Source organism: Siphateles boraxobius, unplaced genomic scaffold (assembly GCF_051911475.1).
Source record: "Siphateles boraxobius isolate OS27281-9 unplaced genomic scaffold, OSU_SipBor_1 24, whole genome shotgun sequence".
NCBI classification, from domain to species: domain Eukaryota; kingdom Metazoa; phylum Chordata; class Actinopteri; order Cypriniformes; family Leuciscidae; genus Siphateles; species Siphateles boraxobius.
The window spans coordinates 15432654-15576832 of NW_027508855.1; the positions used below are offsets into that span (position 1 = coordinate 15432654).

Here is a 144179-nt window from a genome sequence, read left to right on the forward strand (position 1 = left end):
ATAATATGATTTTTTCCCCCACTATCCAACTTTTGTGAGGTGTTTTTTTAAGGAACTGATCCCGAGGGTAGAGTACGTTTAGTTAGCCACAGGGTTGAAGGACTTCAGGTGTGGGTCTTTGAAATGTGTTGACTGTCATACAGTATGCACATGTTTCATGTTTATTGATCCTTTGACAATGCTAAAGCTTTTAATAGTCTAATAAAAAAAAAAAGTCATAGTGTATAGAGTTTAGAGAGACATTTCAAAGCAAGAGCATTTATTTAAAATAGAAAGCCTTTTGTAACATTATAAATATTTCCTATCACCTTTGATCGATTTAATGTATCCTTTTTGAAAAAAAAAGATACGAAAAAACCTTATTGACCCCCAAATTTTGAACAGAGCTGTACATATTTTCATAAAAAGTTGCTTGAAATCAAGCAATAATTAATGAACCCCCTACTAAATAACTGGTGTCACCATGAAATCAAAATAGACAATTCTTGTTTTTTCATAGAATGTTGCAGTATAAATTATTAATCCGTGCACATAATATATATTTTTTTAATTCATGTGCCCTCATTATCTTTTAATCAAAATAACTTCCCCTTCCTCTTGCAATGACCTCTCGGCTACATCCGAAATCGCACTAGACGGAAGTATGTGACTAAAGCAGTTTGTCCGTATTCACAGTACTCATAAAACAGTAAGCAAAAAGTAACCGGATGATCTCCTTCTGAAGTGTGCAAATGATGGACACTTTACTATCCCATTAGGCCCAGGGAGAGGATTTATGAAAGACAGTGAAGCGACATAATTGATGCTGATAATGACAACATGGCGAATATGTAGTACGTCCAGATTACATTCATACACTCATACTATAGAACATACTTTTTTAGCGTCTGTGAAGTTATTACTTATTCAAAAGAAGTAAGAGAGTATGCGATTTCACACGCAGCCCTCTTCTCTTCTCTGATGACGTGTTTACTGGCGAGAGGGCGGGACATCCTGTCACTCACATGAGATCCACCAGTAGCAAAGCCCAACCATCCAATCAATTCCCCTTGGACAAAATCAAGCCCCGTCCTTTATTTTTTCTTGTTCGAGAAACTGTTTTACTCTGATACGTCATAATAAGAGCTCGGCAACGATTAATCACGATAAATCCCATCAAAAAAAGTTTGTTTACATAATATATGTGTGTGTACTGTGCATAATTATTCTTTATATATAAATACACACACATGCATGTATATATTAAAGAAAAATGTGTTATTTATATATAAAATATGTATATACAGTATAATAAACATGCAAATATTTCTTAAATATATACATGCATATGTGTGTATTTATATATACAAAATAATTATACACAGTACACACAAATATATTATGAAAACACAAACTTTTATTTTGGATGCGATTAATCGTTCCCCAGCACTATCACAACTTCCGTTTCATGCCAACGTTAAATACATTTCTCTCTCCTCTTTTGAGACATTACTCTTTTATATATTTACTTTCCTCTTGAGTGACATCACTCAATCCATTCTCTTTATTTCCCCCCACTTCTCAATGTCAATTACTGTTTAGCACAAGATTTTTCTGTTAATCCGAATCTCCTTTTGACTGGTCTTAAACACTCAGGTCATTGTCTGCATCCACACATGCGGACACACACACACAGAATGTCATGCCAGTGCCAGGCAGTGTAAGAGCGACATGTCGGGAATGCAGATGGGTAACTTGGGAAACACTGCATGCTTGTGTCCGTGAATGTGAATTAGTAATAAAAGGCCATGAGTCGCCTGGCCTAAAGCCCACAGGGGTTACACAGCGGCGAAGAGAACCCCAACGTCATAACTTCCCACAAATACAAGACAAGGGCAAACATACAAAGCTGCTACCAAGGGTATAGGGCTTCACTGATAACAAAAACACGTTTGAATGGTTCTCTGGGTGTGCCATACAAAGGAACAAACTGGGTCACGGGTTACACACATGCTTACAAAATAAAAGAGAGCAGATTACTTTTGAAATTTTTAAACAAATTCAGATTTGCCTGTCCTTGATAGTTTTTGGCTGTAAAAACCTAGTAGCCTATAATCACATTCTGTCACAAAGGAGTGAAATGGACACCGGAGAACCATTCAAAGCTAAATAATTCAGCTTGCAATCCTATACCAAGAGAATCTGACTCCATTCACTAGCCTACTTCACTAAAATTCAGAATGAGGAATTCAATGCTATCTGAAATGATCATTTTCTCATATCAACCGTATTTCTTATTTGAAAATCTTTAAAACTCAAATTACATTTCTCCCTAAAAAAGTAACTGATTATGTTACTTAGTACATTAAATAAGTTATATTTTTGGCAAATGTAAAGTCCCTTACACGCCAAAAGTGTAATGAATAAGCCTCAGGCTGAAGGAAATTCAAATTCATGCCTGTACATAGGACGCAGCTCAAATAAACCTTTCAGCTGTGCTGTTCTGGATTGTAGAAGAATATGGGACACAAGAGAAGAAAGTTCAACACACTTACTGTAGCAATGATAACAAAAACATGAAACAGATGTGATGTTATTAAAGTCATTTTTGCTTATTAGTACGATTGAATTGGATCATCGAAGGTCAGCATGCAGCAAAGACATTGGTTAATAAAGTGAGATTAAATACATAAAGTATATTTGTGTTATTTTTTTGTTTTTATTCACTTTTGAGGGATACTGAATCTGTTTTTGAGCAAGTGAGATGAGTAAATGCATGCTTTAATTTAGAACAACAACAACCCTCGTGTTTACTCTGCACTTATTTCTCTCAACCTTAGGACAGGAGAGGTGTAGATCAATAAATGGGAAATGATTTGACAAATTACTTATTTGACAAAGAAACAGATGTTTTGTTGTAAATTTAAAAGTAATGCATCACTTTACTGGTTAGCCTACTTGAAAAAAGTAATCTGATTACATAACCCGTGTTACTCGTAATACGTTGGGCCTACCCCCAATACTGGTCCTATTTTACAGATTACATAAATGACCTTGTTTGTGTAGTCCGATCTGGCTGAAATAAGGTCATGTTTTAGGGAAGAGAGCGCGCCCGCGCGTGCCCACACACACAAACACTCTCTCTGTTGTGTTTTCATGTTTTATGGAGACTTTCCATGGACGTAGTGATTTTATACTGTACAAACTGTAGGATATATAATCCCCCTAGCCCCTAAACCCACCAATCTTCATAAAGTAGGGATTACATAAATCACACACACACACGGACACACACGGACACACACGGACACACACACACACACACACACAAGAAAGAGGAAAAAAACAATCGACAATCATTAAAAAATGGTGATTGATAATCAATCATAAACTGAACAAGACTTGCCTCATTAAATATTCACGCGTTTTGTCAGTTTTCGTTCAGCGTTTAAGAGAAAAAAAAGTAAATACCAAACGGTGAGGGAAACCGTTTTACCGTTTCCCAAACTTTACAGTTACGGTCAGGATGATACAGCAACGGTATTAAAATAGAGCCAAACGAATGCCCAACAGCGAGACAAGACGTTATTTAAACAGGTCGCGAATTGAGTTCGTCCATTCAAAAATACAGACACCGCAGATAATGTCCATAGAGTGAAACCTCGAACTCTGAATACGCTGGATTAATTGCAAAAATTGTAGAGTTAATGATTTGAGATAATGCTTAGGGATTGTTTCAAAGACTTTGGTTAAAGGGATAGTTCACCCAAAATTTGGAACACGAATTAAGATATTTTTGATGAAATCTGAGAGCTGGATCACTCCTCCATACTCCTACATAAGCTTCTAAAGGATTGAAACTTGCAGGCCCCGAAAAGTTATTACAGACATCGTTAAAATAGTCCAAGTGACTACAGTGGCTCAAGCTTAAGTTTATCAAACGACGAGAATACTTTTTGTGTGCAAAAATAACCACTTTATTTCAACTATTCATTTCCTTCTCTCTGGGCCTCGAGTCAGTTCACTAGTGTAAAAGCGTAGAGCTTCTGTTGTTGTACGTCACACGCATCACACACATGACCAGAGTCGGCCAATAGTGAGCCTACGTGTGACGTAGCTCTACGCTATAACACTAAGTTAACTGATTCGAGGCCCACAGAGAAGGAAATTAATAGTTGAAATAAAGTCGTTATTTTTGTTTGTTTTTGCGCACAAAAAGTATTCTCGTCGCTTGATAAACTTAAGATTGAGCCACTGTAGTCACTTGGACTATTTTAACGATGTCTTTAATAACTTTTCGAGGCCGGCAAGTTTCAATCCTTTTGAAGCCAGAGGAGTGATCCAGCTCTCAGATTTCATCAAAAATATCTTAATTCGTGTTCCCGAAGATGAACGAAGGTCTTACGGGGTTGAAACAACATGAGGGTGAGTAAATACTGACAGAATTTTCATTTTTGGGTGAACTATCCCTTTAAATTCTTAGACTGAGTGACATTCTCTACACCCCAGTGAGCCACACTCTCTTCCCACAAGGTTAGGGGAGCGCGGGGCACAAAGTAACGCGGGGCTAGTTGTTAGAACTATGGCAAGCCATTTTAACATTTAAAAGCTAAGTTTGACTATCCGGAATTAACATTGTAGATATCAACAACGTCTTTCTGACTAGTCCTAATTACATTTTGGATAGTTGGAATTGTCATTCAAGATATCTATAACATAATTTCGCCTAGTCAAAACTTAATTTAAGATATCTGAAAAGGAAAATGTAGATATCTTAAATTGAGTTGAATTAAAGATATCTTGAACTGGAGTTATGACTAGTCAGAATCAAATGGTAGATATCTCAAACTGGAATTTCAGATATCTACAATTCAGTTGCAGATATCCGTAATTCACAGTGGATATCTGCAACTGAATTGTAGATATCTGTAATGATAAACCCCATACAAATGAATGGCTAAAGTGACATCATTTGTCCTAGAAAGAATGTCTTTGTGGATATCTGAAATGACAATTATGGATAGGAAGAATGTAGTTGCGGATATCTGAAATGTTCTTTTTGACTAGCCAAAACTGAATTACAGATATCTGCAACACATATCCAGTCTAGCTGTTAAATGTTAAAATGGCTTGCCATATGTAACACACTTGTTTTAAATACTTCCACACATACCAGCATGAGGAAACTTGGTGTATATATATTTTTGGTGCAAAAAATTGCACCAAAATTCAGAAATCTTTGTAAGATATCACTGAACATTTATTTAACCATAGCAAAAGTACATTTCTTAAGTTAATTTTTCATCTCTATTTTTTGTGTTCTGGAGACAAATCTGATATTATTTTAATCTCCAATCTGTTGTTTAACAGTTGATATAGTTCTTTAATGCTTCGCTAACTAGCTGAAGACACTGGCAGATTTAAACCCCAGTTGTGAAGTTGGGCCATGTTTTAACACTGCGTTACAATGTGCCCCTATTAGGAATATACTATTATATTATATACTTTTATGAATTCTATTGAAAAAACATGAGAAACAGTTAAATAAAAACTGCCAGTCAATGTTCAGAAATTATTGATTATTATTTTGGTTTGAACTATACTGTATAGCTGTGTATTCTGGTGTGTTTGTTGTCAAACTCAAAAATTAGTTTATTTTTAATTATTAAAAAATCCCATTATTTTATATGAAAAAGTTAATTGTATTTTATTAAGAACATATTTTGGTTTGACTTGTATATTTTTTTGATTAGATCAGATGGCATTTTAAGCTGTCATATGGTGATGTTACAATGTACCCCACCAATGGGGCATGATGTCACATTTCACTTCCATTCTTTCGGGGTAAATCAAGTAAAAAGTATACACTGTATTAATAAAACAAAACCACATTGTACTAGACATGTGGGAAATTAATGTGGGAAAAAATAAATACTCTAAACCCTAAGTAGATTTACACAAACTGTGAAAGTCAAAAAGCGTCAAGTTGTGCCTCGCTCTCCCCCACATGGTTTAACGGCTAGTAGGTCTACTCTGAACTTAGTGACATGAGTAAAAATCTCAAAGGGCCTTAAAGGACTTCATGGCCAAACTGTGCAGGGAACAATCAGAAGAACTTTCAGTTCTAAAACCCTCATGTCGAAAGCCACATGTTGTAAATTAATGTATTACTTACAGTAGAGTCCTTAGGGAAGGGAGAAGTTTTAGAATTTGACAATGTGAGTGCTCACAGGAACCTGTAATACAAACTACACTTGTTTGCCCCCTGGGTATCACATCCTATTTCTACCAGAAACTAAACGAAGTCAAACAAAAGGTTTATTCACATAAAGAGAGATAAGAAAATCACCTTGTTATTCACATTTGAATGCCAACCCATAGACAATTTTGATCCCAAAGAGGTCACTCACTTTAGTGCAAAATACAATATCCGTTAATGCAAATTCTACTTTCTTTGAAAATGATAATCTGATAACAGAACAAACCTCACTTCTCATCAAAATACAAGCCATCTGATGTGATTTGCAAGCACCATACACTACCGTTTAAAGGTCTGAGGTCAGATAAAAAAAAAAGGTATATATATATATATATATTAAATTGTATTTAATCCAGGGATCAAAGCTGAATTTTCAGCAGCCATTTTTCAGTGTTACACTGAGAAACATTTTTGTGGAAACGTGATACTTTTTCAGGATGGTTTGATATAAAGTTCAAAAGAATGGAATTTATTTAAAGTCGATCTTTTGTAACAATATACATGTCTTTACTGTTGGATTAAATTTAATGCATCCTATTCCTAACTCAAAAGAATTTCATTTTAAAAACAATCATACCGACCCCAAACTTTTGAACTGTTTTATAGTATAATTTTGTTTTAAATCTTACCCTCAAACTTTTGAACTAATATATTATTGTAAAAATACATATATTTTAAATCTTACCCTTCCCAAACTCTTGAAATGGTTTATTATAGTATAAAAGTATATATTTTTTAAAATCTTACCTTCCACAAAGTTTTGTACAAGTAATTTATTATAGTATAAAATAAATAATTTTTTTTATCTTCCAACCCCAAACTTTTGGCTAATTTTTTATTATAGTATAGAAATATAAACTTTTTTTTAAAATCTTGTTCAATTAAATCAGTTTCTAAACACTCTACACACCATAGGAGGGATGTGCTTGACTTACTCTCTGCAGTCCAGATCTGGCTCCATAGAAAATGTACAGTCGATCATGAAAAGGACAATCAGAAACAACGACAACCACAGACTGTTGAGCAGATGTCTTGTATCAGACGAGATTGGGCAAAAATGTTGGAGAATTAATATCCTCAATTCCCAAACATTGACACAGTGGTAAACTTGCCTGTATTGCAGCCATCAAAATTGTTGATATTTACAATAAACACTTTTAAGTTAGTCAGTGAAAACCTTCTTCAATTAAATAAAGGTTCAAGTGAACTAACAAATCTCAAATTCTTGATTTTATTGCATTTTACAATATGTCCCAACTTCTCTGGATTTGGGGTTGTACTTACAATACTGCCATACCAGCTCGAAGTCAGCAGTTCGTTTTAGGCAAGTTGATTCTAAACGTAATTGCATATATCCCAGGACTCTAGTACATTTTCACATGAAACAAAAAAAATTAACAAAACAATTCATTTAAGATAATAATAATAATAATCTTTTGTTTATTAGAAATGTGTCAAACAAAGTTAGGCCCAACACAAAGACAGACTAAATAAATGCAGAATGAAAGCTCGGTAGTCATTGAAAATGACATCAAGTTCAGTGATTCATGTACAATCCCCATTAAATGATGCAAGGAGCTGAAACAAGAGAAGAAACACTCCTCCAAGTCTCTTCACAGAGGGGGAAAAAGCACTTTAATACATATAAAAATCAGCCCCTCAGCACTTTTTCTTTTTCTTCTTGTCTTCCTTGCTGGCATCATCATGGGCTTTCCTCTTAGCAGCTAGCTTGTTAGCCTGTTAGAAAGGGTGCATTAGATTCATGAACAATAAAGTCGATCAAGGTCACTGGAGTTTAAACTATGAGCCAAATGTAGGTCAAGCACCTTTTAAAAGTCTTTGACCTCCACTGTTCAAGCTCTTAATTAGTGCTACATTTACTCGTTTAACCATTAACCACAGCACACATTTTCAACATCATAGACTTTTATCTTACTGCATAAAATAATAATAATAATTTTAAAAAAAACACTAGGAAATAAAATAAAGCTCATTATTCTGTTAAATGGGTCTAGTTCTATACAATTCTTTTAAAAATTATTTACAAAAGACTATATACGATTGTAAAATGGTACCTGACAACTACTACGCAATCTTACCTCTCTGACGTTTCTCTTCTTGCCAAACATGATCTTGTCATAGAGGTATTTCTCTCTCTTCTTCATCATCATGATGGCCAGCCTCTTCTCCTCTGCTTTCTCCTCCTCTGCGGCTCGCTTACGGTTCTCTGCTTTGGCTTTCCCAGGAGTCACCTTTACTGACAAGCTCTGAGGGAGAACCAGCACATGACAAACTTTTACACTTTTCCTTTTACATCTACATCTATTTAACATATTCCTCTAACTTCATGGGTTTAAATGAGTCAATGGTGTCAAAAAACGAAACTGCAAAAATAACTTCAAATTTAAAACTCTTACCTTTCCCCGAGATCTCTTCTCCTCCATTTCAGCTAGATTTGCCTCATCTTCAACCTCATCTTCTTCCTCACTTTGATCATCTTCCTCGTCGTCCTCATCCTCTTCTTCCTCCTCCTCTTCCTCCTCGTCTTCTTCCGTTTCTGTGAAGAGTCCATTTTTGAAGTCAACAATCACTCAACATTAACACAAAATCATATCAAATTCAGTATTGCGAAAGCCCTCACGTGGCTTCTCTCCTCTCTGTAGGGCCATGAGCTTGAGCTTCTCAGGAGGCACATAATCTCCCTCAGTCTCCTCCACGAATGGTGACAGATGGGGCGGCAGTGTAACTCCCAGGAAGTATTCCTCTACGGGTAACAGTATCTTAGCGTTGACTGAGTCATACACCCACTGGGGCTGGATGTAGTACCTGCAAGGATGAGAAATGCAAGAATATACATTATTATCAGGGCTTGATGTTAACACCCACCAACATTTTTTTATATAATATATACTTTTTTCAATTGTTGCATTTTAAAAAGGCATCTGAAATTATAAATTAAGTGCAATGTAGTGTTGTGAATATAAAGCCGCCTCAGCACTAAATTGAGTTCTTTTTCGCTGCTTATTTTGCTTAAACAGTCAAAACACACAAAATAATGTCTAAATGCTAGTCTTTGCGTCTATTCATGCAAACACAGTCATTTATGTTTTAAGTTAAAGTAAACAGTTGAAATAAAATATGCATGTGTAACAGTATAATGGGGTATTAAAGTGACATCAGCCTTATATACCTGCTGCCAAATTATGAGATGATAATAAAAAATATCTATATGGCAGTTTTCCTCATGGTATCAGTCAAAATAGTGGCCAGTAAAGATGCTGAGTGGCTAGTAACTTTGGAAAACCACTAGCCACAGTGGCTGGTGGGCAAAAAACTTAATGTCGAGCCCTGATTATTATGCATACAATCAGAGAGAGTTGGTGTCAGACCTGTTGATGTACTGTTTGTCAATGCTGGGTCTGTCCACAATGTGATGTGTGATTGTTTCATCTGTGGCATCATATGTGCTGCCAATGCACAGTGATTTATCCCAGGACACCTCTCCACCGAAACACCTGCACAATGGAAAACATTCTTATTCAAAGACAAACACACTACATTTGGTAAAGTTAAACTACACATACTATAGCCTTAGAAGAACACACACATCTATGAACAGTTAATTGTAAATCAGAGTACAACCAATCGCACTGTAAACGTATGGCACTTTCCACAAATAGGGACTTTGTAAAAACTAAGGAAGATAAAAATAAATTTAAAAAGTCTCTTTTATACAAGGTTTGCAATTTTAAAACCTAATTTGTTTAGCTTTTGCAGGTTTTTTTTTCTAATAAAATAATATAATTTAAATATATAAATTCCCACATTAGAAAAGGTAATTAGGTTTTAAAACCGCAAACAACTAATAATGTTTAGGTGTGTATATATATATATATACACACACACACACAAATAAAATACACAATTTTGCCTGAATTAATTTATTTTGTTAGCAAAGGTTGTTTGTAGTTAATAGTTGTTGCTACAATTTTATTTTCAATCATTTAAAGAAAAAATATTGATTAGATCACTTTATTTGATTACAATAACTTTGATTATAGGGTTGTATAGTTGAGCTTGATGAATACAAGTTGAGAAAATTCAATTATTCGTTTGAGTTCTCACTATGCTGTACGATATCACCGAGAACGATACATTTTTTAATAAAGGAAAAACCTATGCAGTAACAGTGTGAGAAACAGCTAAACAACATGATTTGTTAGTTAAAATTAGATAATTAAAAAATACTTCTACAGTGAACTGAATATCAATTAAACAGTCACAATTATGACATTATAGCATGATTTGTATTGCCACATACATTTGAGAAAGCGAAAACCACTGAGATGGGACAAATGCAAGTATTTTCATGTTAATTTTACTGAATTATCAAAAATATCTAATACCTCTGAGGAACATGGGATTTATGCCTTCATAATCAATTTGTACCCTATTTAAAGGGATAGTTCACCCAAAAATGAAATTTCTGTCATTAATTACTCACCCTCATGTTGTTCCAACCCCGTAAGACCTTCGTTCATCTTCGGAACACGAATTAAGATATTTTTGATGAAATCTGAGAGCTGGATCACTCCTCCATACTAGTCCATAGGCTTCTTCAGGGATTGACCGTTGCCAGCCCCGAAAAGTCATTAAAGACATCGTTAAAATAGTCCAAATGACTACAGTGGCTCAATCTTAAGTTTATCAAGCGACGAGAATACTTTTTGTGCGCAAAAACAAACAAAAATAACGACTTTATTTAAACTATTCATTTCCTTCTCTCTGGGCCTCGAGTCAGTTCACTAGTGTAATAGCGTAGACTCTAGAGCTTCTGTTGTTGTACGTCACACACATCACACACATGACCAGCGTCGGCCAATAGTGAGCCTACGTGTGACATAGCTCTACGCAATCGCACTAAGTTAACAGACTCGAGGCCCACAAAAAAGGAAATGAATAGTTTAAATAAAGTCGTTATTTTTGTTTGCACAGAAAGTATTCTTGTCGCTTGATAAACTTAAGATTGAGCCACTGTAGTCACTTGGACTATTTTAACGATGTCTTTAATAACTTTTCGAGGCCGGCAAGTTTCAATCCTTTTGAAGCCGGAGAAGTGATCCAGCTCTCAGATTTCATCAAAAATATCTTAATTCGTGTTCCGAAGATGAACGAAGGTCTTACGGGGTTTGAACAACATGAGGGTGAGTAAATACTGACAGAATTTTCATTTTTGGGTGAACTATCCCTTTAAGGAAAGTGCCATAGATAGAATGACGTGGGGTAAAAATGAGCTGGCGTATCACACCTGATCACAAAAGCCAGCGATTCCCTGGGAACCTCTCTGTTTAGGAAAAACTTCAGGCCCTCAAAGAACTTCTTCTGTTTGATCTGCTCCTGCTCCATCTTCTCTCTCACCTCCATCTTCTCCAGGTCCTCCTGTATTTGAAAGTGCATATATAAATAAAGCTCAATAAAAGCTGCATTAAATAACGAGGACAAAGTTCACCTGCAGTCACGCTGGTTTCATCAGAATGTTTTTTTTAACACCTTCACCGTGTAACCATAGCAACGGTCTCCCTCAGTGAACATGATGTGAGGTCCGTCCAAAACAACAATTAATCAAACAACGGGTCAAATGCTTTACTGTCTTGTGATGTGTGACTAAATAACAAGCGTCTTGTGACACTTTCTTTTAGTGAACTTGAAGAGTGGAAAGTTATTGTGGATTCATATAGCTGCAGTAATTACAGAGGCCACGTGTGCTTTAGCAAACTGACAGGAATCTGACGGCTTTGAGTTTGCTACAAATAACGCTCTGCTAAATGCTTTCTATATTCTGACCTGTGAACCACTTTGAGCTGCATTTTATGAAAGGTACTCTAAGAATAACTTTTTTATTAGTTATTAAATTTAAAAACTTTTAACTTTGTATCATGTTTTCATGTCTTCTGTTTTTGCCTCAAACTATTTTTTTTTTAGCTATTTTAGGTTTAAATAACAATGTTAATAACATAAATTGTCCAAATAATCACTGGTAATTTGGTTTTTAGTAAGTTTACAGGTTTTAAAGGGGTCATTCACTATTGACAAAACTGCCTATGTGGTAGAAAGAAAAAATGTTTAAAAAAATTTGAATCGTTGCTACCTGACTAGAGAAACAGAGAAACAAGGCTGTGGTCTTCACTTTTGCCAATTAAGTAGGGAAATTTCAACACCCACAATGCACTGGATATGTTACTGTCCAATGCCACTCCCAGTCTGCTATAAGTAGCACCGTGCTTGAGCAGGAAACACTTCTTAGCAAACTTTTAGTTACAATGGTCTCGACTTGTATTGCTTCCGAGTGGAAAAATTCAAAGAGTAAACGTTTAGCAGGAGTGAGTTACTTTCAGTTTCCAGTAAAGAATCCAGCGTGTTGTAGGAAGTGACTAAAGGCTGCATAGAATCGGAAATACGGAGAGAACGCTGTGAGGGAAAATCTGAAAAACCTCTGTTTATAGATGCCATTTCAAATTAGACTGGTATGAATAAATCTGAAAGAAACTGCTGTTCCATCAGTTACACAAAATACAAAAATGTACAAAAGTGTGGAAGTATACAAAAATCATGATGCAAAATGCATCCATTCGACAGACTTTTGTAGACAATAACATGGGAATTTTTCAGTCCAGGTAGCATGGAGAAAGAGCAAACTTGAATTCTAAAGCAAAAGTGAGAAGTGAGCACGCATTCAAAGGGGATTTCAATACCCTGCATATTGATAGAGGCTCCCTGACGCCGGAAAAACATATACAAAACCCCGCCTCCGGGTGTAATCGCTAACACCGGTGTCGTCACATGCTTATTAACCGGTGGGGAAATTTCCTCACTGTGACATCCCTTAAAATGAAGACAGCGGTCACTCGCTCACCCCTTCAGTAGGGAAATGGTCCAGTTCTGTCTCCTCCTCCTCCGCTGATGGGACCATACGGGCCAGACTGGCACTTAACGCTGACAGTTTCTGGAGGGAGATGTGAAGAGGAAAGTCTTCAAACACACTGTAATATTTGGCACAAGTTCATGTTGATATGAAAAGAGAAACTAGTCTTATACCTCAGTATAGCTTTCTGATTCCAGGGCATAATCTTCTTCAAACTCTGATTTGAGATTGATCTCTCCCTGTCCATCAAGCTAACATGGAAAAAAAGAGATTCAATTTCCAACTGGAAGAAATAGGAATTCTGCTACTGCATAATATAAAGGCATTTAAAGGAAGCACATTTGATACCTTTGGCGGGTAGACAAGGTTGAGAGTCTGGTAAAGACGGAAGTTGACAAAGCCAAGCAGTGTTGTGTAGAATTCTGTAAATGTGGCCATGACTCTGTAGTCCACATCTGTAGGGTGCTGAGGAAAACAGGGACAGGGGTGTGTTATTAAACGGTCATCGTGAAAGACCTCAGCATCCAAAATACTTCATCATACGACACTAAGACACTGACCCAGATGATCAATGATTTTAACATGGGTAACAACAGAAATAAGATAAAGACACCAACTGTAAATAATTCCAATTTCTTAATAATAATAATAATAATAATAATAATACAAATAACAAAATTTCTTAAAAAAAATAAAGTTGTTCATTAGTCTATTTAACTAAACCTTTACCTACAGCTGACTTGTGCAACCCAAAAATGCAAACTTGGTGCGTTGCAAACAGTAACAATATACCCTACTGTTCAAAAGTTAGTAAGATTTTTTATCGTTTTTGAAAGAAACCTCCTTATACTCACCAAGATTGCATGTATTTGATCAAACATATGGTTAAAATAGTAATATTGTGAAATATTATTACAATTTAAAATAACTAAAGTTTTCTATTTGAATAATATTTTAAAATGTCAATTATTTTCTGTGACCTCAAAGCTGAAGTTTCAGCATCATTACTCCAGTCTTCAGTGTGATCCTTCTAATATGCTCATTTGCTGCTCAAGAAACATTTCTAATTATTATCTGATTTTATCAATTATTATCAATGCTGATTTTTTGTGTGGAAACTGCCACACATTTTTATTCATGACATCTGTTTGATAATTATTGTCCAAAAGAACAGCATTTATTTGAAACTGAAATCTTTAGTAACATTATAAATGTCCTTATCTCCATCAATTTCAATGTTTCCTTTTCAAATAAAAGTATTAATTTGTTAAAACAACAACGTACTATTCTGTCTAAATATTAATATCACAGTTTTGTCACTATTTGGGATCAAACCTGCTTCAAGTTTTTTTCATGTGTGGTACTTCAGTAAAATACGGCGGGAAAATCTATTATTTTATACTCACATCATGGGCAAACTGATATGGTATGATCCATGTGATGGTTTGCCCCAAAACCTCTGCCTGGTAGTAAATGCCCTTAATGGAAAGAAAAACCTGAAGGAAAAAATAAATCATAAAGACTCAGAGAAGTGATTGATTATAGACTGTAACATTAATTAATAATATTTTTTTTTTTTATTCACACTTTTCACTCTTAGCATATGTAATACAACACCTTTCTCAGGGAGCGTGAGGAGATAATGTAGTTCATCCACTCGACACTGAGTCTCCGGCACAGCTGAATTGTCTGAACGTGGCATTTTCCCGTGCGAGCAAATGTAGAGAACAGGAAACACATAGAGAGGGAATCATCTACATCTCGAAGAGCATCAATGAACGTGGGATATCTGGAAAAACAAACTTATTTTATAAACTGTACACAAGGAGATGACAAAAAAATAGAAAGTTGATCAATGTGGCAGCTGAATAAAACTTAGTGAAATTTGAGATAAAGCAGCTAAATATGGTGGCAGATTTTATAGAAGATTTGACAAGTTATGGTAAAATAAGTTTAACTAACAGTTTTGGAAATTTCCCAACTCAAGTAGATGTTAGAGGACTGCACTTGTCAAGCTATTTTCTAGTGATTAGTTATAAATTGCAAATACAAGACCAATGTCTTTGTTGTAGTATTGGAAAATATGCCCAGTCATAATAGTGACAATTATTTTTTTGTTTTTTCTTTGAAAGAAATGAATACTTTTTTCAGCAAGTATAAATTAAGAACGACGGTAAGGGCATTTATAATACAAAAGATCTCTTTCAAATAAATGCTGTTCTTTTGAACTTTCTATTCATCAAAGAATCCTGAAAAAAAAAACTGCATCGTTTCCATTAAAAATATGTTTAACACAAATGTTTAACACTGATAATAGGAAATGTTTGTTGAGCAGCAAATCAGCATATTATAATGATTTCACAATAAATGCAGCCTCGTTGAACATAAGATACTTTCATACTTTTAAAATCTTACCGACCCCAAACTTTTGAACATTTGGCACTTTTAGTGCATGTTCTACTTGCGGGATAAATAAATTAAAACTTCACATTCTAAATCCCAAACCCAAACCCTGCTGATGCAACAGTTGTAAACAGAGGCAGATGGACGGATGAAGAGACAAACGGTCTACGAGACAGCAAGTCGGGCCAAGATAATTAAAGTATCATATTCTTATGTGACTTTTTTGGATTTCTCACAACTGATCTGTTTTGTGGACAGGGACTGAGACTCTTCCCAGACTCACAACAGTGTTTGGACACAAATAGGTGCTTATCACATAACACTGCCTGGACACACAGAAAAGTCTCTAACAGCATGTTGTTGTTGTTGAGGCAGAGAGTTGAAGTGTGTCCTCTGCAGGCCACAGACAGCACTGCATTTTCGCTCACCTCTCCTTGATGATGTGGTCCAGTTTGTACACAGGCTTGTTCTCTTTCAGTCTCTCCACTCCACCCCACTCAGCCTTGCCATAAGCCTTCCGCAGTTTCCGCACAAAAATCTAGAATCAAGTAATATACAGTGAGTACACAGACTGTCTGAGGGTGTGCAAATAATACTAGATATTTATCAGTCGATCAAAAGAAATTAATTTAATGCCATACTGGCCATAAGAATGAAAAGATCTGATATTTAACACTGATTGATTAATAATCAGCTGGGTACATTTTTGTGTCAGGTTTCTTCTACTTCTAATATTAAAAAAATATGAAAATAAAAGAAATCTGCAAAATTTAAGGCATGTTGTCAGATGCCCCTTGTTAAACAGGGTTAAACGCCCCATTAAACAGGTTCTGTTGATAAAGCTTTAGAGTTTGATAAGTTACTCTTGCAACTTGCACCATTTCAAATTGAACTTCTGGAAAAAAATTATGACATTCTGATTTTTTATTGTTTATGTGGCAACAAATATGTAATATTTTACTGGCATTAAGCCACCGAATCAAGTGTATAAACATTTTTATGAGATTTCACTGGCTACAGTGACACAATGGCATACGTTTTTTTTCTGCAAATATGCGATAAAAAAAAGCTAAATAATTCAATATAGGGACCAAAAGCATGTATTTTTTTAATACAAATAATGAAAAATACAATTTCATGTAAAGTTAAAAAGCGGGTTCTTAATTTAATTGTGCCTGTCATAGATCAAACTAACACGCACAATTGAATAAATCTGAGTGGAAATGACTATGTTAAAGGTACAGTAAGCGATTTCTGAGAAACACTAACACACCCCTCCCTTCATTGCTCCGCCCCCAAAATGCAATGTATAAAGTGGATGACTCTTTATCAGATGAAATGAAGCAAAATAATGCAGCGGCAACGAACGAATGACAAGGAAGAACAAAAAATTGTACAAGCAAGAGTTGGTTGTTAGTCTCCAGCAGCTCCAGACAAACAATGGCATTCAAAACTATCCTCTTACTACAGCTAACATTACAACAGCAGCTTATTTTGAAACAGCAGGTCTCGGTCCGCTTCCAAATGAACTCTGGTATGTTTCGACAGAAATATGAATGCAACATGGCCAAAGATATCTAAATGAACCAAAAACAGGACGTGATGCGACCCCAAAAAGGACAGAATGGTGAAGCGTATACGCATTTTTATTGTCATAGTCACGATGCTGCCCATCACAGTTCGGTACAGGCATCAGAACCACGTCTCCTTGCAGCAGATTGTTTGTGTGTGACGGGAGGGATTTCTGCTGCTTTTTTGACTCCTTTACACATTTTATAAGATCTTCACGAGTTCTCAGCTGGTCAAAATACTCTCATATGTAGCTATGCACATGCAACGAGGACATTTAGCCCAGAACACAGCATTGTTTTGAATGCTCGGTAAGTTCAGTCTCAATATAGGCAATACGTCATAAAAGTCGACCAATCATGTTATCGTAGAACGCAGCTGCAAACACACAGCAGCATTTAGCTTTCCCAGACTTCTTACCTTGTACTCTCTGAACTTGCCCACGATGGGCTCATGCAGGAGGAAGCGGATGTCTTTCAGCAGGTAGAAGGTTCTAGGGGCTGTAGAGCCCTTGTTGACCTTCTTTTTGTGTTTGGGCTCATGGGGATAGATTCCTTTCAATATACATAATCGCCTATAAAATGAGATGCATGTATTCATACAAAATGTATTTTAAATGCATAAATATGAAACAGAGCAGGTTACAGTACATACATACATCTGTGGTTCATAAACAACACCAGGGAAGACATACTAAAATGATAAAACTAACTAACTGCATAACTGCCCTTACAAAATAAAATTATAAGTGTTCAATTAATATACTTCTTTAAATCTAAAAATAGGTATAATTGCAGTTGCAGTCTACTTTTTATGTACTTCTCAGAAATATACTTAAAATTACACTTAATTTGATAGAAAAATCTAAGTATATTTGGCCTATAGGCTTGTATTCAATCTTTTGATCAAAATATACTTTAAGTATAAATAAGTATTCTCAGTATACTTGGCTTGTAGTTGTGTTTGCTCTTTTGATTGAGCAGCCTGTAAAATACTTTTTTCTAGGGATGGCCCGATACCGATACTGGCATCGGGGATCGGGTCGTTACTGTCCTCATATACTCGTACTCATAAAAATTCGCCGATACCACGCCCCGATACCACGTACATTTTGCGAAACGAAACTGGCCGCCGCGAGTGCTTTGTCGAGGTGAACTGAGGCATAGGGACGTGCACTCCCAACGCAAAAGAGTGCGGCGCGGCACTAGATCTGATGGCCGAGCGCGAGCGCGGGCGCGGGCGGTAATGCACTCACTCTGTGTGTGCGGGTTCCGGGAGAATAAAACGATTCGCGGGACTCCCGCAAACTAGACATATCTATGAATACAACATATTAAAACTAATAGATTTTCATTCATCTGTTGCAGAAAAGCAAGAAGAACAACTAAAACAAAATAGAAACGATTTACAGGCCAGAGTTTCTATTCATAACATGTTTGCAGCGTTGAGCGATTAGCCAATCACAGACATGTATGTTGATTTCTTGAACGCAATGGCTAATCAGAAGCATTTAAGATAGACTCCCCTCACTGCTCAAAACTTTTTTGTTCAGTGCTGAATTCTGTATGCTGGCAAATCCTCTAATTATAACAAACAAAGTGTGGATATTATGAAAGATTCATTGTGCAGTCAGCTTCATTGATAATAACAGATGTGTGAGATCGCGATGAACTGTCAGCTTTTTAGGAATTAGACTATTAAGGGAGCGCACTTTGGGCGCATTCAGTCATGTCAGACCATGCACGCAGTAACTGCTTGCTTTTATGTTAAATTAACAGTGGTTTGTGTGTTAATACTAGGGCTGCACGATGTGTCGTTTTAACATCGATATCGCGATGTGCACATCCACGATAGTCACATCGCAGGGTGTTGCGATGTAAGCCTTAGGGAAAAAACGGCCCGTAACGCTTGCGATTCGCGGATTAATTGCAAAGTTTAACCATAATAAAGTGAAAGTTTATCATTTGCATGTGTTTTTAAGTCGTGTTTAAACATCAAGCGTAAAAAGACTGGAACTTGCGCGTTGTTTTCTGTGAGCCGGGCAGACACAAAGATCAGTGGTCTTTCTCTTATTTCTGAGCTTGAACGAACAGGAGAATTCAAAATAAAGTCAGAATGCCCTTCCTGCATTGAACATTTTTTGGCGGCCGCCAAAGCCTTATTTGACCGGTGAGTGATAGATGACTGACTGCTGCGCTTGTTAAACTGAGAGAACGAGCAGCAGAGAGAGAGCGAGCCCCGGTAGCGCGCGCGCACTCTCACCGTTTTCAAACTGTCTTGCTCTCTCTCCCTCCCTCGCGCATATAATGAATCGAGTTGACTGAATATCTTTGAGAATACACAATGGTTAAAGGTCGGAAGAACGTTTCAGGTGAAGTTTCAGGTGAAGCATTCGGATATATTTTTTTCCTGAACTACTGGTTGTGAATTGTGCTAAAAAAAATATTCTCTGAAAAGCGTTCCACACATTCAGATAAACCACACTTTCAATAAACAAAACAAACAAAAAATCTATCCAGTGATGAAATGTTTTCTGTGTTGAGACCAATCTTGTGCGATGTCCTAATTACACCTCCAATTCGCGAACTAATGACTCCTTTGAACCGATTCACTTTAATGAATGGTTAAAACAACTGACCTGTCCAACACTGAACTCACGAGACATAACACATCGGTAACACTTTACAATAAGGTTCCATTTATTAAACTCTAGTTAACTACATTAGTTAACTATAATAGTTGCTATGCAGATTTACTCCATTACAAAATCACCCCAGTCATTCAGATGATTCATTTTTTCCAAAGAGAGCTAATAAAGTCATCTGGTGAAATTGTTTTCATATCGCGATATATATCGCAGAAAAATAAAAAATCGCAATGTGATTTTTTTCCCAATATCGTGCAGCCCTAGTTAATACATTTATTATTTTACTCATTATTATTTATTTTTAGACTTGTTAAAACAAGCAGAGAAGAAAATAAAAACAGTCTTCTAACCTGTGTTCTAAAATAGTCTTCGGTCTTCTTTTCTGGGAGCCTATAGTTACTTTTGCGGTAGAAATATCGGTATCGGTACTCGATATCGGCAAGTACACAAATGTAAATACTCGTACTCGTATCGGTTTGAAAAAAAATGGTATCGGGCCATCCCTACTAGAGCCCGACCGATATGGATTTTTGGGGGCCGATGCCGATACCGATATTAGGGAGTAAAAAAAGCCTGATACCGATATATCGGCCGATATTATTTATGTGTATATTATAATACAGTAGCAATATTATTTATGTGTATTATAGTACAGTATACCAGTCAAAAGTTTGGACACTTTCCTATTGTTGTGTACAAACTTTTGATGGGTACTTTACACAGTAGCTATAAACAGAATAAATATATTTTATAAACACGTTTTGCAATGATCACTCAAATGTGGTAATCAAACACTTGTGTGACACAGACATGTAATGGAGGCAGGGGGAATGATAGAATGAGAATTATACAGCTGAGCTGTAACCAAACTAGTTTGCATTGCATGTTATATTATATTATATTCTAAATACTGTTGCATAATCTTCACTAACGACGACTTTGTCTTTTAATTTAGTCATAACTTGTATCAATAAATATATAAAAAGTGTCACTGACAAAACCTTATTATCTTCTATTTTTACTCTTAATTCCTCTAATCTCTACCAGTGGAGGAAGAACTCAGATCTTTTTACTAAAGTAAAATGAATAATATCATAATGAAAACGTTTTTAATTACATATGTACAGTACTTTTATACTATTTTAAACAATTAGTAAGCGAAATGTACTAAACGTGAAACTAGGCTACTCTTAATGCAAAATGGCCCTATATAAAGTGTTATAATTATATACATTTTTGGAATATTGCTTGATGTTGTAACGTAGCGTTATCAGGCAGAATGAGCTTTAACACTGTGTCTACACCGGACGCGGCCGTTACTGCTCGCGTCGCAACAGCTGTTTACCCTAGACAAAGCAGAATCAGTTTACTGTCGGAGATCGCTCGCGCCACGCATTTTAATCAATGTTTCATCAACCAATTGCCTTAATAAATAAGAAGAAGGCCTAAATATAGCAGACAATATAATCAGGACTTCTCAGCTGCGCGCTTGCAATAGTCACAAGCTCACACAATACGTGACAGAGGCTTGTAGCAGAGAAATCAATTCTGTGAATTACACTGCGCAAATCACAAGTAGGCTACTACCCACCGGATGAAGAAGGGTTGGCTCTCAGTCTCCACAGGCTACATAAAATATTCATTTTATTTTATTTTATTTTATTTTTCGTGTTTGCATTTATGAGGAAAAAACAATGTTACAGACGCGACAGTTCAGCACTACGGACGTGAGCGCTCTGAAAGCGGCACTAATGCTTTGAAACTTTCACATAGACATCAAACAGAAAGCACAAAACCTTTCGTTTCAAAGTGAATTTCGTTTTGTATTAATTGTATCTTAATTTTAATCAATGTTTCATCAGCCATTTGCCTGGATTTAATTTATAAGAAGTAAATTTAGCAGACGATAGATAATCTCGACACGGAGGCGCCTGCGGGTGAACTGGAGCCCGTCTCATGAACCGAAACTCAGCGTATAGACCTGAGAATTGAAATATATCTAAATTGAAATGTCTACTTTTAAACAGAACAATTCAAAACGAAAGACAGACAGACTCATGTAATCGTATGAAATGTGCATTTCTCTCTGGCGCGCGCTCACTGAAGATCGCGAGTCAGCATCGTCAACTTCATCTTTGGCTGACACTGCCTGAAAACACTTGTTTATTAATAAACAATTAAAATGTCTCCTTGCTATATTTGTTGTATTCATAATCATTATTTTTGCCAGTTCTTGTGACAGCTTTTAGGTGCTTTATTGGCAGCGCCACCCTTACATGAATCACCACACCGCATTTTTTAAAATATTCATTTATCGGCCATTATAAATGCCGATACCGATAGTTAGGAAAATGCCTAAAATCGGCCGATAATATCGGCCCGCCGATATATCGGTCGGGCTCTAATCCCTACTTTAATATAGTTGTCTTATCAGCTTACATTGTTATATTGATATACAGATATAACAGAATATATTGATTTATAATGAAAAAAGACATGTTCCTAATTCTGAGTATGTAAATTTTAGTGTATGCTAGTCTACTGGTAGTGTAAATACGAATATACTCAAAGTACAGCTAAAGGTATATTTAATAATTAGGTAAGTATAAAAAAATTTACCTAAATAGGAACATAGTAGTATACTTCAAGTTCAAAAATAATATAAAATAGTAAACTACAAGTATGATGTTAATTTCATTTACAAGTATACTAAGTTCACTTGTAGTTGCAGTACAAGTGAAGAACGTAGTTGTAAACTAGTTGTGCACTACTGTTACACTTAAGGTATACTTAAAAGTATACTTTTATACACTAAAAAGTTAGCCAATTTAGACTAGTATTAAAATAGTACACTTACAAGTATACCACTAGTAAATTAGTATTAGTATACTTACTACATAAAATTCAATTGAACTTTAAGTATACTTAATACAATTACTTATTTTTTAAGTATATAAAGTTGATAAGGTGGCAAAATAAATAGGCTTAATATCTTTTAAAACTAACTTTTAAATACACTTTGTTGCTGACGTCAAAGGTCACAGCAGTTGAAAACCACTGACATACACTTCAATTAATATGTACATACCCCTGAATAAAGTATGTGATATTCTTTATGCGCTATATTATATAATAATTAATTATATAATATATGATGAATGTAAAATGACCAAAACATCAGCATAGAACATTTAGTTAAATCTGATGCTTTGTTTTTTTAACTAACCTGAAATCAGCCAGACTCAGACTCAGCTTCTTGCGGGCTTTATTCCTGGTGATGTAGTTAGTGGCTGATCCACTCTCATACTACACAAAAATAAATTACAGGTTAGCAAGTGCTCTGACATGACTCGAGTATGATTAGCTGCTATACAGAAATAAAGACCCATTTTTACTGTGTGTCGGATCTTATGATGAATTAGGCTTAAGAACCCTTATTAAATTCTTCAAGCAAAGCAGCAAACAGCTGAAAATCAAGTCACAATTATGCTGTAGCTCTTCATACATGTCTTTATCATATGTATGCATATTTAAAATGTTAGATGTATACAGTATAACGTTAATGTGTTTAAGCACACACGTCTGCAGGGCCTTGCGCTCATCAACACATGTTTTGTTTACCGACAGTTTTGGTCTGAATCGCTGCCTTACCTTTTTCTTTTGTAATCCGCCCATTACAGCGGATGGTATTTCCACTCGACAAAACCTAAAATAAAACCTATAGCACTAAAACGGTAAAAAGATCCCAGATCAGAGCCAGTAGTAACGTGCTTCTTCCGAACACACGTGTTTTGTGTGACGTAAGTCGGCTGAGACGGTAGGACCCTTGAATTGGATGCGCCCGTAGAAATGCCTGCATAGAAATGCATGAACGTGTCGTGTAGAATACGTATGTTTGTGTAATACTGTAACTGCATGTGTAATATTAATATACTATATATAATATGTTTATATGTTAATTTAAATACCAAATATATCTTTATCAACTTTATCAATCTTTATTTAACAATACATAGCCTATAACACAATATAGGCTTCACTGAATATATAGGCTAATTGAATTGAAAATGTGGTAAAATGTAGGCTCATGTACAGTATTTTTTCTATCTATCTATCTATCTATCTATCTATCTATCTATCTATCTATCTATCTATCTATCTATCTATCTATCTATCTATCTATCTATCTATCTATCTATCTATCTATCTATCTATCTATCTATCTATCTATCTATCTAAAATTACAATTATTACTTGTTTATGCAACAAAGATACATTGACACAGATACACCTCATCATCAAGTTTGCAATTGTTCCATAGCCTAAGCTTTAGTAAAATTCCACAAATCTAAATTCTTTCAATAAAATAATAAACTTGATCATAATCAATATTTAACCACAGAAAAAAATGACAAGGGGAGAGAGAGAGAGAGAGAGAGAGAGAGAGAGAGAGCTGTAGTACAGAAAGGGTATCACCATACAGCATCAGTTCAGTGGTGAATGGTGACGATTAAGACTCATTTTGCAGGAACAAGTAAGGAATTTTATAAAAATGGGTTGTCTAGAATTCCTTAAAGACTTTTTCCTGGGTTTTTGGGACTATGAGACTCCACAAGTTATGGTGGTGAAGGACAGAAAACTAGGGGTCATATACAGAGCTGTGCAGTTCCTGGTGATCACATATTTCATTTGGTAAGAATCTACTTTTCTCTGTCTCTGTTTTTTAACAAAAAAAATTACCTTTTGTCAATAAAAAAAATTGATGCTTTTAATTGGTCATAAATAATCTTTATTATATTTGCCTGTGAGGTAGAAAACTGCAGAACAACAACATGGAAACTCAAAATAGAGTAATTTCAATGTCTCTCGAGATTGTACTATAAACCTTTGCCTACAAATTACTGATGTAGTTTTTTTCTGTATCTTGAAGAAGACAAATATATATGCAGTAAAAATGCAACAAAAGTGTCAATAGCAATAAATAAGTGATATAGAGATTAATGCATCCTTGTATAAAAATTCTGAAATGTCAAATCTTATTATGACACCTTAGTTGTTCTTATGGTTATTCATATCTGATTTACAGAAGTTTTATAGAATAATAAAGTCTGTGAATTCATATTTTTGGTTTTTGCATTTTCATTTATATCTTTGAATATGTTTAATCTTCTAATATTGATCTTGTAGTTCATGCAGCATTTATTCTGTTATACTCATGAAGGTGTTTTGTTTTTAAAGTCTGCAAATAATGGATGAATTTCTGTTATGTTTTATGTGTGCAGGTATGTGTTTATCAGTCAGAAAGCATATCAGGAGACTGAGACGCGTCCAGAGAGCTCGGTGTACACTGAGATGAGAGGTGTGGCCATGCTGGGAGACTCTGTTCAGGACACGACAGAATATGTCAGACCATCTGAGGTGAGGGACCAAAAAAATGTATAAACTGTACATAAATTCATAACATTTTATCATCCGTTTTTTACTTGAAGAAAGTTTCCAGGGCAGACCAGTTATCCTTTATTACTTCAGATACTGTAGAGTGATTAAATCATATTTTACCTGCTAGATCATAATATATATTCTTACTTGGTCAGCATTATATTAATTGGTTGTACATTGATTAGAAACAAAATAATTTCTTCACGCACAGGGTGGTGATGTCATTAGTACAATTCTTAGAAGAGAAGTGACATATGATCAGACGCAGGGCACATGTGCCGAGGTGAGAGCAAAAACTAAACAACAATATAAATACAAATTATTCATGTTTTGGTTGGAATGCTTGGTCTGAGTCACACAGCTATTTTTTTCTTCTGTGCTTTTTCAGCATTACAGTGTTGCCAATGCAAACTGCACAAAAGATTCTGACTGCGCTCAAGGGGAAATTGATTTTGATGGTCATGGTGTGGTTTACATTCATAATACATACAAAAATACATGCATACATACATAATTCATACATACATACATACAGTGGGGTCCAAAAAGCTGAGATTACTAATTTAAAGTCACCATGAAATCAAAATGGATTTTTTAAATGGAATTTTCCAGTATTTATTGGAAATAATTTGTCTTTGCACATCATTATTTTTTATTCATTTTTCCATGTAATCTTTAAGCAGAATAACTTTCCTCTTGCAGCGACATCTCTTCTCTGATCTGATGACATGTTTACTGGCGAGAGGGCGGGGCAACCTGTCACTCACATGAAATCCACCAATAGCAAACCACAACTATTCAAATAATTCCTGATGTACAAAATCAAGTCCTGCCCTTTTTTCTTGTTTGAGAAACTGTTACACTTGTTGGAGTCATTAGAATAGGGAAGAAAAGACAATCGCAACTTCTGTTTCATGCCGACTTTAATATTAAACTTCTTCTGATTTGATGTAATTTCTCAACAAAAAAAAAATCAACATTGAAAAAAGAAAATGTATATGACTGTCAGATTTTGCTTTAATTACTGCAGCAAAAATTATTATTTTTGTATTTAAATCCAAATCGAAATAAATAAACTTAAAACATCGATAATTAATTAATTAATTAATGATGACCCACTGTATAAATATGAATACCAAAATCAATTCAGCTATACTCAGAATAGTTTGAATATGACTTATATCAACATGTGAACTTGTTTTTGAATAGGTCAAAGAACAGGACGGTGTATACCATACTACAACTACACATTCAAGACCTGTGAGATCAAAACCTGGTGTCCCATTGAGGAATATGCTGTTGTCAGGTATTGCGATTTAATTAATTGATAAGTCAAAAATCAAGCAGAGAAATGCACTAAAATGTCTTTTCTGTCTCCACAGGGAACCAGCTTTGGAAAAAGCCATTAATTTCACAGTGTTTATAAAGAATGCCATCCATTTCCCAAAGTTTAAAGTTCTGAGGTAAGGTTATGAGTTTCAGAATATCTCATAAATCACAGGATGTTTATCCAAAGCCACCATGCTTTTTAACATTTTACCAAAATGTGAATGTGAATTTTGTGTGATTAAAAAGGCATATAGAGTGGCATATTTTTTAGACCAACTCGTAAATTAGCATCACACAGGTTCCCTCTACAAAAACCCGATAGATTTTTTCCATTGTCTTTTGGATTATTGTAGGAAATAAGCTCTGTGACCAGCAAAAGTGAATGTTTCTTACGCATTCTGTTCATCTTGGAATTTCTATGAATTTTGAAGTCTAAAAACAACTTCCAGGAGTAAAAAGCTAAACGTAGGATATGGAACGGCACCATGATCACATGACTACCATCAAGTCTTTGGGATGTGCTGGAGGAGACTTTACAGAGTGTTGGACTCTTGCATTATCAATACAAGATCTAAACCAAAAATGAATGCTCGTCTTGGAAATAAACATTTTGATGTTATTTCCATCAGTGCAACCACTTTCATGGCTGTTTAAGAAATGAAAAGCTTCACACTCCATCAATTAGGGTTAGAAATACTGTTGCCAAACATGTAACATGCTAGAAACATAATAATCACTGCAATAATGATCCAATCATAGACTCTCAAGCATTTTCCTATTTAAATCCAAACAGCAACCTTTTTTTTGTCTTCAGGACAATGGAACCGGAAGCGCTAATAAGTTTACGTGTTTTGGCCTACCAAAAAAAAAAAAAAAAATTCCCTGCAGCAGTCTATAATAAAAAATGATCAGAAATTCCTATATACAGTGTCAATTAATCAATATGTGTTACTTGATCTTAAAAATCTTTTGATCTAAAGTAAAATTGTCTATGGTTTACAGGGGCAATATCAAACCAAACAAGCCAAAGAAGTTGTTACGGTGCCATTATCACCCAGAGACCAACCCTTATTGTCCAGTGTTCAGCTTGGGCTTCATCGCAGCGCAAGCTAGAGAGAAATTCAGTGAACTTTGCAGAACGGTATGTATACGGTCTGTTGTAAAACAGCATACCAATACTTTTTCTGCATTTTATGTAAGTTTAATGTATGTGTTAATGTGTCTAGGGCGGAATAATTGGCGTGTTGATTAACTGGAAGTGTGATTTTGATGTGGATCCCTCAAAGTGCATTCCAACATATTCATTCAGAAGTCTGGACATGAGAAAAAACCTGCCGACCTCAGGATACTACGACAGGTACGGCTACTATTAACTGGTGGAACAATTAACAGGAACTTCCGTTATTGATTGTCATTTAAAATGATGATCAGTTGATCATTAACATTACTAAAGCAAGATGCATATGCAGGACTCCCAATACCATGGACGTAACTTAACTTTTATGATTTTTGATGGATGAAGGTTCCCAGAAAAGAGAACTTTACTTTAAAATGTGTTAAGGCACACATTTTAAAGTAAAGTTCTCTTTTCTGGGAACCTTCATCCATCAAAAATAATCTTGCATAAGGAAAATACAATTATCAATATTTTCTTCAATGAATAATTTTTAGCTTGCTGTATTTTAAGATTAATAAACAGAGCTGGGTAGTAACTGATTACATGTAATCTGGATTACATAATCAGATTCTAAAAAATAACTATTCTAATTGGTTTAATTCTCATAATTAGACTACAGTTACATTTTTATTGATTACATGATTACACTGATTCTCCCCAAATCTTTTTTTTTGTCTTTTCGGTTTATCACTTATATATGTTCGTAAAGGCTTCTTGATTTGTGAAATTGTAATAACATAGAAAACTGAGAGGCAACAGCACTTGAGCACTGAATGTACAGAAATCATTTCACTTTTAAGGAGTGTTTTCTCAATATTGCATATCTAATCAACTCCTGATAAACACATTTTAATTATTATTCGAATTATCCCTCAGTGAGTCATTTAATCATTATTACTATGCATTTGGAAGGCTTTCAGACATATTAATCATATTTACATGTAATGCTGTAATTCCTATACTTTTTAGTCAGCTGAACCCCTTTTGATCTAATATATTTAATAACTAAGTCAATAATTTAACTAAAACATTCACACACGGTTCTCTGATGTTGATTAATGGTCACATGCAGGTCAACAACTAAAATATTTTATCTTTTTAGGATGTACTGATTTGTTTACATTTTGAATTTGACATTTTTGTGATTTAATTATTTATTAGCTTTACATGAACTCATTAACCCCCTGCAGTTCCTTCAGTTTGGGAAACCAAACGTAATGTTTAATGCCCTTCATTGTGGAATATTTTCTTTCTCTTTTTTGTATTTTATGTCAATATGGTATCAATAAGATTCTCAGATCAATATGATAAACGAGTTAGGTTAAAATTAATCAAAAGTAGTCAGAATACATTGTTTATGTGGTGTTAGGTTAAAAACATGGCAGCAACACTAACACAGCGAGAATAAAAGTTAAGCCTTCTTTCTTTGCGTTTACATTTGGGCGGTGTTTTTTTATTATTATTTTTTTTTATTGCACTTCAACATTTGGGCAGTGTTTTGAAACTCTGCCCCCACACACAGACGTAGATTTGTGGGGGCGTGTTTGAACGAAGCGTTTGAGGAAGGCATGGCGGAGCCTTAAAGGGATAGTTCACCCAAAAATTAAAATTCTGTCAGTATTTACTCACAAGATATTTTCGATTAAATCTGAGAGCTGGATCACTCCTCCATAGGCTTCTTAAGGGATTAAAAGTTGTTTCTCGAAAAGCTATTAAAGACATCGTTAAAATAGTCCAAGTGACTACAGTGGCTCAATCTTAAGTTTATCAAACGACGAGAATACTTTTTGTGCACAAAACCCCCCCAAAAATAACGACTTTATTTCAACTTTTCATTTCCTTCTCTGTGGGCCTCGAGTCAGTTCACAAGTGTAATAGCGTAGTGTTTCTGTGTTGTACTTCACACGCATCACACACATGACCAGCGTCGGCCAATAGTGAGCCTACGTGTGACGTAGCTCTACCCAAACACACTACGTTAAAGGGGCTATGTGTAGTTTTTAGCAGCCTCTAGCGGTGATGTTTCAGATTGCAACCAATTTTTACAAGAGCGTTCGCATGCGTGCTCGAACTCAAGAGCGAGCACGCATGGTACCGGCCACACTGAGACTTTCAACACACCGGAGAAAGCATCACAATAGTGATGAAAGCCAACTCCGGGTCTGTTTTTTTACCTAAATATATACCTATACCTAAAACTAAGCGGAGGTCTCTCCATAATTCAAACACTGCCGATGTTGATCCGTGTTTTCGTCCAAAGTTGATCCGATTCACGTTTGGCCTGACGAGCTTCAGCATATAAATTTTTTATTTTATTTTTATATTTATGTGGCGTTTGTGTTGGAGTCTGTGTTGTGCTGGAGGCAGGTCGTTTTTTGGTGTTATCAGACTCCATGTAGTTAGCTGCAGTGCCGTCGCATAGACTGTATATAAAAAGGAGAGAGGCTCGGGAGCGCGCATGCACGTCACATCCGATGGATTTCGCGGTAAATCCGACCCGGAGCCTTCACATAGAAATAGGAATACTGGCCTTCAGAGGTAATAGCAAAACCCGACAAGTGGTCATTGTAATGTGTGATTACAACCCCTTCACACACAGGCAATAAAAAAAAAGGATTCATTTTAGAAGAAAAGCTACATATAGCACCTTTAACTGACTAGAGGCCCACAGAGAAGGAAATTAATAGTTGAAATAAAGTCGTTATTTTTGTTTGTTTTTGCGCACAAAAAGTATTCTCGTCGCTTGATAAACTTAAGATTGAGCCATTGTAGTCACTTGGAATATTTTAATGATGTCTTTAATAACTTTTCGAGGCTGGCAAGTTTCAATCCCTTAGAAGCCTATGGAGGAGTGATTCAGCTCTCAGATTTCATCAATAATATCTTAATTCGTGTTCCGAAGATGAACGAAGGTCTTACGGGGTTGGAACAACATGAGGGTGAGTAAATACTGACAGAATTTTCATTTTTGGGTGAACTATCCCTTTAACTTTTATTAAGAAGAACTCTTTAGGTTTATCACTTTGAGATTTGTAACTCTGCAGATCTCATACTTGCACTAACAGCTACATAACATGAAATCGCATCATATGACTCCTTTAACCCATTTTCAAAATGCACTTTTGTTGCCTGGAAAGTGGATTTTGAGAAAATATTTTTAAACTAAGGTACGTTTGGACATAAATGCTATGATTTTATCTAATCTATAGTTTGGGCACATAGTTGTCCCATCATTATTCTATTATAATAATAATTAAGTTTCTCAAAATATTTTTTTTTACTTTTCAGGTTTGCTAAATATTACCATAAGGATGGTGTGGAGTACAGAACACTCATTAAAGCCTATGGGCTTCGCCTGGATGTCATTGTTCATGGACATGTGAGACCATACAGGAAGTACATTAGTGCTTGTCTGAAATGCTGACTGCACATACGTCTAATATTAAAACAGTATTTCCTTTCAGGCAGGAAGATTCAGTCTGATTCCAACTATCATCAACACAGTCACGGCCATGACGTCAGTAGGAGTTGTAAGTTTTTGCTGAATGCATATTAAAAACATTGTCATTTGAGGTTAAAATGTGTGAGTCTGTGAGATAATGACAGTGATGGCAGGCATAAACACTTCGCAAATTGCATTATGGGAATGATTCTCAGGTTTCGCTCAAAGCGCTTGATCTGGCGTGACCCTGATGGAAAAGGGAAAGTGGCATTTATGGACATACAGCTTGTCCTCATGCTTGATCTTAGGAAATGTCTAATTTTCTCTCATCTAGTGCTCAATCATCTGTGACTGGATCATGCTGACGTTTATCGATAAGAATGAAGTCTTCAGTGATAAGAAGTTTGATGATGTAAGTCAAGCAGGATTGAGAAGAAATTGAACTGACACACTGAAAAAAAATTGGTGTTGGATTTACTTTGAAACAATTTTCACTCTGAGTTAAATGTGAATTTATAAAGCAGAACGCTTTCATAGTAGTATGCACTTGTAAAGCATATTCCAATAATCTTTTATTAACAACTGGTGTGTGGTTAGCTTGTTTCCACCACGGAATAAAAAAATTAAAAGATAATTGCGACTTATCTCACAGGTCTGACTTTTTTTCTTACAATTGAGATATAAAATCAGAATTGCGTGACAGTCGCAATTGCGAGAAATAAAGTCATATTTGCAAAATATACTCACAATTCTGACCTTTTTTTCTCGCAATTGGAAGTAATTAAGTCATAATTGTAAGATATAAAGTCATAATGGCAAGATATAAAGTGATAATTGCAAGATATAAAGTCATAATTGCAAGATATGAAGTCATAATTGCGTGATATAAAGTAATAATTGTGTGATATAAAGTAATAATGGCAAGATATAAAGTCAGAATTGCGTGATATAAAGTCATAATTGCAAGATATAAAGTTATAATTGCAAGATATAAAGTCATAATTGCAAGATATAAAGTAATAATTGCATGATATAAAGTTATAATTGCAAGATATAAAGTTATAATTGCAAGATATAAAGTCATAATTGCATGATATAAAGTTATAATTGCAAGATATAAAGTCATAATTACGTGATATAAAGTCATAATTGCAAGATATAAAGTCATAATTGCAAGTTATAAAGTCATAATTGCGTGATATAAAGTCATAATTGCGTGATATAAAGTCAGAATTGCAAGATATAAACTCACAATTGCAAGATTGTGGGCCCTATTTTAACGATCGAAGCGCATGGTCTAAAGCGCACAGCGCATGTGCTCTTAGGTCTGAATCCACTTTTGCTAGTTTAACGACAGGAAAAATGGTCGGCGCACCCGGTGCATGGTCTGAAAGGGTTTTCCATATTCTCTCAATGACTAAGATTAAAACTGCAATTCTGAGAAATAAAGTCAAAATTGCAAGATATAAACTCACAATTGTGAGAGAAAAAAATCAGGATTGCGAGTTTATATTTTGCAAATTTGAATTTATAACTCGCAATTCAGATTTTGTTTCTCGCAATTGCGAGTTTATATCTTGCAATTCTGTCTTTTTTCTCGATTCTGACTTTATAACTCACATATTTGCTAGTTTACATGTAAAAAGTTGCAATTACCTTTTTTTTTTATTCATTGGTGAAAACCATATGATAATATTTCCATAATATTTCTAATATGACTAATATCAAATATTCGAAAGAGTCTGGCAAATCAGACTATAAATGTATCAGCAGTATTTTTATTATGTTATATTATAGTTATGTTCTCTAATTATCATCTGTTCGCGTTCATGCCATTCCAAACCATTGACTTTCTTTCTTCCATGGAGCACAAAACAGAAATATTTCACAGAAAAAAACGTGAAAGAAAGTCATCCAATTTAGAACATGATGGTTGATTATTTTCTTTTTCTTGAACAGGTTAATCAAAAGCTGTTTCTATTTTGTTTAACCAGGTCTCCAAGCAACCCAGTCAGCCAATGACAACAGACCTCACGCTTACAAGTTATGGCTCCACCCACTCTGACCTCTCAGATGGTGTGCCACTGTAAAACATCCGCCACCACCAAAACTGTTCCAGTCACGGCATGCCATGCCTAATATAGAGTATAGTACAATATTTATACCTAAAGGACTGGATATTTTCCTGTCTGAGGAAAATAATAATAATAATACATTTTATTTGTTTGGCGCCTTTCTGGACACTCAAGGTTGCCTAAATAAATGTGGAATACAGCACAAGATGCCATATCTGAATATAGAAAAGCTTCAAAAAACACGTGAAACCAGATATGTAGCTTCGCTTCAATAAATATTAAACACTGATCAACAATTGACTTGCTTTTTTATATCATCTACACAACAGGTTTGCATGCATCTTCCATCTTTGAACAGTCATGGAACATGAAATGTTTTACTTCTGTAAAGGAATATTCATTAAGTAAAAACTCATTGAATATTGTGTCTCATACAATGTCACATGATTTGATTTCCAGGACCAAAAGCAGCACTTGATTTTGATCGGACTGTTAAAATATTTGACAAATATTTTTTTTTTGGAATAGCGTGCTCAGAAAACAAAATAAAACAGACGGATTTTCATTTCATGTTGACTTTAAAGCTTGACATTGAACTTAGTCTTACCTTTTCTTTTTAAAAGTTGGTATGAAAAGGAAGTTGTGATAGTCTGTTCTTCTTTGTGATGGATATCCGAGAAAAACTGCTTCTCGGACAAGAAAAAAATGTTGAATGGGACTTGATTTTATCCCTCTGGAATTGGTTGGTACATTGTGGTCGTTTGCTATTGGTGGATCTCATGTGAGTGACAGGTTGTCCCGCCCTCATGCCAGTAAACATATCATCAGAGAAGTGAGGAGTTTTAAAAAATTAATTATGTGCACAGATAAATTATTTATATTAAATATGGCAATACTATATAAAAAATTTAAAAAACAGGATTTGTCCATTTTGATTTCATGGTGACTTTATGTACTGGAAAAGATCAATCTGTTCCCAAAAATCACCTCCTTTCCGGGAGCCTACATGCATCAAAAATCCTCTTGCATAAGGAAAGATGAGATGGTTTCTCCGAAGAGAAGCACTCACACTGCTAACAAGATAACAACTCCTCTTGTGAGATTGGTTACAGTAATGAAATTTAGGGGAAGAGAAATTGCATCTGCCCAGATCTCTAAATGTGATTAATAGAAACCTATGGATTTATGCAGCTCACACATTTGAGGTTTATGGATCAATCTTTTAAGTAATGATCAAGGGTGCATATAAAACCTCATCTCCAGACAGGACAAGAGACTGAAACCAGATGCTAAAGAGGATGGACAGACAAATGAACTTAGCAGGACTATGTTACTGTTTGTCTTCAGCATTCTTATATAGACTACTTGCAACAATTATTTTAGTCTATTAAACTTAGAAGACAAGTAATCTCATTTTAATTTCTGAATTTGTACCCAAATTGTTGTGTTGTCAAACATCAACAATTCTATTTTTTTAAGACTTGCAACCTTTTTTTATGTATTTGAAGCATCTTATACTCACCAAGTCTCCATTTATTTTATTTAAATACAGTAAGAATTATTATTTTGAAATATTATTACAATTTAAAATACATTTTTGTATTTTTATATACTTTAAAATGTAAAAGCTGAATTGTCAGCATCATTACTGCAGTCTTCAGTGTCACATGATCCTTCAGAAACTGCTCAAGAAACATTATTACTGTTAATGTTGATAACAGTTGTGCAATATTTTCCTGAAAATATATATATTTTTTGTACAGAATTATTTGTTGAATTTAAAGTTCAAAAGTGCAGGATGTAACAATGTAAAAACTTTTGATCTATTTAATGCATCCTTGCTGAATAAAAGTATTCCTTTACAATAAGGTCTCATTAGTTAACATTAACAATGACCAATGCATTTGTTGCAGTATTTATTAATCTTTGTAAATGTTAGTTAATAAACCACTGTTCATTTCTATAGTTCATGTAAGCTCAGGTCCATTAAATAATATTAACAGATACAATGTTTGATTTCATCAATGCATTAGTAAATGTTGAAATTTATATTAATACATTTTAATTTATAAAGTGCCTTTCCCAAGCTCAAGGTTGTACAAGATAGCAAAATCAGATTAATAGATGCTCTCCATTGTTAGTTCATGTTAACTAATGTTAAGAAATGGAACTTATTGTAAAGTGTTATGAAAAAAATAAGAAAATAAATAAAATTTAAATATACTGATCATAACCTTTTGACTTAATAACCTTTAATATTAATATTTATTGCTATTATATATATATATATATATATATATATATATATATATATATATAATTAGGGTTTGAAACTGCATTTAGACATGCTCCAAATGTACAAGGTCATACCAGGACATGCTCCAAGGTCACTTTTTTTTTTAAACTTGTAAAATAACAAATGCAAAACAAAACAAACAGTATAAAATAACAAAAGAAATCTGATTACATCATTTTTTTAACAAGCATGTTCTGAATGTGAAGTACCTACTTTGACTGACTGTTTGCTGGAAAAGAAAAATCTTTTAAAGCGTTTGCTTTTTGCTCTTACATTTCAGTAAGTGGTGAGTGCAGCAATGCCAATTCGCAATGGTTGGATTTCAAATTGCACATTGGACAGCATGTCATATATCTCCATGATGCCCAGGTCGTTGCCTCAGAGATAAGAAATCTAATTATAATGTGGTAATGTAAAGTGGGAAGGCAGAGCTAGGGAGCCAGGCTGTGATGTGGACGTCTCATTAAGTTAAGCTGGCTATTGCAAACCTCAAATAGCTCTATATGTGGTTACAAAAACTAAAAGCCATATTCTTTACAGAATTAAACTCATAAACGTCAAAAAGAGGTGATATCCAAATGGACTATTACCACAGGGACATATTAGTTGCATGCCACTGTGAGAAAGAGCCATATCATTGCAGATTCAATTAGTAACCATAATGACCAAAATCATCATTTACACTTGGTTACTCAGGAAGTAATGATTGAAGATCATTTGCAAAAGTGAATTCTTCATATGCAAAAATATTTATTAACACACAAATAAAAAAAGGTCCATTACCAAAACATTTCCCCTGTTATAATGTACACAAACGTCAAATGAATTCAGATCTGTACAAATGGCACAAACACATAGTTTGGCACAAACAATGGAGAGTATCAGGTGAACAGCATCTATGCGTTCATACTAAGGACCCAGTCAATGGTCTCTAGCAGGAAGCTCATATTATAGTGGGCGGCAATGTTCCGGAACACTTCCACCTGCTCAGAGAAGCTCTGCAAACACATCCAAACAAGTGGAAATGAGAAAACATGACAGCTGGTCCATTGGCTGTAAAGCATACACTACAATTTGGGTTTGGTAATATTTTTTAACCCTTTGAAAGAAGTATCTTATGTTCAGTAAAAACTGTAAAATATTGTGAAATACTATTACAATTTAAAAGTACTGTTTGCCATTTAATTTATTCATGTGTTGGCAAAGCTGTATTTTCAGCATAATTACTCCAGTCTTCAGTGTCACATGATCCGTCAGAAATCATTCTAATATGCTGATTTGCTGCTCAAGAAACTTTTATTATAAATGTTAAAAATGGTTGTGCTTGAGTAGAATACTCATTTTATGATGAGTAGAAAGTTCAAAAGAACAGCATTTATTTGAAATGAAAATCTTTTCTTACATTATAATTATCTTTAATGTCACTTTTTGAGCAACTAATTTTTTGAGCAACTAACTTTCACTTTTTGAGCATCCTTGTTGAACAAAATCTTATTGACCCCAAACTTTTGAACTGCAGTAATGCTAATACACAGAAGTATTAGCATATTAGTATTACACAAGTACCTTTGTGGTGAAGCTGAGGTTGAAATCTCCAGCGCAGCTACAGTACAGCGGCATGTTGGCTTCCTTCACTCCTTTGCATTTGGCACATTCCTATGATGGGATAAAGTGCCATTTACAGAAGTGAGGGTCAAAGGATGTGCATGCATTAAACTTGGAAATCTTACACTTAAAGATTTAATCTAAAACACTCTGAAAGTGGTAAATGTGTCTCTCACCAGGTCTTGTAGGGTGTAACTCATGAGTTTCTTCTGGAGCGCCTCCACCAGGGCCATTTCTATAGACTCTGTGTCATACTGGGCCTGACAGTTAGAACAGAACCACTGAGGAAGAACTGAACCATCCTACATGAGGAAAGAAGTGTGAAGAGAGAATATTATTGTCTTTTTTGGCTAGTTCGATCGCCTGACATGTAGCAAAACACCAAGTAGTTGTAGCTTAACTCTTAAAAACCCTTAGTCAAACATAAACATGAGTGAGTAGCAAACCAATTAACCACAGGATTAAATAGAACAAACTTTAATAGTGAGAGTCAGGTTATTACCTGGGAAACAGCAGGGTCTTTGCAGAGGTCAAGGTCACGACAGAAGTTACAGTGGTGGCAGATGACCTCTGGCAGGACGTAGGACTTGCAGGGGTCACGGAACTGGGCGTCCTCGGAGAATTCTCCAACGTCCACCAATCGCAAAAGATCTCGCTTCAGTTTGTTCACCTGATTGACAATGTTGGTGTCCAGAGAGAGCACCTGGAGGGACATTACGCACAGAAACATCTTCATTACAATGTTCAAAGGTTAGAGGTCAGGAAGATTTTTGTGAAAGAAGGCTCTTATGCTCACTTAGGCTGCATTTATTTGATCAAAAATACAGTAAAACAGTAATATTGTGAAATATTATTACAATTTAAAATAGCTGTTTTCTATTTTTATATATTTTAAAATGTCATTCATTCCTGTGATGCAAAGCTGAACTTTCAGTATCATTACTCCATTCTTCATTGTCACATGATCCTTCATTCTAATATGCTGATTTGATGCTCAAGAAACATTTATTATGATTTTCAATGTTGAAAACAGTTCGTGCTGCTTAATATTTTTGTGGATAATTGTGATTCTTTGCAGGACTATTTGATGAATTAAAAGCTCAAAAGAAGAGCATTCATTTGAAACAATTTTCTGAAACGCCTGTACTGTGTTACTTTTGAGTTTTAGGAGTATGTCAAATAAAAAACTCAAACTTTTGAAAGGTAGTCTTGAGTAGAAATATATGGTTACAACTTTAGGAGTTTAAAACACAATTCTGCAGAAAAAAACACAGGAGCGAGAGGTGCATGTTGATACCTGGCAGACATATTTAATAAACTCCAGAGCAGGGTTATTGAGGGGCAAGTGAGAACCAGGAAGAACAGGAAACATCTCAGAAGGGAGTGAAACACTGCGAGTGCTCGACACTTTCTTCTGAATCTTCTGAGTGATGGTGAAAAAACTCTGTGTGAGTTCACTTGACACGTACTCCTGGGAGAACGTGATCAAACCTAAACAAGAAAAATAACGACATGAGTGAATCTTACAGAAGAGATTCTGGATAGTATGACCAAAAATACAGATCATAGTATTTTTTAAAGATTCTGGCAGTTGCACGGTATATCACTATTTTTTTTATTTATTATTTTTTGATTACTGGACCTTTATACAGGTTTATACTGGCTAAATCTTTCTGTCAGGGGTACATAAAATATAAAACACTAATGTCAAACACAAATTTACAGTTTATAAAACGAACAATTTAATGAATCTTTTTGGCAGGTTGTAATGAAGACATATAAGTTTCTGCGTTTTAATAAACAGTGTTGTTATTACTTGAAGTACACTCTACTGTGTAATAGTAATGTATTTCTGTTATAATTTCTTCAAGTTAAACTGAACTTTTAATTTGATGGGCTGTAGTGAAGACCTTTGAGTTTCTGTGTATATGAAATGATAGTTTTATCAAATGAAATGTTGAAATGCTCGTGAAGTGACTTTCAGAGCAGCTCTGCAGATGAAGTTCATGTGTCCATGTCCTCATATACTGAAAACACCACGAGCGCTTCAGTGTGTGTGCAGTAGATGAAACTGCAGCGCGTGACTGGAGTTTTCTGCATCCGGAAATCATAGGGCTCTACATGGTATTTGTGTGGAATATTTATTGTTGTGTTATACTTAACTAACCATTAGTACAAGGGTATGCAGTTCGTTGAGGTTTCTTCTCAATACTATCTACATATCGCTCTGCATGGCCATTGAATAGATGTAGCAATTGTTTCATCTACACACCAGTATGGTAGTATTTAAAAAAATACATATTGCCCAGCGCTACAGAAGAGCAATTTATTTATTATATTTAAATAAAAGTACCTCTTTTGCAAAACATTTTAATTTTAATTTAATAACATGAACAATTAAAAGGATGCTTTCAATGTTTCATCTTTGAAAATATCAACTCTCTAAATTTTGCTTAACAAAATAAAATGAAAATATCAAATGACAGCGTAATAATTCATCAGGATCAATCTCATGGGTAGTTTATTTAAGAATACAATCATAAATAACCCATTACAAAAGCATATAAAACTGAAACTTTATATGTCTTACCAGGAAGTGCACTGACATCCCCAGTTGGCTGCTGGGATGCTTGGGTCGCTCCTCGTCTCTTAATGGGAGTAGCGCCTGGGGCGTTCCGCCGAAGCTCTTGTCTCATACTGTGATAGACAGCTGCAATGTAGGCTGCAAACAACCAATCAATTATCATGATGAGATACTATAATAAAATTATAAATTCACTTGTAATATTTCTTGAGCAGCAAATCAGCATATTTGAACGATTTCTGAAGGATCATGTGATACTGAAGAATGGAGTACTGATGCTGACCACTCAACTTTGCATCACAGGAACAAATTACATCTTAAAATTGTAATATTTCACATGATTTCTGTTTTTAATGTATTTTTGATTAAATAAAAGCAGCCTTGAAAAACATAAGAGACTTTGTTGTCTTACCGACAACAAACTTTTGATTGCTAGTGCACATGGCGCATGAAGACTTTTTGGAAGGCGAAAAAAGGACAGTGATGGGAATTTTGAAAACAAATGCAATCTGTAATGTTACCTGAAATGATCATAAGAAAGTATTTCTGACAGGATGCCGTCTGAGGAAGGTACTGCATGATGTTCCAGTTACTTTCAATCAGGTCTTCAACATCTTCTTCCCCGTCCTGTTCTTCATCCTCCCCTTGGTTTTCTTCACCATCATCCTCATCCTCACTTCCATCTCCCTCGGCTCCATCTTTTTTTGTCTGCTTTTCATTGCCATGCTAAAGTTGGTAAAAAATAAATAAATAAAATAAAAAATAAAATAAATGTGCATTGAAACTCAACTTGAACGATATAAATGTCACCAATCTTTTTACACTGAAAATTTCCAAGTTGAGCAAGTTGTTTCTAGGCCTTGTGCTTTACCTCTCCATACAGAAGGCTAGAGGGCAGCTTTCCCTTCACTCCTCCATAGTTAGCAGGATCCATCCACAACAGAAACTCCCAACAGCGTGAGAATGTGATGGACAGAGAGTGGAAGATTTCTTTTGAATGGATACTGACAAACAGAAAACAGAAAATGAATACAAAAGGATTTAATAATAAAGTTGGGACTTCAGAGACTTGAACATTGCACAAGAAACTTGTATTAGAGTCTAGACGAGAATTTTTTTTAAAAAGGGTTTAAAACCTGTTAGTGATATACTCCACGTATGCAATGGAGTCGTCAATGCGTCGTTTCTTGGTGCAGAGGATGAGGCGGTTGAAGTTTCCATAGATCACAGATGATCCCAGGCGCTTAAACTCTGCCACAAGTCTGAAGTGTTTAATAGAAAGTGTTTAAAATCAGAAAAATATAAGTATTCATTCTGTGGCTCAAACAGTAGAGCATAGTGCTAACAACACCAAGATAATGGGTTTGATTCCCAGGGAATACATGAACTGATCATTTATACTTTGAAAGTTGTTTTGGACAAAAGTATCAGTGAAATGCATACATGTTCATACCAGAACAGAAAGCTGCATGGTTTGAAACTGATTTCTGTGACCACACCTTTTTTGATTTAATGTGACCACACCTTAATAGAGCAACTTTCTTTAACTCAAAACATCAAGTTGACATAAAACTTGTAGTCTGTAACCTGTACTCACTGTAGGAAGATCTTCTTCATCATGTTGAGGAGTGTGCGGTGCAGGGCCGGGTCGTACAGCAGAGAACTGGGTGATCGCAACCATCGATAAAAATGCATCACCTGGTTATCAGCGTAGACGTTATGATACTGCGTGATCTCTCGAACCCAACCAACAACCATACTCTTCAGAATCCTACACAAGGATGGAAAACAGTGAGAACCCTTTTGTACAGAATGAGTTTTTGCAAAAAACAAGATGGTTTGATTATGTTTACTAGCCTTAATCCTTTATACATGCATACCTGAATGTGTTAGAGCAGAGCGCTGTCTCGTCATAGCTGGCCACCGCGTTTGTGCCCTGATTTCCTGACATCATTTCCTCCAGTGATGCATGCTGAATGACATCAAAGCTGACGCCTATGCTAGCCCCGCCTTCCATGTCGTTAACGTGCTGGGACTGCAGAATGGTGTTCACTGCCAAACTCTGAATATCTAACTCCACACAAACTGGAAAAATTGGCAAAAAGTACTTTATAAAAATACATTTTTATAGTAATATTTTTACTAATATTAACTTTACAACCTGATACATCATCTGTTCTTTAATATCGCGATAGATAGGGTTTTTTGGTGGGTCTCTAAAGAATAGCACATAATGATATTTATTTGTAAAGTACCTAATTGTTTTTTTATGCAGCATCAGCATTTTCTTTGTTTGTATAATTACTTATTTTTTCCCCTTCAAATATAAGCACTTAATTTCAAGTGGAAATGGAAATAAAATGTTCTTTAAAAATTAAAATGAAAGGAAAATTATTATATATAAAAAAAGTGTATATATATATATATATATATATATATATATATATATATATTACCATCATTTTGCATAAATATGACATAAAAACACCAGCAATTACTGTATTTAATAAAAAAAAGCATTTCATTTATTTACCACAATTTTGTATAAATATAATAAGATAAATAAAAGCGCCTGTAATAGTTACTTTTATTTATATTCATAATGCATTTTATGTTTATTATTGTTGTAATCTAATAATGATGTAGCTGTCAAAAAGAAATACAATTATTGCAATAACAAATTAAGAGGATATTTAGGCTATACTGCCATCTCCTGCTACAAATACAATATTCTCGCTGTGCCTTTATTATCTGCTGTACTCCTAGTCTGCGTGTCTGATCATGTGTCTTAATTTGCTTACCTGTGGAGTAGCAGCCTTGGCTGTTGATCTCCATGGAGCCTCTCTCATCACTCTCCATCACCAGTCTGCTGTCGTCAGCCTCTTTCCCCCCGAGGTCCGGCCGTGCCGTAGGTGACAGCCACAACAGGTGGTTGTGCTTTCTCAGATGACGTGCAAGAAATAGATCAGATCCAAATATAGAAATATCCTGAGGCAGGTTTCCCACGGGAAGGTGATAATACCTGCAGAGAGAAAGGACATTACAGTAAATGAGTCTGAAGTCAGCTTCTCCTAGCACGGTCCCTGATGTTGATTTTTTTGGGGGGGTTTAAAGGCACAGTATGTAAGTTGTCGCTAGAGGTCGCTTATTCAAAACAATAACAAAGGCGTAGCTTGATGATGCCGTGAATGAGCATGGAATCATTGGAGTTGTCGTCTTCACCTCCACAGAAAAGAAGAACACAACCCCACACAGACAATTTTTTCCCCCATTAATTAAATAAATCTAACCTCATCGTCAAATTGAAATAAAACCTCTATTATGACAGTGACAAATTTGTGTGGTGTACCTGGCCATATCAAAAGCCTGTGAGAGGCAGCTGTCCAGGTTCAGGTAGTGTTTGATCATGCGGCGAGCTCCATGTCGTTGCCAGTCCAGTACATTGTAGCTTATCTCATCTATAATGTGAACTGGCACCACCGGGAACTCCTCTAGTACAGTCATGCCGGCTGCCAGACGCCGCAGCTCCCAGTTAGACTGAACAGCGATCAGGGTAGGACCACGGCGCTCCTCCTGTACACAAGTAAGGAAGGCTAAGGAAATTAACTTTCTATTTAAAAACACATTTAATCCCTTTATTAAGCCCTCCCTTTATTATCACTTAAAAGCTGTCAGTCATCTCAATTCATCGCAATCTATAAATCAATGAAGCTGGCTGCAGAATGAATCTCTTATTTAGCCTTGATAATGTCTACACTTTGTTTGTTATAAGTTAACTTATACTGATTTAACTTATTACTGTTCAATGCGGCAAAAACACATTGTAAATATAAACTGTTGACGGTCTCAAGAGCGCACACACCAAATCTGTTTCGCCAATATGCTATTATTACGAAGAAAACTGTTCTAGATCAGCCGTCACAGGCAACGTTTCCCTCTAAAAGCAATCAGAAGCAGCAGCAGTCAGTGGTTTAAGTGAAAAGGCTAAGCCTTGCCCAGCCTTACACACACTCCACCCATGGCTGAATGAAAAACATCAGACACTGTAGAAGGGGCAAGAAGAGAAAAGAGGTAGTTCTACAAAATATATTATGAGAGAGAGAAAAAAATCTTAATGAATGTATGCATGCAATATTGAAGGAGACCTTCAATAAAATTAGGAACTTTTAAAATAGCATAATGGGGCACTTTATATAACATGTTGAGGCTGTACCTTATAGTTGAGGAGAATGCGCTGCAGTGCACGGTAGATGGCTTTGATGTCATTTTCAGCACGGACTTCAAACTGATGTTTCTCAGGTGGCAGGAGCTCCTCTGTGGTCTTCTCCAGCAGTGCTGTGCGCTCTGCTCCGTACACTGAACTCAGGTTCGGCATCTGATTGCTGCGTACCTACATGTGGTGTAAATTACAGTAGTGTAAACCGCATCATCATCTTTGCACTGTGCATTTATTCCAGGGCTGCATGATTAATCGAAATAAAACCAGCTGTGATTTAACTAAATAAATACATTTATATGCTGCTTGTTTACTGTACTTTTACATGCAAATAGATCATGGTGTTTTTGTCACAGCGTTTTCAGTGCCTCAGTGTAGCTTGGTTTTCAGTAAACACCCCTCCACACAAACCCATCTCTGCATTTAGTAGTGTTTGGATCACTTATAATACGCATTTGGGAATGCAATATGCACCAACCATCTTCCTAAACTTGTTAGGAGAAGCGCATATTAACCAACTGTTGATAACAAGAGAGAAGCTTTAAGCACTTGAGTTAATGCTTAAAAATTAAGAAATTAAGACAGCCATAAATATTAGCATTGTAATTTTAATTTCTCAATTTCTTAATAAAACTAGAATACAGAATACTTACTATGATTTATATGAATTTATTTTATAGTAATATTTATTATTTTGTTTGTTTTTATTTAGTAATAATAATCAAAATTATAATAATACTTATTATCATATAGTCATATTAATATAAATCACAATATTTGTCTTATTTTGTTTTGCCTCCTTGTTGAGTTTAAAGTTTATGTTAAAATGTGGAGCTTACTGTGTCAAGAACGAAGACGCTGGCTTTACGTTGAGACGGTATGAAGAGGCCAAAGAGAGCCTTATGGCCCTGACTGTGATGGTACAGGTAAATGTGCCTTACACTGCCTGTAACATATGAAACACACCCAAACATATTTTTAGCTTAAACGTTTAGAAGCACATCAGCCACTAAACAGATGCGCAAACATTACTATAGTGCCTGTACGAATTTTAACCAAAAATGAAACCAATTACAAAAAGAACTAAAACCACACTGAAAGTGATTATTTCACCTGGCTCGAGGTAGCTGAACTGGGCCAGGGATCTCATCTCTAGGTGTTCCAGGTCAAAGGTATCAGCCTCTCTGCCAGCCAGGGCTCTGACCACCTGTTTATTGACCATACACATGCAGCCCAGCTGGACCAGAGCCCGGAACAGCAGCGGAACCTACAGGTCGTGTGAGAGGGCACGAGACACACACACGGAAATGACCTCTTTAGATACTGCAAGATAAGGTCAATGCAGCACAGAGCAGAAACCCTCTCTGGAAATCTCCAATTAGTCTAGAATATTACAGGCTGACTACAAAACTAAAGACAAATTCATATACCATAATAGTAATTAAAATGCAAAATGTCATAATTTGGAAACGGCATTTACCTGTGTCTCATAGACACCCTCAATATCAGGAGCAGAGAGATCTGCATTGATCTCATTGAGGTGTTCTTGGTACATGTCCTCAGAAACTGCATACTGATACAGGTAATACACCACACTGGAACGTGGAAGTATCCGGTTCACCTGTCATTTAAATGGGTCAAAGTGAGACTTGTCCCTAACTGAATTAAGAGCACAGCTTTGATGGATGAGTTGAAATATCCATTAGGGTTGGGCGGTATTTCGGTAATATCGTATACCGCGGGGTCTTAAAATAGCAACGGTATCAGTTTCAATACCGTCATTACCGGCACTTATATATAACATATAAATATCATTTATTCAGTGTCTAAAAATGCTTATGTAGTTGTCATCAAGTGACAGTGTGGAGGAGAAAGAGAGAGAGAGAGAAGGGAGAGGCGGTAAATACTGACGAGGCAATTTGTAAATGTTGCAATAAAAAAGGTGACCGCGAGAGATGGAAACACCTCTAACCTAATGTCGCATCTCCGAAACAACCACCCGCTCACTGCTGCGAGGATGCATTTTGCCCCGAGTTCATTCAATAAGCGCATTAGTTTATATTTGTTAAAATATTATAAAGTTATTTTTTTTACGTTGATAATGAAAACTGAACAGCACGATAAAGATGCGATGCATCGGGAGTCAGACATTGACCACTTAATTAAGTTTCATTTTGTAAAAGGCCTTTCTTTAAAGTGAATTTCGTTTTGTATAAATTGTATGGATTTAATAAATCAGAATCAAATATAGCAGACAACATAATCATGACATGATCGTGCGCTGGCGCGCCGCGGTCACTTGCATTGAAATCTCATCATAAATTAACTGAAACTCAGTGTATGTCTCACAGACATGACAGATAGGCCTATATCTAAATAGAGCTTGAAATTTCTTTAAACGAAACAATTCAAAACAAAAAGAAAAAGGCTAGCCTATACCTTCTGATTATGTAATCCATGATTTGCATTTCTCTCTATATATATGCGCGTTCACTAGGACATCGTCAACTTAATCTTTGCAGAACTGACAGAAAAGTTGTATTAATAAAAATCAATGGACGCGTGTCACCGGATTTACAAATGCACTTCTTGCTTGTTGCTTGTTAATTTAATTTAAATTAATTAATAAAATGAATACTTTAATTGTCATAATTAAAATAATTAAATATTATTAAGTGTCCCATTTTTGCTCATTTATAAATAGTATTTATATCTACCACCCCCTCAGCACCTGGGTTAAAAAATTATTTTACGCCACCATATTATAACGGCCCACGTATTAAAAATAGTCAAGTCTAAATAGGGCTCCGCCTCATATTACATTTAATGCCGTCAGCCGGGATCAGACACAACGTGCACGGGTTGGCCTTGATTTTTTTTTTTGCCCGATCTGGTATTCAGTTTCTGAACGGTGTGCGCACAAGCCAACAGTTTGGTGACGCTGTCTGAGCCTTATGTCATCATTTTTAATTAGTCACGGTAATACCGTATACCCCGGTAAAATAGAGAGGAGGTTTGACGGTATCAAAATTTGGATACCGCCCAAGCCTAATATCCATGCTGAATCATTGCAACTCTTTGGAATACATGATTCTGAGCCAAATATAGGTACATTTTTATTAATAAATATTAACAACATTAGCAATGATAATATTATTGTTAATAAATGTAAATTAATATTGTTGCAATATTCATCATCTTGCTAAGCAGATTTCTATATTGTGATTGACTCTTTGCCTTAAAGGAAGCTTTAAGCTAATCTCCAAGCAAGATCAAATTCTTCACTGACACATTCCCTTGAATCTTTAACTGGCACTAAATTAATTTATAGTCAAGAACATGAAGATTTCTCCTTACACAGATCATCGACAAAATTGGTGTTGAAAATTTTATACAGCAGACCTTTTTGCAGGTAGCCCCCTCTTCTTGCTTAGGCACTCTCTGATTGACATAAAACACTCGTGGGATGTTGAGCTTCATGCAGTGCAAGTCACTGCCAATGACCGCCCACAACTTATAAAGACCTGGGTGACTGGTCTCTGCAATCTAGAGGTGGATAAAGATACACACCATGCATTGTGACAAAAAGAACAAAACAGTAGTCATGTTTAATAGTTTAGATACAATGGATAGTATTATTCAGCAAGGGCACATTAAGTTGATCAAAAGTGACAGTATAAAGACATTTATAATATTATAAAAGATTTCAGGCAAATCAGCATATTAGAATGATTTCTGAAGAATCATGTGATACTGAAGATCATTACTGGAGTTATGATCCTAAAAATTCAGCTTAGCACCACAATAATAAACTACATTTTAAAATATATATTAAAATAGAAAACAGTTATTTAAAATTGCAATATCTCACAGCAATATTATTTTCACTGTATTTTGATCAAATAAATGCAGCCTTGGTGAACATAAGAGACTTCTTTCAAAAACAAACATTTGAATGAAAGTGAAATCTAACATCACACAAATCCGCTTTTCATCCACCCGAACATATGATTTTCTCCGATTTCGATATCCGCACCCGATCGGCACATTACAAATATTCTAATTCTTAGTGTTAAGCGTGATGATATGGTAACATATTACAGGCTGCTTTCAAATAAACATTTATTTAAAGTAAAAGTGTTTATTTGGCAAAATGAAATTTCTTTAATAGCCTAAACATAGGCTTTACACCCTTCAAACTTATAGTCACTGTTTCCAACACTCCAACTTCCCGAACATCACACACACAAGAAATTAAATTTGTTCCGCTCAAGCAAATTCTGGATACAGGCTTTATTAGTTTGTTGTCATATAAACACAGCGCTTCACAGCCATTACATATCACACACCCAACACTTTATTCGTCCTGATTAACTACACTAAAACTATCCCCACTGACCTCACATGGTACTTTTCATTGCTTCAGTTTGTTTCCTTTTAAATTCTTTGTTTTTAAATTTCTTCCGGATCTGTTTTGCCTACATTGCTGCTTAAACAAGTGGACCCCGCAACTGCGTAGCTTAATGAGAGTCTGAAAATTAGTGCGAAAAATGAAGCTTTAAACTCATTGATATTTTTATCATTATGTTGGAAAACACTCTTATCAGAATTACTTGTGTAAAATTTGTGGAAATAGTAAAAGCTGTTAAGTTATCCAGCAATATCTAATGTAGGCTTCTTCCTTTGTGTTTTATATAATGACAACTAGGAGGTACTTTTCCGTTTATTAAAATCAACACATTTATCTCATCCATCCACGACCCACCCATGAAAAAAGTGGAATGTTATTTTTTTACTTGGCCCTCCAGACTTGCGGACAATCTGCTGTGTCCAAGGATATAACCACGATCCGCACATCACTAATGTACATGGAAAATGTATTTACATGAAATCACTGAATTGCCATTGTGACATACCTGTACAATTTGCCAGGGCATGTCTAAAATACTGCGGGCGGTTCTCCGCAGAAAGCTGCCTAGACCTGTTGTCGGTCCATCACGGATTACACCGCCCCCTGTCGGCTGAGATTCCCCATCAATCAAACGTCGTCGTTTCCGTCGTTCCTTCCTCTGGCGAATCTGCAGCTCCCATTTTTTCTTGTGGTAGCGCAACCAGACAAGAATTTCCTCCTATACACACACAAATACAGAACAATTTGCTATGAGGCTTTCCTTTTATTTATGTCGATAGATTTAATCAAACATAATATCTGATCATATGTAACATGAGATAACAAAATGCTCCATTTCAGCTGCAGGTGTTATCAATATAAAGAGCTCAGACTTGACTTTTGGGGTTTATTAAAGTGCCCATATTATGGTATTTTAAAGGTTCCTAATTTTGTTTTGGAGGTCTCCTACAAAAAAGTTTAAATACATCCGAGGTCAAAACCCTCTTTAATTTTCTTAGAATATATCACCTGTTTTCTCAGTGTCTGAAACAGGTCAAAAAAAGTGTTTGAGGGAGGGTCAAAGTTGACGTTGTTCGAGGGCAGTCAATGAAAACCATAGGTTAGCATTATGGAAACCTACGCAGATTAGTGCAGGACATAAATAAGGCTGGAATTACTGGCGACTCGTTTCAGGCAGTTCAGAATCTGTACTTTCTGTTGGGAAACTAACTAAATTTATCATGATCTTTGAAACATTTACATTCACAAACCGATATATAACACACTACTTGAAAGGTGATATCTGAAATTCATAATAGGGGAACTTTAATTGTAACTTGCGGTAAATGTTATTGCATTGTTATACTGTCTGTATTACCCGGGTGGCACCGATGGCTGGCGGTGGCCCCAGTATTTCTCTCCAAGACTGTGTGAGTTCTTGCTCTTGAGACTCGGCCTGGCTGTCCTCTCCCTGAGATATCCTCTTCCTTTTTGTGCTGATTAGTATGGCAGGTTGCAAAGGGCGCTGAGGAACACCAAAATCCTCCATATCAGGAGTCTCACCTGATTCTAGAGTTTGATGGGCCACCTGAGAAAGACAGAAGAAGGTGTGTGTACAGAAGGAGACAGGTAGACAGCAAGTTGTGTTAACGGTGTGTGTGACAGTAGACCTACCTGTCTCTTTCCCTCACTGGTAAAGAGCTCACTAATCTTCTTTTGCTTGTAGATGTCATTCTTTTCCAGAAGCTTCTTATGCAGCCAGTCTGGATGTCGTACTCTGGGTACTGGGTTTTTCACCTGAACAAAAAAAGTAACTGTTAAGAACATGGAACTAAACAGAAGAGAATATAAATGCACACAGATAGCGTGTTGTGTTTGTGTAGGACTCAATAACCACACCGTGTTGCTTCGTTCATTTTGCGTTTACTGAACTGACGCAAAACTCACATTTGTTGACCCTTGCCGTAAATCACTGCCGAAAGCCTTAAAGGCCCCGTAACATGTCACTAGCAGTGCATAGCATACAGTCTCCAACAGGAAACAATGCTGAACATTTTCAGACATAACAGCGAACAACAAATATTTGATGCTTGTCAAATTAGGTAGATAGGGTAAAAATTCTGATTATAGTAGAATAAATGTAGTGCTTGATTCTGGTTAGGACAGGTATGACAGGACTGATATCTAAATCATGTGCATGGTAATTTACCTGTTGTAGAGCTGCAGGAATAGTAATGATCTTCTGTATAGCACTGCCCAACCGCTCAATGTAGTAACTCCAGTCCAGAATCTTATATGGGAAAGACATGAAAAACAGTAATTAAAAACATAACAGCAGTAAAGAATACAACACTCCTGAAATTTCAATAGCAAAAATTACAGCCAAAGTGAATGAATCAAATTAACTCACAGATCTAATGTCAAGGTCATGGAGGCTAGGCATCTTCAGCCATTTACGTAGGAAATGCTTTTTAACACTCTCTTCAGCCTGAAAAATGGCCAGAGGGATCGCCCTGTGTGTGAAAGAATAAATTGTTTATTTATTTATATTGCAATTTCAAAATGTATTAAAATAAAAGTTATTTTAAATGTCATTTATTTCTGTGATGGCAGAGCTGAATTTTCAGCATCATTACTCCAGTCTTCAGTGAAGACTGAAACGTCTTCAATAATCAATGTTGAAAAAAGTTTTGCTGCTTAATATTTTGTAGAAATTTTTTGATGAATAGATAAAAATAACAGCATGTATTTGAAATAGAAATATTTTGTAACAATGTAACAGTCTTTACGGTCACTATAAATAATGATTATTTCTTAGAAAGAAATACTATTTTTTAGGGCTGCAACAACTAATCGATAAAATCGATTATAATCGATTATGAAAATCGTTGTCAACGAATGTCATTATCGATTAGTTGGTCTGCTTACGTCACGGGGAGCGTTTACTGGTACGCACACACACGCAAGGTCTCTCTCCCTCAGGCGCTCTGCCGAGCGCGCGCGCTACACGGTTTGGAGCAGTCTCTGTCTCGCATGCGCGCTCTTGCTTGCGCGTTCTAGATTTCGGGAGTTTGGACTAATTCGCGGGCATCAAGGAGCCGCAATCAATATGCGGGAGACTCCCGGGACTTCCGGGATGTCTGTATTTTGTCTCGAGCATCAGGTTGCGCAATCAGTTCGCTCGCAACGTAAGGGATGGATTAAAATAGCGCTACCGCAGAAATAGGTTAAATTAAAACGGTCTTTACAAAGCGAAGCACTAAATATAAAGGCAGTTAATAACAGCAGCAGTAAAATATTGTTTTTTAGTCACTGTACTCAGTGGTTTTCAGCGAATGCTTGTGCACTAATGCATAATTTCTCCTTTCCTTTACTCAAGCCTGTTAGCTTGCTGGGTAACGTTACCTCCATTCCGTTCTCTTTTTATAGCATTTGTCTACTAAGTTTTAATTGTTTTTCAAACGCGATCTACTGCGGCTCTACGTTCACACAATTGTTTTCAGTCTTTCTATATTTATTTAATCAATTTATCCTTATATTATTCTTTTATATATTATATATAATATATTATATTCTTTATCCTTATATTCCTTATATATAATTAATTTTAAATAAAAATTAAATGAATTATATATTTTAGATGTTTTTAGTTTGTTTTTAGTTCAGATATTCACATCTGAACAACATGTCTGTGTAAATTTGTTTTAACAAAAATTGTGTTAAAACATAATATGTTGGATATCATTTTTTTAACAATAATCATGTTTGTCAACTTGCCATCAGCAATTATCATTAAAAACAATGCAAATATTGATATTAGTAAAACTCAATGTGTGGCTTTTGCACTTTTTAAAGTACACTTTTACACATAAATACCCTGATTTACGGTTTTATTTAGTTATAATAAAAAAAAATCTAATTTAATTTCTATCTGATTAATCGATTAATCGAAAAAATAATCGTCCGATTAATCGATTATCAAAATAATCGTTAGTTGCAGCCCTACTATTTTTGTACTCTGTTTAAGCGGGAAACAAGACTCTGAATAGGATGAAAATAATTATTTTAACGTCTCACCTCTCAGTGACGGGCGAGCCCTCCGGTTTGCGAGAGATGACATAGCGACAGCTGAGGCCAGCGTCCTTCACCATTTGATCGCCAAGGAACTCAGCAAGACGCTTGGCCGTGCTGATGGAGGTGGATTTCTGTTCTCCATAATCTTCCAGTCTACGGGACATTGAGCGGTTTTCTGAAATCAGCTCAAATAACTCCGCATCTGGCATGTTAGCAGCCTTGAAAACAAAAGACAAGAACAACTCTCTCATTGAGTGCCACTCCCATGCGGCTTTGCCTTGTTAAAATAATAAACACTGGAGTAAATATTGTAATAAAATACAATGCAAGCAATTATTCCCATTATATTTCCAATTCACCTATGGAAGATTGTGTGACATTTGTCAATACCTTGCTGTAGAGCACATCAAGCCAGTAGTCAGCCACTTTAGCCACAGAGGCATAAACCTCATCTAGAGTCGTGCCTTTCAGGAAGGCCTCAAACACAGATGACTGGAAGATCTTAATGAGTTGAAGTTCTCCTCTCCTCTTCACCTCAAAGCCCTTTAGCTCAGCCAGAGACCCATCCTCGTTAAACACGGCATACCTGAGGATAGAGAAGATACTTAGAAACAAAGTTTCTCTACAGGTTACAACCAAATACATTGAATAAAATACAAAGTTTTCCTATAGTTGAGGCTTTTATCGAAAGCAACTTACAGTAGTTTCTACTGGTGACTTCAGGTACTGGTCAGACATGTCCAACAATGTATAAATTTAAACCAACAAAGTATAACCATGATGTAAACAAGAGATTCATTGTGCAGTATAGACATTTTTTTCATTTTTATAACGGGAGTCTTTACTCAGTTTCCCACACATAGACTAATTCGTGGCGGTGCGCCACAGAATCAACAAACGGCCGCCACATATTGCGTTTCCTTATTAATTTTTTTTTACGTTACTTAAAACACACAGTGTATTCCTTCAGCTGCATTTCCTTTCCCTGCTCTCCCTCCGTCTCTGTCACTCTTGGCCTATTTGGTGCAGAGAAGACCGCTGGCGAAATTCACAAGTTCACGAAAGGTTGGTATCTTGTGAACACCTATACACAATCACACATTAAGAAGTGCTAAAAAAATATTTTATATTCTGAATACAATGTTGTCAGTGTGTTAATGTTGGAGTCCCGACCCGACCCTTAGCAAACAAGCGATTGCGCCTTCTTTAGAAAGTTTACTAGTTAACTTTGCGGTAAAATGCAGTTGGGTTGTCAAGGTCAAAAAACTATATGTAGCAGTTGTGAATCTATAGCCCCTTTGATCCCAGGAAATTGCCGGAATCGATGCCAGGTTGGGGACCTAGTAACATTGCCGGGATCAGTCCCGGAACGCGCGCTGTGTGAACAAAAGCCTTAATCAATGCCGTGTTGTAATGATGACGCTGAAGTGAAAGCAGGATAGTGAAACGATACGTAATGCGCTATTTTATGATCAGTGAAAAAATGCACAAGCTCGGTTTCATAAGCAAACTATAGACGCTGTTGAGACATTACATGTCACATCGATGCCACGTGTCTTTACGGGATTTTTACGGGTTGTGTGTGAACGCACTCTCTGATTCCGGAAAATCACTGGCAGTGTGAATGAACCAAAGTCAAACGAACCCGGGTCGAATCCCGGGTCACTTTATCCGTGTATTTTCCGGAATCTCTGTGTGAAAGGGGCTAAATAAACTTATTATAAATAATGTTATGTCATTTTTTCTCTTACACTGAATGTTTGCTGCTTCAATCCAGATGAGTATTGAAAAGTATTTTGTGTGACTGAAAAAGGCACATGTTGTGGATGAGGACCAGCCTGAACCAGAGGTATCAGTCTGAAACAGAGCTGAACAGTCCGACCAGTGTAGATGTGTAGATCTTTGGTACGGCGTGTAGATTTTGTAGAGGTAAAGAAATTTGAATGGGGTGTGAATTTTGTATAGTGTGTTAAATGTGCAGATTTTGGGTTGGGCGTGTGGATTTTGTGAAGGTGTGAATCATTTTTGATTAATATTTAATATAATAAAGCTCTGTGTAACAAATTATTAACAAAGGAATTATTTTGAACCGCCCCCACCCCCCGCGCCACCACAAATTGCTTTATAGTCTGTGGGAAACACTGGTGAGCTTGTGCTGTTTTTGTAGTTTTTGAAAGCTACATGCATTATTTGATTATTAATAGCATTAATAATGGTTACAATTTTATTGTAAGAAACGTTGCATCTACATATCAACTAACTCTCAAGTGTATCAGCTGACTGTTAGCGGTAGAGTTAGTAGAATAAGTTGACGTACTTGCAAAGTTATAAGTCAGTAGAATGTCTGTTGGGGAACCATAAAATAAAGTGCTAGCAGATATTAAAGGTGCTGTTTGTAAAAATTTTACTCTACTAAAGCATGAAAATACCATAATATGTTTGCATATATTGAGGAAACACGCTAAGTGGTACTCTTTTCTCTGAAAAACACTTCTACACCCAGTTATTTTACTTTGAAATGTGCGTTTCCAGGCTGGAATGTTTGTTATTGTTTTGGTCTGTGATACTGCACGTTGCCAATTTGCATATTGTCCATTGCGCGCGTTCCTGTTGCGTGTGCTCAAACTGGAAAACCATGTGAGCGCCGTCCAGTCTGAGGAGCAGGTGGCGGGAGAGACGACAATCTCCAATATTTTGAATTTGACTGCAGAACCTATTCGACCACTAGTTGTCATTCTTACATACTGGTCTCCGAATACTGTAATGAGAGTTAATTAACAAGTAGGTGCAACGTTACTTGTAGTTAATAGAATGTCTAAATGTGACATTCAAAATGTCTACCCACATCATAGTACCAAAATCCATGAAATTTTACTTGCATTGGTAACGACTACTTCAATGTTGGTACCTAGTCCTTTCAAAAGAGTGAAAATTCTATTTACATTTGGCAGAAGCTTTTATCCAAAGCGACTTGCATTGCATTTCAAGGTACACATTTACATTCTTATCAGTTCTGAACAAGTAGCTTTAGTGTAGCTCAAATGTAGTTCTCTCACCTCTTCTTTAGCTTCTTTCCTTCTTCTTTGGAGGCAGGCAGGATCATAGCCAAATACGGCCCATCCACTTCAAAGAAGATGCTGTTCTCAGCTCTGGTCTCATATGTTAGAGATGCAGGGTCCACCAGCTCTTGATACTGATGATTTGTGAAACCCTCCTACATATACAAATGACATGATCTTTACAGATTATCATTAGTTATTCCCTTTTAGCCATCTTTTTAAAGATATCTTCCTTCTTAATATATAATTAACCTGCTAATAATGTGGTTTACTGCTGAAAAGAAAGGCAAGATAAATTACCTTGACCATGATATTGAGCATGGCTCCTGGATAACTGATGGTCACCTTTGACTTCTTCTCATTGGTGGATTTTATGACAAAGTTCTCAGGAAAGGTGTTGGGAAGAACACACCAGATACCATCAGTGTCCAACTCCAGAGGCCTCCTAAATAAAAAGAGAATAAATTAATCAGTCAATCAATTACAAAAAACTGGTGTTTAAATTAATTACAAATCAGACAGTGTTAATGGGTTTGGTGTAAGAGCCTAACCCAATCTGCTCAATGAGCTCTCTGGCCTGGGTGATGATGTTGGCACCAGTAAAACACACAATCCCAGCCATCTCCATCGAGTACCATCGTGCTCTGAGAAACATAATAAGAGCCATCATAAAACAGGAGTTAGAAAACAAAAAGTTATATCAGCAACTACAGAAGACAAGAAACTCCTCAGGTATATCTGCTCTAGCACTGGGCAATAAAAGTGCCTTGAAAAGTGATGACCCTGATTGTTCAATACCCTTTTCTCATGACGTATCCGTAGAAGGAGTTGAGGATGCACTTGTGCGCCAGTTGCAGAGACTCATAAAGAATCTCCATATTCTTGCAGCGCTTCACTTCTGCTGCATCCCCTTTATCCTGTGCTGAAGACAGCTTCTTCTTCCACACCTGGAAAGATTATGAAAAAAAAAAGTTATTCCTTCCTGCATAGGTGAGCAGACTAAAATATAACATTAAAAGATGACATATCCTAGAAAAACATATCCTTTTGAAATAGAGGAGTTTGATGCACTACGTAGAATAGACTCAACTTTATTGTCCCGCTCAGGGAAACTAAGATTGGTGCCAAACACTAACCACATCCATATAGTATATTTTAAAATACGATGAACTACAAAAATTATAAACAATAATATTTTACAGGTTGCACAAAGAAATACCAAACTGTAACATGCATAACAAAATAAACAATTCAACACCATTTAGGCCTGAATCCAGTACCTTGTGGAGTCCTTTGAACTCATATCGACGGTCTCTGAAGGCTCTAACCGTGTCAACATAAAAGGAGTTCTCTCTCTGGCAAATGGTAGTGACTCTTTCCTCTAGTCTGGTCAGGTGAACCTTCTTATAGGCTTTTCTACAGTAGTCTAAGAAAATAAATACAAATGTAATAACGTGTCTCACTATTCATCTATACAAGTGACGTACAAGTGCATAATTTAAGCTTTTCTTGGTCTGACAACAGTCAGACAAAACCTAGATCCTTGCAGATGGTTATGAGAATCAAGAATATACTGACCTCCCAAGCGCTTCTTCTCATGTCGAGCCTGTTCTTCTCTATTGAGCACATGGAAAGCGCGAGGTGGGCCGTTTGGGAAGAGAGGGGGAAACTTCTCTGACTCCAATTGTTGCTGAATGCGGTGAAACTCACTCCTACTGGCCGGCACTATGAGGAAATAAAAAACAGTCTGAACCTCACTGATAGCAAAACTATATTAACACTTTATAATAGTTAAAGGTTCAGTAATTATGAAGTATATAAATGTTATAATGTCTGTTTATGTTATTACTAACCAATGTAATTATAAGGTGAGGCCAAAACTACTCATAACCAGTAATAAAGTATATGACTAAAGCATACAATACTATTCAAAAGTTTCAGTAAGTTCGGTAAGAATTTTTAAAATGTTTTTTGAGAGAAATCTCTTTATCAAAAAACAGTGTTCTCTATTTTAGTATATTTTCAGTCCTGTGAAGACAAAGCTTTTAATTTTTTAATTTGTTGTGCTGCTTAATGTTTTTGTGAAAAAAATGAAACTTCTTCGATGAATGGAAAAAAGATTTATTTGAAATGGAAATCTTTTGTAACCTTATAAATGTCTTTACTGTCACTTTTGATCAAGTTAATGTGTCCTTGCCAAATAGAAGTACTAATTTCTTTAAAAAAAAAAAAAAAAAAAAAAATTATTTGGCCATTCTTCAGTCAACCCGAGATGAAAACAACTGTGGCATTAAACGTCTCCTCAAAGATGTAAGAAGTTCAAATCACTCACTAATCTCTCCTCTCCACTGCCATGACATCTTGCGCTGACAGTTTGCACCAGGTTTATTAAAGTCACAGGCGGCACAGGTCGCCTCGTCCACCATGGCAGAGGGCTAGGAGCAAAAAGATAGATTTGAGAGAAAGAAATTATTTAGCTCACTTTATTCATATACAGCTGAAGGGAAGAAACTAAAAGTTGTCTTAAAATGTCATTACAATGAAGTTAACAACTTAAGCACCAGTATAAGCTTAGAACTGTATTATACCTGTAGTCTGTTGGTGAGGATGATGTTGGGGTACATAGCCCCCACATCCAGATGGTAAATAAGAGGACACTCGATTCTATTGGGCACTTCCTTCAGAGAGATCAGCTTCCTTTTGATCTCATCACACACCTGAAACAGGTAAAAATAATTAAATAAAGACAACTGGTATTTAACTTGATACATGCAAGCATGAAAAACATCATTCACAAAATAGGACCATGTGTCCAAAAAAAACATCACTGAATACTGACTCTGACTGACCTCATTAAAGTTGGTGACCTGCTCAAGGGGAATCTTCTCCTCTTCCTCAATCGCATGACGAAGAGTACGTTCTACCCTCTGAATTAAAAAGTCAAATGCTGCGGGATTCTGTCAGAACATAAATTATAAATAATTATGAAGATACGATACAAATAAAACAACATGCTTGATTAAAGATGGACTCCCAGTTACCATTTTAAAGCGACAAGGGATGTCACTGCGAAACACACCAGACTCCAGAGCCTCGACGTGGCCACCCACATAAGTCTCAGAGTCGAGTACATGACCATCATCTGTGAGTTTATTAAAGACCTGCTCCTGCTTGTTTGGGAAGACAATGTTGGCATGGAAGGCCTGAACCATCAGCAAGGCTTCACACAGGGTACCGGAGCCTTTCCGCAAAACCTGTTTACACATTTGTGTGTCCAGACCATGATGTTAAAAACAATTATATTTACAGCTTTCTCATCACAATGTAACAATAAAAACCAAGAGTTCGTAAATACAGACCTCATCAGGTTCCATGGGAATAATGGTGCAGAGGGCAAAAATAAAGGGATGAACATATTTCATGTAAAGGTAGTATGTGGCCACAGCATCAGACACTGAATAGGTGGCCAGAGTCTGAAAAACAAAGATACAGCACATAATGCAAAAACAAGAACTGTCAAACAAATCCATTAAATCCAAAAATGTAAATATTTCATTAAATGGAATAAAATATATATATAAAACAATGTAAATAATAATAAATAAAGAAATAAGTAAATGATTCACAAAGTAACAAATTAATAGTCACAAGCAATTTGATGGCTAATATGCAGCTACGCCAAGCAGGATTTTGGACCAATGAGATTTATTGTTGGCCACACTACACAATGAAAATCGAACTGACCAGCTAAACGTCTTGTTAGTCGTGTCTGGTTACGATAAAAACTCAGATTAACATAGTATGTACAATGTATGGTGTTGTTACATTAAAGGGACATTGTGTAGGAATTTCTCCCATCTAGCGGTGAAATTGTATTTGGCATTCAAACGAATTGTGCTCTCCAGCGCCTCCCTTTTTCAAATGTGTGTTGCATCTACGGTAGCTGTTATGTACCAAAAAGCTATGACAAACAATGCAAGAACAATCATGCTCTATTAAAATATATTCTTATCGAATTTCTAGGTTACAAAAAGTAAACTTACAACCTTGTTTTCAGCACCTTCACTTTATTCAATAGCTGCTATTCATCAAAGAGCCTGTTTAACTTTTAACTATAAATGTTCTACTGTTTATTTAATAAAGTACACATCCAAGCAATGAAAAAAAGCATGTCATTAAGACTGTAATATTGACTTAGCCTACCTGTCGAGGAGAAAACAGGCGACTTCAGTGTCTCTTTTGAAATCTTTCTCCTGCATTAGCTCTTTCCATCTGGAAAAAGCTATCCCGACATTGACTCTTGGTTTTTGTAATCTCCGGTCACGTTTCCTTTTACGTTAAATTTTGGACTTTTTTTGGCGACGAGGATTTCTTCTCCTGTGGCTCTGCATATGTATGCTATTAAAAATAAGTGCAATGCAGCCTTTTAAACTTGCTCCTCCGTTTCTGCTGCTTTCAGTTACGTGACGCTGGCTCTGAACGAAAACATGTTGTGGAAACGCGTTGGCCTAGTACTTTTTGTCCCTCTCTGCTATTATAGTTTTTCAAGATGGCGGAACGACATGGAAGCCTCCGTGGACCTACCCGTCACATGTATATAAAGATAATGAATTCTTCGTTTACGAGGATAAGTCAGATAATTGACAGAGGTATTTGTACACCATTGAGGAAATATTTACAAATAAAATATTGATTTTAGATAATAAAATACCTAAAAAACTACACATAGTCCCTTTAAAATCTGTTATAAATTTATTTATATTTTGCCTGACATTTTTCTGAAATGCTAAATTCATAAACCTCGGAAATAAAGTGTGTTGACTAAATGTTTATTGTGTAGTAAGTGAACGGTCATCCATGTAAATGATCAATGAGTGTGAAAGTTGAGGAGTAGAGGAAGCACACCTGTGGTTCTTCAGTAGCCATACGGCACATCTCCTCTGGGTCCAGCTCTACAGGGTCATAACCTAACTTAGCTTTTGCTGCAGCCTTGAGGTTATGACTTCCTACAGGCAAGTAACTGTCTCTCTTTACCCACCTGAATGAAGAGAGAGGGTGAGACAGGGTGTATTTCATAATATAAAGTCATACACAAGCCATTCATTAGAAAAAACATTTAAGCCACTCTTACCTGAGGCAGTCCATGTGAATAGCTTGGCTGGCTTTATATTCTCCCTGATTGTCCTTCTGGAAGCCGATCTCCTGGTGCATAATCAGGCCAAGTTGGGCCGCCCTGGTCTCTACAAATGGCCTGAGGACATAGAGACACAAATTCACCATCATCACATGCTACTCGTCAAAACACAAAATTTTCAAAACCATGTGTAAATTCAAAATAAAAACATAAAACATTCAAAAGGATTTTATGTCATATAATATCAAATAGGCTAACAATAATAGTCTTAAAGAATGTCCTACCAGTCAAAGAAATCTCCGTTGTAAGTGACGAAAATGTTCGGCTTGGTCTCATGGACGTGTTCAAACCATCTCTGAATGAGAGAGGCCTGAAAGCAGACAGAAAAGGTCAGAAATAGGGAAAGCAAATTTTTAACAAACTACAGAAAAGTTTATCAAGCCTTGTTTTACAATTGATGACATTATATCAATTGTTCAATTAAAGCACTCAGTACCAGTCTGGTAAACAATGCACATCAGATAATCTTCAGCCTTACCTCATCAGGTTCATTAAATACTGTGAAAGGGCCCTCGTATTCAGGTTTAGGTGTGAACTCGAAGTCTTCAATGTCCTCAGAGACAATTTCTCTGTTTGTGATGAGGAAGCCCTGGACAAATAGCACATACATTATAAACCATATCAAATATTAAACATATCAAAGAGGCAGATAAAATTGAAATACAGCATGAATAAAACTGACAGTTTAATTACATATTTACTGTATGTAATGAATGACTGATCTATCGTAAGAGCACAAAATACATTACCTGTCCATCTATCATGTATGATATCATCATGATCTGGTCTGTTTCAGCATCAGGAAACTTCAGAGGGAGTTTAGTGGTCTCAATATCAAATGCCAACACTACAGGGTCCTTAAAATGACAGAAAAATACTGCCATGAATAAGTGATTCGTAATAATTAATGCAGGATCCTCAGTGAATAAAATGGAATGACATTATTGACAATCATTGCCAAAGACTAAGCAATGATCTCAAGCATTTAAACTCTTTAAGACAGAAGCATTTGTTAAGATTCTTACAGGTCTTTCCACAAGATCATCCCTGCGCACAATCTCAGGAGGATAGGCACTTCCTCTGTATCGCACATTATACCAGTGAGCCTGTCAGAAAACAGAGCTGTCAGTCAAGAAGGTCTTGTTTAAAAATTAAACACACTGTATAATCAGTCATGTAGCCTGTATGGGATGTTTCTTTACCACATGAATCTTCAGGTCAATAGAAACACGGACGTGATAGGGCACGTCATATTCTCGCATGTCCAAAATGTTGTCAAGCTGCTCAGTCATCTTCTTCGACGAGCCGTCCCTATCCTCCGTCACTACACTCCCACCAACCAAAGCACTGCAACATGCAAAAGAAGCAATTACGTATAGGTTTGGATAACAATAGAGAAAAATGTCAAGTGCATTGTGGAAAGTCTTACAAATTAATTTCTTGAATACACTTTTTGAAAACTATTTTTTAAATCTCTTTTAGGATTTTTTCCTTTTACAGCTGCAACAAAGGTTTCAAAATAAGCAGGACATCTAAATTTACAGTGTGCTTTCTTAACACTGCCAAAATGTGAATACCTGGATAACATGCTTGTGTATGCGTCATTGGACTTCTCTCTCTCTCTGTTCTTACGGACAGCAGGTGAGATCTCCCTTTTCACTTTAATAAGGTCATCCACAGTGTTAAAATAGAGTTTGATGTAGCTCCTCTTCAGGCCGACCAGGTGATTGGGCTTTTAAAGACACATAACAATCAAATTAATGACAAAAATGACAAAAGAATGAGTAAAAACAAAAAGGAAGTATTGATAAATAGATTTTGATTTAGATTCATGGTATATAATGGCATCAGACTCTTTTAAATTGATTTCTTCTTTAAACTTTTCTCCGAGGCTTTTTGTTAACACTGTTTAGCATTATGATGGACCACGATGCCTTATGTTGTGTAATAGTGGTGTTTTAAGAGATATGCTGAAACGCTGACATAGGGTTGGGCAATATAGCGGTAGACACAATGAACCGGTGGAAATTTGTCAACCGGTGGGAATTTTGGACTATCGCAGTTATGCTCATGTGACATTGCTGTGCTGTGCAGTCATGAAAGCTTATCGTTTGCATATGTTTTAAAGCATTGCGATTTAAAAACAGGTGATTTTAAACTGTTGAAACCTGCTTTTTGCCACCTAATTAGGCTTGAATTGTTAAATATGGTTAAGTGACCATGTATTTGCAAGTAAACAGTCATTTATGTCTAAGGTGAACATTAACAGTTGAAAGAGAAAACGCATGAGTAGCCTATAGTGGATCTGTGCAGTCGGTCTTAAAGTGAAAGCATCCAAATTTATCTGCTGTCACTATTAATGCGAATCAAACAAAAAAGAGAAGATCTCTCACTGCTCTTGACTGAATCACTTTTGTAACTTTAATAAGAATAAATGTATATTTCATTTACACAGTAAAGACTATGCATTGTTTTTCTCTACATTTGATTACTTTATACATTTTATGTAGTGTTTCTAGTGCTTAAAGTTTTTCAGGTAGGTGCATTTCATTTTTAGTTTGTTTTCTTCGATCTTTCTTTATCACCGTTTACTTGTCTTCAGTAAGCTTGAGAGTGTTTTTAGGCTAGTATTAGTTTTTTAAATGATATTGAAAAAGAATTATGAAATTTCAATGGTATCAAAAATGTTATAAAAACCTTATGAAAAGTAAAAATAACTATATTGTGAATATATATTGTTATATTGTTATATTGTAAAATTACTCAAATCTTGATATAAGATTTTGGTCATATCACCCACCCTAACCCTGAAATGTCTTTATTATGTAATTTAGTGGTGTGTAAGCTTGTTTTATAATGTAAATTTTAACTGTGCTTTACAAAAAAATTGCCTTGGCTTGCCTTGCCTATCAGGAACATAATTGATGAAAACAAATTAGTAGAATTAATGTATGAAAGAACTTAACTTACCAGATCTAAATCTTCCTTTGGGACAACTTCAAGCTTCGCCACTTTCCCTTGAAACTTCTTTGACAGGAAGGAGATAACCTCTCTTTCACAGTTCTTTAACAGATACAAAAAGACATATAGTATCATTCAATCCATCCAAACCAAAATGTTTTCATTCAGTTAAAAAGCTTAAACTCACCTTTTTAGTGGCTATGTAGAAATACGGCTTATAAGGAAGAGCAACCTGTGGGGACACGCACACAAAAAGGGAAACTTACAACATCAGGACCTCTGCCAACACAACATTCTTTTCCTGCTCTATGATAATGTCATAAAGGATAAAATACATGTTTTAAAAAGTGGAGAAACCTTTAATGTTACATTTGAAAGAAGGAAATTATGTATATTTGCAAACTGCTGTAATATCGCACTTTGAATCTGTTTCCATCTTCCTGTATGAAGTAATAGTCCACACAACTGATCATCCGCTTGTCATCATCCAGAATTTCAGTCTGAGAAAAAATACATAGCGTAACGTTCAAAACTTTCACAATAGTGGCAAAATTATCAGTAAAAAGCCAGAAAGCACAGCGTACTGTTAATCTAATTACAGTGTGTGAATGTCTGACATTCATTCTTACCGGGTGCATGTTGATCAGCCATCCCGTTTTCTCACCAGGCTCCTTCATCCGTTCGAAGCCAAAGCGCTCGTCCATCCCATCAGTGAACTGACTGCGCTCCAGCCGCTTGACAGCGGACAAAGCAGATGCATCATCCCTAAAAACCAACAACATGAAATCTACAGCAACAAACCCGTCGTCCACATTCAACAGACGTTTTGACAACTGCAAAAGCTGCCGGAGCACGCAATGAGGGAAAGATTCAGAGAAGAGATTGTGTTCTACTAATTGTTAGTCTACTCTGTGCTAATTCTACTAATTAAAAGTCTATGCTGGCAAACTGAAAAGTAGCAGGATTTGGTTTCAATCTAGACAATGGTCAATTCTACCAAAGTTGTCGTCTTGACATTTCCACCTCTGACAGTAGTATCAGGCTATATTTGAGGTCAAATATTTTCCTAATTCTTGAATAATCATCTTACATTCAGCTATGACTTCATAGTAATGGAGATATTGAATGGAATATTTGTAATAGAAATTATTTGTTGTAGATGGAGTTACCGTTAACTAAAACTATTAAAAACGTTTTTGTTAAATGTAATGAAACCGAAAAAAGAAAAAAAAAGTTTAGATGAACAATTTTGAAGAAAAAAAAGTTACTACCTGAACTGAAAATCAATACATTTATAATATTTTGAAACGTAAAAAAACGTAATAAAAAACGACAAAAGCACAAAGCACAATAACTTAAAAAAAACCCTGAAGATATACAAATAAATATTTATTTAAGATATTAGTAAAAACTATAAAAGTGTGTGTGTGTATATATATAGAAGTAATACTACAGGGACACTTTAAGTGAACTGCAAAAAAGCCAATAAAATGTTTAAAAAAATTGTGACCATCTTTCTAGCTACAACATACAGATTTATAAAGATTTTAAACTAAAATCTTTTTTTGTTATTTGTCAACTACCCAAACACGGTCTGTTTTTCCAAACTGTAACGTTACCACAGATACTGTATAACTGGTAATTACCATTATAACATTCTGTCGTGTCAACATTATATATATAACATTAACGTTACACTTACTGCTGGTTGTCCTGATCCCCGCCTCGGTCTGTTTTATATCGCCCACTGTTTTGTAAAACCATAGCTGACAAGAGTCTCAAGAATCAAACCAGTCAGCAAATACAGCAGAACTGAGTTATTTAACTTAGTTAAACGCGTCACTCCACACAATTCGACCAACTTTCAGCGCGATGGACTTAATTTTAGACCTTCCGTTCGCATGAATTTCTCTAATGTGCTGCGAACACCGATAAAAACCCGTATGTGTCCTTATAAATGTACATACAATTCGCGTTGCCACCGGTCTACATAGAATATTACTGTAAATATATATTTCCGTTGTTCATACTGTGCCGACATAGAAATTTGGCGCGTTTTGTTGCCGCGAGCTCCAGTCACCTTCCTGCTTTGATCCCGCCCCTCATCATTTCGACCAATGAAAATGCAACCTAGTGCGTACGTTTTTTTTTTTTTTACTAATGCTTTGTTTATATTTATATTTATTTTAGTACGTCTAAAAATGAGAAACTTTAGGTGTGCGTAATAAAAATATAAACCGTGACGAATAAAAATATGAATAATTATTTTTTTGCGGTTTTTTATGTTTTTGATGACGTCTACTTTGCTCTCCTCCATTCAAAGCTGTTAATCTGCGCATGTCAAGTAGCCTCGTCTCCTCCCTTGACATCCAGGAGCAAGAAGCGATATAATTCCTATCTGTATATTCCATGATATTGTTCCCTTCTGTCATATCGACGTGTTTAATTTAATATGTTTATGTTCATTTAAGATGTTACGTTTATTATTAGACGTTTAGAGCACTACAAAAATGGCAGATGGATCAGATACACTTGTAGCTAGCTAACGTTATTCGTATTGAAGGTAAGATTGTAAACAATCATAATAATCTTTTGGGCAACATGGTTCAGATGATCCAAAAACAGCTCAAACCGTCCGACAATTTACAAACAAGTTCAAATTAAATTAATTTGTTTTCTTTTGTCTTGCCCCCTCGGCTGGATTAAACCTTGCTAGATGTAAACTGAATGTCATGGTTTCCTGGAGCCATGTCTTGTAAATCTAAAGTTGCTCCCAGTGTTGATTTTGACCACAGCTGCTCTGACAGTGTTGAGTATTTGACACTCAACTTCGGGCCTTTCGAGACTGTCCACCGCTGGAGGAGGCTGCCGCCATGTGATGAGTTTGTGGGTGCAAGGTACACATTTATACACGTTTTTCTCCATCTTTAATTATAGGTTTTGTATTCAGCTGTATAAACAGTGTACATTGGGGTTTGTTTCTTTCAGGCGTAGCAAACACACTGTTGTGGCATACAGGGATGCCATCTATGTTTTTGGAGGAGACAATGGGTGAGTATTTTGGATTTCCTCCACTTTCCTTTCTATCCATAGATATAGAAAGATCTCACTCTGGTGATCTTTTCTTTCAGCAAGAATATGCTTAATGACCTGTTGCGGTTTGATGTGAAGGACTGCTCGTGGTGTCGGTGAGCGCTATATGTTAATCGCTTGAAGGTGCATTTGCTTGAATATGTTTTTTTTTGTAGCCTCTAACATGAATTTACATAATTAATAGGGCGTTTACTACTGGCACCCCACCAGCGCCAAGATATCACCATTCTGCAGTTGTGTATGGAAGCAGCATGTTTGTATTTGGTAGGTTTTCAATGTCAAGTCACTTTTATTTATATACTGTGTTGCGTTATACAATACAGATTGTTTCAAAGCAGCTTCACAGTTATAAACAGGAAAATAACAGAATCAATGTTGCAACTTCATCAAATATTAGACCAATTTAAATTGGCTGTAAAGCAGCTCTTAAAATAGTGTCATTATTCAGCTCAAGTCAGTTCAGTTCAATAACTGTGTAAAGTTCATAAATGATGAAATTAGTTCAATTCAGTTATAAGGAGCTGTACAGAAGACAGTAGTGTCGTTATTCAGCTTGAGCCAGTTCAATGTTGATTCAGTTCATTCATTCACTGATTTAAAACTCAACATTTTATGTGCCATTCTATGTCGTGTTTTCCTTTCCTGTGTGCGTAATGTATTCTTGCTTGTATTTTTAGGTGGCTACACTGGAGACATATATTCAAACTCTAACTTGAAAAACAAAAATGATCTATTTGAGTACAAGTTTGCTACCGGGCAGTGGACAGAATGGAAGGTGGAGGGACGGTAAATCATAAGTTTTCAACAATTATATATTTTTTTTGTCATTCTCATCGTTGTTGCCTGTTGCTGAATGCAAATGGAAACGGGACAGGCTACTTATCTCATTCCAAATGTTCAAAGACTCTCTTACATCATACCATAATGCTGCGAAAGCTTCTTATTTTTGTTATTTTCGTTAAATTCTCTTCTGCTATGCTTAGAGGAGGTGAAAGCATGGCTAGCCCGAAATATCCTCTTTCTAAATGAAGATGAGACTGAGGTCATTGTTTTTGGCCCAAAGGAAAATTCTCAGTGTATAAGCCCTGATTTAGAGAGTCTATCTGCTTTTAAATCCCCAGGAGTGCACAACTTAAATGTTCTTGTTGACCAGCCTTTAAAATTTGATAAACACATTTCATCCGTAATCAGTTCCAGTTTTTACCAACTTCCTCTAATGTTTAAAATCAAAGGCTTTCTCAATCCGAAAACTCTGGAAATGGCTGTTCATGTATTTATTATGTGCCGGCTAGATTACTGCAATTCCTTATATTGCGGTATATCAAGTACTCAAATGGGCCGTCTTCAGTTAGTCCAAAGTGCTGCGGCCAGACTTATTCAGAAGTGTCGTAAATATGAGCACATCACTCCGATTCTCAAATCTTTCCACTGGCTGCCGGTTCGACAGATAATAGATTTCAAAATTCTACTCTTTGCTTTTAAATCTCTATATTTATACATCGCTCCTGCCTATCTCTCTGAACTAGTTCATCCTTAAACGCTGCCCAGAAGCCTAAGATCCCACGACTAGGCTCTGCTGGTAGTCCCTCGCGTTAGACTCAAGCGTAGAGGGGAGCGTGCGTTTGCGTTGGCTGGGCCACGACTCTGGAACACCCCGCCTCTAGCCTAGAGATTAGAACGGCCCCTACCCTGTCTGTCTTCAAGTCTCTGTTAGAAACCTACCTGTTCTCTTTAGCATATTGATCTCTTTTCTTAGGCTGGTTTTACTATTTTATATTTGAGTCTGAAACTTTTTTGCCACTCCTGTTTTCCCATTTTATATTTGAGTCGGATACTGTTGTGCTCTCCTGTTCTGAGGTTGCTCTTAGCTTTGCTGCTTTTATTTGTGATTGTGTTATGCAGGTTTTATTTTTTCATATGGTTGTTCTGTAAAGCACTTTGGTCAGCCTGTTGTAAATGTGCTATATAAATAAAATGAACTTGAACTTGTTGTGTTGTCTGTCTGACACTCATTTTTGTTTGTTAATACTTTTTTGTTTCTATGTTCCAGTCTGGTTGCCAGATCGGCTCATGGAGCCACGGTCTATAATGACAAACTCTGGATTTTTGCTGGATATGATGGAAATGCCAGGCAAGCATGTTATTCCCCTCTTTACACGGCATTGAATGGAAAATTTAAATCTGTTGTAACACAAACAAATATATTTCAACCTAAAACTATGGGATTTTTTAAAAATGTAACTGTTAAAATATAAATTAACTATTTTTTTGTTTCCAACAGGCTGAATGACATGTGGACCATCAGTCTTCAGGATCGTGAGCAGGCATGCTGGGAAGAGGTGTCTATCTTTGTGTGATTAATTTAAATTTTGTCTAATTGTATTATTATTTGACTTTAAGCTTTTTCTTAAGAGTTTGTGTTCACCTTTAAAATGCATAATAACTTTTCTGATGTACCACTTTCTTTGTTTCTTATAGATTGAACAAAGCGGTGAAATCCCACCTTCCTGTTGTAACTTTCCAGTAGCTGTATGTCGGGATAAGATGTTTGTCTTCTCTGGTCAGAGTGGAGCAAAGATCACCAACAACCTCTTTCAGTTTGAATTCAAAGGCCACATGTGAGCACGGCAAAGAGGACATTGATAAATATAATTTTATGTGTAATACTGTATGTACATGAGTTTTTATTATGTCAATTCACTTAAGGCTTAAAATTGTTTCAAAGAATCTTCACAGTAATAAACAGGAGAATAACAGTCAGTTTTGAACCAATGTCAATTCCAGCTCTACAGCAGACAATATTGTCATTATTCATCTCATTTCAGTTAAATGTAGTTTCAATTATGTAAAATGTTAAGGAAAGAGGAACAATACAATTTGTATATGCAATTAGCAATGTAATTTTCCCACAGATGGACCCGTATCCCAACTGAACACTTACTGCGTGGCTCCCCTCCGCCCCCTCAGAGACGCTATGGACACACCATGGTGGCGTTTGATCGTCACCTGTACGTGTTTGGAGGGGCGGCAGACAACACTCTACCTAATGAACTGCACTGCTATGACGTGGACTCACAGACCTGGGAGGTCATTCATCCCAGCACCGACAGCGAGGTATGACCTGGACAGAACACAGAGGAATTTAAGTAAAACACCAGCTAACATAATTACTACAAATCTATAATATTCCCATTGAGAATTAATGTTTGTTAACATGCACTACCATTCAAAAGTTTGGGGTCAGTCAGAATTGTTTTTGCTTTCATTTAGCAAGTATGCATTAAATTGATCAAAAGTGGCAGTAAAAAAATTAGTTACAAATAATTTTTTTGGTTCTTTTGGATTTTCTATTCATCAAAGAATCAAAAATAATAAGCAGCACAACTGTTCAAGAAGCCGAAATGTTTCTTAAGCATCAAATCAGCATATTAGACTGATTTCTGAAGGATCATGTGACACTGAAGACTGGTGTATTGATGCTGAAAATTCAGCTTTGCATCACAGAATAAATTACATTTTAAACTATATTCTCATAGAAAGTGTTATTTTAAAATTTACTAATATTTCACGATAGTACTGTTTTTATTGTATTTTTAATAAAATAAATGCAGCATAGTAATGGTGAGCATAAGAGACGTCTTTCAGAGAAATGTAAAAAACGTACCAACCTCAAGCTTTTGAATGGTAGTGTATTTGCTTGTAGTCATTTAAAAACACTTGCAGTTGAATTAATTGTAATAAATCTGAAATATTATGGCTGTACTGTACCTATAGATCAATTTCGAGCCGATGTCACAGTTACGTCACGGCGCTAGCTGGAGGCAAAACAAAGAGATACAGGCGGCCAATACAAACCACCACAGATTCGGCTACATAATAAGGAGCTTAAATGATTATTATTATTATTAAACGTCATCTTGTTGTGTTGTTGGGTGCAAGAATCAATGAAAAATGAATATGCTGTATCTAGAATTTTTATTTCTAGAAAATATTCACATCATTAAAATTGCACCGTAATGTCACTACATTGTCGTCTTCTTGGGGCTGTACTACTTGTACATGACCATTCATCACATAGTTATAGGCATCTAAAGATTTATATGCCCTCAGTTACTCTTTACGCTCGGATTCTCTATCAGATAGGTGTATAAGTCAGGCCACTCAACCGGAGGTAGCCTACCGTTAACGTTAATCCTGTCAGATCGTCCATCCATTGAGTGAGTGTGTACGGGTCAGCCAATCTGGTTCCGTCCGTTAAAATTAACTTTTGCAAATAACAATCGTGGTACTGGACAGTGAGTGACCTTGCACATTAAGATAAAATCAGATTTTCTCCAGTCATTGTTAAAAACAAGCTAACAAAACTTGCAAACCAACGTTAGGGAAGCGGCCAGAGTGATCGTTCTGCAACCACCTAAGCTCCGCCCACAAAAAAGTCACCATGTTTACCAACTGAAAAGGGGTCTATAAATTCATTGCAACATCATAAGCATCCATGACTCAATTGTGGATGTTTTCAGCATTCATTTTGATGAGTTAATTGAGTTCCCATGCATTTTGGAGAAAGGATTTGCCTTTTAGCTTGTGGTTTGTTTGTTAAATAAACATTTTGAACTGTTTCTCTCAGATGCCAAGTGGGAGGCTGTTCCATGCAGCAGCTGTTATCCATGATGCCATGTACATCTTTGGAGGGACCGTGGACAATAATGTACGCAGTGGAGAAATGTACAGATTTCAGGTGAGTGCTTGACTTCCAGAAACACACCTGCTTCATCTAATGCAATTAATCATGGCATAATATTGTTTAACTGTTCTTTTTTAATTATTATTATTTTTTGCCCTAGTTTTCTTGTTACCCAAAGTGCACACTTCATGAGGACTATGGCAAACTTTGGGAAAACCGTCAGTTCTGTGATGTAGAGTTTATCTTGGGGGAGGTTAGTTTGTCCTGTAAAAAATAATAACTTTTTTTTTTATCTGATACACATTGAATCATTTATCTGAATCATTGGCAACAGTTTAGTTTTAGTAATAAATTACCCTTTTTTATTTTCTGTTTACAGAGGGAGGAGAAGGTCCTGGGTCATATTGCCATTGTAACAGCTCGCTGTAAGTGGCTCCGAAAGAAGATTCTACAGGCGAGAGATCGACAGAAACAGGTCTATTTCATATTTCATTATGTCTGGTTTTGTATGCATTTTTGTTATGGAGAAATTTTACCTTTTTTTAGGGTGAAAAAAGGAAAAATTAATACTTATTCCATGTTGTCCTATCAGCTGTTTTCAAATGAGGGGTTTTAAAATACAGTATATATTAATAAATATTGATTAAATTTTAAAAATGTTGTTTTTGTAGATATTTACCTTGTAACATGAGTATTTGTATTATTTGCACAAAAAAACATTTTTTTATATTTTATTCCTCCATTTAGGTACATTGTCTAAATGAATGTGAATTCCTGTCCAAAACTATTTACTTTTGGCTAATCAGAATGTAAATAATATTTGGCCTCTTTTTACAGAAGAGTAAACTCGAATGCAATGAGGAGAGTGAGGAGTCTGGCTCAGGCAGTCAGAAGGACAACTCTGGAAAGTCCTCAAGGGGTCTTCCTTTATTGGAAGTGTCAATCAGAGAGGCAGATGCTCAACCATTTGAGGTTTTGATGCAGTTCCTGTACACAGACAAGATTCAGTACCCACGTAGAGGTAAGTTACACCACATCTTAAGATATGCCTTCTGTTGATCTGCTTAAAGTGCCCCTATTATCTTTTTTTTTTATATTACCTTTCATGTAGTGTGTAATATAGCAGTTTGTAGGGCTGTAGTACTTGATGGTATTCGGTCTCGGCCACTTGTCTTGCCAAATATGGCTTTTGGTCTCGACCAAGTCCAGGTGTCTGTTCCCAGTAAGCACACATAAAAGCCGTTTATTTGCTCTGGTGTGAGCCGCGATTGCGCCAGAACCAACCAGTTATCGAGATAATTCAGCATGTGCACTCCACAGAGTCTCAGGGGAGAAAGTGCTGCGTCCATGCACTTTGTAAATGTGCGGGGTGCTAGGGACAGACCGAACGGCAGAACTGTGTACTGATAAGCCTGTCCCTCGAAGGCGAATCTCCAGAACGGCATGTGCTGGGGGGCTATCTGGATGTGAAGGTATGCGTCAGATCCACAGTGGAAACACTGCTATTATAAGGTATCACCATGTCATCATTCTGTTTTCTTTAGATTAGAAGATTATATGATAACAAGGGGAATGTCTATACTTAAAAATCCTGGGTGTTGTGACACTGTTTTTGCTTTTACATCAACAAATAATAACCCAAAATGATTGTCTTGATAATGTCATGCATAAGACCTTTTTTTTCCTGTTCTGGACTCAGTCTTGACTCAGACTCAAGCCTTTTTGGACTTTTTCTTGTCTTGGACTCGAACCTCTTTGGACTTGGTCTTGACTTGGACTCGACTAGTCCTGGTCTTGGACTCGACAAAGCTGGTCTTGACTACAGCCCTAGCAGTTTGTGAATGTAAAAGATCTGCAAGTGCACAATAAATGGAGTTGTTGTCTGGAGTTGTTGAGAACTGATTCTGAACTGCCTGAAAAAAGTTGTCAATAATTCCAGTCTTATTCCTGAACAAATCTATGTAGGTTTGTAGCAAATTTGCATAATTTTGCCTGCAAACGTCTATTTTGACCCACCCTCAAACACTGTAGTTGTAGCTAAGGCCTGTATGAGTTTGATTTGGGATGTCGACATGTTGAGCAGATGCTTTTTTTTTTCTGCGCTGCCAAAGCAAATTCCCTTTGCATGTACTTTCTAAAGGATGAGGACTCGGTCTGGAATTGATACAGTAAAACCATTCTTACTGTTTGTATCAGTCTCTGTATCAAGTGCTGAGGAAGCCTTCGGAGCTGAAATTCAGATATAGTAATGGCTGTTTTGTTTCTGACACACACTGTAAGGGGTAGACCAATCAAAACAGACTGGGCCATCTGACCAATCAAAACGGAGTAGGCTCTCGGAAAGGAGGGGTTTAGAGAGACCAGATCCTTGATTGAACCGTTTCAGAAACTGAGAAAAGAGATGCTGCAATGTATATTATGAGGAAAATTTGTGTTTTTTGACCTTGGATGCATGTAGACCTATTGTAGGAACCCTTCAAAACAAATTTAGGAACCTTTAAAATAGCATAATTGGGGCACTTCAAGAAAAGACATATAGAGTGTCACGGGGTCATATTTTAAATCACTCGCCTAAGAGTCTTCCTTCTCTCTCTCCGCAAGGTCATGTGCAGGACGTGCTGTTGATCATGGACGTTTATAAACTTGCTTTGAGTTTTAAACTGTCCAGACTGGAGCAGCTCTGTGTTCAGTACATTGAGGCATCGGTCGATCTGCAGAATGTCCTGAGCGTCTGTGAAAACGCAAATAAACTTCAGCTGGACCAGCTCAAGGTAAAGTTGAAGACATACCTGAATATAAATAAACTAACCTTGTTAGAATGTCAAATTCCCTTCTGTATCTACATTTCCGCTCACCAGGAACATTGCCTGAACTTTGTGGTCAAGGAGAGTCACTTTAACCAGGTCATCATGACTAAAGAGTTTGAGCACCTGTCCACTCCGCTGATCGTGGAGATAGTGAGACGCAAACAGCAGCCTCCTCCCAGAGTCTACTCAGATCAGCCAGTGGACATAGGTGAAAATAAGCACACAAATACAAATACACACACATTCGCTTTCAGGATAAATCTAAAATTGGGGAGATGGCTCCAGAAACCAGGATGCCTTTTCTTGGTTTCAGGCACATCTCTGGTGCAGGACATGAAGGCTTGTCTGGAGGGGGCGGGCCATGAGTTCTGTGACATCATCCTTCTGCTAGATGGTCACCCGCGCCCTGCACATAAGGCTATACTTGCTGCTCGCTCCAGGTAATGGACACAGTAGTCAATAGGGCCTATAACAACACCTCGATAAAGCTTTGAAGTATTAAAGGAGATGAGTGTATGGATATGTTCTTAATGGAATACTATAAACTACATTTACTGCTTTTTATATTGCTTTTTAAAATTAAAAGTGTGGGGCAGTATGCATTAAAAAAATGTTGTTGTTTTTTAAACATCTACATTGAGCTATGTTGTTGTCATATGACATGATTTCAATGCATTCACATGGGCATTTCAGCAAATGATGTATGTCAAAGTGAATATGATTTTTGTTTTTTTAGTCTTCCAATCAATGAGTTTGGTAAATCACAGTTGATAAAACCATTCATCACCATCGAAGTGGACGGTCAAGTTGACAGCAATGTATTCTGCTTCAGTGTTATTTTAGTGTCATTATTATAGTATTCATTCATATTTTGAATTAGTTTTTATTTTTATAATTTCCATTTTCATTTTAGTAATTTTTATTGTCTTTTTTGTCTGTTTAATTATTTCATTTATGTTAATATATTATTTCCTTTTAATTATTATTTCAGTTTTTGTTTTGTTATTTTCAGTTTTAATTTTAGTACATCAACTAAATGAAATTGAAAAATGTTGCCTTTGCAGCTAATTGAAATCAATTATTATTTATCAATTAAAACTTTTTTTTTTTCAATTAACAATAATAACATTTCTTTGATTATGCAGTAAGTCGTCTGGGTATTTCATGAGCAAAGTGCACAGTATTCATACGGCATATTATTTAATTTTACAACATAAACAGAAACTAGTAGTAAGGCATTCCAAACATGTCTTGATTATTTTAACTGTCTTTTGATTTATCAGTTGATCACTGCCTCAATTCTTTCTCAGTTATTTTGAGGCCATGTTCCGCTCCTTCATGCCAGAGGACGGGCAGGTGAACATTTCAATAGGTGAAATGGTTCCTAGCACACAGGCCTTTGAGTCTATGCTGCGCTACATTTATTATGGGGACGTCAACATGCCTCCAGAGGACTCGCTGTATCCTCATTACCGCTTCATGTTCCACATTTTATATTGTAATGTGCAATCTTTCTTTCTGAGACCATGCATAATGCTTTGTTGTAATGCCTTTGACTCCCTTTTATGTTATTATTGTTTTTAGATGTTTATTTGTCATATTAATGTCATCTAATGTTTTTTTGTCGTCTAACTCGCATGTTAGAAACATGAATGATACCTTAAATAGAGTAGCTTGTTGAGGTGAGATGTGCTGTTATTTTTGCTAATGACCAGACTTGCAGATGGCAGATGATGAAACTGAATGAAGGCTGACGGAAGAACCTGAGCTGTATCAAATTTTAAATGATGTGTTTGCCCTTAACTAGTGATACACAGATACCTGTTTGCAGCACCTTATTACTACGGTTTCTCCAACAACAGACTGCAGGCATACTGCAAGCAAAATCTGGAGATGAACGTTACTGTAGAGAATGTGTTACAGGTATGTATCATATATCATACACTATCGTTCAAAAGTTTGGGGTCAGTAAGAAATTAATACTTTTATTTGGCAAGGATATATTTAAATGAATTAAAAAGTGACAAAAAAAATATATTTCAAATAAATGCTGAAATTTCTGGCAGTTTCCACAAAAATATTAAGCAGCGCAACTGTTTTCAACATTAATAATAATAAGAAATAGCCTATTTCTTGAGAAGCAAATCAGGATATTAGAATGATTTCTGAAGGATCATGTGACACTGAAGACAGGAGTAATGATGCTTAAAATTCAGCTTTGCATCACAGGAATAAATTACATTTTAAAATATATTCACATATAAAACAGGTATTTTAAATTGTAATAATATTTCACAATATTACAGTTTTTACTGCATTTTCGATTAAGTAACTGCAGCCTTGGTGAGCAGAAGAGACTTCTTTCAAAAACATTAAATCTTACTAACCCCAAACTTTTGAAAGTTAATATGCGTCATATAACGTTCGAACCCTTTAATGATAAAGAACAGCAGTCACATGCCATCATCCCTCCTTTATCCTCAGATCTTGGAGGCGGCTGATAAGACTCAAGCTCTGGACATGAAGAAACACTGCCTGCATATTATAGTCCATCAGTTCACCAAGGTGGGTGTGCTATTGACCACAGCTCTAAGCGTGTGCTGGCTACCTCGACACGGTTAAAAACACGTCACCAAAGTATTCGGTCCAATGTGGATAACCTCTACGAGCTCTTTAATGTGTACGGTATTCTGGTCAGTTTTTGAGAGAGAGATCTGTAACTATGTACTGTCAGGCAAAGTTGTCAGATATGCATTTAGACCTATTTATCATGTTATCAGTGTTATCCATCACGCATATTTACTTCAGTAGTGATAAATTGTCCCACTTTCAGCTACACTAAACAATTATAGCATTTTAAATGCCATTGAGTGCCTTTGTGAACATAATTTGACATCCTGGTGTTATTTGGCCCTGTTAGCTTATCAGTTTATTTTGGTTGTTTATTTGCGGTCTATTGCATGGCCTGTGTTGTTTACCATTTATTTCTTTGGTTCTCCTTCCTTCCCTGAAGGTGTCCAAGCTCCCCAACTTGCGATCGCTCAGCCAACCGCTGCTGTTGGACATCATTGACTCCCTGGCATCCCACATATCAGACAAACAGTGCACTGAGATGAGCTCTGATATATAGTCTCTCCTCCCCTTTCACATCCCATCCAATACTTTATGAGCTTTTTCATTAACGCTTCTGCTCCATTTCCTTCCCTTTTATCCAGCACCTCCTCTAACCCTTATAATTCTGCTTCACACCCCTCCTGTTCGCTGCATCACATTCCTCTGGATTTTATTCCCCAAATTGTGTTTAAGAGACATGCTGGGTGATTGTTCAGTTTCATTCGTTTTAATATGCTATTTTGGGCAAATACCTTTTTTTAGTAGTGCACATCAAATCAGTTGACGGCCCACAACGTTGTTTAAGTAGACATACAATTATGTGTCCCACATAATGAAAAATTTGATTAGTATGACTTTTTAAAAAAAACATGTCCATGATAACCTTTCATTTCAAAATCCAAAGAAAAAAATTAAATGTTATATTGCATAAAGAAAATGAACTAATTTTATAGCCACCCATATTTTTTTTGCATTTTTATAATGACAATTATGAACATTTTAGAGCCAAATTATGATTCAATAAATGATTTCATCAGGTTCTTGTAAATTAAATTAATTAAAATAAAGTGCAAGTACAAATAATACCAATGTGTATAAATAAAAAATCATTTAATTTTTCTTTTTTGATTCATTAAATATGACCTGGATTTGATCTACTGCACTTTATGAATATAGTAGACTATTTATTCCTGAGCCTTGTAGTGATTTTGTGCTGCTGTTGTTCTGAGTTATGTCAGTGCTCGTATTTATGCAGTTATGGCATAATATAATTATATGAGGGGATCAACACATCAACCGTCAACTCATGTATGCTTTACTGTAATCATTGAGATGTTCTGTTGGTCCTGTGGGAACTATGCCTTAATAAATAGTGCAACATCAGCAGACTGTTTTGTTGTTTTATTTTCTGTGTATATATTATGTATACAGTAAAAGAATGTAGACAAGATGATGGATGGCTATGACAAATTTGTAAGTATTTATTTATTTTCCCTCTGTCCAATGTGATTGATAAGATTACATTTAACATGCTATTTGTTAACAACAACATTTAAAGGGGTGGTAAAACTCGATTTCACTTTTCTATCTTTAGCTAGTGTGAAATGTTGCTGTTTGAGCATAAACAACATCTGCAAAGTTACAATGCTCAAAGTTCAAAGCAAAGGGAGATATTTGCTTTTAAAGAAAAGGACTACAACAAACGGCTGGTAGGGACTACACGACATTCCTCCCGGGTTAGTGAAATCAGCAACCCTAAAAAGTACATAACCCCCGCCCCCGGGACACGCAGTCCATGTTGAAAAGAGGAAAAGTTGTTGACTAAGAGTACATTTGTGAGTCAGCTCAAACTTCAGCATCCTTTTTTTCACATGCAATAAAAAGTAACTCTGTGTGCATCTCACAACAGTTTCTATACAGCGATTTATAGATTATTATGACAGAATATGCTAATTGAAGATAGTTAACTCCACATCAGCAACATAAATTCATCAACTAACCATTCATAGACGTCCTGTTGCATTCTTCTTCTTGAGTCTCTCCATCTTTGTCTGACTCTGTTTTAACATTAAAGGCAGACCAGTCTGTCATTTTAGTGTGTCTGCTTGAGGTAACACTTAAGAGCTCTTGAAACCCCGCCTTCTGAGGTAGCTCATTTGCATTTAAAGGGCCAGGCACAAAACGGTGCGTTTTTGCTAACCCTCAAAAAGTGACAACTTTAACATGCTATATTAAAATATCTGTTGGGTATTTTGTGCTAAAACTTCACACACACACTCTGGGGACATCAGAGATTTATTTTACATCTTGTGAAAAGGGCATTTTACCACCCCTTTAATGGATCTTTTCGAATACCATGTATAAACTTTACTACCTGACCTGAAGTCCAATTTAGCCAATCAGAAAATTGCAGTCAGATACAGCACCTTTGATGAAATTATCCAAATGATAAGTTGATAGAGATGCAAAGAGTCCCTTTAAACCAAAGTTAAAGCTGAGAAACGTTTTTCTCAAACAACTGAGAAACAGCTAATTACATTACTCATCAAAATTGTATTGGAGTAAAGAGTACATATACCTATTCAAAACATGTAGTCAAGTAGAAAAGTTGCTAATATCTTTAATACTTTCAAAGTACCCAGAATTATACTTAAAGTACAGTAACTAATTACATTCCAAATACTTTACACCACTGTAAGTTGAATACTTCACTAAAAAGTAAAAATCACTGATGTTGTCAAAAAATTTTGAATACAATATAAGCATTATTAACTGAAAAGCTGTTTGCTGTCATTCTCAACAGAACACCATAAAAGCTGAGCCTCAGACAGGGGTGATGAAAGAAAAATGAACAATTTTGGATGGCAGTACAAAGAGGATCATTCTCTTCAGAGTAGCACACATGCTGCCAGGAGCTGCAAGTGCATCTGGGCATCTCTCAGGCCACCCGGACTTCATTATTATCTGCCATTGTTAGTGATTGAACATATCTCGGATCATTAGCATCATTTTACAGTCGACTGAAGAGGCCCTTTACATTAACCAGTTTTATTATTGCATTTTCACATAAAGTTTAGGGTTAAGACCAAACCCCTATAGAGGCTCAGTTCTAAAGGGAAACTTGCCTGTGATGTTCAAAGCACAGTGCAAATCCTTGACCTTTAACCAGCCATATTATCTTCATTTCAGTGTGTGGATCTGGTTACATCAGATATGGGAAGATAAGCCTGTGTAATGAAGTCTTCTAAGAGTAAGAAAATTTAGCAATGGTATTTAAGTTTAATTTAAATTTGTTTTTTTCTTTTCTTATAGCAATTATGCAAGTTTCCTTAACATCCAACTTGGAAGTTTGACAAAAATTATATATATTTTTTAACAAGAGCAAAGATGGAGGCATATTTTGTCCGACTTTCAAAATAGAACTTTAACTCATGCCATTACCAGTAAAAAACAAACAAACTTCTAATTCTCTCTCTGGCAATTAGATATGGCTAGGGTTCCTCTTTCAGTGGGTTATGTAAATATATGCACCTCTTGATGTAAATAAATATTGTGATGTTATTTCCATCAAGAGGTGCATCAATTTTTGGTCAATATCTTGTATTGGTAATGCAAGAGTCAAGAACTCTGTAAAGTTTATTCCAGCACATCCTAAAGACTTTTAATGAATTTAAGGTTTGGACTCAGAGATGCCAATTCATGTGTGAAAATGAAGTCTACTAAAGTCTATTTTAATTAGAGTATTCATCTCTTTCAAAAAATAAATAATAATAAAAATCTTACTGACCTCAAACTTTTGAATGCTAGTGTATGTCTGTTTCACATAAATAACGTATGAGAGGTTAACACTTAGGGTTAGAGGTTTGCCATCTTTAAGCCTATTATACATAAAGGGGAAGATTGGGTGTTCAAGGACAAAACGTGAGGATGAGTTCAGCTCAGCGTGTAGGACAAGGTGTCCGATTTCGTGCCGCTGGTCTCCGAAAATCAGAGGAGCTTCGTGACAAAAACCGGTGGTACATGGTGTTCTCAAAGCAAAATGCAAATTGCTGTTCATTCAGCTGCTACCTGACCCGTCGCAAAGTAACAGTATATCCTAAAACTCTAGAAACGCTTCAGAGTACACTGTAAAAAATGATCGTGATTTTAACGGTAAAAGACTGTAAAAATGCTACAGTGCAAAACTGTTAATTGGTTAACAGAAAGTTTCCTTACTATATATGGTAAATAACTGTGATAGATCTAACGGTACATTTAATGTAATTTTACTGTAAAATACCGTTAAATTTACAGTTTTTGAAAGTGAAAAAGAACAACTCATTGTATAATTTACAGTGAAAAAACGTAAATTGACATTCCCACAATTCCTTGTGTGACACTTCACATTTTATGTATTTTTATTGAAATAACTATGTTTCTTCTTAGTTTTCTTAGTTCTTTTCTAATCAGTTATGTACATTAGGGTTTTATGTCACATTTAATGTTGTTAAATTAATGTTTATTGCATTTTTATAATTTCATGTGTTACCGTGATGGTGTTTAATGTTTGTGCGAATGAGACTGTGCAGCTTCTATATAATAGTATTAACTTTCTTGTGAAAGATTGTTTGTGATAATCTTTGATTTATCACGTGACTCTCATCACTGCTGTGGTGATTGTTGGTTGTCAGTGTATTACAATGGTACAAAACAGATATTAATACTTCAATGGGTTGGTAAATTAACATTAAATCAGATTATGTAATACGGTTTATTACTGTAAATTTTACGTTAAGTCTGTAAAACCAATAACGTTGATACTGTATTTTTGACGGTAAAGTTCTGGTAACCACAGCTGCCGGTTTTATTCCGTAAAAACAACGGGATTTTTTTTACAGTGTAATTATCAGCCAAAATTAGCAAAGAAAGAGACAAGTGCATAGGCTTTTTCTTAAGAAGTTTCTTTGAAGCTCCTCCTAATTCTTTCTGTTCTTTTCCCCTCAATTTCAGTAATGTCTTATTACGCTCTGTTCAGGCTTCTTGCACAGACTTAAAACTGGACATATCGTATTTCCTCTTTAAAAAGCAGTTATTGTCCTCTGTTACGATATTCATCAGTTTGAAAAACAGTCCCGTCGTTGTGAAGGGCTGCAGGATTATCCGAAGAACAGGTGGGTTTTTATTAAAGCAAAGGAGGAGCCAGTCCAGACTAGACGAGGAGAAAGGACGAGTTGAAAATCTGAGACCGCATCAGATGGATAGACAGACAAAGCAAGAGAACTGACGAGTGTTAATATGGTGCTGTTCACCACTAAGTTTGTCCAGAGAGCTTCGCTCTTTGTGTCCTTCGGAGGTTTAATCACAACGTTTATTACAACCTTCCTGCCACTATGGAAGACAATGAACTCCGATTTGAATGAGATGGAGAACTGGTATGAGGGTCTCTGGCACATGTGTATCTACACAGAGGAAGTTGGATTGCACTGCAAAGCCTTCGAGTCTTTCTTGGCCCTGCCACCAGACACTTTAGCTTCACGGGTTCTCATGTGCATTTCCATTGCAACGGGATTCCTCGGTGTGGCGGCTGCTTTTTTTGGACTCCAGGGTGTTGAGATTGGTGCCGGGCGGGAGAGGATGAAGAGGGCTCTGCTTATCCTCGGTGGAGTGTTTATCGTTGTGTCAGGGATCACGACCCTCGCACCCGTTTCATTGATGGCGTACATAATGGTAGTGGAATTCTGGGATGAGAATCTTCCTGATGTGATGCCCAGATGGGAGTATGGAGAGGCCATGTTTTCTGCCTGGTTTGCTGGACTTTTGTTAGTTGTCGGGGGGGCTTTTCTCTTTGTTGCCGTCTGCATGGGCGATCATGAAGAAAAGCTGCAAAATAAGATTCTCGCTCGTAATCAAGAACAGCGGCCGAGAACTCAGTATTACCGGAAGACGGAAATCTTATAGCTTCGATTTCATCTTAAGACTGGAAAATTCAAGAATGCAAATCAGCGTAACTAAATTAAAAAAAGGCCGGACTTGTTATGAAATATTGAATTTGTTTGAATCAGAATTATGATTGCAATAAGAGGAGTTACAGTACTTGCATGGGGATTTTTCATAGTGATCATCACCCTCAAATGTGATGCATGTAGTAATGCTTCAGTTCTTATTTCATTACAATTGGTCCCTGCAGACTCGAGAGATTTGTGAGCTGTCATCCTGTAAAGAATACTAAAACTCTGCAGATCTTTTGGTTAGGGTCACACTGGATGGCAGCTGATGTATTTGCACTTGCTTTGCACCAAATCCACATGTAATGTTATGCATAACTCGGAAGAATCTGGACAGAATTATTCATGTTCTTAAGCTTTTAAGTGACTTTCAAAACTCTATGAAAAACAAATCAGTGGCCTCTTTTTACATACTGATAGATTTAAAAACATTATCCTATAATAAAAAATGAAGAATGTGAAATTTCTCTCTTTTTTATTTTATTTTACTCCATTTTATTATTTTATTTTATTTTGTTTTGATTTGTGTGCATTTTTTGTCACTTTTTTAATATCTACCATGTTTATCATACACGACAGCAGTTATAGTTAATGCTGTAATGCAAGTTTTGCAATTTGAAAAAATTGTAGCTTATGTGTCTGAATACATTTGTAATATTTGGGGGGATCTGAGACTATTCTGTGCATAATCAGAGTCTTTGTGTGACATAAAAGTCATAATAACTGAAAATGGCAAATATTTTAATGGTCTATTTGTCCTAGTCAAAAGATTTGTTCCTAAAGGAATAGTTCAATGAAAATTCTGTCATCATTTACGTACCATCAAGCAGTTCAATCTTCTTATCTTAAAATCTCTTTCTTTGTGTTCCACAGAAAAAAAGAAAGTCATAAGGTTTGGAGCTACATGAGGGAGTGTAAATGGTGACAGAATTATCATTTTTTGATGAACTCTCTTTATGTTGAATTCTGTATAATTGCTGTTAAATCAAGCAAGGTATTGTATAAATTAATGAATTATTGAGGTTATACAAAATAAAAGTGTGTGATTTGATCAGGCCTCACTCCAAAGGCATTCATTGTGGAGTGTTTTGGGACATAAAACATTGTGTAGCCATCCCTAATGGATAATTTGGCATCAGTTAGATCAACAGTAAAAGAAGTATAAAGGAAATGAAAGAAGACGATAGGGAGCGACAGACCGCAGTTGAAGCAGAAGTGGGAAAAACAATGAATTCTTTTTCCTCGTCTAGGAAAGGCATGCTACCTTTTAGCCGTCGGCTAATCTTGGCAACGAAAGAGAGCTAGTGTAGAGTTCAGATAAGAGTTTCCTCTGAAACACAGAGGTGAGTGGGTTCAAATGGAGAGAAGGTGTGCCTTTGGCTTACGGTCAATGGGTACATTCCTTAAGAGCATACTCTGCATCTGAATTTGCCTACTTACATATTATAGTAGGTGAAAAACATTATGTGAGCCGACTTCGACTTCGGTGAAAAGTACCCAGATGACCTACTAGTTCCGGTGCCACATCCAAAGGACACACTTTACTATCCCATGAAGATGTAGTACGTCTGGGTTACATTACTACACGCATTCATACTATATACAGGTAGAAAGTATATTTTAATGATCACGAAGAACGTTTTAAACCAAATGTAGCACATACAGTATGCGATTCCAGAGACGGCCATTTCATTCATGCACAGAAGTTGAGATTTAGTCAATTTGAATGTTTTTGAAAGACGTCTCTTCTACTTACAAGGCTGCATTTATTTAATAAAAATACAGTAAAACAGGAATATTGTAAAATATTGAAAATAATTTTAGTAAATTTAAAAATGTAATTTATTCCTGTGATCAAAGCTGAATTTTCAGCATCATTACTCCAGTCTTCAGTGTCACATGATCCTTCAGAAATCATTCTAAAAAGCTGATTTGCTATAATAATATTATCAATGTTGAAAACATATTTCCCTATCAGTCACTCACGTTCGACGTAACGTCGACGTGAAGACGTAATTGGGATCCCAATTACATCATCACGTCGACGTTACGTCGAACGTTAGTGACTGAAAGGGAATGAGGGTTACATTAGTAACCGAGACATTTTTGCTAGCTAACATTTTTGTGCAAACAATGATAACATTCAAACTTTTGTGGTAAGATTAAAAAGAGAGAGAAATTAATACTTGTATTCATCAAAGACACATTAAATTGATCATAAGTGACAGTGTTAATGTTAAAAACTTTTTTGTGTAGTCTACCATTTCCACAAAAAAGCAGCACAACTGTGCTGTGCAACTGTGCACAACATTGATAGTAAAAATAATATATGTTTCTTGAGCAGAAAATCAGCATATTAGAATGATTTCTGAAGAATCATGTGACACTGAAGACTGGAGTAATGATGCTGAAAATTCAGCTTTGCATTACAGGAATAAATTACATTTTAAAATATGTTCAAATAGAAAAAAGTCCTTTTAATTTGTAATAATATTTCACAAAATATTACTGTTTTTAATGCATTTTAGATTAAATAAATGCAGCCTTAATAAGCAAAAGAGACGACTTTCAAAAACATTAAAAATTAATGTTTTATGTTAATTAATGTTTTTAAACTTTTTACAGGTACTGTAGAGGAAAGGGAATAATACTTTAATTTAAGCAAGGATGCATTAAATTGATCAAAAGTGACAGTATAGAAATTTTGAAAATATTTTTATTTCAAATAAATGCTTTATATTTATGTAGGCCTATTAGGGTTTCCACAAAAACATTAGCAGCCCAACTGTTTTCAAAAATCAGCATCATAGAATGATTTCTTAAAGATCATGTGACACTGAAGATGTGACATCTTTCCAACCCCAAAAATTTGATATTAATATCTAATTTAATCTAATATATTTTCATAACTATATATTTTAAATGTCATTGTATTAAACATGCTAATGTTTTTTTACTTTTTTTTTTACTATCCAACTAGGTAATAACCTGAAAAATAATTTATTGTTCCCTTGAAAATCTACAGCTATCGATTCTTCCAGGACATCCACTGTCTCCAGAGGGGTTTTAGGCTGAAAAGCATCCCTACCGGAAAAAGACATTAACATTCATAGCAGAGAATGAGGCTAATTCATAATTCATTAGATCTCTGATCTTCTGTATAATACGTTGTGACCTGTATGGCACTTTACACCGGGACAGGCCATGTCTGGGACACTTTGGTGAAGGGAATGAACGCCTTATGAAATGATATGTTATGTTTGTCCATTTATCCTTGAGGCGATGTTTCCTCAGCTCTCCACCTCTTACCAGCAGAGGGCCTCACAAGTGTTGTGAAGATGTCAGATGGCTGTATATTTATTTATTGCTGCCTTAATGCATTTGTGAAAGCATACTGTTCTATTGTACAAAAGTGTTGTTTTAATCTAGATGGCAAGCACAACTTTAGTCAGTGAATCATTATTACAGATTTCTTTTGGATGAGGTGCGCCTTTCCCCATAGCAAACTATTCTCTGACCCGACAGCATATTTACTGATTATGTAATCAGAGAGGTTCCCTTTTGTGATGACCACAGCAAAAAGGGTCTCTCAAAGCCTCATGACCCTTTCAATAATAATTAAAATGTAAGTATCTTCAGACATCCTTTTTCTTTGCCCCTTTTACAAAGGCAGTCAGACACATACAAAGGAGAAAAGACAAATCTACATTTTTACATAAGTGGTGGATTCTAAAGTTAGTGCATAGCTAGATGGTTGCTAAAGCCTGATTATTAGCACATTAATGCAGGGTGATTTTGTTTATGTTTCTATGCAGTTTTTTGGGTGTTCTGGGTGTATTTTAGCAAGCTATTGAGTTCTGTGTTCCTTCAATGTTCCTTTTGCACAATTGCTACACATTTGTCACTTTTTTTTTCCTTTTTTTTAATTTAAGCAAGTTGCTATGCAATTTTTAGGATGTTTCTGGGTAGGTTTAGTAAGCTAAGCTATGTAGTTACTAGGGTGTATTGGGTGATTTTTAGTTGAGCTGTGTAAAAAAAAAAAGAATCGATTCTTAAATCCCAAGAATGGATCTTTCAAATGCTTTTTTTGTTGTTGTTGTGGTTGCTTTATCATGGCTGAATATTGTAGCGTTCATGACATCCAATAAATCGCAATAAGCTTTGTTACTTCTGATATAAAACAATGTCTCAGCTTTCACATTCTGTCAATTTTAGTACGAAATTCAAGTATAACCTGTTTGGCGATCTTGTGACGCGCGACACATAAGCCCTAGGCCTGGCCTTCAGTTCAAGTGAAGTGCACGGGTACTCATCATCATCTCTTCCTCTTTATTGCTAGTTACAGCATGAAATAAACATGAACGAACATCTGAAAGTATGTTGAAAGTTACAATTTACCGAAATCCGTATCATGTCTCATGAAATCGCTCAATCTGTGAACCGCGGAAAGATGTCAATAAAATCGCTTGTAAACAACATGTCAGGTAATGTAACAATTTACTTACCTCAGAAAAACCATTCAGATTCACTGTCCAAAAACTCGTCAGTCATCTACGTAAGAAAAAATAACGTTTTTTGATATGCACTATATTGCATATTCATTGCATTTCTATGTAACTGTTCTTCAATATTTAATGTAGGCTATTGTTTTTTTTTTTTTTTAATTAATGTTCAATAACATAAGAACATTTTCAAGGAATTACATACAAATACGTATACATATTTCTAGGCTATGTTTGAATAAATCCATCATGTTTTGACAGCCACCATTTTAACTCTTTCCCCGCCAGCGTTTTTTAAAGGGTAACTAAACCCTAAACCAACTTTTTTTAGTTAATGATCTGTAAGACTGGGGCTTTATTATCGATATGATTTAAGTAATTTTTTTGACATTTGGGTTTGAAGTGTTTTAATTCTACAATATATGGTGTAAAAACGTCGGAGTGCTGCCCTCTTCAGGTTGAACGGTGGCTACTGCAGTTGTATTTTCCTATTGGATGTTGCGGTGGTTCATGAAGTAAGCAACCACCAGTTAACCACACTCTTGCCTAAAGAAAAGAAAACATTTAAAGAGTAACTAAATCCCTGGTCAGAGCCTGACTCCACCCACTGGCAATATTTGAAAAATGCTGGAAAAGTGGGCAGAGCCCAGCTGAGGGGGGCCTGCACCTGAGATGCACCTCTTTGTATGGAACCTGCTTACGTCACCTGCAACCGCTACGTCACGAACGAAAGAAAATTCAACTGCAGTAGCCACCGTTCAACCCTTATTATATTGATCTAACGTTAGCTACCAACTGGCCGGGGCGCCGTTATAAATTTCTGGGCCCTATGAAAGAATATGAGGTTGCATTGAAGAAGCCCCCTACCACACGCATTCCATTAATAAAATCGATCTCTGGGGGCCCCAAAAGTGGAAAAAAAAACTTTTCTCCCCTTAGCGGTGCCCCTGTCAACTGGGTTCCCTATGGAAGCTTGTTTCCACCTCAGAATAAAACATTAAAAATAATTGCGACTTTTTATTTCACACTTTTGACTTTTTTCTCGCAATTGCAAGTTCATATCTCACAATTCTGAGTTAATAACACGCAATTGCGAGTTAAGTCAGAAGTGTGAGATATAAACTTGCAATTATGAGAAAAAAAAGTCAGAATTGCGCGATATAAACTTGCAATTACAAAAAAGTCAGAATTACGAGATATGCCTATAGCCTAAACGTGCAATTCTGAGAAAAAAAGTAAGAATTGTGAGATAAAAAGTCGCAATTAGCCTAGGCTACCTTTTTAATTTTTATTCAGTGGCAGAAACAAGGTTCCATAGTTTACAGCATTCGTTGAGAGAATTTTTCAGTGTCATACTGTACCTGATAGACCCCAATTAATTGATATCAAATTGAATTAAATCGAAATTGAATCAAATCGCAAGTTTGTCAATTGAAATCGAATCTTGAAATTTGTGTCAATACCTAGCCCTATTTTTAGGGCATGGTGATACGGTTTATGTGGTGTTATATGTAGTTTTAGTGCATGACTATGCAGGTTCTGAGTGGGTTTTAGTGTATTGCTATGCAGTAGCTAGGGTGAAAATCCATTTGCTTAAAAATAAATGCGCACTTCTTTTCAACACCTATCTTTTAGTTCTTGTCCACAGCACAGACAGTCCAGTGTGAGAAAAGCACCTGCATCAATTAGTGTTATAAAGAGATTTATTCAAATTCGCTCTAAGTATGAGCATAAATAATAGTGATAGTCTTAGCAAGTGCCACTAATGAGCACTAATGATCCAGAATGATCATCTATTCTACAGGGACGCAGACAGGAAGCATGCAGCAATGAAGTGCGAACCTGAGATTTGATCTGCTAAAATGGCAAGTTAGCCCCATGACGTGGTACATTTAGGAGAGAACAAGCTCAATAAAAACTAAGGAGAATAAAAGAGATCACGGGTGCAGAGTGATTTAGATAGCGGTCAGCTAAAGGAAGCAGATTGATAGGTTTGGTCGGAGTGACACAAAGGAGAGACGGAGTTGCAAGAGGGGGTGAAGAGCGAAAGGGAAAGTGGAGTGCTGGGAAAATTCATGCTGCGTTAGCATCCCTGAGCAACTCTATCAATACTGCATACAGCTGAGTTACTGGCAAGAGTCCTGCTGCTGCAACCCCAACCTCCGCCAGAGAGAGAGAGAGAGAGAGAGAGAGAGAGAGAGAGAGAGAGAGAGAGAGAGGAGTGAGTAAAAAGAAAGGGGTAAAAAGAGAGGGTGTTTATGAAAGACAAGCACAAAAGAGAGAGAGAGAGTAAGAGAGAACAGTTCTTACAAGCGCCTCTGCTTTCTGCTGTGTGTGTGTGTGTGTGTGTCAGAGGTTTGTGGTGGGACTGTGTCTTGATCTTGGGCTACTGCAGTAAAAGCGCGAGGAGGAGGCAGGAGAGGAGAGTGCTGCGCTCTGGAATTCTCCGCAGGAAAGAGGAATAACACCAATCCAGCTTCACAGATAACATCTGACTGAAAACTTAGTGCAATTTCAGCGGGATCCACAGCTCTTGCCTTATGCAGAAAACTCTCAGCACACCTGATTGAGACAGGACCAGGTGAGTAGAGATCATGAACTCTCAGTTTGTTAATGTGATGCAATTCAGATTCTAATCTGCTAGAACATGGAACAGTGTCTTATCAGATTTAATGAACTTCTGCAAGCAGATAAGATAAAGGAAAGCTCTCAGCAGTACGTGTGATATCTGAGGTTGAATTTTGCACTGGGAAAGCTGTTTGGTCATGTTAGTGCAGATTTGAGGTCCACAGCATTGGAATATTATAGCATGGTGCATTGAGATCTCAGATGATGGATGAACTTGTGTAAACTTTAATTCTCTCCATCTACCTCAGCTTCAGTTTTTCTTTCTATTTATATTTATTTGGGGTTCTCACAATGATGAAAAACTTAGAAATATCAGGTGTTTTGAAATTGTGATTTCCAGACATGGAAAAGCCATGGGAATTTCTATTGTCAATTTTACTTTTAATTTACATTTAAGATATTAAATTAAGATTTAATCTAGACAAATGGCTCTTTGTGGGTGCAATCATTATAAATATATTTTTATATAAAAAAAAAAGATTAAATCTTCTAAATAAATAAATACACATTTAAATCGTTATTCAGTAATCAAGAATTACTGAAAAATCAAAGTGTGGGAACTCTTTTTTTATATCCTTTTTAAATACATGAAAAATGTAGATATTTTCATGTTTTACACTGAAAGAACATTTTCACTTAGAAATATGAGATTTTTTAACAGGGTAAATCCGACCCAAACCAATATTTTTCTCAGTGTATTGAAGATAAAAATGATATGAAAGGGCAGCTGAGCTTTACAGTATAACAAAATCTTGATATTAAAGGATATATCAGATATATCCCATTCCTGTTCAGACTTAAAACAGTGTGCCTGTATTCTTTTTGTTTCCCAACAGTGGTTTGTATGAAAATCTAAATAATTTTTTGTCTTTAAGGTGCATGTGAACATTTTGGACAAATATTTGTCAAGCACCATTTGCTTTAACTGTTAAAGTGAACATGCAAGTAACAGCTAGAATTACAAGTGTGTGCCTTAACCTATCTAAATTCCACAACCAGATCAGCGCTGAACTCCACTGAACTTCTGATTATGGCAAAGGCTTACAACGAGGCACACACTACTTCCAGCTGAACTCGAGCAGCATGTAAAACACGTCAAATGTCAAATATCAGAAGAAGCCAGAGGCCCACTTGGGTCATGATGTTTGTTTGTTTCTTCTTTTCAGGGCTCGTAAAGAGGAATCTGATTAGCTGTAAGCCAGTATTTGAATTTCATTTGCACTGTAATAATCCTGTGGCAGCTCGGAGTGATAAATTAAGTCAAACAAAAGCCTCTTTACATCTCACTACAACTCAAGACCGCTATTGTAGTTTTGGGGATTAACAAAGGAAAATTGTATTGCTCAGACACTGTTCTTTAAGGGGCCTACGGATGGACACTGGGGGCCCTTGGATCTGTGACCTTGCTTATTTAGATAGTCCACTTGAGACATTCCACTTAATATGAGTAACTTTACCACTAGATGTCAACTAGCAATCATTAGAGTTTTAGGAGACTGTCTGTTTAATATCTGCTAACACTTTATTTTGATGCTTTCTCAACAGACATTCTACTGACTATAAGTAACTTTGCAACTACATGCCAACTTATTCTACTAACCCTAACTTAACAGTCTACTAATACTCTTATGAGAGTTAGTTGACATGTATTTGCAAAGTTACTTATAGGTAGTAGAATGTCTTAAGTGAACATTAGATAATGGATTATCTAAACTAACAATGGGCAATATACTTTTAAAGCATTTATTATTTATGTTATATATATGTTATATATTTATGTCAATACAAATCTAATTGATCATTGTTTGTTAACTTTAGTTCACAGTAATGTTAGTTCACACACACACACACACACACACACACACACACACACACACACACACACACACACACACACACACACACACACACACACACACACACACACACACACACACACACACACACACACACACACACACACACACACAAAACTTTTGATTTAAAAAATGTATTAGTAAATGTTTGAAATTAACATTGGCTATGATTAATAAATGCTGTAGAAATATTGTTCATTGTTAGTTAAATAATGTAGTTAACCAATGCTAACAAATTAAACCTTAAAGGGATAGTTCACCCAAAATGAAAATTTACTCACCCTCATGTTGTTCAACCCCGTAAGACCTTCGTTCATCTTCGGAACACGAATTAAGATATTTTTGATGAAATCTGAGAGCTGGATCACTCCTCCATAGGCTTCAAAAGGATTGAAACTTGCCAGCCTCGAAAAGTTATTAAAGACATCGTTAAAATAGTCCAAGTGACTACAGTGGCTCAATCTTAAGTTTATCAAGCGACGAGAATACTTTTTGTGCGCAAAAACAAACAAAAATTACGACTTTATTTCAACTATTCATTTCCTTCTCTCTGGGCCTCGAGTCAGTTAACTTAGTGTAATAGCGTAGAGCTACGTCACACGTAGGCTCACTATTGGCCGACGCTGGTCATGTGTGTGATGCGTGTGACGTACAACAACAGAAGCTCTACGCTTTTACACTAGTGAACTGACTCGAGGCCCAGAGAGAAGGAAATGAATAGTTGAAATAAAGTCGTTATTTTTTTTTTTGCGCACAAAAAGTATTCTCGACGTTTGATAAACTTAAGATTGAGCCACTGTAGTCACTTGGACTATTTTAACGATATCTTTAATAACTTTTCGAGGCCGGCAAGTTTCAATCATTTAGAAGCCTATGGACTATGGAGGAGTGATCCAGCTCTCAGATTTAATCAAAAATATCTTAATTCATGTTCCGAAGATGAACGAAGGTCTTACGGGGCTGGAACAACATGAGGGTGAGTAAATACTGACAGAATTTTCATTTTTGGGTGAACTATCCCTTTAATAGGCTTATAATTCAGTCTTTGGCAACTTTGCTAACCTTTTTATTTAATTTCATTTCATTTCACTTAATTTTATTTATTTATTTATTTATTTTTCAGCAGTTCTCGTTCCTATAAATCAAAAATGTATTGCATTTATGACAAGGTGCCCATCTCTTAAAACTTGTCAGAAATGCAATACATTTTTGATTTATAGGAATGAGAACTGCTGAAATATTCAGTTGTGAATTACAGGCTATCATTAATAATAACAAAAAATCAGGCTATATCATAAATGAATATCAATCTATCAATGTGCTTGGGCTGTTTCCTGACATGCAAGTCTCTAAATGATATTTCTAAGTGCAAGCATGTCATTGTTTGCTTGTACAGCACATCTGTTCAGACTAAATACAGCAAATGCTTACAGTACATGGCATCCCTGACTGAGGGTATGTATATGTTCTGGTGTAAACAATGCTGTGATGCTTTGCCTGTATTTCTCTAGCATGTTGATCAAACAGCTGAGCTGCAATGCCACTGGTTATGGTGGTGTTGTTTTTGAATAAATCTAGAGACAAATAACAGTGAATGGAAAAAGGAGAGAGCGGGGTGAAGGTTGACAAACATTAGGTGTGGTTCTGCATTGTTGTGAGTGTTCACACTCTTGATTTATCTAGGTTCGATCAGGGGACACTTTATCTTCTTTAGATCAGGGCAAATGGGCAAATGTTTAACCAGAATACACTTCATACATAAGGACTGTTGAAGGCTTCAATGATCTTGCTTCAAATGATTTCCACCATCTATTGTTGAGTATCAAATTCACCTTAAGGGATTTTTGTCAGTAAAACTTTATCTGCCAGCCAAGTTTAGATTTAAAATATCATCCCAAAGAACATTTTTTTTACTTGTTCTTGTGGGTCCTGAGGAGATATGCCACCTTGGTTAATTTAATGAGAAATGTTTGAGTTGTATTGAAATCTCTGACTTTTGATTACAGACTTTGGTGTCTTGGTAATTCTGAGTACAGTTTAAGACATTGTTGAGGTCTCTTCTGAGATTCTTGGGGTCTTTTTCTCAGGTAAAACAATCTGAGCAGCAGCTAAAGTTATATTTTCTCCTTATTCTAGGAGAAATGAACAAGCTCTCATTGTATTTTTTATTCTTGAGTGTTTTTTATTGGTTAGATATTACTGGGGAATTTTTGAGAGGCATCTAAATTGGACACACAAAGAAATTCAACACAGGTAATGGATTCTGTGAAATGAAGTGTGCTTCCACACTGGCCCATACAATGGAAGTTCAATTTTTAAATATAAAGAAGTATATAAAAAATAGAATACGATTTTCTATGCCTACACTACCATTCAATATTTTGGGGTTCGTAAGAGTTTTAAAAGTCTCATCAAGGCGGCATTAATGTGATAAAAAAAACACAGTAAAAACATTAATATTGTGAAACATTATTACAAATCAAATATAACTTTTTTCTATTTTAATATATTTTAAATTGAATCTATTCATGTGATGGCAAAGCTGACTTTTCAGGATCTTCATTTTAAGAAACATTTTTATTATTATTATTATCTAATAATAAAATTATTAGATATTTTTGCCTAATATTTTTGTTGAACCCTGATGCATTATTTTTAGGAGTCTTTGATGAAAAGAAAATACTAAAGGACAGCAAGAATTTGAAATAGAAATCTTTTTGTAATATCATTAATGTCTTTACTGTCAATCACTTTTGATCAATTTAATGCATCTCTCTTTTTAAAAGGCCTATTAAACTAGTAAACTTTCAGACAAGGCTTTGACTAGCCTTCATTGGAAGTTTGTCTTGACGATCCTTCCATTTCTGTTTAAAATTACACTCATTGCAGTTTTTTACATTTATTTTATTGCATTTTAATTGTACTTTTTCGAATGCAAATTTAATTCACAGTTCAATGCTGCATGCTCAACGACTGTGTTATTCACAATTTTTTTTAAACGTTTTCTCATATGAATGAATGAATGATTGACACTGTGCGATAAAACCAATGCTGTCATGTTTTTACAGCTGACACATGCTTCCATTTGTGGAGTGACATATAGTTCCTGAAACCATTCAATGCTCAAGTCATGACTGTGGGCTCGCGTGTCAGTCAGAGTCCAGGTGATAAACCTTGTGTGTGTGTGTTGGTGGGGGGGGGGAGGTTGTGGGTGTGGGAACTGGGAAGGCGACAAACCTGTGTCCAGAGAAGCATTCATTCAAATGTACTGGGCGGGACATTTCCAGTTCTTAGCAGCAGAAAGAAATTATGTTGGATTGGAGACAGGCATGATCATACAGTAGGTACTGTATATTGTTTTTGTCATTGTCCTGTCTGGAATCTGGATAAAACAGCGCAGTCAGTCAGTGCTCAGCGTGTGGACAGTTGTGCTTGTGTAGGTTGTCTCTCAAAGGCTTTCAGGCAGAGAGAAAATGCTTTTCCAGGCTGTTTTTTTGGAATGGTGTTGCTCGTTTTAATGAAATGGCTTTAGATTGTGGGCCAGCGCTGCTGTCATAATGCAGTCTTAGGCCAGCTTTGCTGGTACATTGCAGTATTGTGAGTAGAGCTGTAACTTGCAACTGTCAAAACGATTTGGGGGGAACAGCAGGGGTAGAAAATTAAAGTCTGCTGGATCAGTAAAGATCCTGAAGGAGTCATTGTCTTTTCTGAACATTGCCATAAGAAAATATGATTGCTCTTTCATAGTTCTTGAGACTAAAGGGAATTAATGATCAACTATGCCTCCTAAAATAGACAGAAATGAGACGGTTGTGGACATACAGTAGGGTAGTAGTTACACATAACGTGCTCTTTGGCTTTTTTATTAACAGCATCAGTATTTCAGGTCATAATGTACACTTCTGTTCAAAAGTTTTGAGTTTTTGAAAGAAGCCTCTTCTGCTCACCAAGGCTGCATAAATGTCTTTACTGTCACTTTCAATCAATTTAATGCACCCTTGCTCAATAGAAGTATTTGTTTCTTTAAGAAAAAAAAAATCTTACTGACCTGTAAAGTTTGAACAGTACTGTATATGACTTGGAATATGAAATATCAAAGGAAAAGTATATATTTTAGGTACTGGGATGGATCAGCATTTAATTGAGGTTTTTCGCCATTTTTAATCACTATTTCGCCTTGACTAGTTCATTTTTAAATAGTCTTGCGTTGTGATAAATATTTTTTACATTATTTTTTACTAATGCTATTATTTTTTACTAATTTGTTTTATTAATTATTTAGTCTCTCAATTAACATAATCATAAAAAGACATAATAAGATTTCATGTCACCTGCTCAGTAATAGTTTAGAGCTATACACTTTTATTGCAATATATGAACAGAGTTACATTAAACAGTAAACATTATTTGTAGCTCGCTCGCCTCCCATTCAATAATGGCAAAGTGCTTTGCACTTTAGTTCTGATAAGAAACAGTGTCTCAGCTTTTAAATTCTCTCCATTTTATCACTTAATTCAAACAATAATTGGTGTTCTGATCTCTCAAATGTGACGTGACAGATCGCTGTAGCATCTCAGTTCAAGCAGTTAGTTGGGAGATTTTTTTTTTCCTTAAGAAAATCATACTATCAGTAGTGGCATTCTGAATAATCGGTAATGGTATCGGTGGAGAAATTTAGTATCGGTGCTTCTCTAGATTTGCTAGAACCGCTAATGTATCTAAGAAGTATGCAGAATAAGGGCATAATATATATGTATATATATACACAGGTGCTGGTCATATAATTAGAATATCATCAAAAAGTTGATTTATTTCAGTAATTCCATTCAGAAAGTGAAACCTGGATATTATATTCATTCATTACACATAGACTGATATATTTCAAATTTTTATTTCATTTATTTGTGATGATTAAAACTGACAACTAATGAAAATCCCAAAATCAGTATCTCCGAAAATTAGAATATTACTTAAGACACCATGGTCCTTAAACCAGGTACTGGTAGCTTTGGGAGAAAGTTGCGTCGCACAGTAAAGAACTTATCTGAAGCAGCAGAAAGGAGCAGCAACTGGCTGTGGTTGAGACAGAAAGATTCTAGCTGGCTGTGTACAGGCCGCCATGCTACGGTTTCGTAGAATTCTTAAAAAACTTGAAGAGTCTGTTGGTTTATTTGTATAGGTTGTATAGTATTTACAGTCATTACGTTCGTGTGTATATTGCGTGAATGACGGGTGGTTGGGCAGATATTGTGTTTTGGGGTAGGTGGTATGCCATACGGAACCGTTGTCACCAGGGACGTGCACAGGGGGGTTGCTCAGGTTGCCTGGGCAACTGCCCATATGCCCTTCTCGACTCAAGTTGCCCTTCCGAGAAAAAAAAAAAAATCGTACAATGGCTGCAGAATTTCACATAGGCCTAGATACATTTTTTATTTATTTTTTTTTAAATCGCAAAGCCTCATTCACTTCCATTCGTACACCGAAAGTGAAAGTCAGTAAGGGAAGGGCAAACTGTTTACGTGGCTGCAGCGCTGCACGCGACCGGTGCGTAAGACCCCACAAATTACTTAAGGCCCCGCCTCCATCTCGTGTCATAGCATGTCAATTAATGTGTACAACATCCATGACAAAATGAAGCGAAACTATCCTTCTGGTCACGAAAAGAGGAAGAAGAAAAAACCAATGAGAGTGAATTGCGGGAACAACAATCAGGTAAACTTGTGTTCTCTCCTCTCTAAGTTTGATGTCAGCAAAGTTTGATGTTTTTCGGTCTTGCTAACCTAGCTGGGCAGGCAGTGCATCTCTTGCATCACTTTGTGCCTGACAAAAGTGAGAGTAAAATAAAAAAAATTATTACGTTTGTTTTTGATAAACGACAAAGTGCAACGGTGTTTGTTTACTGCAGCTCGGAAAACATAACCGCGTCGCGTGTGTTATCGTGCGTTCATATGCGCGTGCACGAAATGAAACTCGCATTTTTCAAGCAGAAATATGTGGAGACCAGACATACTGTACAATACATGCACGTGAATGATGGCACTCCCAATCAAAGTCACATTTATAAAACAAGAAACTGATTATCTAGTCTCAGTGTAGTTAAAAACTCTAAACAACTGCACTAATTATGCAAGATAGAAAGCAATGTATTGACAATTTGACATTGATTGACTATTGATTTATAGGCTATATTGAATTTAAAATGTTGATTAGCTGGACATACTGGTCAATATGGATGCACATCCCTCGGTAAATAATAACCATAAATCAAGAATTGCTTCAACATGCATAATAATAAATAAAAAAAATCATACTGATGGCGAAAATACCCAGGCTGTAGAGAGAACCAAAGTTAATCCCAAAAGCCAAAGCTCAGGGTTATAATTTATTATTTTCTTCTTATTTATGTTTACGTTAATATTCACTTGTTATGTCAACATTCTATAGAAAATACTCTATTCAATAAATATTGTTTGTTTGAACCTCATTCTGTTCTATATTGTTGTACTTATTCTTTGACTGTTTTGTTTAAAGGAGGGAGGATTGTATTGGGAGCACTGAAGTGTCAGGTGTGATTGTGTGGCAATGGCAAATGGTTTACATAGCTCACGGCGTCACAGGTCAGGTAGAGGGCCCCTTTTGCTTAGGGCCCCAGGGGGAGTTCAGGATCGGCCCTGGGTTTAGCAGTCGATTCTGTTGCCTACCGGAATTCCTGTTCCCTTTACGCAATCATACGACAAATCATGCGTAGTTGCCCGTAGCCTACCATCAGAACTGAATACGAGCAAGAAGCACAACTGAATGTAGGGGAAGCCCTTTTTTCAGGTCAGAGCAACTGCCCCTCATAATTCCTGTGCACGTCCCTGGTTGTCACTGAAACTGCATATTAACGCACCAGTGGGGCTCGACAGCCTTAGTCAAACGGGTTGGCGCGTATGGTTGGGTTGCGGAGAGATTGTGAGATTGTGGTTAGGTCTCAGCAGCAAGAGGGAAGTAGAGGTCAGTAAGCTGGGCTGAGTTGAGTGGGGGATGGAGGGGGGTGACTCTGGGACGCCAGAGTCACTGTCGAGCCCTCTTGAGGTGTCGTGGGCTAGTCGACGAAACACTGAGGACGGAAGGTGCCCACTTGAAGACCCTAGAGATGTTCCCTACTCAGCTCAATCCAGACGGCTGTCATGGGGGGACCGCACTGTGGTTGCAGCCGTTGTGTGTGTGCTGACGCGTGTTAACACTAGACAGAAGGATATTTACATCACCATATGGAAAGAAGCATAAATGGATGGAGAAGCATAGGTTACTGTAAAGCTATGTCTTAGTTGGTGCTTATCTTGGCGAAAGCCGAGTACAAATCAGCATGAAGTTTTAACATCTACTCTCGTGTAATGGAAATCATGGCACTGTGTGCAGGTGCCAAGTCCTGTTGGAAAATAAAATCTGTATCTCGATAAAGTTGGTCAGCAGCAGGAAGCATGAAGTGCTCTAAAACTTCCTGGTAGACGGCTGCGCTGACCTTGGACCTCAGAAAACACAGTGGACCAACACCAGCAGATGACATGGCACCTTAAACCATCACTTACTGTGGAAACTTTACACTGGACTTCAAGCAATGTGGATTCTATGCCTCTCCTCTCTTCCTCCAGACTCTGGGACCTTGATTTCCAAAGGAAATGCAAAATTTACTTTCATCAGAGAACATAACTTTGGACCACTCAGCAGCAGTCCAGTCCTTTTTGTCTTTAGCCCAGGTGAGACGCTTCTGAAGCTGTGTCTTGTTCAAGAGTGGCTTGACACAAGGAATGCGACAGATGAAACCCATGTCTTGCATGCGTCTGTGCGTGGTGGCTCTTGAAGCACTGACTCCAGCTGCAGTCCACTCTTTGTGAATATCCCCCACATTTTTGAATGGGTTTTGTTTCACAATCCTCTCCAGGGTGCGGTTATCCCTATTGCTTGTACACTTTTTTTCTACCACATCTTGTCCTTCCCTTCGCCTCTCTATTAATGTGCTTGGACACAGAGCTCTGTGAACAGCCAGCCTCTTTAGCAATGAACTTTTGTGTCTTGCCCTCCTTGTGCAAGATGTCAATGGTTGTCTTTTGGACAGCTGTCAAGTCAGCAGTCTTCCCCATGATTGTGTAGTCTACAGTACTAGACTGAGAGACCATTTAAAGGCCTTTGCAGGTGTTTTGAGTTAATTAGCTGATTAGAATGTGGGACCAGGTGTCTTCAATATTGAACCTTTTCACAATATTGTAATATTCTGAGATACTGATTTTGGGGCAGTTCTCCCTCTCGCTTACGGTTATGTCTGTCCTTAAGCCAAAAGCAAAAACTCTTTGCTGTAAATAAAAGACTATAATATATATATACATACATATACATATATATATATATATATATATATATATATATATATTATAGTCTTTTATTTACAGCAAAGAGTTTTTGCTTTTGGCTATAATTTGACTATTATATATATATATATATATATATATATATATATTATAGTCTTTTATTTACAGCAAAGAGTTTTGCTTTTGGCTTAAGGACAGACATAACCGTAAGCGAGAGGGAGAACTGCGTCATATGTTGTGAAGGCTGAAAATCTGATTAACCTACTTTAGGGGAAAAAGTGAAATATTTGGGGCTTGTTGCCCGATTTCCCAGAAAGGACAGCAGTTGATCCTACAAAGAAGTTGGTACGTGACTTACTCAATTGTAAGCAAAGCAATGTGACAATGTAACACTTTTAATAGCCTGTCCTAATTAGTAAGGAGTATTGTGACAAACAAGTAATGTAGTAAAGTTGTTTGTTGCTTAGTGGAGGAATCTGATGCAACCTGTCGTGAACATCGACATCGACAACTTGTATTTTGCTTTAATAAAGCCTATTTTTAAGATTTTTTGCATTGTGATATTATGGCACATTTTCCTCTGTCATTCTCATTACTATAGTGCAACAAAAATTAATTCTCATTACAAAAAAGGATTTATTGTTATTCGTATATCCTTGTATTATTTTTTTGTACTGCCTTTAATTGCTCCTTTAAATCTAAATAATTTTATAATTGTTTTTTATTAATTACTGCATTACAATATTGAGCATAAAAGAGAATTACACAATACTGATTGGTAATGAGAATATTTAATTTTCATGAAAATAATGTCACAATGGGGTTAATGCTAAATATAATTTCTTAAAGCATTTCTTTTGATTTTGGAGTGAATTGTGACAAGGACATGTTGAGATTCACCCTAAGAGTAGCTTTTAGTGAGGATATAGGGTTACTGTAATTGATAAATATATACACTCTAAAAAATTTGAGGTTGTGTTAACCCACATTTGGGTCAAATATGGACGAACCCAACCGTTGGGTTAAAAATTGTAACCCAACGGCTAGGTTTGTCCATATTTGACCCAAATATGGGTTGAAACAATCCCACATTTTTTAGAGTGTAGTAAAAGGGCACGGGTAAGAGCGAGAGAAAGGAATAAAATCACCACCTTATTTATTTACCTTCATGTAAGCCATAAACCATAATGCATTATGCACATCTTAGACAGATTCACAGTTGCTATGGAGATTTTCATAAATTCTTCAGAAAGGCAGAAATTGTTGTTTTCTGCCAGCAGGAAGAGGGAGGCAGTCTATTTTTTGCTTTTCGTAACAGGCAGTGATGCTTTTGGGATTGATAAAAGTATGTTTTTTCATACTGCTAATCTCTATTTACAATAAACAAGGCAGAGCAGTGCAAAGCTCTGAGAGCGATAAGAGGAGAATTTAGCGCCAAGAAAAATAATTCGGTTCATTTGATATCTTTTTCACCTTTTAATGTGATTCACTTTAAAATGTGCACCATATCCAGCAGAGCATCAAATCTATTTCTTGTGGCAGCTCTCAAAGCTTGTGTTTGAAAGGTTCCCAAAGTTTGGTGCGTCTGCTGCTGTTTTGTTTGTGGAACATTTCCTGTCCTTTATTAAGGCAAACTTTTGTTTTTTACTCGCCACTTCGCAGACCTTTGGGTGTGATGTGAATATCAAGTGGCTCTTGAGCTTAGACACTGATGCTGAGGCACTCAAGTTATATGAGGCTGAAATCAGTAGTTTTTATATTGAACTCTTTTTCATCCTCCAGTAAAACAGAAACAGAAAAAGTAAGACAGTTGTGTATTCATTCTGTAAACAGAATACTTTGAAAATTGTGAAACAAGACCTTCTCAAGTGTTAGTGAAAGTACAGTACAGATGTCAATGAGGGTAATGGTTAACTCTGGAAAAGGGCTGAAAAAAGGTTCAAGTGGAAAACTGAGAGCAATTAGAGTTTAAGATTTTAGAGTTTTATTTAAGATGCATGAACATGCATATGTAAGAACACACACACTTTGTCATTCTTTATCTGATGGGTTTCCATGTTTTATGGGGAAATTCCATAGACATAATGATTTTTCTACTGTACCAACTGTATATTCTGTCCCCTAACCCTAAACCTACCCATCACAGAATACTCTTTCTGTTTTACATTTTCAAAAAACATCTTAGTATGATTTATAAGCTGTTTTCCTCATGGGGGTCCCAAAAACATGTCCCCACAAAGACAAGGATTTAGAATATTGCCATAATTTTCCATGTAAGGGTTAATCCCCGACGAGGTGTCCTCCGCTGCGCGTCGGACGGTTCACGCCTCGCCGTCGTCCATTAATACCTAGACAATGGACACCTCGAAGGGCATTAACCCGCATGGTCACTTGACAAATAACACATTTTTAAAACATTAGTTTATATTTTAATTAATTTTACAATCGAAATCTAAAGTTTTTACAAACAATAACTTGGATTCCCTGGTTACGCCTGACGGTTTATTTAGCAACCAGAGATATTTATAGTCCACTCAGCTCGTAGAACACTTCAGTTTAGCTAACTTACGAGCCAGAAAGTTAACATTTTTTTTTTCATGTAAGTTAGGCTTGTCTAGCCATGGGCTTTAGCTACACTTTCGTTTTTTTAACCTATAATTAAAACACACAGGTAGGGATAGTTATTTTTTAGGCTATGTATAACGGCTAACTAGATCTTTGTTTTGATACAATAAATTGTAAATGGATACTTTGACTGCCTGTTGGTATGGTTACTCACAGCTGATGTAGCCAGCACATTTATTTATTAATTTCAAACGGTAAACAGTCAGTTTCACCAGAACTCCTTTACTAGGTGTCCTCTATCACTTTTTAATGGACACCCTGTAGCCAATCAGAATCGAGTATTCACCCAGACCATGATATAAATCCCCATAACTTATAACTGCACCACACACACACACACACACACACACACACACACACACACACACACACACACACACACACACACACACACACACACACACACACATACACACACACACACACACACACACACACACACACACACACACACACACACACACACACACACACACACACACACACACACACACACACACACATAACATGACTGAATTTCTTTGTCTTCAATTATTGTTTGCTTTAAATATATCTTTAGTTACAGTGATCCTCACCCAGTCAACGGTATTCCTGCCCCCATGATGGATTCTTGCAATTCTCCAAGATGACTTTCGAATTCACTGTCATACAGAGATCATAGATCAACGTCAAACATGCAGTTTTCTTGATTCATATTAGTTTGTATAGATCGTATTAAAGCAGCGAGGGGTACTGAACACAAGGGCTATTTGCAATAAAATGATAGTAAGGTGATATGAACCGTCTGACCTTAATGTTACATTCTGTTGGCTTGCTGGGTTCCTATCATCATCTACACTTTTACAACATTTGCATATCATCAGACTTGACATAAACATCTGAAGAATAGCCGGATCGCTGCAGATTCAAAGAGAGGCAAGTTTATCAGTCATGGACATTGACTCGGTGGGAATGTTTTCTGTTTATATCCTTGTGTTACATTTTTAAAAGACACCAACAATCAGAAAGAGGTGGTCACCATTTAAAATAAATCTGTCATAATTTTTTATTGTATTTATATATATTTTTTCAACAAAAAAAGTGCTTTTTTGTTTTTTTTGTTTAATAACCCTAGCCAGACATCAAAACTCCCATTGCACAAACCACCACCACCTTTTTTTTTTTTTTTTTTTGCTACTTCACCTGCAAAGTTTGTCAAATCTTAAAAGGGCTATATGTCAGAAGTTTCATGTATTAATCGCTTTTTTATTGCTAATATCCAACAGCTTTTAACGAAGACCTTCCCCTATTTCCTAGAATACCTGCAGATACATTTTTATGTAAAGAGTACAGGACATTTTTCCTGGGAAAATTAAAAAATATATTACCTTTACGTGCGCTCCCGAGCGCCTCCCTTCCGTTCCATGACACATGAAATGAAAGCTTATACAATGTTCAGAATAATGGCGAAAGAGCTATTCTGTACTGTAATGTCAATGTGTCCTGCAAAGAAAAGGGTTTAAATCAAACTATAGTCTCACATAGCCAGATCTATATAGTTTATAGCCTGTCCATGCTGCACAAAAATAACCAAGGTCCAGGCCAGAAAAACTAAAATGTATCCAAACTTATGAAACTCTTTGTTCTGATGTCTGAATAGAGTCATGCTTAGTCAATGGACCTATATTTGTGTTTGTCAGCTGTATTCAATGATATTGCCCCTGCTGGGGTGGAAAATGGTTAGTTTGAATGTTGATCCAGGCTGGAGGCAGGTTAATGTTAGTAAGCAACAAGACTAACCTGATGAAGCTGTTTGGCCGAGAACATCTCGCTGGTTAAACTTGTTTATAAGCCTGGTGGAGACACCAGCAAATCAGCCTCAAAAACACAATAAGTACTGGTCGGGCTGGTTCAATAACAAAGCAATGGTGTATAAAAGAAAACTATAAATTTGATGCACACAACCAAACTGTTATATTTTGTCTATTCACAGGCTGCGTATCATGTACAGTCAGTGATCTCTGAGATGGCCGTGTGGGCCAGACGGGCCAGAATTTCCCCCCTGCAGCGCTGCCACCACCTCCTCCAGGGCCAGCGGCCCATCCTGTGCATCTGATCCGCCCAGCCCCGCTAACACCCACCCTGGGCTTCCCTCTCATCGGGCCACCTGGCTTCACTCCGGGCCCATCATGGGAGGATGCCTTTCCAAACCCAAACCAGGTGATGAGCATATAGAAAACCCTCAGTCTGTGTAGTGTTCCCCGTTGATTAAATCCTGTAATAATTGAGACTTGTGTCTCCACCTATATATAAGTCAGTTAACGTGACCCCTGACTGCTGTTGTGATGTGGCTTTCCTTTAGTGCAGGAGGAATTTTAATGCTCTTAATTGCTGTGTTCAAGAGGATTAGACAGTGGAATATGAGTTGTGTTTCGAACGTTTCACAATGTATCGGCGTTTCTCTTCTATGGCGACTGGGGGAGGGGTTACTACCCTGGGGCACCGAAACGACTTTCATCTGTCCAAAGACTCAGTTGTGAAAGTGTGATTGTGGGTGTTGGATTTCAGAGAGAGGCCGAACCGTCCAAGCCAGTCAGTCACCGTGCTTGGAAAATAATATGACTTTCTATTCCGTTGTGAGCATACAGTATGTCAGAGCACCTGGATCACTAGGAAGTTGATTCACTCAATGATTTTATCACAAACTGCTGTTGCAGGTTAATCTATTAAGGTTCCTTTCATCTCAAATACAGTGAATGTGGGTCATTCTCAATAAATGGTAGCATTTGGCCCGGAAAGATTCAGGATTTTATTCAGCAAAGATGCATTAAATTGATCAAAAGTGACAGTTAAGACATTTATAATGTTACAAAAGATTTTTATTTCAAATTAATGCTTTTCTTTATAGCCTATTAATTAAAGAATCCTGAACATAAACAAGCAGCACAGCTGTTTCAACAAAGATAATAAGAAGTGCTTCTTGAGTACCAAATCATATCAAATAAATGCAGCCTTGTTCAGCATAAAAGTAGTATACTGTATAATACTGTTCAATATTTGGTTCAATTAAAACGAACTCTGGTGCGATTGCTCAGTTAGTGTGGTTAATTTGAATAAGCGTAAATAAGTGCGGACTATAAAAGCGGACCGAGAGCGCTAAAAAGATGGGTCTATGTCTGCTTTCAAATGAACTCTGGTGCAGTTCAACACTGAAATGTAAACGAACCAATAACATGATGTTACAAGATGCCACCCTAAAGAGGACAAAATGCCCGTCACAGTTCGGTACAGGCATCAGATCCGTGTCTCCTCGCTGCAGATCTTTGTTTGTGTGTGTAACGGAGGGATTTCTGCCGCTGTTTTGACTCCTTTACACATTTCTATAAGCTCTTCACGAGTTTATGTAGCTACGCACATACAACGAGCACATTTATCCCAGCACACAGCATTGTTTTGGATGTTCGGTAAGTTCCATCATGAATTATACGTAATAAAAGCCGACCAATCAGGTTGTGTGCCTTTAGGTACGGTTTTAAAATGCCAGGAGTTTGAACACACCCTTAAAGTGTATGTATGCACTACATACTAAGACTTTTTTTTTAAATTGTCAAATGCAGGTGAAAAGAAGGTGAGAGAAATTCTGGATTTTTTTTGAGGAAAACTTAATTGAAAAAAATGCTTTCAAGAAGAATTATTTTTAGTTTTAAGAAAATTAAAATGTAAATAAATGGTGAAATGCAGTCTGGCTAACATTCAATAAATACATTCAACAATGACTATAATAAAACAAATTTCATTATAGTATTTTTCCTGTATTAATCCACCAAAAAAACATGACTATGTTTCTGTATCCTGTTACATTTTATCAGTGGTAAGTCATAGGGCCATAAACGGTACCGTGTTTTAAGAATTATTTGTATGTAATCAGTATTTCAAACTGCTACAAAAAAATTACATTTGTTAACTTTGAAACAGTATGATGTTGACTCCAAATCCACACATACACATCATGACTCGATTTGTTTGTCTGAAATTATTATTTGCTTTTAATATATCTTTAGTTACAGTAATCCATCACCCTGGCTTCGTTATCTCTGACCATTAAACTTGGATAGGATCAATTATTTGAATTGCGCTGATAGGAGAAATGATTTTAATTGAAACCTATAAATTGTTTTGATGAGCTGTCACTGAAATTAAAATGATTAAAGGTAGAGTGGGAATGGGAACATGATGTAAATATTAGAGCACTGGATTATTGCTCAATTGAAGCCCACTGCTGAAACGACTAAAATGTACACACCTTACACATATTTCATGATTGTCGTTTATGCCCATAGATTAATTTTTTTCTTGTTGGCTAAATAAAGGAATGAGATTTTGAGTGTTGTTTCTTCCATATAATGAGCCCTTAGGGGAGTATGTTCTCTAAATGATCTGTCAGATGTTATTTTCTCTGTTCTGACACTGAAAACAAAGCTTCTGGAGCCAGCTCTGTGATGGCGGGTTTTCTTTCCTTTCCTCTGCCGGCTCAGTCATCTTGCATGATTTTCCATTGATTTTAATTAAGCTTCACTCAGCAGGTGTGAATTCCTGTGTGATTAAGGCATAAGACGCAGGTCCTCAGCACATTTTTCCAGCCAGAGAGAAAGCCAGCAAGATCGGACTGTAATGGAAGCAAATTGCACAATCGACCTTCGATAAAGATTGCATACATTAAATAGTCCTTCACTTTCCAGTGTTTTTCTCCAGCTTATTATGCTATTTCTACAGAAATAAGCACTGTACTTATACACTCTTAAAAAAAAAAAGGTTCTTTATTGGCATTTATGGTTCCATGAAGAACCTTTAAATCAATGGAACCGTTCCAAAGGTTTTTTAGATTATTAAAATGTTCTTCACACTAAGACACTGAAAGGTTCTTTGGGAACCGGAAATAATTATTCAATGACATTGCTGTGAAGACCCCTTTTTAGGGCCTTTATTTTGAAGTGTATATTAGGTTACATTTCATTTGAATTTGCTCTGAAACATCAAACATGACATGTCTGTCTGAAGCTAGTTTCTTAATGAGGTACCTACATATTAAAAATGCTAACTATTTTGTCATTGCACATAATTTGCCTTGGGAGTTCAATATGGCAACATATAAATCCTAATACATTGTTATTAATTGCTTCAAATAAAGATGACAGGGTATTATATTTGAATTTAGCTAGCAAATCGATATGTTATCTAAAGAACAGAATCTTGTCTTATTCTCTTTTGTACTTTTTGTACTTTGTACAATTCTTTTGCAGTAGAGGTCAAAGTTGAGCTCAATCTTTTGGACAAAGAGAAGGAGTTGGACCTGATGTCTCCTAATGGAAAGGCCAGTCCATTTTCAGAATGCAGACCCAATGGATCTCTGGGACACTGTTCCGACGAGGACAGCATGACGCTGCGGCCGCAGCGTAAACACAGAGATTTCATAGAGGCGTCTGTCTGCCACGTAAAAGACCTTGAGAATGGACAGTAAGTTTTTATTTATTTTTGCTCCTATAGGGATTTTTAAAAAGTCTTTGTACAAAGCCAACCAGCTATGAGGTGAATCATAACATTACAAACTTTGATTTGAATCAAAAAACTATTTGAAAATCAGCCAAAAGACAAAGCTACAAGACTGTGTACTTAACGGCTTTAGTGAGGGAATGAACAACAAAGCATTGTGAACAGCATAATCGAATTAAAAACCGTGGAGAAATAGGAAACTACAGTACTCATTTAAAAATGTTGATTTTATATATATATATATATATATATATATATAAACAACTTTTGCGATAAAATATGCACATATATTCAAAAATGTAAGTATTTTGAGAGCGCAGGGAGACCATCTTGATTACGTCATTCGCAGTGCTTCATGGGAGTGGGCGGAGCTAAGGAGTTCTTTTGGGCCGTTTTGATTTTTATGACTCTGATTGGTGGAATTTTCTGTACAGCGTCATTGGTAATGTAGTTTTCACCACGAAATCCACTGTTAAACATTATTTTAAGAGTAAGTTGAAATTATGTGGGCTGATGGCTTCAACAGAAGCAAATACCATGGATTAACAACCTTGTAACTAATAGTAGGATTGTCTTTAAAGTTTTGTAAGGTTCTATAAGTTACCTTATACTTTCGGGACCTGGCTGTTGCACTCAATATCGAATTTGCATATCCTTAACAGTCATTATCAGAGATAATGAAGAAAGATTGATTATTTTTCTGTTCACTTATTAAAAACAATGTTTTTACAAAAGGCTGACAAAAGTTTTTTTTTTCTCAGCGATGTCATAAAACAGCGGTTCCCAAACGTTTTAGAGTGTCGTACCCCCTGGGACATCCTTCACCCCCTTTCTTCCACTTAGACTGCAGTCACACCTTTTCCATTAAAGGGACAATATTTGCCCTTAAATGGATTTTCAGTTGCATTTATTACCTTTTTCTAACCCTTTTAAATGTATGTCATGTTTTATATCAAATTCTTAAAATTCTATTGATTTATTTATTAATATAATAAAGCAATAAATTAAACTAAATCAATAATTTTTATTTCTGTTCAAGTCTGTTATGTATATATTCAGGAAAATTGCATTCTTGCTCATATATTTTAGCTATTATAAAACTAAAAATAAGGGCACATTTTGTATTGAAGAGAATTTGAGTCTTAAATCTATCTCTATGCACAGCTGTGTCTATATTTGTTCTTCATCCTAGTAAGCGCTAAAACCCCACTTTTACTAATAATCAGTTTTAATGTTATTTTAAGGTGGTGTACAATTAAATGAACGGCAAAACTCAGCATTTTGTTCGCGTAACCCCCTGTGTCGCCTCCCTATTCCCAGGGGTATGTGTACCCCAGTTTGGGAACCACTGCCATATAACCATTTCATTCAGTGAACAGTTCTTAAAAGAACCTTTTTTTTTATTCGTGTGAAGAACATTTTAATAATCTGCAGAGTTTAATAATTTGTGAGTTCTATGGATGTTGAAGGTTCTTTATAGAATGCCAAAAACCTTTAAGAGAGTATAGTAGATGTCTTTAGTACATCACAACTAAGAATTCAAATAATTTTTTAATTCAGAGGCCCTTAACACCCAATTAAATAGTTTGATGTACAATTTTCTTTGCTATTTTAATGTATTCCCTATTAAAATAAGTCGTTGATCCATGAAATCAGCTATTTGCTTTTAGATGACATCATAACTAAACTGTTAATTGCCAGACATTCTCATTCTTAAGCGCATTTTATTGGACATATAAGTTTGCAAATACTAATGAACGTAAGTGATGTCATCAATATTTTTGGTCCAGGAAGAGAAAGATTGTACATTTTAAATGCGTATATCTGTATACCAGGAGTACGCTAGCATATAGATGTCATCAAAGCTTAGAGATAGAGGTATTAAGGATTTAAGGTTGTCAGTTTTTCCCCTTTTGTTGACGCATAAATGACATACGTCAGTTGTAACCTTTGAATGCATCAGTGTTGGGTTGTGTTTTGGATGTTAGAGCTGTGATCATATGTGTTCTGTTGTGTTTGACAGAATGCGTGAGGTGGATTTGGGGGCAGGTCGTGCTCTGCTCATTAAGGAACATGGAGAATTCTTTGCAATGGGACACAAGTGCCCACATTATGGGGCTCCATTGGTCAAAGGTGAGGGGCGTCCTGTGGAGATCTCCTGGTCCTCTACATTCCATAGCTAAGGATACTAATGGCTCTCAGAGATCAACTATTTGAACTGAATGCTGTCTATTTACTTAAATTTTTAGCTGTATTTCATAAAATGCTGCTATTAAACATGCCTTATCAAATAGCAAAACAGATTGTTCTTTCAGTATTACTGTGTATTAAAAAACAATTCTTCTCTATTAGGCGTGCTATCAAAAGGACATGTGCGATGTCCATGGCATGGGGCATGTTTTAACATCGCTACGGGTGATATTGAGGATTTTCCTGGACTAGACAGTTTGCCTACCTTCCAGGTAACAAAAATATATACTTTGTATATTTTTTTTTTATTGAATTACTTTTTTAATTTGTGATTTTAGTGTATTTGCAGTTTGGAATTTTTATTCTATATTTAGAAAACAATGTAAGTATGAACTTATTGATGAATCGTTTAATTCAATTCAATTCAATTCAAGTTTGTATGTTTAGTTCTTCAGGAAGCAAGGAGTATTCTGTTTTCAGTCAGAGATGAGTGAGTCAAAGTGATTTCCATATGGAAGAAATATACAGATGTAAGATAATATAAGAATCATGACTTTTGTGTGGAAGTTAAACAGGTTGATGCACACATAGTGAATGAAATCTATTGATTAAAAAAAAGCATATTCCCAAAAAGACATAGTACGTGGTACATACTGCTGATCAGAAGAGAGAAAATAATCCTCAGTATGTGTCATGACTAAACAATGGGGGTGTTTTCATAATTCCACTGTTATGTAATTATCTGCCATGTCAATTTTCTTTCCTCATTATTTCAGGTCAGAGTCGAAAAGGAGAAGGTGATAATAAGAGCAAACAAGCAGGTAAAGAGTCTCTCTGTGTCTGGAATGTGTGTGTAAAGAGAGTTAAATTTAACAGCAGTTGTAAATGGTAATGTGTGAGAAATCATCTGTTTCCTGACAGGCCCTTCAGACTCAGCGGCGGTCAAAGGCCATGTCAAAATGTTCAGCTGTCATCAATTCCAGCTCTGGATTCAGCCACGTTCTCATCATTGGATCAGGTTGCAGCCATAATGTTATAAAATGCACTAACATGGGGGCAAATTCACTAGATAGTGTTGTTCTAGAGTAATAAATCTCAGTGCTTATTCATTAAAAGGATGCATGTTTAACATAATTAATTACTCAAAGTATTCCAGACACAGTGCTATTAAAGCACACATATAGGGCTTTTAAAACTGGACTTAACCCTGGGCTATCGTTGTTCTAAACCCTGCTTTTAAACCTGGGAACATTTAACATTTGTAATTTAGAAGTGGGGTCAGCACCACTTATTACCCGGGGTTCTGAAACCCTTAGCATTGCTTTTGCTGTGCCAAACCTGTACAGTGTGAAACGATACAGTGTTAGAATGTTAATGCTAGATGCTTAGAAACCTACAACCAACTGCGTGCCTCATGTTCACATATTTAGACAGTGATGGAAACACTGCGCGTTGTCTAAATAGTCGCTTCAGCATTTGATGAGAAATGTCAATGGCGATGGAAAACATGTCAATTGGAGTGAAGAAGAGACAGTTTCATTCATACCTTTATAGTCCGAAAAGGCCATTCAGAATAAAACCTGACAGTACAGTCGGCAATCTATAGCTATGAGCTCTTACACACACAACTCTTACGCACAGCTAATAAAGACGTTAGCTTTAGGTTTGGGAATGTATCATGTGAAACGTCATTTTATGAATACCCAGGATTTATTATTACCCCCAGTAAATTATGAGCATTTTGAAACGTGAAGTAAGATAACCCAGGATTCCTAGGGTTAATGACCCAGGGTTAACTATTTCAAGTGTGAAAAGCTCTTGTGTCTAATTAAACTGGATTTCAGGTAATATGACGCTATGTTTTGCACTGAAATGCCATGTGCACTCTTTACTGGATTCACCCTATGATGTTTTGAGTAGTAAACCTTTATAAAGCTTACTGTACATGTGTAGCTTACTGCTGTAGCTTTACAGTCCACTAACCTTGTCAACTGGGTTATATACAGTACTCACAGTAAAACATTAATTGCTTCCTGCTCATATTGTTTAATCTATTTACATGTAGGTGACGTGACTTGATGATGTACCATGAAATGTACTTTTAAATGCCATGACAACAGAAAAGACTCTATTCCTTTACATATAATTTCCTGTCCCAAACTGCTTTTATTTTTATTTCTTATACATGTTTTATGGCAGATAAGGAGCTGAATTTTTACATTTGTTACAGACTAGACAGGTCCAAAGTTAGCATTCCATCTTTAAAATACAATGCAATTACTGATTGCTAATTTAAAATAAAGATACAATGTAAGAGATAACATCCAAAGCATCGGCTAAAATCACGCATTTATGATATGACAGCATTTATGATATGATATTTTTCATAGATTAGAGTTCAAGATAAAGACTGACACTAGTCTTTCACACACAAAAAAAACTTGACATCTCAGTCAGCTCCATAAACTACACATACACTTACATCACAACATGTGGCATGTTAACAATGTCAGTTTTTGATATTGAAATTACTGTCAAAACTGATATTAGTAAAGCAAATGGTCTTCAAAAGGTTGTGTCAGCACCTGCTCTGACCTGTGTTGATGTTCTCACTCAGGTCCTGCTGCTCTGGTGTGCGCTGAGACTCTGAGGCAGGAGGGCTTCACAGACCGTATAGTGATGTGCACCATGGACAAACATCTGCCTTACGACAGGCCTAAACTGAGTAAGGTTTGTACACAGAACAGTCCATAGAACAGTGTGAGATTTAAGATTTTACAATATAAAATGAACATAAAACTGTTTTTCTAATTTATTTTTTTCTCTTGACCTCAAGTATGCTAAAATGCAGCAGGTATAATAAAATTGATTTGAAGCTTTTCTCTTCAGTCTTTAGACAGCACAGCTGAGCACCTGCAGTTGCGATCCTCTGACTTCTTTCAAGTGCACGACATAGAGATCCTTTTAGAGAAAGAGGTGAGACCCCTTTGCCTGAAATTTACTTCACTTTTACTTCATTTAATGAGGAAAAATAGGCTCAATGGAAAAACGTACCTGTGGCGACATTTCTGCAATTTCTGTCCAGTAAGTGGTGCTGAAAGCTGAAACAGATGAACGTGAATCTGGCAACGTTTTATTACATTGGTTGTTGTACGTTTCGTGGCGGTACGGAAATGAAATGTCTGGTGAGTGGCGTTAAAAGTGTTAACAAAAGGACGCGTGAGATAACCATGCAATTTCAACTTGCTTCTACTATCGTGTAAAAGTGTTTTGAGGTCAGAACATCGTATTGTACAAGGAACTGCACGAAAATAAACCTTTTTTGTAACCGATAATCTGCCCCTTTCATAATTTGTTTGAAAAGGAATAAAGGTTTTTTGGTGCTTTACTGCCTCTAGCGTTCCTTTCAGCTGGAAACGGCAGTGAATTGTATATGTATATTTGTGAAGTTTTGCAGAAATGAGGCACTTTTTTTCGTTGAGCATATGGTAAAAAAAATTATAATAATTGATTCTAATCTCTTTCAGCCCATTAAAAAAAATAACTGCGGTGGTACAATGGTACAGTGATGGTATCAGATGGTAATACTATGGTATTTTGAAATACTTAATGGTACACTCTTAAAAATAAAGGTTCTTTATTGTCATGTATGGGTCCATGAAGAACCTAAACATTCATGGAACCTTTCCATTGCACAAAAGCTTCTTTGTAGTGAAGCAAAGTTCTTTAGATTTATAAAGTTTTCTTCAAACATGGTTCATGTTTACTGAAAGGTTCTTTGGAGAACCCAAAATGTTTTTTCAATGGCTTTGGTGAGAAAACCCTCTCATGGTATCTTTATTTCTAAGAGTGTACCTCCAAGAATACCATCATACATTTTGGTGCCGTTTTATTAGTGATATGACCCAGTATCTCAATAATTGAGTATAAACATGTGTAATTTTTACAAATGTATATGCAGAATTACATAAACTGCCATATGTTTCTTCATAGGTTGTTTCTATGGATGTAAAGACACGGACTGTGATATTTCGGGATGGTTTTAAAATGGAGTATCGAAAACTCTTCATTGCCACAGGGAGCAGGTAAAGGCCACACATGACTACCTATTGATCCTATGAGTATTAAAAAAATGTGTTGAACTAATAAGTTTCATCCTTCATCTTTATAGACCCAAACCTCTGAGCTACAAAGGCAAAGATGTGGGAAATGTGTTTCACCTCAGAACACCAGAGGATGCAAACGCCATCGCTACACTCGCCAGCAGTAAGAATGCCGTCATTGTAGGAACCTCGTTTATTGGTGAGAGCTTATGGAAAATGTACATAAAGTTTTTTTTTAATCTCTGTTTAGTTGAATACGTTCAGTTACATGTCACTAGTCATTTGCACTTGCCACATTTCTTGTGTTCAGCTATACAGTGGCTCCAGAAAGCATGTAGACACTTGTGTTAGTTCACCCAAAAAATGAAAATTCTGCCATCATTTACTCTCCCTCATGTCGTTCCAAACCCGTAAGACTTTTGTTCATCTTCGAAACACAAATGAAGATATTTTAATGTAATCTATAAGGTTTCTGGACCTCCATTGACAGCTACACAACTACCACTTTGAAGCTTCAAAATGTTCCTAAAATTTCATCGTGAAACTAATCCATATGACTTAAGCGGTTTAGTCCAAATTTTCTAAAGAGACTGGATTGCTTTATATGATGAACAGATTGAATTTAAGCTTTTATTCACTTATAAACATTAATCAGCGAACATAAACAGAAGCTCGACCGAACCTGCTTGATGTGCGAGAACAAACCTCATTGGTTCTTGGGGAAGCTTAAACGTGCTGCGTAACACACGAGAACGAACCTCATCAAGTCAGCTTGCTTCAGTTTCTGTTTACCATATCTGATGTGCATTGATCAATGTTTTTATGTGAGTAAAAGCCTAAATTCAATCTGTTCATCATGTAAAGCGATCACGTCTCTTCAGAAAATTTGCACTAATCCGATCAATTCATATGGATGAACAAAAGTCTTACAGGTTTGGAACAACATGACGGTGAGTAAATGATGACAGAATTATCATTTTGGGTGAAGTACCCCTTTAACCACACTTTAACATGAATGAATGGATACCTCCTGTGAGGAAAACTGACTTCATACATCCACTAAAATCACCTTGATGTCAGTTGAGGTTAAAAGTAAAACAAAAAAAAAAGACTCTAGCAGCAGCATTTGTTTGCCGATGTCATTTGTTTCAACAAGATTCAAACATTTGAACTGGTTTAAGTGTCCACATACTTTTTTGGTCTACTTTATGAAGAATAAAGTATGTAATGTGCGGTGTTCAGGTATGGAGGTGGCTGCAGCTCTCACAGATAAGGCTCACTCAGTGTCTGTGATCGGCATAGAGGCCGTGCCATTCCGGAAAGCTCTCGGAGAGAAAGTGGGGAAAGCTTTGATGAAGGTGAGAGAATATCTATCTATCTATCTATCTATCTATCTATCTATCTATCTATCTATCTATCTATCTATCTATCTATCTATCCATCTATCCATCTATCCATCTATCCATCCATCCATCCATCCATCCATCCATCCATCCATCCATCCATCCATCCATATATAGAGAGACTGAATATACAGTATATATATGAAGAATATCAAGATTTAAGCATACAGTATATACAGTACTAAATTGAAATATTTAAACATATAATGGTATTAAGATTTAAGCATCTTAAGTATACATCTTTGTATACATATTTAGGCATTTATTGTAATCTTTAAACGGTGTACATCAGAGATGCCCAAACTTCATCAAACTTGATTGAGGGCCGTGGGTCGAAAGGAAATGTTGCAACACATTTTTATACTATGCACCACTATATTATAAAATTTTGAAAAATTCTATTCACTTATAGTCTGTATATTTTAAAGCAAATATTAACTAAAAAAACAGATAAATATGAAGAAATGCTTTAAAAAAAAGGTGAAGTGTGAACCTTTAAAGGTTAGAAAGCTAAATTATTGTTTTAAAAAAGTTTCAAACAATACAGTTTAGTAAATAGAAAAGCAATTGTATTTGCTTAGGCATTAATTTTATAATACTCATTTTATAATAGCAAAGTTAAACATGTTTAAATGAATACATTTTAAATCATTACTTTTGCCAGTGTTTCGCGTGTGTATAATAACTTTCAACATTGTATAAAACTGATTGTTGTCCCACACCATCAATTTCCTACATTGCGGTTTCATGCATCTCATATCAAATATATGGTTTTTATGTTGTCTTTCTCTTCTTGCATAATACACTCTTGACAGGGTGAAATGACTCACTGACTGTATTTTATCCCTCGCTGTAACCACATTATATTCAAAGAGTATTTCCCTCATTACATTTTTCTTTTCTTTATGTTTCTCTACTCAGCTGTTCGAGTTGAACAGGGTGAAGTTCTACATGTTGAACGAGGTGTGGGAGATGCGAGGGCATAATGGACAGGTATCATGAAAGTGAGAGAAACAGGAGTTCAGTGAAGTGTAGGTCTCTCTCTGTCTCTCTGCCTCTCTCTCTCTCTCTCGTTCCTGTAGATTGATTAATTACACTTGCTCTTACAGTGGCTCCGCTTAGCTTTGAATATTGAATATGCCAGTGAATATGCCAGTGAAGTAAATGAATATGCCAGTGAAGTAAATGTATAATTGAGATTAAGCTGAATTGTGATCTGTTATGAAATTGCACTTTTGATAAATATGTCTTTCCAAAGAAATAGCATGATGAGATATTTGTATGCTGTATTTGAAGTCACAGATGGTCAGAAAGTGCCAACTATAAAAACATAAATGTGAAATTGAAATATTTATGTTTCTTTTGTTTCAATAGTTAAAAGAAGTGGTTCTAAAAAGTGGCAAAGTCTTAAGAGCTGACGTCTGTGTTATTGGCATTGGTGAGTCAATGAAATTACAGAAACCCAGCTTTCCATTTTTACCTCTCCCTTCATTTCCTGTTGCAAGTCTTTCCATTGTAGTCTTGACTATAAAACTTTAAATAAATAATACAATTTTTATGTTTTTCAAAAGAAGTCTCTCATGCTCACTAAGGCTTAATTTATTTGATAAAACTGTTGTAAAACCGGTAATATTGTGAAATATTATTACAATTTAAAATAGCTCTTTTCTATTTAAATATATATTAAAATGTAATTATAATTTTCAACTTTATTTCTCCAGTCTTCAGTGTCACATGATCCTTCAGAAATCATTCTAATATGCTGATTTGATGCTTAAGAAACATTTCATATTATCAATTTTGAATATGTATATATCTAAAAAAAAAATATATATATATATATATATATATATTTTTTTTTTACAATTATTGCCCACCCAGCAAAACAAATACATAACACTATGTGGGTTACGGTAAATTGTCACAATAAAAACTAGCAGCTAACCAGGCTTTTAAACAATTATAAAATATATTAAAAAATACTTATTTGTGTGAGGGTCCTGATTATAAGTGTGTGTTTAGGCTCGGGTCCAGCCACAGCATTCCTGAAGCAGACCGGAGTGCACATGGACTCCAAAGGATTCATCCCAGTCAATAAGGTTCAGTCATTCTGCAATACTGCATGTTACTGTATATACTGTACATCTCTTACTGCGTTATTATAACACATTATCATCTGTTACCAAACTGTGTGTTTCTGCAAGCTGTGCTAATCTGCCCACACTTATTTCTACTGTATCAGTGATAAATAGTTGTTTTAGTGTGATGACCTTGAGTATTACACGACAATGAGTCAAAAGACAATGTCATAATAGTGTGTAAACTTACACCTTTAACCCTTTCAGACCATGCAGACGAACATCGACGGGGTCTTCGCTGGGGGCGACGTGGTAACGTTTCCTCTAGCTCTACGCAGCAATAAGAAGGTGAACATTCCCCACTGGCAGATGGCTCATGTACACGGTAAGACCTGTAGCCCATTGGGATGTTTTCATGTGCTTATGCCAAATAATGTTTCATTCATTCAACCGTAACGAGAACTAGATTTTGACATTTTTCCATCTTCCACTGCAGGTAGAGTGGCTGCCCTTAGCATGATGGGAAAGGCCTCAGATATTAAAACGGTGCCTTATTTCTGGACAGCCATGTTTGGGAAAAGCATACGATATGCAGGTAAGGACAAACTCCTAGCACTGAAAATAGATTCCTGAAGAACACTCTAGACTCAGTGAATGTTTGACGGAGTATCAGCGTCTGCGCTCCCTTGATGCATCTCAAGTGCTTTAAATCTTGTTGTCAAGGTTATGGAGAAGGCTTTGATGATGTCGTCATCCAGGGAGATTTGGATGAGCTGAAATTTGTGGCATTCTACACAAAGTGAGTTTATTTGATTTTTATTAAATTTACTGAACAGTGGGTTAATGCCAAAAGAGGGTTTTGAGCTGATGCAAGCTGTCAGTAAATCTGGCCCTAAATGTACTGTACATGTAACTTATGTACTCAATTTTTTTATTTCACAGTACAATACTATTATTGTGCTAATAATTCATTTCTTTTTTGGTTTGTTAAAATTTATAATTTGATAAAATTATAATTATTAAATAATATTTTATTTTATGAAATTATATAAACAACTAAAGTTATATATTTGTATATTTTTATAAATTATTATTACTTATAATAATAACGATAATAATAATTTGTAAGTGTACTTGATCAAGGCATTTATCATTATTAATGACAGCTGTTAGACATTCACTCGGATATGAATTGATGCAACTGATCAGAAAACATGACTTTAATACCTTACACACTAGATTTGCACAGAAATCATTATTGATTCGTTATAGCCTACTGTATTTATCTTCAAGTCACGCTAAATTTCAAAAAATGTGTGTGATTTAGCCTGCGATTAAAATGAGTGGCAGGGACTAAATAATTTGTAATTTACGTTATTAGTTTTGGATATTGCTCACTATGTTAATCAGCACAAAGACGACGAGTTTATGATTTTTCTAGATATAATCTGCACGATTTACGTAATCTACATTCTAAACTGCATTCTTATTTTCTAAAATTGATTCATAAATATTTATATCACAGATGAAAGAAACAGATCAGGGAAATAGCACGATTATACTTGTTTTCCCCCACGAAAATAGTAAGCAGAACAACTGTGTTGAACATTGATAATAATGATAATCATAAAAAAATGTCTCTTGAGCAGCAAATCATCGTGCTAGAATGATTTCTGAAGGATCATGTGACTGAAGACTGGAGTAATGATGCTGAAAATTCAGCTTTGCAAAACAGGATTAAATTAAATTTTAAAATATATTCAAATAGAAAACAGTTATTTTAATTTGTAATAATATATTTAGCAATATTACTGTTTTTACTGTATTTTTGATGAAATAAATTCAGCCTTGGTGAGCATAAGATGCTTCTTTCCAAACATACACTTTTTAACATGTTTTCAAACTTTTGACAGGTACGGTATTCATTTATATTAAACTATGTTCTAGTTGTTGTGGCGCTTCTTGTTCTATTCAGAGTTCAGCTGCTGAAGCTCAGTGTTCTGTGTTTAATCCACCGTGATTACAGGAGTGAGGAGGTGGTAGCCGTGGCCAGTATGAACTACGACCCCATTGTGTCACGGGTTGCCGAAGTCTTTCGCTCTGGAAAGACGATTAGGAAACGTGATGTGGAGTAAGTACATTTTCTAGTTTCAAGAGAAAACACTGATTATAGATGTAGTAAGATTTAAACATGACATAGCAAAGTATAGACATGAAATCTGCCACTTTTTGCACCAAGTTCAAGGTCTTCATCTCTTATTGTTTTAACTCTTATTTTACGTAACTTATAGCCTATCTCATTTACCAAAAATCTTTTTTTAGTAGTTTTAAGTTTAGGTAATTGTAACCCTGACACAAACTCTCTAATTTGATCATTCTTAGCTAGAGAAGAAAGTAAACACTATTTAGAAATCTGCTTTGTATTATTTTCCCTGCAGGACAGGAGACATGTCGTGGCTGATAGACAAAGGCTCACAGTGAGAACGTGCACATTATGTGTTTTCCTTGCCAAACTCGGACGCTCTCCTGTACCAGACGTAGTCTTAGTGCTGCAGCTGCAGTTGGTTAAGTGGGACACTACATGGGAGACGTATGCTGTCCTAAAGCGAGCACCTGGGCCGTGCCGAGGACGTCGTCCCCGTGAGGTGGAACCTCTCCAGGCCTGGATTCATTCACAGCGCTAACAAATGAGCCATACCTGGTTTTTACCCTCTCTCTCTCTCTCTCTCTCTCTCTCTTTCGCGGATTGTTCGACTCGGGCCTCTCTGCTTTTGCATGAAGCATCTGCCTGTACACAGTGTTCACAGGAGAGCCGTTAAGGGGAATTATCATATTTTATTTTGTACATGCGACTTTGTATATAGCTGTTACCAGAAGAAACATTCAAAAAATGAATACTGCACTTTTTCTACCGAACCTCTGCTACTGATTAGCCTGACTACGGGATGTTTGGCTCTCAACGAAATATGCTGCCCCATGCAGCTTCGCTTGCGGCAGTTTGTAGATGTAGAGAGAGCAGATGCATGATAATTCATATGCATAGGGCATTCGTTTTCATTAAGAATTTCCCAAAGGATTTTAACGTGGGATTATTATTCAGGGAAGGTAACAAGGTCCATATGTCAATATCTATGAATATAAATCAAATATATAACACCATATACCATATATCACAATTTACATGGTAATTGGGAGAATATCACAAAACCATAATCAAAGAATATATAAATAGTTTAAAAGAAAAGGAAGTTTATTTTTAGGACCTTTATATATATTTTTTGCATTGTGACATTTTCACAGTGTCATTAATATATACATATAAAATTAATAAAACATACCGTTTTACACGTATTAGTATTCTTCATTATTTCAGTAATGAGAATTTAGAGGATATATATATATATATATATATATATATATATATGTGTGTGTTTTTTTAATATGAGAATTCAGCACACTTTCCCCCACATTCTCATTACTGAAATGTTTAATTTATTACTATTATAACATTGATTTATTGTTCTTGTTGACTTTTCGTAAAGTCATTTTCTTTACGCAAAATTTAATTTTATGATTTCAAAATATAACATGATTTAGCGATGAACTATGACCTGGACATGTTATTGACAGACTTCCTCTATCTTTTATTCAATGCTCCCAGCCATTAAGCATTTCGAGTTCAAATTTCTAGTAGAATCTCCATGGAAATAAAGCGATGCAGTCATTTTTGAATGTTCTGACTGAAGCATGAGCCCGTGCACCAGGGCTGTCCTGAAACACTCGCTGACCTTTAACGATGACAATATACCTCTTGCTCATGGGAACTGTGGTTGCCCTGATAGTTAATTGCACAAGACAACAAATATTTAAATCTATAACTTTATCTATAGAAATGCTCGTATTATAAAAGTCGAGGCCTGTATTTTTTGACCAATCGTAAAATGATTTATTGATGACAGACTGATTGAATGTTGATTGTGTTTTAGATTGTGCGCAATAATAACGAATGCTTTTCTTGTAGCTCTGACCTCCTATAGCTTTTCTTTGGTACTAACTCAGGGATCGGAGGTTTCAGTCATATGGGACAGGTTCTGGTGGAATACAAAATGATGAATAAATTTGTTGCTATAACATTTTATTTAGTTTTTTGTTCTTTCCAACATACTTACACAAGTAAGCTATTTATTATAGTATAAGACAGTAGAATACAAATTGTTGAGTTAATTTAAAGTAGACATTTTTCTGTAAGACAGCAAAAAAAAAAAAAAAATATCAGCATACCTAAAAAAATAAAAAATAAACCCTCAATTTAAATGTTGAATTCAAAATGATATCCATTTGTAAAAGCACTGTAAAAACATTAAGAAATATGAGTATTATTGCAGCCCTAAGGAAGGTGCTTTTGCAATACTGAGGTAAAGGCATTTTTCTTTTTAAAAGTCATGGAAGTGCTATGATTTTTTTAAAGGGATATTTCACCCAAAAATGAAAATGTTCCAAACCTGAGTTTCTTTCAGTTTATGGTCCCCATTGACTTCCATAGTATTTTTCTTTTTCCATACTATGGAAGTCAATGTTTGGTTACCCATGTTCTTCAAAATATCTTTTGTGTTCAACAGAAGAAAGAAATTCAGGTTTGGAACAACTTGATGGTGATTAAATGACGACAGAATTTTCATTTCGGGGTAAACTATCCCTTTAAAATGACATTTTCTTAAAATTACATTTAAAAAGAATAAAAAAATAAAATAAAGAAATATATCAGTTTGTGATTCCACCCTGTATATATGGACGGTTCAAAAAATGGATCTCAGTCATTATCCATCTTCAAAACCAGCTACTCCAAAAATGGTTTGACTGATTTAAGTTCATAGTATTCATAAAACAATGCCCTAAAAAATAGCTAAAATTTTTACATTTGTAGGCAGCATTACTTCAAACCCCTGATAACCACTACAAAACGTTTTAAAATCATGTATAAACCACATAAAATACACCGACAAACATGAACATGCAACAGTACATTCACATACATGTATGACAGGAAGACCTAAAGTTAGTCGAGTGCTTCTTCTGTGACTGCTGGGACAAATTCTTCTGTTACACCGTATCAAAAGTAGAAATGCCACTTTATAAACACTGAGTAGAGAGAATATAAGGTTGAATTCGGTGGGCAAGCGTACCTTTGGTTTCTCCCACAGTGCACCTGGAGATCAAAAGAAGGCTGCAGAAACCAGGCTAATGTCTCATGATAATCAGCGTTTATGGAGTCATCATATGCTGATAATAAACAGTTCTACGTCTGATTATAAAAAAATGCTTCAAATAGAAAAACTAGCTGGTGTAGGAGAATACTGAGGTCATGTTTGTATATCACATTTTGTTCGACACTATTCACATTTAACGAAAAGGCACCCATTTGTTTTTATCACTCATGTTACTAGAGTTGTCAAAAAGTACCGACTTCGGTATCGAGTCAGTACTGACATTTTAAAAATGTGACTCTTTGAGCGCTGTTGAGTGGGATCATAAACTCCTCTGATTGGCCACTCCACTCGCATTCTCATTGGTGATTGGCTACAATGATCAGCGCTTCAAAAACAATCATCAATGCTTACACAGATACAGACGCTCCCGTTTTTTAAAACACTTTCATGTGCTCTCAAACGTTCCCGTGCGTTGATCGTTGTAGCCAATCATTTACAGACATATCCGACGAGCGCGTAAACACAGTGTCGGTAACAATGAAACTACATCAGTATTTTAACACACACACACAGATTTGATTTATATGAATTATTCTGACGACTCTGATGTGACCGCCAGCTGTCATTCCGGCTTCCTTCAGAAATCATATTCTGCAGCACACTGGCGAAGATACTCCTCATACAGTTTCCGCTAAGACAAAGATGACAAATATTACAAGATTAGAAGAAGATAAACATCATCTGCAATCCTTCTAAAGGGTTACATTTCAAATGCAGGCTGTTTTTATGATACTCTCACATCCTCGCTGAAAAAGCAGCATGGAGTCAGTGGTTAGCTGGTCTGGTGGTTTCAGAGGGGCTTTAGGCACTTGTCAGCTGGTCATTTTAATAACATTTTATATTATTTTTATGATATTTAATGTATATGTCAACATTTGCATATTAAATGGCTTAAAAACATTAACCATTTGATTTTTTTCATAGGAACATTTTAATGCAAAAGTAAAATAGAATCAAAATCAAGTTAACAAACAATCAAGGCATGTTTTGCACACAGTTTTTCTCTAAATCTCTCTAAATAGTATTTAATCATACAGTATACATAGTATATATATATATATAAAAAAACAATATTTAGCTATATATTATATATAGCTGCTTAATATTTTAATACATGAAAAGTGGAAATGAAAAGGAGTGTGGAATTAATAAAATAAAAATAAAAATCACTTTCATGCCAGTTTTGCTACTGAAGTTTAAATCAGAGCCACTATTTATTAAAACATACTCTACACTTATGTTGAAAAGTTTGAGGTTGGTAAGATTTGATTCTTACTTTAAATAAGTGTCTTGTGCTCATCAAGGCTGCATGTAGTATATCAAAATACAGTAAAAACAAAATGAAATACTATTTCAAATTAAAATAACTGTTCTATTTGAATATATTTTAAAATTTCACATGATTCTTCAGAAATCATTCTAATATTTCATTCTAATATACTAATATTTCGTATTATTATCAATGATGCAAACTGGGTTTTTTTCAGGATTCTTTGATGAATAGAAAGTTCAAAAGAACAGCTTTTATTTAATATAGAAATGTGTAACATTGTACATGCATTTACCATCACTTTTAATTTAATGACCAAACTTTTGAACAGTATGGTAATTATCAACACAAGGAAGGATTATGAAACTACTGTACTGCTATATAAATAGTGTAATAATGATATTCACAGTGGTGAATATTGAATACATCACCTAACCCTACTGGGAGATCAACAAACCACTTTAGGTTGGATTAAGCTGATTTGTTGAACAGCGAAACATCGATAGCAAAGCTAATGTATGTCGTACCTTCTTGGATTTGAGGACATCCTGTATGTAATCACTGCACTCCGCCAGTTTCTTCTTCTCTCTCTTAGTAAGCGTCTTGTTTCCCTGACTGAAGGACATCAGAGCATTCATTAAACTCACCAAGTGACCATTACAAAAACAGGATTCAGAAATCCTGCATATGTCACCACAGAGAAGGCTCGTTTTCACCAAAAGAGCCAGTTTTGACAAAACATTATGTAAAAAAAAAAGTTTTTAAAAATGAAACGTATGAATTGTGTAAAAGCTTGTAGCTGACAAGTGTTGTCAAGTTGACATCTTGAAAACATTTTTCATTTTGTAACCGATAGTATATTTTTGCATTGTGAAAGTGGAGAAAAGGATGTTAAAAACGTAATTTCTTGCACCAGAAAAAGAGTCAAGTTGAATGCATTGCATTGTGGGATATGTTCTTTACATGCAGTGTGCTCTTTTATATAAGAAGGTATCTGGCTATTCTATATCAACAGAAAAATTGCATACTGTTGCACTGTTGAATAAACAGTAATGTTAGTATGATATTCCAAAAAAGCCAAAGGATAAAGTGCTGAATAAATAAATATAAATGATATCAGAGTTATGGTGCCCCCTAGTGACAACAAAAGGACACAATTAGAGACAAGTTTGCTCACCGTGCAAAATACTTGGCCAGAAAGAACATGAAGTAGCACAGAGCCCCGAAGGTGATCACAAACCATATCTGCCAGTCTTCAGGAATCCAGTCCCACAGATACACCACTATTCCCTATTAAAACACAAGCACACACACAAACAGAAGAAAAATAAATCCTAAAGGGTTAGTTCACCCAAAAATGAAAATTCTCTCTTCATTTACTAATCCTCCTGCCATCCCAGATGAACATGGCTTTCTTCAGTTGAACACAAACGAAGATTTTTAGGAAAATAATCAATCTCCGGGCAGCGCTCGGTTCACGTTTAATGAATCAATGTCTTCTGAAGTGAAACGAAAGGTTTATGTGAGAAAACAATCATTTAAACATTTAAAGCACCCTCACTGCAGAACAGTGAAAACAAGGAACGACGGAAAATTCAGTCAATGGCAGGGAAGCGTCGTCTCATAAATGAAAGGAAATTCTGTCAATGGCTGGGAAAGAGTTAAGAGAATTAGTGTTTTTCTTGCACACATCAATCGTTTTGCTTCAGAAGACATTGATTCGTCCAATGGGGTTGTGTGGATTATCGTCACGCTCGCTGTGTGTGGTTTTTCAAGCATCAAACGAGTGGCACGCATTATCTGGACTGTAATCTTCTTAAAAATCTCCGTTTGTGTTCATCAGAAGAAAGAAAGTCATATACATCAGGGATGGCATGAGGCCGAGTAAATGATGAGAGCATTTTCATTTTTGGGTGTACTATCCCTTTAAACAAAAATGAGTACATACTGTGGAAAAGTAGAGCATTTTAGCCAATCCCTCTCCTATAAGAGTGTCCAGTTCCTCTGGAGCCAAAGTGCTGATGATGAAGCTGAGGACGAAGAGCGATGGAAGGAAGATTCCCAGAACTGCACACAGGAATGAATTAAAACGATTGCTTCTATTACAGCTCGCATTCACCCTGAGGGAAAGACAAATCCACACGAAACTGATCAATATTGGATTCTATGAGTCGTGGTCTGGAACAGATGATATGATGGATGGATGTGTACCGGTCCTGCTCCAGTGTATGGTTGATGGTAGAGATGACCAGGTTACAGTCTTTCTCCAGCTGGTCGAGTGTTTTCTGCACTGCCTGGTTTATGCTCTTCTCAATGGTCTCACACACCTCATCAATCTGGTTGATGCATCTGCTGGGCTGCACACACACACCAAAATCCATTTATATTCGCTATATATCAACAATCTATACTAGTAGTGTCATGTGCAATTGCATAGTAAAGCAATAAGCAATAAGAGGATGTGCAATATTACCACATCTGAGCTGAGAGGTGTTATAAAAATTCAAAACAAACCATTGATATAGTAATATAGCTATTTAGCATAACTACAGGCCGTTTACAGTTGCCAGGCAATGTAATAATCAACATTTAGCAAGAGCTGAATTAAAAGAGATGGAGGTAGTTTGCTGTCATTACCAACAAAGCTGCATATTATGAGTATTGATATAGAAACTAATCATTTTGAGGAAATGAACAGCTCAGAGCAGAATCTCAGAGTTATTCTGTAATTAATTACAGTAATTCCATCAATTTTGTCATTTAAAAAAATATATATCTTAGGTAAACTGACTGATATCACTGACCAAATATACACTACCATTTAAAAGTTTAGGGGTCATTTGGGATTTTTTAAAATGTTTTTGAAGCCGTCTCTTCTGCTCACCAAGGCTGCATTTATCTGATCAAAATTACAGTAATAACAGTAATACTGTGAAATGTTATGACAAATGTTTTCTATTTGAATATATTTTAAAATGTAATTTATTTGACGCAAAGCTGAATTTTCAGCATCATTACTCCAGTCTTCAGTTTCATATGATCCTTCAGAAATCATTTTAATATGCTGATTTGCTCGTTCAAATGAACCGTGTTTATTGATATTGAAATCTTTTGTAACATAAAGGTCAATTTCATAAATCATAAATATAAATATTAATGGGAACCCAAACTTTTGGACGGTAGCTGCCTGAAATCTTAGTTAGATCACTTAGTAAGAAATGTTAATAGAATCAGCCCATTTTATCTTTGTAGCTTTAAGTTGGGCCTTTAAGAAAAGTGTCTCATTCTCTTTAAGAGTCTCTGTTGACAGACAGAACTCATTCATGTAAATGCTGCAGAGAGACATAAATCCATTTCCTCTGACACAGCAGTGCATCATGGGCAGGCTTCCATTACTCATGTCTGATTCCAGTTCTAGGAAGGAAACCATAGACATTTAACCAGCATGGCAATCTGTTCCCATCATTTCTTACTTTTTGAGGGTTGGGGATGTATATCGTGGGCATTTCAAAGCCACATTTGTTGAGTCCAGGTCTCCTGCACAGCTCTTGGACAATCTGCATCATCACTCGCTGTGGGAATAAAAACAACACCATGTACAGTATAACTGACGTTGACATTTGACCTTAAGATGAGTTAATGTTGAATAGAAACTCCCAGAAGATTAGATTTGTAATAACACCTGTTTGGCTTCCTGTCTGAGAACAAATTATTATGGCAAGATGACCACACATTAAAGTCAACATGAAATTTGAATTCACCTTGAAATCATCTTATTTACTTTTTAATACATCTTCCTGTAAAATCAAGTCCCATTCTACATTTTATTGCAGATATGTATGCATATCAGCATATTCCTGAAGTAAAACAGGTTTGAATGTTCATTTTGACTTTAAGGGCAGTGAAGGCACGCGCACGCACGCACACACACACACACACACACCTGTCTGTCCGTTTCTCGTCCAACCTCGTCAGCTTTGCTCAGGTAAAAGCGCAGTTTGTCTCCACACTTCTCACTCAGCTTCTCAACGATGTTCAGTGTACGCTTGCACAACGCCTGTCCCATCGGGTCGAAAAACACGAAGATGAGGTCTGCCTGCTCACCTGGATACACACAGATATGTGAAATAATATTAAAATAAGGGTTGTGTGATTTAACTTAGGACATAAAACCACACTCAAATGGATTAGCAAACAAAATCGCACTGACATATTGTTTCATCAGCTTAAAAAGATAATCAATCTTAAAAGGTTTGACAAACTTGCCTTCCTATGTTGACATTTCCTTCTGAAACAGGATGTTGGGTTGGGACATATCGAAAGGCTTGTCTTTTCTTTTAAATATCCAATAAGCTTTAATTTAAGCCACAACCCTGGAAGCAGGATTTGCTACTTGCTACAATAAATAATTGCTACAATCCAATTTGCTACATCAATATTTATTGGTCCATTGTCTTGTACGAGAAAGACTGTACACTTTAAATGCTCCTGACTTCTCATCTTATCGATGCTCTTGTATACTTGATTCAGATTGGTCAATCGTCCAATGTGTATATCCACTGTTTTTTGTCAAACACTAGTGTTTATTTATAATAATTTATATCCTATTATTATATTATATTAACTTGTATTTATATAATTTTTAGTTTGAATATTTTTAGTCCTCAACTTAATTTATTTCAGTTTGAATTTGCATGTACCCTTTTTAAGTTAAAATGTTCCCATCTAATATTTTTATTTATATTTTAATTCAGCTTTATTTCAATTAACAAAAATGATTTTTAATAGTTTTAGTTAACATTATCAACTCAATAGTGCATTGTCTAAAAGCCAAAAAAATATTAAAAGAAGTTCCTCTTAACAGCAAAAATGGCTCGGCTCATTAAAAGTGTAAAACCACCAAGAAAATTCCCTTTAAAAGTAAAATAAAATTGTCCAAAATGATGAGACACAGCCTTACCAAAAGAGGTGATGGCATTGTTGACATCAAAAGGGTACACCATATCTCCATCCACCAACCCTGGAGTGTCCACAAACGTCACCAGGCTGAATTTCTTCTGCTTGGAGGTGGAAATCTCAGCGCTCAGGTAATCCGTGACACCTACAATATAAAACTGCAGGCATTTATAAAACTGCGCTGGAATTAGAAACGTTTACGGATTCATCATGTGGATCTTATTTGCACAGTTGTTTCAAAACTACATTTCAAGGAAAAATAAATAAATAAATAAAACATGGTGATGAATTCTTATTGCCCTTCAAATCTGATTCGTCCCCCTTTCCTGACCACGCCCCCTCTGGTGGTCTGTTGTAATGGTTGCCCACAACAGCTCTTCAACTGGCAGCTTTAAGGTACAGCCACATAAAGCTAGCCAGTGAAGAACGACTGTGAAGCAACGCCAGCAGGCAAATACTTCAAAAGCATGTACAGTATTTAAGATAAAACATGTTCACATTTTATAAAGATTGCAACTGGTGCTTCACTGTCTGTGCAAAAGTCATTGCCACAATGGTTGCTTACATGTTCTGAATGATTTTAGGACGTTTATGTAATTGCTAAGGTTTTTGGGTCTGTTTTTACTCAGAAATATTCAGTTTTTTTGTCATCAGGCAGGTGAAAACCATAGGTTAGATTGTTTAGAAAAAGTAACATCACACATGATAACCTTGAATCTGCAAAGAAACTACACGTCTCATTATGCTACTTTCACAACACATCTGCGGTTCACACTGAAGCTCTTTATAGTGGCTGCAGGTGTGCAGGATCTCACACAAACCCGATTTGTTCCGTCTCATTTACATTCACCAAAGGTGCACCAACACACCCTCAAATCATTCTGTCCATCTGCTCTCTCTTTCCTATTACAGAGAATACATCGATTTTAAACGTGTGCAGTAAGATCTGCAGGAATCCTCTGGTAAACCACTATTGCTCAACGGTGGATCACAGAGACTCAATGTTTCTTCTAAACTTCCTAAAATACACAAATGTTTCCAGACAGTAAGACTACAAAGATATAATATGGATGTAGATGATAAAGTGTATGATTTCTCTTTCCTATGAGTATTCCACCATACACACTACCATTCAAAAGTATGAGGTCAGCAAGATTTTTAAAAGAAGTCTCTTCAGATCACCAAAAGCAGTTTATATAGCAGTTTCTATTTTATATCTGTTTTTAAATGTATTTTAATGCATAATTGATTACTGAAATGGCTATATTGAATTTTCAGGCTGAAGAGAAATATAAATTAGACCATTACTTACAGAAAGACTATTAAGCTATAAAATGAATGTGGATATTTCTAGATAATTTAGCTTTTAATGATAAATACTTGAATTCTTACTGAAATGCTCACCAAGGCTACATTTATTTGTTTAAAACTTCAGTAAAAACTGTAATATTGTGAAATATTATTACAATTTTAAATAAGTGTTTTCCATTTTTAAATGTTTTAAAATGTAATGTATTCCTGTGATGCAAAGCTGAATCGTCAGCATCATTACTTCAGTCTTCAGTGTCACATGATCCTTCAGAAATCATTCTAATATGATGATTTGCTGCTCAAGAAGCATTTCTTATTATTATCAATGTTAAAAACAGCCTAATATTTTGTTGCTGCTGTTTAATATTTTTGTGGAAACCATGATCAATTTTTTTTCCAGAATCCTTCATATGTCCTTACTGTCAATTTTGATCAATTTAATCCATCCTTGTTAAATAAAGGCATTCATTTCTTGAAAAAATTTAATCTTGCTGACCCCAAACTTTCGTTCCACAGGCACTGCGTAATTAAAATTTAGTTTGAGTCATGTGCAGATTTAGTCATGTGCATGTGATGGGCTCAATAATCACTCAGGGATCTTAAAGTCTTTTTTAAGGTGAAAAGGTAACTGAGAGATACGTCTCACTTTGCTGATACTGCTGCTGAAAGGTGCAAGGAGATACTGAGGGATCTAGTCCACTGGGGAAATGTCAAAGGTCAAGAAAGTGCAGCATCATCTCCAAACTGCAAAGCAGCACCACTACGGAGAGACCCGAGTCATAATGATAGTATCAAACTTATTGAGGTAGGACAAACCAGCCCAAACCACACCCAAACAATGCACCAATCGCAAATCTCATTAGTCTTTCCTACACAAACCCACACCCTAGCATCCAACGCAGACGTTTTACACGTTTAAAGCCAAGCAAAACCTTCACTGCGACACCTTATTGAGCTTTTCAAGCGCATAAAAACATGTTCATGCTCTTCAACTTGGATAAAAACTTCAAACAAAGTAGGATGAGATTCATATAGACAAAAATAACCAGAATTTTTTGTTTTTTACTTTAAATAAAGTGCAATAAAACAAAGAATTGTACATGGAAATGGAAGGATGCATGCATGTTTTACACGTAGAACGTATCTCATAATTATATCAGGCTCGTGATATAGTATGCGATGGCTGTACAATACGTGTAGCAGTAATGTGGGCAGCCATTTCTCCCTCTGTATCCCACCAGTCCTGCACTGTTGTCAATGTGAATGACTCATTCTGGTTCTCTGCACCAGGTGAAGGAAAACTGCACGATCAGTTATGCCCTCTGACACGCCCAAAGATCACCCACCTACACCAATGAAGACATCAGCTGGACTCTTACATAAATACACGGTGAAAAGCGTTAAGTCAGCAGAGTTTATCGAGGAGCACGTGAATGAGATGTGTTGCTATGTTTCGGATACTGCGCTGGCCGTACATACGCTCGCATGAGTCAGTGTGAGGTGTTAGTCATAGCTGTAAACTCTCCTGCCTCGACTACACATCAACCTCAGTCTAATTTCGAAGCGATAAATGAGGAAATAGCTTTAGAGGTACTACAAATATTTGAAGAGTTGGCTGTTTAATGGACCAATGAGCAAAATTCTCTTTATTTTTAAATTGTGCTACCATGCGGCAATAATCAACAACACCTATGTTGTTATTTATTCACATTCGATACGCATGGAACAGACGAAATATTCATATTCGTTTTATATGAATATTTTATGTATGCACAGAAAAATACAGGTGTGCAAGACTACAAAAATGAATTGCAATGTAAATCAAAATGATGAACAGGTAAATCAGAGCAACATGCATCACCAGAAATCCCTAAAAATCACATTTAAAGGTGCTGAAATATTGAAATTTAACATCACTGATAAATGATGTTATGAATCATAACATCTCTATAATGCTGATTAAACCTAAACGTTCCGTTTAATATATTTAAATATACTGCACATGAATCTTTTGACAGCAGAGTTAAAGTTAAATATCAATCTGAGATTATAATATCCTACCTTTGAACTCCAGTAGAGGTCTGAAATGTGGGTAGAGGTGTAGCGTTGCATTTCCCTGTAAAGAAGAGAAGCAAACATGTTGAGAAAGGAAAGATAAGACACATTTAAAGAGGAGTATGTGGTGTGAAGTCAGAAGCCAGGCCCACTGTAGGGAGGGTCCCTGCTCGCTCTCTCTCTCTCTCTCTCTCTCTGCAGGCTGGGTGATGATGGTGTGATGCTCTAGGACACACTGCAGCTCTCTTCCTGTTCTGCTGGTAGGCTCTTCCTGTAAAGAGCTGATAATGCTTTCATATCACTCCTTCACCGCGATTACATTACTCACGTTGAGGTCTTCTTCACAGAGACGGAGAAGGAAAGAGAGAAAGGGAGAGCCCTATATGCTAGGGAAAAAAGACGCTGTGTCTTTAAGACAACCCCTCTGCTTCCAGAAGAAGCGACTGACTGAGCTGTGATATTGTGTAGGCTTTCACCACATGATGCATGCATGCACAATTTTCCCTTTTGCTCTTGCTTAAGCATTTCCTTCTTAACACTGGATCCATAATCTGCATCCATCAGAAGAACATTGCATTGAGATTTAATGGAGAACTGAGTTATATTTTAAATGTTTCTCCTACAGTTACTAAAGAGAAATATAAATGGACACAACTGAGACCATTACTGCAGAAAGAGTATAAACTAAAGCTATTAAATTAAAGGGATGGTTCGTCAAAAATGAAAATTCTGTCATCATTTACTCACGCTTGAGTTGTTCTAAACCTGCATGAGTTTCTTTTTTTTCTGTTGAACATAAATGAAGACATTTTGAAAAATGTTGGTAACCAAACAGTTCCTGGTCCCCAATGACTTCCATAGTATGAAAAAATATATATATTATGAAGGTCAATGGAGACCAGAAACTGTTTGGCTACCAACATTCTTCAAAATATCTTTAAAAAAAAAAAACTTACTGACCCTACAAACTTTTAAACAGTAGTGTATTAAGATTACTTAAGCAGCTAACAGCAATATTTTCTCTTTAGGAGAAGCATAGTAGATATAAAAAGAGCTTATTTGTTCTAGTTAATTTATGTATGTCTACCTTATGTTCTTAATCTCAACAGTATTTAAAGTCCCTGTAAAGTCAAAATTCAGTATGTGTTCTGAGTTTGTCACAACACAGAAAAATGTGTTATTAGCCACCCAGCAAAATTTGAATGATAAAAAAGGCCGGCAAGTACATAAAATAAGCTATCAAAATCTTGACAAAATGAGCAGTAGTCTCTGCTCTCAAACGCTGGGGGCGTGTCCGCTGGCTGCGCTGAAACCACGCCCACTCGCTGGAAAGCTGCCGTCGAGTTACTGTGGACTTCTATAATTATAACTTAAGCACACAAGGCAACTTACACTCATTGGTGGGCACCATAGACTGTAAAAAAAGATCTATTACTAGAATCAAGAAGGACCTCGAAACTGTTATTCATGCATTTATAACATATAGGCTGGACTACTGTAATTCACTCAATTTGGGTTTGCCTAAATCAGCTGTAGATCGTTTGCAAATTGTACAAAATTCGGAAGCCAGATTACATTACACCTGTGCTCGCCTTTCTTCACTGGTTACAGGTTAAGATCAGTGTTGATTTGAAAATTTTTGTTTGTAAAGCTTTGTATGGTCTTGCTCCTCAGTACATTTGGGATGATCTACTAGGGCCTACTTCCAGCGAAATTCTGAAGTGTGCAAAATTATGGATAGTACTTTACTATCCCATGAGGCCACGGGAGAGGATTTATAGAATGTCAGTGAAGTATTGCAACTGACGCTGGTAGCTAGTTCACGTGAACACATGGCAGATGTAGTAGGCCTACGTACGAATTCATTCACTACGCATATATTCATGCCATATTGCAAGTACTTATTTAACGGTTGCAAAGTAAGTTTAAATTCAAATGTAGTACCTACTCAGACAGTATGCAATTTCTGACGCACTTTTAAAAAATCTGTAAAGTTGACTATTATTGGTTACAACAGGCTCTATTTGACCCGAATCAAACGTAGTTCAAGCGAGGGTTGCGAGGTCTGTGCTTCGCCGCCTCTCAAGAGCTTTGCGCTTTGTTGCTTCTGATAAGAAACAAAGTCGCAGCTTTCAAATTCGGTGCATTTTATCACGCAGTTTTTTTGACGTTCTTAAATCTGAAGTGACAGATCGCTGTAGCATTTCAGTTCAAGCGGCACCATGGATAGAAAGTCATTTAGTCATTCTTCTTCTTTAATACAACTTACAGCATGCAAATGCATGCATGAACTTCAAGGTATGTTGAAAGATACAGTACAACTTGAAGAATTTATAATGTCTCATTTACTCGCTAAATCAGTGTTTCAACCGTGGAAAGATATCAATAAAACAGCTTGTGAAAAATTTCACTTAACGTTGCATTTACCTCAGGTTATCCAAAATTATCAAGTGTTCACATTTGGTTAGTTAGCTTTAAAAAAAAAACACTAGAGAGAAGCTTATTTACTGTTAATTATATATGTATGTTTGAATAAATATGTCATGAAGACAAATGCTTATGAAAGCTATATGTGCAACATAGTTGTATAGAAACAATTCCAGTTTTTATTATTTCTGAAAATAAATAGCAGTTGAATATATAATAGGACTCTGTTGTTAATTTTAACCTCTAATATTATATTAATGTAACCAAATGAGAGGGTTCCTTCCTTGTATAACTACTGGTATCGGCAGATATCATTCTGAATTATCGGCTATCGGGCGGAGAAATTTACAGTTCTTCTCAATACTCCAATTGATGCTTTCTCATTTCCTCTCTCCGGCGTCCTCCAGCCCTTGACCCGGAAACTGATCAAACTTAACCATTTTGAAGGCCATCTTAATTCTACAATTGCACCGCGAGGAGGCGAGATAAGCTTCCCAAGGAGTCATGAGCGAGGATACACAGGTGTATCCTTTCCTCGCATCCTAAAGGGTGAAGCTAAGATGCAAGGAAAGGAAATGAGGATACACAAATAAAAAATGAGGATGACCCTTAGTATTGGTGCTTCTCAGCAACATCTCTTCTCTTGTGACAACCTGTCACTCACATGAGATCACAGCAATAGCAAACCACAATGATCCAACCATCCTGTCTATTCCTGATGGATTGTTCGAGAAGCCGTTTCACTCTGATATACATCATAATAGTGAAGAAAAGACTATCGCAACTCCCATTTCATGCCAACTTCAAAATATTTTTGTAAACATGGTGATATAACATTTGAAATATGTGCAAACATGTGCAAACAGAGCTGAGAGTGCTTAAAGTTGGTCAGTAATCTTAATAAATAGGCAAGGAGAAGGGAACTTTCCGAGTGACAGGTGTTCCAATTATGTTGATATTGCAGAATTTAATGCACATTCTGTGTGGCACATTGGTGTAAATTCTCTAAATTATAACATATTAAAAATGTTAAAATTTGAGTGCTATATAAAGTCTTTCTTTCTTTCCAGGGTAAACTGGTGAAGTACTTTAGTCGGCAGCTGTCTTGCAAGCGTTTAGTGTCCTTACAGGAGCGGAATGTGGACCTGGATGGATTCCCGCAGCTGGGACATTGGTTCCGCATTGTTAACATGAGGAAAGAGGTTATTGAGGTATGTACAATCCTGTATGTTTTGTCCTCAACCAGTTAAAGGGATAGTTCACCCAAAAATGAAAATTCTGTAAGTAATTACTTACCCTCATGTTGTTCCAACCCCGTAAGACTTTCGTTCATCTTTGGAACACAAATTAAAATATTTTTGATTAAATCTGAGAGCTGGATCACTACTCCATAGGCTTCTTAAGGGATTGAAACTTGTTCCCCGAAAAGTTATTAAAGACATCGTTTAAAAAGTCCAAGTGACCACAGTGGCTCAATCTTAAGTTTATCAAGCGACGAGAATACTTTTTGTGCACAAAAAAAACAAAAATGAAGACTTTATTTCAGCTATTCATTTCCTTCTCTCTGGGCCTCGAGTCAGTTCACTAGTGTAATAGCGTAGTGTTTCTGTGTTGTACGTCACACGCATCACACACATGACCAGCGTCGGCCAATAGTGAGCCTACGTGTGACGTAGCTCTACGCTATCACACTTTGTTAACTGACTAGAGGCCCACAGAGAGGGAAATGAATAGTTGAAATAAAGTCGTTATTTTTGTTTGTTTTGGAGCACAAAAAGTATTCTCGTCGCTTGATAAACTTAAGATTGAGCCACTGTAGTTACTTGGACTATTTTAACGATGTCTTTATTAACTTTTCGGGGAACAAGTTTCAATCCCTTAAGAAGCCTATGGAGGAGTGATTCAGCTCTCAGATTTAATAAAAAATATCTTAATTCGTGTTCCGAAGATGAACGAAGGTTTTACGGGGTTGGAACAACATGAGGGTGAGTAATTACTGACAGAATTTTCATTTTTGGGTGAACAGCACCCTTTAAGTGCAAACAGGGGTGGGTGATATGACCAAAATCTTATATCATGATATGAGTCATTTTATTTCACTATAACGATATATAGCATGAAAATATCGTTTTTTTAATTTGCTTTAAATATGGTTTTTATATCATCAAAAATTTTGATACCATTGAAATTTCACAACTCTTGTCATCAATGTCAATATCACAAAAACTAATATGTAAAAAACAAACAAACAAACATTTGCCTCTAATAACATCGCTGCGAGATCTAGTGAGAAGCATTCAAATTTCTCCATTATTAACCGTAGATCTCTATTAGATCAAACAGCGCTGGTGTGGAAATCAGGAGAAACATTGTGCCATGAATGAGTTATAGGCTTTAAGTCCACATATCAGCAACATTCACCATGGATTTAATATCGTAACATTTACTGTAACCATGGAAGTTTGGCAGGAATAGTAAAATGCTTTCAAGTACATCACACATCTTTTTCCAGCACTTCAAAACTCAAATATGATCATATTTAAATGTTATTTTTAATGTGATGACCAAAACATTATTTGTTAATCCTTCAAAGATTACCCCCATTTATAAAACGCTCTCGGTTACTAACGTAACCTCAGTTCTCTCTAGATGAGGGAACGAGTGTTGCGTAAGCTAGCTTACGCACGAGAATACTGAAGCCAAAAATTATCCTTAATTTTGCATTATTTTAAAACGCATTGCTGCACAGAGCAGACCTGAGCGAAGCAGCTCGCGCCTATTGGTTGCTCTGCGGCAACTGCTGCAGCCTATCGATGCACTGTTCGGAATGGGCGTGGCTTATGCCGAGTCCAGATAGGATGTTCTTTGGTTTTTCACACTGAAGCGAAACCAGAACGTAGCACAAGCACGGCAGGGTTACGCAACACTCGTTCCCTCATCTAGAGAGAACCGAGGTTACGTTAGTAACCGAGAGCGTTCTCTTACGAGAGTACTCTCGTGTTGCGTAAGCTAGCTTATGCTACGGGAACCCAATGTAAAACGCTCTGCGTGCTGAATTGTCCACACATGGCCTCAAGGTATCATACTGAACCATACTAGCGAGTGATATTCAGACCAACGAGTAGTGGGCCTAAAATATATCATAATCCTATAACTATAGGAATCAGTGCTTATCACATAATCACAGACAGGAGTGACCTGAGTCGGCCTGAACTGTATTGCAACTGACTGTTATAGTCTGTCAGTCAAGTATTAGACTGAGAACAGCTTAGCCTGCAGCGCAGGAACTTCCAGGTTGTAAAATCGTATACATGTAGACGGAGAGGCTCAGCCTGCCGCCCTACAAATATCCTGGAGTGAAACCCCACTGGACCAGGCCCATGAAGAGGCCACGCCTCTGGTTGAATGGGCTCTGATGCTTAAGGGGCATTGAAGGCCCTTAGACCTATAAGCCAGCGCGATAGCGTCAACTATACATCTGGAAAGAGTCTGTTTCGAGGCGGCTAGCCCTTTGCTGCGGCCACCGAACGAAACGAAGAGCTGTTCTGACTGTCTAAATGCAGCAGACCGCTCGACATATATCCTCAATGCCCTGACCGGGCAGAGGAGATTAATTTCATCTTCGCCGTCAGACCCGGGTAGGGCTGACAGGGAGATTACTTGCGCTCTGAACGGAGTGGAGAGCACTTTGGGGACATAGCCGTGTCTTGTTTTGAGGACAACTTTAGAGTCGTTAGGCCCAAACTCCAAGCACGTCGCACTCACAGAGAGCGCGTGCAGGTCACCCACTCGCTTGACTGAAGCGAGAGCCATGAGGAAAACGGTTTTGAAAGATAGAACCCGCAAGTCTACTGACTGCAAGGGTTCGAAGGGACCGTTTTTCATAGCGTCCAGGACCGTGGAGAGGTCCCAGACCGCAACCATAGAGGGTCGCGGAGGGTTTAGTCTCCTAGCACCTCTAAGGAAACGGATGATAAGATCATTCCTTCCCAATAACTGACCATGCAGGGGTTACAAAAAAACCGAGCAATGGCCGCAACATACATTTTGAGCGTGGAGGGGGACCTGCCCTCGTCCAAAAGGTCTTGTAGGAAGAAGAGGATCTCCGTAACGCTGCCGCGTTGTGGGTCTAGGTTTCGAGCTGAGCATCAGCTAGAGAACACTGACTACTTAGAAGCATAGAGCCGTCTAGTAGAGGGCGGTCTAGCCTGTGTGATAGTATTAAGCACTTTTACTGGGAGATCAGCGGATATCCGTTGATGGCCCATACGTGCAGTGATTCCGCCAGAGCGGCGCCACGAGGAGCACAGAGCAATTGCTCTCCCTGATTCGCTTGATTACCTGAGGTAACAGCGCGACCGGGGGAAACGCATAGAGGGGGAGGCTGGGACAGTCGTGGGCCAGCACATTCCTGTTTTGCGAGAAAAATATTGGGCAGTGCGCGTTCTCTGACGATGCGAAGAGATCGACTTTCGCTCTGCCGAACGGGTCCCATAGCAACTGAACCACTTGGGGGTGCAGGGACCATTCCCCTGGGGGAACGTTGTCTCTGGACAGCATATCCGGACCCACATTTTGACAGCCCGGCACGTGTGCCGCCGTCAGTGAGCACAGGTTGTGCTGAGACCACACGAGGAGGCGTTCTGCCAATGCGTGGAGGCTCCTTGATCTGAGACCGCCCTGGCGGTTTATGTATGACACTGCTGCTATGTTGTCTGTGCGGACTAGGACATTCTGGCCCTTTAAGAAGGGGAGAAAGTGCCCCAGCGCGTTCTTGACCGTTTTCAACTCTAGACAGTTTATGTGTAGGCGCCTTTCCTGGGCTGCCCACAGGTCGAAGACCGGCCTGCCCTCGTAGAGGGCGCCCCAACCTGAGTTGGAGGTGTCTGTCAAGATTACTTTTCGTGTCGAAACTGCTCCCAGATCCACGCCTGACTGGTACCAGTCTGTCACCTTCCAGGGTTCCAGTGCTGTCACACAGCTCTGGTTTACCTTGAGGCGAAAATGGCAGCGGGAGAGGGAAATAGAGTGAGAACAGGAAATAATTCTTAGTCTGTTTCTCTAACAGGATTGGGCAGGATTTTCTTGCTCTGATTTTAGGAGAAAACATGATGAATTCTGTGGAATGGATTTAAACATGACAAAATGTATCAAATGAATCTTAGCCTATGACACTATTATTGGTGGCTGAAAGCAAACAAACATTTCTTTAAAAATAATGTCTCTTTATAAGTACTAAAGCTGTTTTCATAAAGAGCTGTTTCAAAAATGCATTCAAACAGGTTCAGCTAATTTGTTTTCATTGGATTGATCTCTTTGCAGCTTGGTTTTGGCAGCTGGTCTTCATGAAAACAGTGTTGACATTTGACCCATGAGTCATTATTCCTCAGGCTGCGTCTGAAATCTTAGACTTGTTGCCTCGCTGCCCTATCAGGCAATGACTACAGGCAGCGTTTCCCCATGAAGGCATCTTAAAAACTGATTTCTGACAGACTTCTGAGGTAGAGTAACCGTTTAATGGTCTACAGCAAAATAAAGAGAGCTTTAGTGATACTTCAGTGAATATTTTATTAGTACAATAGTAAGTTACTTTCTTGCTAGAAATGACACCAGAATTGGAAAACGTTGGTCAAAAATGTAAGTTTACACACAAACTGACCACCAACTGCAACTTTCAGACGCCATCTTTATTTTTTTTAGCTCAACAGTCACAGAATGGAACGCACAGGATTGTGGTATATCGAAGGCAGCGAAGGACACATCTATAATGCCTTTAAAAAATCAATCAGATGAAGGCATCTCAGGAGACAGGAAGTGATGCTAACATTGGATTCGGACGTGTCTTGAATTCTTCCTACCTTGGAATGCTTCCTCTGAAGGCAACATTTTTAAGATTTCAGACACAGCCACCATTAACAGCACCGTTCCACAAATACAATTCCACTATTCATCTGTTTCAGTCATGTGACTTTCCGCTCATCCGCCATATTTATGACCGTCAGGAAGGCAAAGTAATGGTAGTGAATAAAAAAACTCACAAATACAATATATATATATATATATATATATATATATATATATGTATATATATAGTTCACAAGTTTGAGTTCTTTCAATGTAAAAGTCTTCTCAACTGACTGACTTACTCACTCATAGTCTTTGTCGCCATCTAATGGCGAAACTATGTATGTAAATTCTGTTGCTGTTTACGCTCCGGGACTATTGTTGCATAGATACATATTTTCCGGCTTTAATATTTGTATTGTGAGGTAACGTTTTATAAAAGGTCTGCTTCGCGTCGTGCCTAACAATGCCCTTCAGCCGTGACTTATTCACAATACAGCACAGCCTCTCTTACCTTATTGCTTACATATATCCTCTGTATATACGCATTATCTGTGCTCCTCTGCTGGTATATGGAGATGGATTGTGTATTAAATACATATAAATGTCCTTGAATGTTAGATTTGGTCAGGTATGCCAGGGTTATTATCCTTAACTAAAACTAAAACCATTTAATTAAAATAACTGTTACTTAAAATAAAGCTGAAATAAAATAAAATATAAGTATTAAAGAAAATAATAAATGCTGCCTTGTTAATAAATTAAATTAATAAAAAATTAAATTAAACCTAAATAGTAATATAAAAAAATAATAACAGAATTACAAAAAGCACATAACAAACTGACTAAATATGAAACTAAAATTAACACAAATGCTAAAAATATAAAAATAAAAGCTAATTCAAAATATATATATAAAATAATAATAATAATAATAACACTGCTAACCTGAATTCTGTAAAAAAAATTATTCTGAAACCTAATGTGGATCAAATCCAATAATCAGCATTTTTTTTCATCTCTGTTTATGTTTTTTCATATTCACTGCCATTACTTTGCCCCGCTTTTGATCTTACATATGAGCGAAGCGGACTATACTATACTATCCTAAACAGATAAATATGCGCTAATAATCAAATGCAAACAACATTTTCCCTGCTACATATAAAGGGTTTTATTTAGCAGCTTTCTCGCAATAATCAAATTTCTGTTGAGCAAGTAGAAGTACTTACTGTTAGTGACTCTCGTTTTCTTCCACTGGTTATAAACGTAAAGCCTTGAGTCTCTATGGCCACACCTGTCTTCTGTATGTGCTCCTCCACATACCTGAAAGATAGTTATCCCCTTTTTATTAATATTTTTTATCCCCATTTACATATTAATCCTCTTTTGTCAATTTTCATATATATTTAATATAATTTCAAAGAAACATATGGTCTAATGCAGTGGTTCTCAACCAGCGGTCCAAGGACCTTCGCCAAGTGTCCTCAACATTAAAATTTTAATTTTAATTAATTTTAAAAGTTTTATTTCTAGACATGGAAATGTCATGTAAAGTAATACAATCTTAAAACGACGTGGGCATTTTTATAATGAATGTAAATTTTTCTAGTTTCTAGCCGAGCTCTAAAATATTTTATTCGGTAGCAATTGTGAGTAAAACATATTTTTAAAATCCTTATCCTTATTAATCATTTAATATCCTTATTATACTTATTAATAAAGCTTAATCCTTTTAAGATATATATTTTTTTGCGGACAATGAAGTCAAAAAGGTAGAGAACCGCTGTCTTAATGTTGAGATATAACAAAGGGGAAAAGAAAATGTAATTCTCAATAAAAAATATGTGTCTCTGTATAATCTTTAAAATGATCTCCAGATCATTTTGGGATATAAGGTGTTTTTGATGTGAGATGTGTGATTGATTACCAGTTAATGAAGGAGCTTTTTCCGGCAGAATGGTTTCCCATGATCATAACTATAATCTTTTTACGAGGAGGTAATAGTCTCACTCCCAAACTGTCTGCCATTTTCACCAATCCTGTCAAACACATTCAGACAAAAAGGGCTTTCTTTATCAGAACATGATTGCTTCTCGACAACAATTTAAAGATGCAAAGAAAGAGGGTAATACTACTTTTCCTAGTATTAAATTCAGTTACATCTATATATATATACTGTATATATATGTACACACACACACGTGGAAGTGTTTGTTAAATGTGTATATAAACATGCACCTGTGTACTGTAAATACTGTAAGGTATATATGCCAGTAAAAGACCTTTCAGGTTCGAACAACTTGAAGATCTTGTATAATCACCGATTTACATGTACTGTACTATTACTGTACTGTACTACTGAACCATAATCTGTAGTACCGTGACACGCAGAGACAACTGGTCAACATGACTGTCTCAAAACCCGGTGAGCTATGCCTACATAACGTTAGTCATGTCATATATCATGTGGAGTCCAAAACTGTCTGGGTTGGCAGTTGACTGTTTTTAAATAGCAGCTACCGCCTTCTGATTAAAAAGCGTCAGCTAAATGATTAAAATAAATGACACAGTATAAATATAACTAACAGGACGATGAACGTTCAAGCTGATTTGCACCTTAACGTTACATTGTTTCATATAGTTTTTGATCTTATCAAAGACAAAACAGCTTACGTTAAATGTGTTTACATACGAATGTGTAACGTTACGCGTTATTTACCGTTCTCGTTGTCGATATATAAAGTGTGACATTCTTTTAGTATTCTTTCACTCGGTGTTGTAATGGTTGACTCCAGAGGATTTGCAACAGCTCGTGGTTTCTTACAGCCTGACATATTGGAAAGTGGGTAGGACTGATTTTCCACAGCAACAAACGCGGGGGAACCAAAATAGTGTCGCACACATGTAGAAGACCCGACAAAAGACGCGAGAAGACGTCAGAAATGTAAAGCTTTGGCGCCCTCTGACGGAGGTGAAAATT

General features: G+C 36.3%; 7 protein-coding genes across 9 annotated transcripts; 4 read left to right on the top strand and 3 right to left on the bottom strand.

Moving 5' to 3' along the window:
• Nucleotides 1-7648: 7648 nt before the first annotated feature.
• On the bottom strand, nt 7649-23600 carry pes (pescadillo). The gene is made up of 15 exons (XM_077241643.1): nt 23431-23600; nt 23006-23085; nt 17553-17706; nt 15992-16101; nt 14778-14949; nt 14567-14656; nt 13509-13625; nt 13334-13411; nt 13152-13241; nt 11547-11677; nt 9628-9753; nt 8880-9064; nt 8656-8795; nt 8338-8505; nt 7649-7975 (listed from the first exon to the last, which is right to left on the bottom strand). The coding sequence occupies exons 1-15, from the start codon at nt 23452-23454 to the stop codon at nt 7898-7900; spliced, it is 1743 nt and encodes a 580-aa protein (XP_077097758.1). The 5' UTR covers nt 23455-23600; the 3' UTR covers nt 7649-7897.
• p2rx2 (purinergic receptor P2X, ligand-gated ion channel, 2) lies at nt 23591-33537 on the top strand. The gene is made up of 12 exons (XM_077241644.1): nt 23591-24471; nt 25062-25197; nt 25430-25501; nt 25607-25682; nt 26428-26524; nt 26601-26681; nt 27550-27688; nt 27774-27904; nt 31013-31103; nt 31189-31254; nt 31501-31578; nt 33161-33537. The coding sequence occupies exons 1-12, from the start codon at nt 24332-24334 to the stop codon at nt 33254-33256; spliced, it is 1203 nt and encodes a 400-aa protein (XP_077097759.1). The 5' UTR covers nt 23591-24331; the 3' UTR covers nt 33257-33537.
• Nucleotides 33538-36267: 2730 nt separating this feature from the next.
• pole (polymerase (DNA directed), epsilon) lies at nt 36268-65717 on the bottom strand. Its single transcript, XM_077241645.1, has 49 exons — nt 65323-65717; nt 64250-64385; nt 64040-64120; nt 63808-63852; nt 63630-63722; nt 62237-62391; nt 61862-62006; nt 61685-61765; nt 61409-61516; nt 61138-61248; nt 60884-60969; nt 60597-60716; nt 60371-60503; nt 58825-58938; nt 58507-58719; nt 58315-58422; nt 58054-58182; nt 57798-57900; nt 57044-57190; nt 56746-56891; nt 56264-56412; nt 56017-56109; nt 55766-55910; nt 55463-55620; nt 52797-52992; nt 52410-52624; nt 50743-50845; nt 50542-50622; nt 50007-50129; nt 49711-49920; nt 48859-49071; nt 47345-47488; nt 45423-45563; nt 45056-45209; nt 44782-44888; nt 43940-44116; nt 43076-43299; nt 42528-42748; nt 41607-41811; nt 41324-41497; nt 40863-40988; nt 40598-40730; nt 40248-40452; nt 39733-39864; nt 38440-38633; nt 37645-37845; nt 37319-37444; nt 37104-37193; nt 36268-36535 (listed from the first exon to the last, which is right to left on the bottom strand). The coding sequence occupies exons 1-49, from the start codon at nt 65382-65384 to the stop codon at nt 36434-36436; spliced, it is 6858 nt and encodes a 2285-aa protein (XP_077097760.1). The 5' UTR covers nt 65385-65717; the 3' UTR covers nt 36268-36433.
• Nucleotides 65718-65930: 213 nt separating this feature from the next.
• On the top strand, nt 65931-78200 carry lztr1 (leucine zipper like post translational regulator 1). The gene is made up of 21 exons (XM_077241646.1): nt 65931-66183; nt 66337-66517; nt 66609-66671; nt 66752-66808; nt 66898-66977; nt 67391-67499; nt 68764-68844; nt 68995-69052; nt 69192-69331; nt 69626-69827; nt 71341-71451; nt 71558-71650; nt 71777-71872; nt 72235-72418; nt 73999-74168; nt 74256-74412; nt 74518-74644; nt 75515-75664; nt 76022-76127; nt 76689-76769; nt 77218-78200. Exons 2-21 carry the CDS (start codon nt 66348-66350, stop codon nt 77332-77334), a joined length of 2352 nt encoding a protein of 783 aa, XP_077097761.1. The 5' UTR covers nt 65931-66183; nt 66337-66347; the 3' UTR covers nt 77335-78200.
• Nucleotides 78201-82062: 3862 nt separating this feature from the next.
• On the top strand, nt 82063-83862 carry cldn26 (claudin 26). The gene has a single exon (XM_077241650.1). It carries the CDS (start codon nt 82092-82094, stop codon nt 82752-82754), a length of 663 nt encoding a protein of 220 aa, XP_077097765.1. The 5' UTR covers nt 82063-82091; the 3' UTR covers nt 82755-83862.
• A 20873-nt stretch (nt 83863-104735) lies between these two features.
• aifm3 (AIF family member 3) lies at nt 104736-121284 on the top strand. 2 transcript variants are annotated; one of them, XM_077241647.1, is made up of 19 exons: nt 104736-104962; nt 108046-108256; nt 110316-110425; nt 110645-110754; nt 111259-111303; nt 111404-111500; nt 113100-113212; nt 113372-113458; nt 114476-114567; nt 114654-114784; nt 115828-115943; nt 116910-116981; nt 117363-117426; nt 118011-118087; nt 118334-118451; nt 118563-118661; nt 118790-118865; nt 120093-120197; nt 120505-121284. In XM_077241647.1, the coding sequence occupies exons 1-19, from the start codon at nt 104932-104934 to the stop codon at nt 120545-120547; spliced, it is 1797 nt and encodes a 598-aa protein (XP_077097762.1). In that variant the 5' UTR covers nt 104736-104931; the 3' UTR covers nt 120548-121284. The 2 variants fall into 2 exon arrangements, with proteins under 2 accessions (XP_077097762.1, XP_077097763.1); XM_077241648.1 differs by having other exon boundaries at nt 104763-104962; nt 108043-108256; nt 120505-120697.
• Nucleotides 121285-122184: 900 nt separating this feature from the next.
• LOC143749161 (uncharacterized) lies at nt 122185-144055 on the bottom strand. 2 transcript variants are annotated; one of them, XR_013206887.1, is made up of 13 exons: nt 143919-144055; nt 143127-143238; nt 142429-142522; nt 132932-132986; nt 129564-129704; nt 128547-128707; nt 128077-128175; nt 126815-126960; nt 126552-126723; nt 125781-125893; nt 125131-125218; nt 122735-123964; nt 122185-122568 (listed from the first exon to the last, which is right to left on the bottom strand). XR_013206887.1 is itself a non-coding variant. In XM_077241649.1 (12 exons), exons 1-12 carry the CDS (start codon nt 144031-144033, stop codon nt 123911-123913), a joined length of 1350 nt encoding a protein of 449 aa, XP_077097764.1. In that variant the 5' UTR covers nt 144034-144055; the 3' UTR covers nt 122185-123910. The 2 variants fall into 2 exon arrangements, 1 of the variants encoding a protein (XP_077097764.1); XM_077241649.1 differs by having other exon boundaries at nt 122185-123964.
• Nucleotides 144056-144179: the final 124 nt, after the last annotated feature.

Bases quoted from the DNA above. Each gene is read 5' to 3' on its own strand.
- pes (XM_077241643.1), bottom strand. From the start codon at position 23,454: ATGGGCGGATTACAAAAGAAAAAG. The intron at 14,950-15,991 runs GTGAGCGAAAAT...TTGTTTTTCCAG, and splicing joins GACCACATCATCAAGGAGAG to ATATCCCACGTTCATTGATG. The intron at 7,976-8,337 runs GTAAGATTGCGT...CCTTTCTAACAG, and splicing joins AGAAGAGAAACGTCAGAGAG to GCTAACAAGCTAGCTGCTAA.
- p2rx2 (XM_077241644.1), top strand. From the start codon at position 24,332: ATGGGTTGTCTAGAATTCCTTAAAGACTTTTTCCTGGGTTTTTGGGAC. The intron at 26,525-26,600 runs GTATTGCGATTT...CTGTCTCCACAG, and splicing joins GAGGAATATGCTGTTGTCAG to GGAACCAGCTTTGGAAAAAG. The intron at 31,255-31,500 runs GTAAGTTTTTGC...TCTCTCATCTAG, and splicing joins CCATGACGTCAGTAGGAGTT to TGCTCAATCATCTGTGACTG.
- pole (XM_077241645.1), bottom strand. From the start codon at position 65,384: ATGGTTTTACAAAACAGTGGGCGATATAAAACAGACCGAGGCGGGGAT. The intron at 63,853-64,039 runs GTGCGATATTAC...GTGTCCCCACAG, and splicing joins AAGATGGAAACAGATTCAAA to GTTGCTCTTCCTTATAAGCC. The intron at 40,989-41,323 runs GTGAGTACAGGT...TAAACACTTCAG, and splicing joins ATGAAGAAGATCTTCCTACA to ACTTGTGGCAGAGTTTAAGC.
- lztr1 (XM_077241646.1), top strand. From the start codon at position 66,348: ATGTCATGGTTTCCTGGAGCCATGTCTTGTAAATCTAAAGTTGCTCCC. The intron at 67,500-68,763 runs GTAAATCATAAG...TCTATGTTCCAG, and splicing joins GAATGGAAGGTGGAGGGACG to TCTGGTTGCCAGATCGGCTC. The intron at 71,452-71,557 runs GTGAGTGCTTGA...TTTTTGCCCTAG, and splicing joins GAGAAATGTACAGATTTCAG to TTTTCTTGTTACCCAAAGTG.
- cldn26 (XM_077241650.1), top strand. From the start codon at position 82,092: ATGGTGCTGTTCACCACTAAGTTTGTCCAGAGAGCTTCGCTCTTTGTG.
- aifm3 (XM_077241648.1), top strand. From the start codon at position 104,932: ATGGGAGGATGCCTTTCCAAACCCAAACCAG. The intron at 118,452-118,562 runs GTAAGACCTGTA...CTTCCACTGCAG, and splicing joins GCAGATGGCTCATGTACACG to GTAGAGTGGCTGCCCTTAGC. The intron at 120,198-120,504 runs GTAAGTACATTT...TTTTCCCTGCAG, and splicing joins ATTAGGAAACGTGATGTGGA to GACAGGAGACATGTCGTGGC.
- LOC143749161 (XM_077241649.1), bottom strand. From the start codon at position 144,033: ATGTCAGGCTGTAAGAAACCACGAGCTGTTGCAAATCCTCTGGAGTCA. The intron at 132,987-142,428 runs GTAAGTACTTCT...TCTTCTTTACAG, and splicing joins GAAAACGAGAGTCACTAACA to GGAAATGCAACGCTACACCT. The intron at 125,894-126,551 runs GTATGTACTCAT...GTGTTTTAATAG, and splicing joins AAATGCTCTACTTTTCCACA to GGAATAGTGGTGTATCTGTG.